The sequence below is a fragment of the Medicago sativa genome, chromosome 1 (assembly GCF_051527215.1).
Source record: "Medicago sativa cultivar Bolivia chromosome 1, Bolivia_mono, whole genome shotgun sequence".
Taxonomy (NCBI): Eukaryota; Viridiplantae; Streptophyta; class Magnoliopsida; order Fabales; family Fabaceae; genus Medicago; species Medicago sativa.
Window position 1 is genome coordinate 94439160 of NC_140749.1, and position 121681 is coordinate 94560840.

The following is a 121681-nucleotide window of genomic DNA, read 5'->3' on the forward strand; positions in this document are numbered from 1 at the left end:
CTCGTTAAGTATAATTAAGATAATGAGTGTTTATTTGGCCCTAATTCAAAACACGGTCTAGTCTTGTATATGATTTAAGAAGAAAAAAATAAAGACATTACGGACTATCTTATTTTCAGTGTGTTTATTTAAGTATATGTTAATAAATAAATAAAAAAGTCATAAGATTGGACTTTTTGTGCATAAGATATATTAATTATTATTCACAAAAGTACGCCTAATTAAGTTAAAAGAATAACCAGCAAAAAAAATTAAATAAAAAGAATAAAAAAGTCCAATCTTTTCCCACTCTTGGAAACTAAGAGACAGTTTTGAAAAAAATAATGTACGTTATTAACAAATTACATAATTTTTATATTTTGATCATTGAAATCTTATGCACAAGATAAGAGGTAGTACATTCTCTAAAAAAAAAAAAAAAGATAAGAGGTAGTACATTTTAAAATTTGTAACTTTTTATACTACAACAACCAAATTTTATTCCCCTTTAAAAAAATAAGCAAGTTTTATCTCACTAACCGGAGTTAGTTATATGGATAAAACGATGTCATAATTTTCTATCAAATCAAGAAAATATAGTTTTTTTATAATAAAAAAAAGAAAAAAAAAACCTTCAAATGTTTCCTTGTGTGTTTGTCGTCGCCTCTATTTGTAGTTGTATGTTGATTAAGAATAGTGAATAGAGAAATCAATCAATAATTAATATTCGGCAAAAAGATGAAGGATATGCTCATTATGTATCTCTCTTGCTTCTTCTTATAGCGTGTATCACTATCAACGGTTTAGCTTTCTCAAATTCTCTCAATAAGTTTCACAACGCCTATCCGTTTCGAATCCAAGTTTTTTTTTTGTGGTGGCCGGGGTTTGAACCCCGAACCTTGTATATTTTTTTATGCATTGTCTATATCAACTAAGCTATGCTCACGAGGACAAACAACACCACAATCTTCTTTTCCATTTACAATTATATGTCTGTTAATGACGTGGAATTCTATTTCAATTTCTTTTTAAAGCTAAACTCGTCCACCGTCTATTTTAACCACTTACTAACTACTCGAACGATTTTGTCACCCGGAGAAATGATCACTAAAACGTGGAATCTTGATTCCAAAACATGTTTAATGTACTGGGATCAATATTGTGAGCAACACTTATTTAAACACAAGCCTAAATGGAGGTGGTTTAAGCATACACATTAAAGTATATATTATCTACTTATTATTTTTTTTGACAAGATATTATTTACTTATTTAAAAAATATACATTGTTTACATTGTGATGCTCTTAATGCAGAGATGTGGGGTATGTACCTTGGTCTAGAGTTGGCTTGGAGGGACGGTATTTCTCAGCTTTGCGTTGAAAGTGATTCAAAGTTGCTTATTGACATGGTAACAAATAATTGCAAGATGAATGGGACAACCCCTGTGCTCATTCGGCGTATTCAAAGTATTTTGAATCGTAATTGGCGGATTCAGGTTCATCACACTTTGAGAGAAGGCAACAGAAGTGCTGATTGGCTTGCCAACTTCAGTCTTACCATGAATTCTTGAAATTTTATTCCTTTGGAGACCCCTCCTCGTGAGCTCAATAGTCTCCTCTTTGATGACATCTCTGGAGCTTGTATGCCTAGAAATGTTCGTGTAATTGCTTAGTTTTCTTTTTTGGGCTTCGGCTCTCTTGTACCAAAAAAAAAATAGTTTAATTTATTTTTATTTTACTTTTCTTTTCATGTGCATACGATCCTAAGATTTATGGAAACCATAATTGTAATATCTCGCGTAATTTTAAATAGATTGTTGTATCAGTTAAACATGTCAGACGAAAATAATTTTCGAAGGATTAATTATTTATTGAGAAATGTATGATGATATTCGGCAAATATCTCAGACACTATTCCAACGGACTTGAGGGATTAAGTGGTTATGAATTAAAGAAGGATAATTGTGTATTTTCTCTTGAAGGACATTTTGGTAACTTGCCATTCAAGATTTTTATTTTAATTGGGCCAAGACTAGATTTTTCTCGTTCTTACTACATTCTTCACCATCACTCTAGAACTCTCTCCTTCCTTCTACCACTCTCTCAAAAAATTCAGCTCTCTCTCTCTAATCCAAACTTCATCAAAATTTCATCTTTCATCATGGAATCATCATGCTAATTGTTGTAATGGGTACTTTGTAGAGATTAATTTTAAGAACAAGCTTCACAAATTATCTTTCCTCCCTCCCATGTCCCAATCGACCCTCTCCCTTTGTTGTTCCAAAATCATCATTCCAATCTCATGGAACCTACTTGTAATTTTGCTTTTGGACTAACCATGGAGGAGTGATCACAAGGTAAGTAACAAAATTCATTCCCCTCTCCTTTCCATGATGACCGAATTCATCACCACCACTCCCAATGTTTCCTTTTGTTGATATTACTTGGGTTTATGTTATAGGAATGCAAAATTGTGTTGTGAGTGATTATGGTAGTGACAAGTTGATGCACAAGGAGCTTATGAATTATACATTTAAGGTGAGTTTACTAGTAAGTTAAATTTTTGGAGAATGGACTAGAAGTAGAAACTTGGAATTGAAGGAAATTAATATAGAAAAGTGGTTTAGTAGCCTTGATGAGTTGTTGTTGGTGTATTTTGAGTTGTAGTTGTTGTTATAAGTGATTATACTTGAAATTCATGATTTTGAGACGAAACTCATATGGTCTTCATTGGTTCGTATATGCTGCTGTGTAATCCATAATCGAGTAATTATTGGATTTATGGATTCTTCACGTAATTCCCTTCAAATTGGATATAAATTTCGTGTGATTTGGATTAGAAACGAATTCAGAAAACACAATTGAAGTTTGGTAAATCCTGCAGGAAAATGCTTACGGGTTTAGACGAAGATTTTGCCGAATAAGCTAAATTGCGAGTTTTAGTTAACAAATGGGTCCAGAACTGAATGTATATGTTTAGTAGACATAATAAGAGTTTGGATCGAAGTATGGGCTGTAATTGGAGCGTACAGAAGCCATAAGCTGCATTTAAGCTGCTTTGGCGAAAAGTGCTTATGGGGCATAGCAGGAGCTGAAATGGGACTTAAGCAGCGTCGGGACTTCAGAAAAATGTTAAGGTGAGTTCCTTTAGTTAGAAAACTTCCCTTGGGGTAGTTAAATTATGCCTTTAGAATAATAGAATATGATTTAGTACATTAGTACATAATTTAGTGACAATATGATTAAGATTTATACGCTTGCTAGAGTACTCTAAAATAACTTTTATGTTGATAAATATGATTATGGTAATGTAGAAGTTAGAGGAAAAATATTATGATAAGTTTTACGTAAGAATGAATAAATATGCAATTTCGGCTAACGTTACGTAAAGTGAGAATTGTTTGATTTTATTACTTTATTTTGACTCTTAGCTAAATTAAATTACACTTTTAAGGTAATATAATGGTTTGACTTGGCTAAGACTCCAATTCTCATTATTGCCGAATATGTAGCCGAAATTGTATTATGCATATCCTCTAATCATACACTACCATAATGTATATTTATTTGTGTAAAGGAATGTTTAGAGTAAAATGGCCATTGAAACAAATTATTCATGGGTAGATTTCCAATTATTGGAAAGTAAAGAATTCTAAGTATAAATGTTCGGCTTAATTAGTCGGATTTAATTTATCAGGATATGGGGAAAATTTTATAACCTTTTAGGAATGGCATATGACAACAATATGCCTAGAACCTGAATAGGTTAGTATCCGAATTAATTTCAGAACAAAGACGGAATCACTACATCTTTATTATTAGTGTCAGGATGTTTTCATTAAAAGAAAATCAGTTAAGTTATTCCTCTCTATCTCCCCGTCAGTAGTGGAGTTGAGGATTAACTCAGTTATTAGAAATCAGTTCAAGTTATAATATTAAAACATGTTTAAGTTGTGACTTTCGCTATCCCGCCAGTTGGATACGAAAGGTTCCCGCCAGTTGGAATGGGCACTATCCGTGAGGATGACCCCACAATAATCAGAGGAGTCCGGTATCCCCGTCAGTTGGGTTCCCGCCAGTTGGAAATTATTACCGGTCAGAGTGGAATAAATTCCGGGGTTACTCCACCTGGGTTTATTCCGTAAAATCAACTCAGATAATATTGTTTGTTCAACGCTAACATTTCTAACATAATATGACAGACATTATGATTATAATTATGATTATGAGTTGAGTACTAGTATCAGGATTATATCAGTCTTTTAGACAGCGATCCTAGTTATCCCCCGATCGCTCAGTTATGCATGATAAGACTATATAAACCCGAAATGGGTTGAGTTTAGAGACAGATGGCGATCCTAGGTTCCCTGAGATTGCCTACAGCCTAGGATAGGTGGAACTCACTGAGACATCCCGTCTCACCCCAATCCCTTTTATTTTATTTCAGATCAGCAGGTTGTACGTGGCAAGGAGACAATTCAGGAGGCTGAATATTTTCACATGCTCGTGTCATATCAGTTCAAATTATTTATTACGCTTCCAGACATGTATTCAGATAGCAAATGTATGATCTTGCAGTGATGTATGTATATTTATTCAGTCGAAAATTTTATTATTGTAATTTTAATGTATCCAGTACTAAATCTAACGCACATTCTAAATATTCTAGATAAGTTTAGTATCGGCGTTACAATAATGACGGTGTATGTTATAAAAAGCCAACTTGGTAACACTGTTAATTTCTCTTCTTGTTGACAAGATGGGCTATCACCAATAAATGGTTCTTCTTATTGTAGGAGAAACTAAACGCTAAACTTAAACTTCCTACATAACAGTCCTTTGAATTTCTCAATTCATACTATCTGGAAAATCAAAATCATTGAAACACTGTAAATAAAAATAAAAATCAGTTTCAAACATAAAAATATTCAAACATAACAATAAATCATTGAAACACTGTAAAATCATTGAAACAAAATATGAATAACAGGTGTGTGTATGAAAGCAATCCAAGTAACACGGTGTATATATACAAAAGCAATGCCAATAATCACAAATGAAGGAGGTGTGTTAGCTTGAACTGTGTAAGCAATATCAATTGTGAATCTGCAGCACCACTTCAACCAGACAATGATAGTGGTAGGAAAAGTTAGTATACTTTTATTGAAAGGGATGAAGTTGGAAGGAGGAGATGAAAGGGACGCAATGGAGAACATGAAAACGAAAACTTATTCTTATGGTTTTAGATTTTGGAAAGAAATTAAATTTGTGGTTTTAGATTTTGGAAAGAAATAAAAAACCGTTTTCAAAATAAGTGAATAACCAACTTAACCCAATTTTATCCGAACAGTTCAAAATTAACTCAAAACCCAAAACTTGCAACCGCACCAAACAGACCCTTAGATATTATTCTTTTCAGATTTTTGTCAAAAAATGTTTTCATTTACCATAAAGAAATTTGCCTTTTTATATTGTTATATATATAAGAACCATCTATCAAAAGAAAATTTCAATAGAACCTACTCAAAACAGCTTCCTATTTTTTTGGTAGTGGTCAGGGTTTGAACCTCAGACCTTTGCATATATTATGCATTGTCCAAACCAACTGAGCTAAGCTCACGAGGACAAACAGCTTCCTATTTGAAGTACTTTTAGATTATTTTTTTCTTCAAAATTTTTTTCTATCAAATACAAATTGTTACATGTTCAATTCTTTAACGAAAAGTTCGTAAAAAATAAAATAAACGAAAAAATCAATTAGTATAGTTCATTATTATAAAAACCCATCTACTGGTATAAGTTCAATCCATAATCCCATGGAAGAGAAGTTCAATACAATGGAAAATACTAAATCAATATATGCACATGTTTAAGTCATCCAAGTGATACTAAAAACAGCTTACATATGTACAAGCTTTAAGTAAAGACCGGAACCCATGTAAATAAATATATTGACTGGTTAATGAGAGGGACTAAGAGTAACTTTGCAAACATTTCCAATCTGAAAGCCACAGTAGCTTGAAGCCAATGGCAGGATTCACATTTTCAATCATTAATCAAATTTAAGTATTTAGATTTATGAAATATATGCCTTGACCAGTTCTGTGTAACTGCAAACTAAACCTGTCCTTGGGCAGATGATTCTACCATTATTCTTCTTAGCCATCTCTTCAAGAGCCTACAAAAGAGCAAACGACAATATAGGATTAGCCTCAAGTCATTCTTAAATGTAGAACATCTAGAATAACAGGACTTGTATAATAAATAAATAAAAGGTACCTTGGTGCTATAAACATATCCATTGGGCAAGACTTGCGGCGGGTTCTCTGTGTCCATTAGCTCCTTTGTTATGTAGCAAACAAGTTTTGAGTGATGCTGCTTTGAATATGGTAATGGCAAGGCAAGTGTGCGGAAAGCCTCCTGTGATAGAGGATCTTCTTTTGTGCAATCATCCTCGTAACAATATCTTTATCAAGTCAAGGGACATTTATCAATAGAGTTATCCAAGACAATGTGTACAGACAACCAAAGATTGCAATAAGAAACGTGCAAATTATGAGAGCAAGAGGCTTGGTATTATCAGTATGAGCCTTTAAATCTTTAACAAGTCTTAAAAATGACAGCAATAAAGACTTATCCCATCACGTGGGGTCGGCTAAATGAATCAAACGACATCATATTGTTCTACAAAAACTATGTCTTTATCCAACTCATTAACATCTAGATCCTTCTTGATAGTTTCTCTTATGTTTTTTCTAGGTCTTCCTCTACCTCTAGTGATTTGACTCCCTTCCATTTGATCTACTCTCTGTACTACAGAACCCACAAGTTTTCTCTTCACATGCCCAAATCACCTAAGTCTAGTTTCTACCATCTTTTCCACTATACGTACTACCCCAACTCTATCTCCAATGTTCTCATTTCTAATCTTATCTCGTCAAGTCTTACCACACATCCAACACAACATCCTCATGTCTGCTACGCTTAATTTATTTTCGTGTTGTTTCATTACCGTCAAACACTATGTCCCATACAACATCACCAGTCTTGCAATTGTCCTATAAAATTTTCCCTTCAATTTGACTGATACTTTCGCCGGTCATAAAAATGAGAAGCATGTAAATGAGAGGAACCATACTTTAGATGGATTGATGGAATAGTAGTAAAAGATCTGTTAGACCTTGAGAACTGACATAAAAATCAACTGAAGGCCTTAGTCACCAGTTAAAAATGTTTTGAACAATGTACCCCAAAATAAACTACGATTTTCGATAACAGATGCAAAAGGCTCAAGACAATAGTTTGATTATCAACGACACATTAAAGAGGGTCCAAGTGATTTAATTTCATTTTTTGGTGGGTCATTTATATATGCATGTAAGTATGATAGTGACTTGTGACTATCCCAGACGATAGGAATTTTAGGTAAAAAAACTTCATGCAGATAACAATCTATATATTTTTATGGATACGGAGTTTTGAGAGCCGAAAGTCCAGCTTGCAGATAGATATTGAGCAAAGGCTCTAAAGTCATGCCATATAACTTGCAGAACTCTTGTTTGAAATGGTCTACTAGATAATCCCATTGTTTAGGTTCAAATAAAACCTGTAAATTATGCGAAAGAAAATTGCAAATATATCAGTGTTGAAATGGCAACTACCAAAGAATTGACAATGCAATATGAAGCAAAAAGTCTACTAATGAACAAAAGCATCAAAATGTTGTGTCCGACCAATATCATGTTGATAGACTTCATTGTAACTGGTAAATACAACAGTTATGAAGATTTTCTTCTATAAGAAATTATTGTGGTTAAATAAAAATTTATGCAAATAAATTTTTGTTACATATCAAATAAACTCTTGTTACTTATCTAATCAACAAAGGAGGAACTATGTTTGACAATGAAATAGATGATACATACTGAACAACACAAGTACAACACAAGTTATCTCGATTATTAAAACAGGTAGGCAAATACATTACAATTAACAGCTTAAGAGATCTGAAGCATGTTTTGTCAACTAAATCATAAACTATAAAAACTAAGAAACATAGTTATAACTGATAGCAGTTAGATACTGTTATTAGCATATTGCTTGCCAACACATATCAGTTACAACTAGAAAATTTAAAGCCAACTGTGATTCCACAAATAATATGCTTTGTTTGGTTAACATTAAAACAGGTAGGCAAATACATTACAATTAACAGCTTAAGAGATCTGAAGCATGTTTTGTCAACTAAATCATAAACTATAAGAACAAAGAAACATAGTTATAACTGATAGCAGTTAGATACTGTTATTAGCATATTGCTTGCCAACACATATCAGTTACAACTAGAAAATTTAAAGCCAACTGTGATTCCACAAATAATATGCTCTGTTTGGTTAACGAGGGAACAAATAAAGAAATATGTGAGAGAGAGAGAGAGAGAGATGTGCAAAAAGGAGTAGATTGTTGGTATTGTTTAGAGTGAGTGTAATAGAAAAGGATTCTCTCTCCCTAATACCCGTGTCCACTCCAATTTATTCTAGTGCAACTCATATCTATAAATGTTTCTCGTATGGTTGTTGCTTTAAGAACAAAACCCTGGCTTGGAGCTTCACTTTTTGGTACTACATGGTTTATAAAATATTGTAAATATTTTGAAAATCATAGTTTCTGTTGAACATCCATAAAAGAAAGTTTAAATATTATCATGAGATAAACTCAATTTGTAGTATGAGAAATGCTAGGAACAATCTTTCTATAACACTCACCACTTTCTGTGGGATCCATTTCCAAAGTGTGGTACCCACATAGATTCACCCAATAAGAGTGTGAATGTTAGACAAGGTGTTAGAAAGAGAATGTCTATAGCACTCCTCTTTGTAGTCAACTAGTGTACTTTTTAAAATATTTTATTCAAAAAAGGGCCCAGCTCAGCATCACGCATGTCTAACTGAGTTGAGCAAGCCAAACTCCTAGTTAGAAAACACGCCCAGGGACATTATGAAGAAGGGCAAGTCACGAATGACAGATATTAAAGGAAAATTGTAAAAACATTAGCTTCTCGCCTCTTTTTTTTTTTTTTTTTTGCACCTTCAAGGAAAAGTAGTTCAATTGCTCTGATCAATTCCTCTCGTTCACTAAACAAAAGAGTTTCACACTCTCTTTCCTGATTATCTCCCATCTATTTCTTTCTTCTAAATTTCATTCATACCAAACATAGTGTTGGTATAAAATCAATGGTGGTCAATCGCGCATAGCAGAAAAATAGCAGCAGGTTGTTAAAATTCTGCTATGCAATGGTGCTATAGCGCCACTATAGCCGCTATTTGACAACATTTTTCCCTAAATAGTGTATCAAAAGACAATAGCAGTTTGTCCAAATTTCCGCTACGCTGTAGCAGTACAGCACCACTATAGCTGCCTTTTAACACCAACACTGTAAAATCAGAATTCATATGAATGGTGCCATTCAACAGCTATGAATATTAAATACAATCATAACAATGTTGTATTAAGAAAAATAAAATTAAAGACGCACCAGTATCACTAATGCACAAACACACAAGAAAGAAACCTTATAATCACCTTATATTTTGCGCATGGTGTATCTCTTTTAAAAGCTAGTAATGCTGTGACTTCCTGCAGTTCTTTCATGTGGTTGCCTGCCCATGGTGCAAGATACTTCTTAGCATATGCGATGGCTCTTAAATTGCTTTCAGCCCTTACCAATTCTATAAACTCTTGAAGTCTCAACTGGAACTCCAATTTGCTCTGTTAACATTAAATCGCTCTTAATTAACAATTGTAAATAGTATGACGCCAAATTATGGATCTGTTGCCAACAATTAAACATCACACAAGAAACCCTGGTAGTTGTTGATATTCAAGAAAGTCTGGCTTTGCATCAAGTAAAAAAAAAAAAAAAAAATCTTTCAATTTCAAACCAGCCTTGCATCATTTTTATTTATTTTTTTCAAACAACCTCATACGGTGATTATTTCTCTTTTCTATGAATATATTCTATAGTTGCTGGATGAGTGAGACGATCCTACAAATATTCTTATTGCCTTAACAGAACTGCATTACCTAGACTTAAGAGCCAAATAAATCCAAAAAAAGTCTAGCCTATAAGTATGAAGCAGCAACTATTAATAAGATCAAAGGGCGGTATAAACCTTAGACTTCTTCAGCCTTGATTTGTTATCAGCACACCAAGCTAAGGCAGGTGCAGCATCCTTATTTTGCAAAGCATCAATAACCTTTTTTGCCTCTTGGAATACATCAATATCAACTAGATCCTGATACACAAAGACCAATAAATATCACTGTTATATCCAAAGTAACCAAAAACAACAGATTGCAACATGTTATGTTACACAAAGAAGACCCAAAAGAAACAGCATATTACCAGCATCAAATGATCATCACAGTCATTACCTGCAAGTTGCTGCATTCAGAAAGTTTCTCTGCAGTGTCATAATATGACATCCTCAACATATAATCAACAAGAATCCGCTTCAGGCGAGTGGTATTCCATTCTGACATATTTTCTGCATCAGCAGATTCCAAATGTTCGATACGCACACGGCACTTCTGCGCTTGCAAATTCTCTGCTCGATTCCCTTCTTCCAACTTAACATATTTTCACAATTACAAGCCAAAATAATCAAAATTACAAAACATAATTAATCAAGTAAGCAACTAAAAATCATAACCACTAGCAGTATCTACATTGCAACTAAAACACAGTGAAAGGAAACATCAAATTATTTACACAAAATTGAAATAATTCTTTGGCACTGCAAATCAAGATTCAACAAATTCAAACACGAAATTCAAATAATTTACGATTGTCGTAATCATGAAAACATATGATTCGTATGAAAATATAATAAAGAAATAATAATAAAATAAAAAAAACAAATTTGCATCATCGAAAATCGAATAAAAAAATTAGGTTAGTAGTTACTTTTCTCTTGAGCCCTTGGAGGCGAGAAACGAGAGAGTTAAGGTGATTGACGGCGTCGTCGGGGGATAAGTCAGAACCGGCGGCATCAGAGACGCCGGAGATAACGGCGGACATCTCTTTCTCGACGACGCGGTGGTTGGCACGGATGGTTTTCTTGTAGTGTTCAAAAGGGACTCTGAGGAACTGGTGTTCGAGCTTGAGAGATTCCGTGAGTCGGGGGAGGTTGGAGGACGGAGCGGGAGTAGGGTTGACGGCGGCGATGGCTCCGATTTGGGCTCCGGCGGCAGTGTTGTTTCCGTTTGGAATGGAATCCATTTCCATTGGGAGAGAATGGAATCTCAGTTCTCACAGATTGTTACTCGCAACTAGATAAATGCTTCTACAAAACCAGTATATTATTCAATATTTAGATTTAAATATGTTTCTTTAGGGATTAAAATAGGACTTTTTAAATAAATTTATACGATTTTAGTCCTTTTTTTTATTAATTTTTAGTAAAAGAAACTAAGTATTTTTCCCTATAATGATAAAAATGTTAATCTCAGTGGTGGAGTGCTTCGAGTAGGATCCGACCCTATCTCAGTCCTCGTGAGCTTAACTTAGTTGGTAAAGGCAATAAATAATATATGCAAGGTCCGGGGTTCGAATCCCGGACACCACTAAAAAAATATAAAAACAAATAAATGTTAATCTCAAATACATAATTTATAATATTTTAACCTCAAATTAATGAATTAGAAAAAGAATGTTTTTGACTAAAAAAATTAACTATAACGGTATAACTATAATAATAGTATACTTAAACAAATATAAAAGGGAGTATATGATTTTTTTTCTTCTGAATTTTTCATTATTTCAGTTATATCTTAAAGAGATTTGATTTTAAGAATGTTATAGTATTGGTGCTATTGAAAAAACTAAAAAAATTTATGATATTGGTTATATTGTTGATAAAAGATAAACATAGTTTATTACTATTTAAAAGTCACACATATTTATACATATCTTTTTAATAAAAATCAAAATTTTATTAAAAAAAATGTTTCAAATTTATAAACATTAGCGCGGTAGAAGAGCGGACAAACAAGTGCTCATCAGAACGCAATAAATATATAAAGAGAATTGGAGATTTTGAATTGGATTTTCATTATTCAAATTATACCACTAAACAAATTTTCTATGATAATGTTATATTATCGTTGGTGTCATTGAAAATGACAAGAGTTCTGCATATTATATTTGTTATATTGTTAGTGTAATTGAACAAATTAAGTGTGATTTGTTAAAATTTGAAGTCACAAACACATATATATACATATAATTTTGATCAAAATCTAAATAATTTTAATCAAACTCAAAATTTCATAAAAATATATTAATCATAATTCCCAAATTATGGGTTTCAGTAACCCTTTCAACACATCATCTCGCTAACAATATACTCCTTCCATCCCATTATAAGCGACCATTTTTTTTTTCATTTCACACATTAAGAAAAGGTGTATAAATGAAAGTGAGAGAAATGGTTTTAAGTATTTGTCAAATATTGTGCTTTTTTCATTAACATAAGTAAAGTAAAATATATTGTGCTTTTTTCATTCTCATAAGTAAAGTAAAATTAGAGTTATAATTGAAAAAATAATAATTAATATTGTACTGAAAAGTGACATGAGTCAATTATTTTGGAACAATTCTTTTTTTAAATAGCTCACTTGTTATAGACAGATGGAGTAAGCTCAAGTGATATTCACCGAAATCGCATCCAAAGACAAGATAAATGGTAATCCGGATGTAACTGTTTCGGTGTGGCAATGGCAAATGCACAATTGCAATTCAACTTTCTGTGTACTAAAGAACTTGCAATTTTACGAGCATATAATAATTATATTATAATTTGGATATTGCTTGAAAAAGAGAAAGGTCAGCATTCCACTAGGAGAACAACCCCCCACAAAAGGATCATAAATTACCGTTAGTATTTACATTGATCAAGACTTGAGATTGGATAATCAAAATAAAAAAAAACTACCAAGAGAATGACTGTCTATTACAAAAATGTTCATCGGCTCAAGTTTCAAGCCATGTTAAGGTTCCCATAATTAAATACTTGCTTGGAAGTTCTCCAGCAGATGGTGTAAGGTATGTTATCTTCTTTCTGTAATATAGAAATCAAGTTAGAAATGCAACATCATGTAAAAATTCTCCATAAACAACATAACAAAATCTAATACAAACCTCTGAATGTCAATGTCTGTTACATAGATAAAGCCGGCAACATTGCTGCACCATAAAAGATGTGACACATTAAGATACAATGTAGGAAATTGGGGATGGGAAAGGGTTACATAATACTTTTCAGTGTCAATCAATAAAGTATAATAATAATCAACAAAGCCACCTAAATAAGGTTAGGGTCAAGCTAACCAGTGCCCGAGGGGCACTCGCACTTGTTAGCATTTTCCTTAGTTATATTATTTTTATGTCTATTTTAAAAATTCCACAACACAGTTTTGGTATTTTTGAGATTTTTTATCCATTACACGTCAAATCTATAACCTTGATATAGCATCACATCTCACAAACGGCCTCGTTTGCACAGGATTTTCTTTTGAAGGACAAAGGAGGTAAGTTCAAAATAACCAAAATGGTTAAACTAAGTCTTTAATAAAAATCTTAGAAGCCATTTCTGTCACTTTTATTTCTTAATAAATCAATATATGTTCTCAAAAGAAAAATACAAATCTCTCCTTCCATATCAACCTACTTGCAACAGCGGAAATTGCTAAGTAATCCCAGCTCCCTGCCCAACTGTTTTTAACTAATTAACATAGGTTACCTCATGGACTAATACAATTGTTCTTTTCTTTGTTGGCCTACACTTGATATTATGAAGTGTGATACTTCCAAAGCAACAACAAATAATATAGGGATCAAACACTATCATTGGGCTGTATAAAAAATTAAAACTTGAACGAGTATTAAGATTTGGATAATTAATTGCTCAATCCAAATCATAGTTACCTTGAAATGATCTCATCAGGTTCCTTGGCAAATGAGACAGCAAGGACTGCGTGGAGCAAATCACAATTTATATTCACAGCTACAACTCTCGTTGGATCTGCAGCAGGTTCTGCTCCAATTGGCAAGGCAGAGCGTGGAGCTTGTGGCCCACCACCAACTCGATAAACAAACAAGTCACTAAAATTTGAAATATTAGAATGAGGAGAAAGATCATTTGTAAGGCCATAAAAGTATTCCTGCATCAAAATCAAATAGCAGCAATTTCACTTAGAGTTACAAAATAGTTGAACAGGCAGGACAATTAAGTGAATGTTAAGAATGCCCAAGGAGCAGGGAGAAAACAAGAAAAAAACTAACCCAAAGGCCAAAGCTACTAAGCAAAATATCCAGAAGCAATCTTTGGGCAATGCAGTTTTATATCCAAACAAATATGTGCTTACAAGTTACAAGATTTTAAACAGTGCTGATAAATGCAAAGGATCCTACTATTTTCAAAAGAACTATTTCCCTTCACACAAATTTTATGTTTTTTCAGTTACAATTTTCTAATACACAATCCAATACTTAATTCTACCTATTTCTCACATAAAAATCATTCTTTTCTCATTAACTGCAATTAGCAGCTTGGCTAAGTCAGAACAATTAACATTTGATATGTTGAAGTGGAATCATGGGAATATGAGGTCACGGGTTCCAGTCGTGTAATAGGCCTTTTGCAAATGCTATGTAAGTTTTTTTTTACAATAGAACCTCAATGGGCTCAAACCTTCCCTAAACCCCCACCGTGGTTACAACTTGCCCATTTAACTAACATTTAAAAATCAAAGTCCTCTAAAATGAAAAAAATAAGACAATGAGATTTTTTCAACATGCAGAAAATATTGAAAAGTGGAAAAGTAGGGTTACCCTTATCCTATTACTTCTGGACTTCTGGCGGAACTTCACAGGCCTAGATACAACTCCACCCGACCTCTGAAGTTTCACAACATCTACTTTAGGCTCACCCTTAAGCACGTCTCTGAGCAAACTGCACAGTTTTTCCTATAAGGAGTTCAAACGGAAAGCCTGAGACCAAGTTTACAAAAATTATAATATACAGAGCACCTCCCAAGGAAGATTCATTTATTTTGAGTGAAAAATCAAGGTATTAGTTATGGGGAAGTGTGATGCATAATAGATAAGGCTACCATCTACCTGGCCCAAAACCAAAACAACATCAGCCTTGAATGTACGGATTGCATGCAATAGCATCTGCAATAAAATACAACCAAAAGAACAAGTAAGAGAGGGGAGAAAGAGACCACCATAATCAAGATGTAGTAATCAGAATTAGCAGTACATTCTGTGTTTCAGCAGTGTTCAATTCAACAATAATGTAAGGTTCAAAGGTTAATTACATCATAGCCCACTCCTTCTATCCATCCCATGGTATTTAACACCATTCCAGCAGCTCTGGACTCGGCATTTCCAGCAAATTGTCTCTCCAGTATCCCCGCGAGCTCCTTGACAAGCACTTTATACAATTCTACATTATTACTGAAAAAAAGAATTATTTGGTGATTGTATTTTCATTTCCTTGGGTGTGCTGTTAATGATTTTTTATAACTTCAAATGAATTTGTGTTCATGTGATTTTGCCAATTAATAGTTGAAAATATGATAGGAATTACAGCTTTAATTACCTCGGAGATGTGTGTCCATAAAAGTAAACAAGAGGCATTTCAAGAGGAATTCCCTCCACCGGATCGATGGGCATTTCAATTGGAGTGGCAGCAATGCATCCAGGAATTGTTATAGACCCTTGGCCAATATCCAAGTCAACAAAGGTGGGCTTCCAACCTTGTTTCGCTGCCCAACTAAGAAGCATCCTTGACAAGGTAGTCTTTCCAGAATCTGAAGGTCCAACAACAATCACCCTAGGGCCCTGACCAATCAAATCATTTGATACTTAATTCACATACTACAACAAGCTATACATCATACACCTGACCAATCACAAATTTCGTTCTTCCAAACACGGCAATCTATAATAAACGCTCAAATTTTGAAACCCTTAATAATAATAATAATAATGATGAATCATAAAAAATAAAACTTCAAAAAGATATATTGACAGCACAAAATAAAAGCCATACACAAAACAAACAAAAACGAAAAAACAATCAGCACCAACAGATACATGAAGCATCCAATATTCTCCTAATAACGAGACACAATAAAATAAAATAAAATAACCTGAGATAATACAGAGTCATCTGAAGGTGATGTCTTAGCGCGATTTCTTCTTCCTTCTAAAATAGCATGCACATTTACATAACTAACCATTGGTGTCTGAAATTTAAAAAACAAAAAGAAGTTGCAATCTCCTCTCCACCAGCCATGAGTGAGTTTCAAAGAAAGATTGAAAGCAATAGTCTGAAAGTGATTTACCTCATCCGCGGTATAACCAGTTTCAGGAGTACCATCCATTTCAATGGTAGCACCATACCAAGTAAAAACCTAACACACAAATAAGAAGATGATATGTGAGTGAATCTAGCAGAAAAATTGAAAATTGGTATAAAAGAGGATGGAAGGGAATAGAAGAGTTACAGCGAACTTGAGTCTAGGAGGAAAATTGAGCCAGATTTCAGGTGGAAGCTCGGTACCAAAAATCTCAGCGTTTCCATTAAGGAGTCGAAGACGAAGAGGTGAGTCGGAGACTTCAATTCTGAGTTCGCATTCTTTTTCCAATTTCACTTGCTTAATTGTCGGTGTCGAATTTGAACCAGTAACAGCGGGACCTGCACCGCCATACGCCATTAAAGACTAGGGTTTGGGTTTGTGAGGCGGCGGAGATAGGGAATGGAGAAAGTAAGTAATAATAGATAAGGGGGAGAATGATAGGGCTTCGCGGAAGTGCGACGGGACACGACGGTGGAGCTGCCGTGGTATTTGGCGACAACAGATGAAGTGAAGTGAAGTCTTTTGGCTGAGAAGCGCAAAGATTTTATACCAATTCAATTCAATTCAATTTTGTTTTGAGTACCAAAGAACTACATATTTTTTTACTTTTTTTTTTTTTTTTGTTTTTGTTTATTTATTAAAGATTTTATACCCCTCAAAAATATATATAGTTAAGGACAAAACGTTTTCTTAAAAAGGTTTTTTTTATTTTTTAAAGGGTTAATTATGTTTCTAGTCCCTATAAAATAGCGACCTTGTAAGTTTAGTCCCTACTTAATTTTAATAGCATTTTTAGTCCCTATAAAAAAAAATTTACTTATAATTTTAGTCCCTGCTAAAACAAAGTTTGATTAATTATCCTTAAACTCTTAAATTTTTGAACGATTTTTTTGAGACAAGATTAGAACATTATGAAAGGTTCGTTTACTAAAATTTAGAATTTTCTGACATGAAATGAATTAAATATGAATTTTTTAAAACGACAAAAGTTAAAGATAAAAAGTAATAAAATCTGGATGTAGAAATCAAATTTTGCGATAATTTTTTGCGGACGAACTTTTAGTAATGTTCTAAACATGTCTGCAAAAAATTGTTCAAAAATTTAAGAGTTTAAGCATAAATTAAACAAATTTGAATTGAGTAGGGACTAATACTCAGTGCAGAAAAACAAAATTAGGGACTAAAAATGCTATTAAAATTAAGTAGGGACTAAACTTACAAGGTCGCTATTTTATAGGGACTAGAAACATAATTAACCCTTTTTTAAATATATAAAAGGGAACGAGGGAAGTATACTATTCAAAAAAATATATTGTTTGGCATTTATCGAGTATGTTATCATCCTGCACTCTTCCAAGGACAGTTTTTGTTTAGTGAGTTACATTGGTGGCACTGATTAATTAAGTTCAGTACTACATTTTTTAAGCAAAGGGAAAGTAAATTAAAAAAGAGGAAAAGATAAAAACCTTAGGGCATAGAAAAAAACTTGGTGAGAATGGTAAAATAAAATGTGTAGGTCGCAAAAAGAATAGTATCTAAACTATTGAAAAATATTTAAATCCATTGTTTTTTGTCTTTACAGATGACTTACCCTATTATATTGCGGTCTTATTTGACTCGTGTAACAAACTCATTTACTTGTGTATGATAGGCATCACTCTTATATTAATTACCAAGTGATAAAGAGAAAAATGCATTAGTATATGACTTAAAGAAAATATCTCTATAGGCATCTCACTCATTTATAGCACCAACACTTCATATTAAAAGTGTGTAGTGTTTGTTTGGTATGTTTGGAATAGGAAAAAGTGATTAAATTTAATTAGAATAACAAATGTGATTACATTCAATTACATCATTTCAAGAAAGAAAAAAATGTGACTGTATTCAATTACTTGTATTTTTATATTAGTGTTTTTTTTTTTACAGTAAATATTTTTATCCCTGTTGACATGTCAATGTATGTGTTTGGACTGTTTTTTTATAAATTGGGAATTCGTTGATGAATATTGACTAAAAAATAAAACAATTGAATCTTGACTCAACAAGATCTTCAACAAACCCAATATTTTAACCCACTTGGATTAGTTTGGTGATATTAACTTGGGACTTGAGAGTGTACTCATCTTCAAGGTCTCAGGTTCGATTCTCCTATTTGGATGAATTAATTTAACTTTAAAAAAAAACTCAATGCTTTATACAAAATCGATTAAAATGTATGATTACTATATTAGAACGAGAACGAGACAGATGAATGAAAAAATAAATTGATCGATTGGCAAGCTCGCATAATGAAACTTTTTCAGATTAGATATCCGCACTAAAAGATTAGATACAACTAAAAAGATTAAGAGATGTTAATATACCAACATTTTAAGTTAGTTAGAATATTTTTACCTCCAATTCTTTTATATGATTGATATTATTTTTTGCTATTTCATTTCTTTTTTTTTATTTTTCCCAAACAACATTTATATTAATTTTTTGTTCTTTTTCATATTATGACACTAATATTTTAAGTTTTAAAAGTTTGATAGAAATTTAAGGTTCAATCTTATATAATCTCATATATACATTCAATTCTCAAGTGAAAAAAAGATATTGTAATATGAAATTCAACCAGGGTGAATAAAGCATATTAAATATTTTTCAAATTAGAGACAAACTTGGATATTTGATCTATAATTTAATTTTTAATTTAATCTACAATTTAGGATATTATGTTTAATTTATAATCTTAAGTGTTGCGAATAATAATTAAAAAATGATAAAATTAACGTATCATTAAGTTTAAATTAAAAAAAGAATCCTTTTTAAATATAAGATAAGTCTCGAACAATTGATTGTCTCTCATTCACGCAACTTAAACATGACCCACGAAGTCATGCATTTCAACCACAAATAATTCAACTAATTCTTAGAGTTGTAGATTTGAATTACAAAGACGCAACCAATTGTACATACATTGCACCACCAATATATTGTAAAAGAATGTATTTTTCATTTTTAATATATTAAATATGATAGTGGGGGTCATGCATATCATGTAAAAATGAATATTATGTATGTTAAAAATATAAAACGGTTGTAAATCATGAATAACTTATTAGTGGTTCTTCGATGGATGTGTTCTTATACCTAACCAATTTGACTTCAATCAAGGTGTGTGGGAACAATGTGATGGCCTTATTCTTTCATGGTTTATCAATCATTTGTCTGAATCCATTGCACAGACTATAACTTTCCATTGCTACTTTTGTGTTGGAAGATCTCAAAAATTGGTTTTCAAAAAATGATAGGATTCATATATCCTCTTTATGTTTGGGGATTAATAATCTTAGGCAATGATCGAAACCTATTTTGAATTATTTCACATAGATGAAATCCTTGTGGGAGGATACGAACTCTCACATACCCATGTCTAATTGCAATTTCCTTGATTTATGTAGTTATGAAGCTATGCGTGTTGCTTGCAACTATTGGACCGAAGATCAAATCATTCAATTCTTGAGTGGTCTGAGTGAGTAATTTTCTATAGTTAAAACTCAAGTTTTGTTCATTGACTCTCTTTCATATATCAACAAAGTTTCCTATCTAGTTGTTCAATAAGAGACCAACAATGCAATACTTAGTTCTCATATGACTCTTCATGATTCCAATGTATTGCTTAATACTTATGAATATAATCTCTCTCATTTTTCATATATTAAAGTTGAGAAGCGAATAACCAACTGCCAGCTCATTTCGGGAAAATGTCGGGAAAATGTTTCTCGGGATATCTAGCATTTTCCATTAAGAGCGGTGCTATATCTCCCGAATTATTTTTCGGGAAATTTCACGAGGTGTACTATTTGTGAGTAACTCTCACTGTAGTTTAGGAAAAACAAAAAACTTTCTCAATCTAAACTAAGTTTTGTTCATATAACAATTACTCTTGCCCACTCAGACCAACATAAGCCATACACTTCTCAAATAACCATTAACAATGTTCTAAACTTCTAATAAAGAAGTGAAAAATTAGATAATATTTTGATTTGATAAGAATATATAAATATGTCCAACTCTTGGGAAAATTTCTGCTATTCTGAAGCTATGCTCTTTCTCTCTGAAGCTGTATTCTTCTTCTTCTTCTTCTTCTTCATGTTGCTTTTGGTTATGCAATTGTAGAGCAGATTTATATTTCTCCTTTGAAGAAGAAACTTTTAATTTTGTGATCATCAAGTTTTCAAATTGAAGTGATGGATAATGAGAGTTACCCATATGAGAAAAGTGTGAGCTTTTTAGTGAAATATACCTTTTTATGGGAAAGTAAGAAAAAGAGTAAGGTTGAAGGAGATGAAAATTGATAAAAAGTTGAACAGAGAACCGTGATGTGTGTGTGATTTCTCTGTGATGTGTGTGTGATAGATAAAGACAAGAGTGTGTTCCATAAACCGCTTTAGCTTTTGACCAAGGGAAATGTGGTTGACATGTGTATTGAGAAGCGAATAACCAACTGCCAGCTCATTTCGGGAAAATGTCGGGAAAATGTTTCTCGGGATATCTAGCATTTTCCATTAAAGTTTGCTCAAATGTTTGAAACTAAAATCATGAATAACTCATTATTGCATTGTTGTAATTATTTGCTACTTTTGACTAGTTTATTAATAGATGCGTAATTAAAAGGATTTTAACTCTCTTGAAGGGAGTAGAAGGTAGATGTCACTTCCGCACTCCGTAAATATGTTAATAGTCATTTAATTATGTGCGGTTATATTAAAACTAGACTCTAACCCGTGCGATGCACGAATTTTTATAGAGTTTCATATATAAGTATCATTCAGCTGAAGTAATCAAAGGTGAATATCAACACAATTAAAATGATAATTCATAGTGAACATTGTAATCAAAAGAAAATAATAGACAAAAGTTTGCACCAAGAAAATAATATATGAAAGTGATATGTGGTTACAGAAAGAAAAAAAAAAAAAGAATAATGAAAAGAAGTTGTTATAAGAAAGGAAAAAAAATAAGAAAAGGAACTGCTATGTAGTAGTTATTGGGAAAAATATAAAAGGAACCGCCAATAATAAAAAAGTAACTGCTATTGGAAAAGGAACCGCCTAGGTGTTAGTGGCTTAAAAAAAGGCCTTACATATCTATTTTAGAAGCAACAATATTTCAAGAAAATGGTAGTGGCCTAGTGGTAAAACTTACGAAGTGGTGGCATATGGTACCTGGTTTGATTCCTTACAAACCCTTTTGCAAACCCTTTTTTTCTCATAAAAATTCCCAAAAAAAAGGGCGGGATTAGGGTTAATTGCAAACCCTTTTTTTTCTCATAAAAATTCCCAAAAAAATGGGCGGGATTAGGGTTGATCAGGGTTGATTGAAGACTGTATAACATTTATATATATTAAGATTAAGATAATTTACTGCATGAGTAGGAGGAAGTCTTGACCTTACCGACTTATCATCGATGAAAGAGGCAACAATAACTCATTATTATTTTTTAGTCCAATAACTCAATATTATTATTTATTTATTTTTGAGAAAATTCATTATTATTGTTATAAGCACTTCTTGATATTTATAAGATATTTACTGCAAATAAAAATGAACAGTCAAATCCTTTTTTTTTTTTGAAAGAATGAACAGTCAAATCCTATATATATATATATATATTTTCCGCTAGGATGAATTAAAAAGATTTAGATATCAAGGACAACACAAACAACCGATGGCAATCTCGGGTGACGAACGAGCATAGATACCAAGTTTAAATAGGTTTGGAGGATGTTACTAGGACTTATTAGGGTTGTAGTAATTTGTAATGATATTCTAAAACGATGCAACATAGTTTTGATCAAGTTCAAAGACTATACGACAACTTTCCTACATACGTGGCATGATAAATAAAGTGGTTAGAGGGAAAAAAAACATAGAACTAATCCTAAGGTCAAATTCAATGGCAAACCATGGTCAAACATCCACCCTCTCAAAAATAGAAATGTGGTGAACATGGGTAGATGTCAGCCAACAACTAGTTGTACAGAGAACAATTTTCCCTTCAACTCAACAATATGAGCAAGATATTGGTTGACTAAGTTCAGACATTCACGAAGATTTACTTTAATAATACGGTGATGGATGACATGGATAGTTGATATAACTCCGCGAACAATACCATTTTAAGTTGTAACTGAGCCTACGAGGTAGTTACTTACATTAGTGATGCTAGCCATGATCTTACATGATATAATACGACAGATGGTCATCCAAAAACATGGCAAAAATTGTTAGCATAAGTTGCTTAGTTATTCTTAAGTGTATAAATACCCACCATAAAGATTATTCAAGATACATCAAATCAAACAAGTCTTTACACATTTTTTTTTATCATTTTCTTTTGCTTTTTTTTATGCATGCATAGGTAGTAGTTCATCCTTTAAAACTAGACGCTCTTTAGAGTAGTATAGGAACCCCATAATTGAGAAACAAAGTCCTTTCTCACCATAATCACTTGACAAAAAAGGGAATCATTGTCGCACGTGAAATTCAACCTACATATCATCTTATAAATTGTGGAATCCATAAATAAACCAAATTATTATGACATCAAACAGTCACACAATCATTTGGCTAAGCACCAAATTTTGCACGATCACAACAAATGGCATGCCCAATGAGACCATGAAGGTGAACACCCTATTCACATTTTTGGCACCACAACAAATACAAGCATGTGTTAAGGCAGAACTTTTATCACAAATTCAACTAAATTATATTCAAGCAAGATCCTCACCAAAGATCTAGCCAAATATGTTTGCTACTACCTGTCTTGAGGGGGAAAATGGTGTCGAAAGACATGGTTGACAATGCATTAGAACAAATTGGAAGGTCGTTGGTCATGTCAAATGTTTCGACTTATGACGCAACTTTGCATGCCACTAATCAATAATATGTTCTTTATAAGGATTTGGACTCTGTACGCAGACACAACTACCTGATGGTTATATGATGCGTTCTTTATAAGAGATTGAAACCATGAAATAATTTTCCACCAACCTTATTTCATCAACCATTTTATTAGCATGTTGCAGATTTGCCACCTTACGGTGACGTGGGTTTGAATTCTCCTTACGAGATTTTGTATGGAACGACCAATGACAATGAAAGAAAGCAATCATGAAATAATATTCCACCTTTTTTGAGTAACCATTCAACCGTTTATTGAGCTCAAAATGAAAATATTGACGATTATGCAACAAAGAGACCATGGATACTAATTCTATCCACTGCGGCTAATCGGTCGATGATATGAAATTTGACAAACATGCATACTAAAATGTTCTTTGAGGGGCAACAATGCCATACAATAGGGCCAACTCCCTCAACGGTTGAGGAAAGACTGATTGTCCCTAAGTCGGTTGACCTTAACATGATAGCCGAGGTTATAAAAAGTACTTTGGTGTACAACTTAGACCTTTAATTAGGTCTATGTTTAGAAAACCATATCCACAATATACCATTGCCGAGTGAGTTTCAGACAAGGGTCTACCATTGAACATGCTGGCATATTTGTTGCTGAGTATGAAAAAGCTAAACATAATGAATACAATATATTGCAATTGTTTCCTTGCACCCAATACCCATAAGCTTGCTAGAGATAAACTACTCAATACTCATTATTGGTCACCAAATATTTTATAAGAGTCATCATCTTTGTACTATTGATATTAAATGTCCTAAGCTCTTTAATTAAATATAAAAAAAAGCATGAAAAAACTAATATTTTCAAAATATTTCAAAAAACGACCAGTATCCGTTACAAATCACTTTGAATTTGATCCCACATATATTTTCTTTTTAATAATACAATAATCACAAGAATAATTAATAATTTATAAGCTAATGTAATGTAAGTAATCCAGTAGTTTGTAGGCCATGAGGAGGTGTGATGATCGAATCCAACAACAACAGCAACGCTCCAGCACCGCATATTCCGCGCGGCATAGAAACCTTTTTCAAACTTTTTCTCTGACCATAATACCCTTCTCCTTTTGCTGAAATTCCCACACAGAAACTAACTAACCAGTAAAGAAACAACACTACACAGTCCCTCGTTCGTTCAAATTAATCATTTCAATCATTTCTGCTTCAAATCATTCAATTCAATTCATATCTCTCTCTTTATGGTAAGTTATTAATTCTCTGATTTTAATTCCATTTTTCAATTTCAATTTTTGAATAAACTGCAACTGAATTCAGTTACTTAATTTCAAGTCAAACCTTTCTCTTCCTTTTTTATTCTTAGACTAATCACTTTTTAAATCTTCATTTCATGCTTTTCTTCTTCTTCATCTTCATCTTCTTCTTCTTGAATTGTTTCAATTTCAAGTTTTCTTCTTTCTTTTTCTGACCGTTAAAATGCTTGTGAGTCACGCTCTCTTTATCTTTTAATCTCTCTCTAGCTTCAATTGGATATTTTTGTTTGACCATTTTCTTTTTCTTGGATTTGTTTATTATTTTCTAGGAAAATTGATAAAGGGAAATTGCAAGAGACAAAATCGAATCCAAAAAGGTAACATTTTTCTTGTACCCTTGATTCCATGTTTTCATATGTAATTTAGCTTATCCCCCCTTTTTTTTCTTCTGTGTTAATCAGTTAGAAAGAAATTGGATTGTTCCTTCAAAAAAAAGAAAGAAATTGGATTGTCTTAACTATAAATTTTTGGGGTTTCTGCTGTTGTAATTTGTAATTTTGATGACCCTTTTAGAATTTTAATGAAATATTTGATTTTGATTAGTTTCTTTGATAGTTTCTCTGATGTAGTAGCTTGTGGAGTTAATTAAACCATGTTCATTTTACTCATAGATGCTGCGAATAATCTTAGGCATAACATGGCCTTTTTATTCATTGCACTTGTTAATTTAATTTTTATTTTGAATCAGTAACATTGCTGAATTGAATGATTAGTTTGATTTATTGCAGTTACAATTGTTGAGTTTCCATTGTGCTTGTTTGTGTAATCCTATTTTGTCTTGATGGTTTTTTTGTTTTCTTTTCTGTCATAGGTTTGGTGATACCTGAGCTATTTTCAGTTTAGGTCCTTCAATCCTTCAAAATCTTGACACTTTAATGAGCTTGTGGCAGCGGTTAGAGACAACACTGAACCATGAAGAAGCTATTCTTTTTCAGATCGTCTGCATCTAGCGGTGGAAGCAATAATTTGGCTCCTCCAAAGTCAACAAATGAGCAGTCTTGGGAGGTTTTTTCAGATAGTGGAGTGAATAATCAAGCTCATGGCAAAAGTGAGGACAAGGGCTTCTTCTCCAAATCTAGAAAGCAAGTTGCTGATAACCAAAGTTCAAGTGCTGGTCCAAACCTTAGAAGGAGCAGGTCAATGTCCTCGGCTTCCTTCCAGGTCAAAGATCCAACTAGATCTCCTACAAGTAGCATTGCTAGTGATCCGTATCATCAATTTGAGCATTCGTTGGGGTAAGAACCGATAATCTAACTTTGAAACTGATGTTTATAATACCTTGTATTAGTTACATTTTGCACATATTAATTTTGGCTGTACTTTCTGTGGTGTATGCATCAGTCGCCAGACTCAAAATTCTAAAATGCGGGACAAGCCAACACAATCTGCAGTGTCTGCTGTCCAAAATTCCCAGAGGTGCGAGAAACCTGCTAGCAGTTCTTCAAGATCACATCATGAGTCATCTGGGAACTCTACTTGTTCTAGCAACGTTTCAAGCATGGTTGTGGATCGTTACATTGATGGGGAACAACAGCTAGAGGAAAGTAGACCCAGGAGCAGTTCACAGAGGAATGGCAGTAGACATGGAAATCCTTGCATGAATCTTCCACCAAAAGTTCAACATACAACACCTAATTCGCCAACTAATGGAGTCAAAGACAAACCTAGGGCTCATTCATTTAGAGAAACTAAAGTTAGCCGTCTTCGTTCCTCATCCCAAGATTGGACAGACAATGGGTATGGGCATGAATCTCCAAGAACTCTTGCAAAAAATGTCATTGAGAGGCTTTCTCAAACTTGTGATATTTCTAAAAGGAGTTCAAATAATTTTTCTGTTGATAATCCAATCACAATCGAAGATATCTATGCTAGATCATTGAATGGACGATACGAATCTGATTTTGATGATGCTCCGCCGAAAAGCTATTCATTGGAAGAACCTTATAGAATGTCCAATGGATATCATGACATGGACGGTAATTGCAGGGGTTTAAGCTATGATGAACCTGAAGAGGATCTTGATGCAGAATTAATGAGAAGATCAAAGGAAGCTGAGGACAGAGTTATTCTTCTTTCAAAGAAATTGGAACATGAAAACTTTTTTCCTGACTATGGTTATGACGTGACAACACTGATTCAGACAATCAGAAACCTAGCCGAGGAGAAAATAAGCTTGGCTCTAGAAGTTTCAACCCATATAAGGTCCCAAATTGCTGACAGAGCATCTGCCAAGGAAGAACTTAATTGTGTAAAGACAGAACTGGAGATTCGGATTCAAAGACTAGAAAAAGAAAAGAATGAGATGCAGTCAGCATTGGAGAAGGAATTGGACAGGAGGTCAAGTGACTGGTCATTTAAACTTGAGAAGTACCAGTCAGAAGAGCAAAGGCTTCGCGAACGAGTTAGAGAGCTTGCTGAACAGAATGTATCACTTCAAAGAGAAGTTTCCTCTTTTAGTGAGAGGGAAACAGAAAGCAAAAGTGTAATGACACATACTGACCAACAGCTCAAGGTGTTGACTAGTAAGGCAGAAAAAATGAAAGGGGAGATTTTGGGTTTGCAGCAAAACCTCTTAGAACTACAAGACAGATGCAAGATAGCTGAAGAAAACAGGGACTGCCTTCGAAGAAATTTTGAAGAGAAGGAGAAGGAGTGCAAAGATTTGCACAAGTCTGTAGCAAGATTACAAAGAACTTGCAGTGAGCAAGAGAAGACAATAATAGGATTACGAGATGGGTTTAGCGACGACCTTAATAAGAACCAGTCTGTGGAGAGCATTGATAAGCACATCAAGAAAATGCAGATGGAGCTGATGAGGTTAACGGGAATAGAATCAGTCTTGAGAAAGGAGTTGGAATCACACAAGTTTGAGGAGGACTCTCTTCGCCAAGAAAATATAACTCTCTTAAACCGGTTGAAAGGTGATGGCAAAGAATGCATTGTTGCTACTTATAAACTAGACAAAGAACTATGCGCCCGGATCTGCTGCCTTCAGAATCAAGGCCTAACAATGCTAAATGAAGGCACATACTTGTGTTCAAAGTTACTGGAACTCGTTAAAGAGAATGGACAGATTATTGGAAATGGGTTAGCTGGACAATTTGTTGTTGAATCTGAAACCAAAATTCATGGACTCAAAAGTGGAACTGAGGGGTTAACAAGGAGTTTGCAGATGATGCCTTCTTTGTTGAAAGAAAAGTCAAATTTATTGACTATAGACGATGATATGTTAGCAAAATTGAATAATCAATCGTCAGAGGTTTGTTTCTTCTATAAACTTTTCTTTAATTGAATTTTAGAGGAATAAACATTTTAAATGCTCTATTCTGCTATTGTCGCTAACCTTTCTTTAAAATCATCATTATCTTTTTTGTTGAAATTCTCTTGATGTGTGCATCATGCTGTTTCTTGTATAGGAAATTTTAACAATTGAGCTTAAAGTGGAACGTTTGGTAACAAGTTTATTAAAAGAGAAGTTGTACTCTAAAGAGCTCCAAGTTGAGCAGATACAAGCTGAACTTGCTACAGCAGTAAGGGGAAATGACATACTTAGATCTGAGGTGCAAAACACGTATGACAACCTTTCAACTGCGTCTCACGAGTTGAAGAACCTTGAACTTCAGGTCTGTCACCAACATTGAAATTTATTGATTATAAAGCATAAACCTATTCCGTGCATTGTTAGAAAAGGATATTTTCCTATAAAAGTGCATATATGGGTAGGTACATATATATAGAGTGCACAACCATAAGTCTCGATATATATGAATAAAATTTCATTATAAAAAGTAATAACTACCAGCAGATCATTGAAATTCACTTAAACTATATAACTAGCAGCAGGTTTTAGAGTGATTTGGCATTACTAATAAACAAAATGAGTGAGTATTCTTAATTTGCATCATCGCTTCATTGATTTGTTCCTAATTCCCATTTTCGCACTTAAATACTAATTACAACAGATGCAATTTATATCACCACTTCACCATTTTTTCACCCATATTCAAACTTTTGTTACTGTATTTTGTGATTTTTCATATTTTTATATTAGTATCATAAATGTAGTGTATCTTATGTCCTATTTTTTTCAAGGAATGATGCATCATATCCAATACTCATCATAGATTCTAACCTTGTCACTGCTAGCAGGCTTGAGAAAGATTTGGCACGGCCAATAAACAAAATGATCGACTATTCTCAATTTCATTTAAGATTGTTGGTTAATCCAACCTACTTTAATTTCACGACGAGGCTTTAAGTACCACACCATCATTGCACCTAAAGAACACTAAAACATAATGCCACGGGCAATGGCCTATGGCTGCATGACAAAGCCCATAGAGGCCTAAATTAAAGTTAATGTCACGATTCTTATCAAAGATATTGTGATATGATTTAGAACTAGGAAACCTTTTATGAGTCAATAAACTACTGGTAACCAGATATAACCAAATAATGATCATAGATTATCACTCATCAGATTTTTTATTCGCCAGAAACCATGAGACATGACATCTCGGTTGGCATTGGTAAAACTTAAAACTCAAAATGTCCGTGTAAAAAGCACAAGAAACCACCAATCCTATATGAACGAAAGGTTCCCGGATAATCTCTATGATCAAATACCATCGATGAGTACAAGAAACCACCAATCCCATAATTTTATTTTTTGTAGTTTAATTTCTGGATATGATTTTTTTGTTGTTATTGTGTTGTTATTAGTTCCATATCATAGAGATTCGACAAAGTTTTAAGTTGGCAGTCGAGGTCTAACACAACCCTCTCCTTTTAGTGGGATAAGACTTGGTTGTTGTTGTTGTATTGTGTTTTTATTAGCTGTCTTTGTGGGGTAATTTTATTCAATTGCTAGTATTTGAAAGTTAAACTTATTTTCTTGTTCTATTGTAACAGATGTTGAAGAAAGATGACAGTATAAACTGCCTTCAACGGGATCTTCAAGAGTCTACAAGGGAGTTATCAATCATGAGGGGAATGTTGCCAAAAGTGTCAGAGGAGAGGGATAAGTTGTGGGAGAAAGTGAAGCAAATTAGTGAGGAGAATATGCTGTTAAACTCAGAGATCGAAATGCTAAAGGAGAAAATTGCGACACTTGATACCGATATACTCATTAAGGAAGGTCAAATATCAATGTTGCAAGAGGAGAGAGACAAAAGACCCTGTCTCTATGGGAGTCCTGATACAATTTTTTTCACATAGGCATACTTCACTACTGTGTTCATAGTCACTCATATATGTGAATGAGTGGTTTTTTCTATTTTTCTTTAGATTTTGTTTTTAGAGTTGGTATTCTTTTCATAATCTGTTTCACAGGACAAAGAAGTAAAAGAATACAAGGTTCTCTATCTTCATTGTTCATATATACTGTAGTTTGCTTGACACAGCTGTTCTTGAAATAAATTGTTTAGAATTTTGTTTTAACGTAAGGCCATATTCAGTTCAGTGTAAAATATCTTGTATGTTTGATGGAGTTTTGCAAGAACAGTGAAGTCTTCGTTGACCTTAAACATTATGGTCTTCAACCTGACTAAAGAAAATGATATCATTTCAAATAATGATAGATAATCTTTCTGTCTCTTTTGCTTTTGTGAACAAAAAATTTAGTGTTTACTCATCAGCATTACAGCATGTGTCGCAGCTATCATAACGCGTGTTGTGGCCAAGGCATAAAAAAAAATGATGGTGGTGTGGTAGATTGTCTAACCAATGAGCTCTTGTCTGTCCCTACGGGAAATATTGTAATAGTGCAGAACTAACAGTAACAATAATTTCAATGGATTACAACTTATATTCCATTCCTATTTATTCTTTTTGTACTTAAATCCATAAATCTTCTCGAGCAGATGACTATAAAATTAACCTTTCCAGCTAGATAAAATGCGCAGTTATATTATGCTCTCCATGTCCTCCAACGATGAGCAGAGATACTTTTGTAAAAAAAATGTTATAAAAGGAGTGTCACGTTCAATTTTCATTTTAATATAAATTAGATTGTAAATTATACTGTCTAATTAATATTGTGTACACCACACTCAATTCAATATATTTATGGTAATGGTGAGTGCACACAAATACTTGATAAAGTTAAGTTGGTATAATGTAATGTTTTCTTACTTTTATTTATAATTTTTAATTAATATGTTTGAAAGTAACAAATGCATCACTTGTTATGGAACCAATGAAATAAGGATTTTAAAATTACATTTTTTGATTGATGAATTGCTAACAAAAATGTTTGATGAAGTCAACTTATTTCCTATTTTTTTGGTTGTGTGTGTGCCCAAGCAAGTATATTTCGACAAATTAGTCCTTTTGTTAACTTGCAAGACTAGTTTGACAGAAAATTATATAATTTAGGGACTAACTTGTTAATAAGTGATATAATTTAATTTGGCAGTAAATTAGATACAAGTCAATTAAGCAACCAATTTGATCCACATAATTATTAGTTTTTTTTTTTTTGCCTATTGCAAATTTTAGGGGGTATATATCTGACTCCTACAATTTCAGAAGGCCAATTGGTGATTTATTCATATTAAGGGTTAGCTATGATTTTTATTCCTAAGATAAATAAAATTTCATCTTTGGTCACCATAAAACTTTTTATTTTGAAGATTCAATCTTCAAAATAAAAGTTTTAATAACAATTGATCATGCAGCAAAATTTGTAACACCCTTTAACATGGAGCAGGCACATTTGACTTGAAGATAAAAGACAATGCATGTTTTCAAGAACTGCAATAATCTTAAACATTACAATTTATAATAATACACAGCCAACATTGTATACACCATCCTCAGGATAATCAAATAAGGGAGTCCCATATTTTTTATTTTGGTACATACACCTCTCATATTGAAATAGACTACCCCTTTGTGACTATTGAATGGATCCAATTAAGTACTATAGAGAAGCAGCTTTCCAGAAGTCAAAAGTCAAATGGCTTCCTTTGCTGAAACGAAAAGGTACAGATGCATGCATCAATAATAAAGGAGTTAAAAGCACTACTGCTTCAATAATTAACACTATTAATAAGAATATAAATGTTAATAACACATTCTTTCTAAATTCCATTCCATTCTCTAGTATTGGTCGGGTGAATATACACATTGCAAATGATTACCTTAGCAATAGGCATCTTCTCTCTTACTGAATCAACTAATGATAAATCAATATCAGCTACCACAATTCCTGTAGACAAACGATCTGAAACAGAACAAAATCAACAATAAAGAAGAGTGAAAAAAAGACGGTATCATTGTGGAAAAAGCAGTTTGATCTATAAACTCTTAACAGTTTGAATCTCCAGCGAGGAGAATGAAATCACCACTAAAAAAAAACTTCATTGGAATAAAATTTAAGCAAAATTATGCCTTCTCCTGTAATACACCCCACTTAGTGGGAAAAGGCCTGGTTGTTTTTGCTGTCCTGTAATACACACTCCTTCCCCATCTCCCTGAGGTAAGCCATATGAGGCCTCAGCTCATACATATGATCTTATATGATATTTCTCAGGCTTGACAGAACACTATTTTGACTATCATTACGAGGAAGAAAGAAACAAGGAAGGAAGTTGAATCAATTATGATTAGTGCACTTCGTATTTCAATAAATTAGCTTGATGTATGTGAGAAGTATCAAGTTTCTTACCTGGTAAGCGACCAACAACAGTCCCCCAAGGATCGATAATCAATGTGTCACCATAACTTTCTCTTTTGTCATTGTGTGTGCCAGCTTGTGCAGCAGCTATGACCTGATAAGGCATTCATTAAATCATTCATATATAAAAATTTGAATAGTAAATGTTGGTAATTAGTTGTTAGAAACGTTAGTGTGGAGAGTTGAAGAAAGTAATTGGCAAATAAGAAAGTAGATGAAATATATTAACTCACATCATATCTTTTTTAATAACTTTCATTTCAAATACATAAGATTGAAAAACAAAGTATAATAATTTTGAAACTTATTCATAATTGATAATTAGTAAGAATATACATGAAGATGGGAATGATGAAAGCAGGAGAGAAGAGAGAGAAACCGAGAAGAGAAGCATTGCTAGGTGCAAAAACGAATTCTTACATAGCATTGATTCTCGATTGCACGAGCACGAAGAAGAATCTCCCAATGTGCTTCACCAGTCACTTTAGTGAATGCTGCGGGCACCAATAGTATCTGGACAATGCACAACTCAAGAAAGTTTTAGATCCTAAACAGCATATTTTAAGGGGAGGAGATTGTCTCCAGTTTTTTCACTGGAGATGATCCACTCCCATATTTTAAGCAGAAAAGCAACACTATCATCTAATACCTGTGCTCCATGTTGGAAACGCAACAACTGATAAAGCTCAGGAAATCTCAAATCATAGCAAACACTAAGGCCCAAACGCCCAATAGGACTGTCTACTGCAACAATATCCTTGCCTGAAAACATCACCAAGATATGAAAACAATATCCTTCATATCATAGATAAGTGTTGTCTTCATATCACATATAATTGAAGGAAACGTATATCGTTGGAAATATCATCTGAATCAGCATGATTAGTACTAATTATCTATATTATTCTTTCACTGACTATGTTGTTTCTAAGAGGATGCCGACATTTGAAAACTTTAACTGAACCTCTGATTTTCCAGTAAGGTTCTTTCTAGGAAAGGTTCCCTCTATTTTTTCTTGGGTGAAATTGAAGATTCTTTTCTTGTTATTACAAAAATGAGAAGTTTTGATTAGGATTAAGGCAAAAAAAAAAAGACCCATTTAGCCTTGATACCATGTCAAGAGTAAATATCCTACCTGATTCTGTAAAATTACTTTCTTTATATACCCTTCCACCAGGAACATCCACATCAAACCTTCAAATAAAATTAATTGAAATCATATTATACAACCATAATAAGACAAACAGAAAGAAGTTGGTTTCTGATTTCAAGAGGAACATATAGCATAAGTTATTTGGGAGTTGATAAACAAGTCAATAGGCTCCGCTATAGCGGTAGTACTTGTTAATTGTTATCACTCTAGCTGATTAAATTTGGGTTTTGAGTTGTTTTTTGGGATAAAGAATTAGGGTTTCTAATTGAAAAACAATTAACTGGGGGCCATGTTACGGCTTTTATCAAATGACAATGAATGTGTTTGGATTGATGTTTAAGAGCTCCTAACCTCTGTATGGAGCTCTCAACTGTGTTTTCGGAAGAAAAAAAAAAGGGCGTTAGTCACTTCTAAGTTCTAAGCAAACATGATTTTACTTCCATATCTCATTCTTCTCATGCAAAATCCCTCTCTTACTCTACTTCTTCGTATCCATAATCTCTTGTTCCAACCGTTTACTTGCGTTTGTGTTGCAAACTTGAAGCAATATGCACATTCTATATTCAAAGCAGTATGATGCTAAGTAGAAAGACAAGAAGACTAATAAAAACTACACCAAATCAATACTCAGATGGAAATAGCTTCACATTGATGATAAAGTTAATAGTCTACAGGTGTATTTTTCTGTAAGTGGTTTGAATTTTCCCAGTGTCATCTACAACAACATGTGTATTAAACAAATGTTGAGGATCAGATCCTTTTTCTTGAAAGCCTCCAAGTGACAACCAAATACTTGACTCTCTGCATCACATCAGAAATAAATGTAATTTTTTTACATGATCAAACGCAGCTTGATTAACATAAATTTTGCATAAAATATGCAAACTCAATATTAACCGAGTAAGGTCCTCAAAATATATGTTGATATATAGACACTGTTTGGATAAATAGCTTAATTAAGCACTTATAGTATTAAGATCCGTTTGGATTGACTTATTATGAGCGCTTATCTGCTAACATAAGCCTTTGTAAAGGTGCTTGGTTAAATCAATAAATATACTAGCTTATAATATAAGCTGCTTATGCTATAAATATATATATATATATATATATATATATATATATATATATATATATATATATATATATATATATATATTAATAAGGTCACACTATGAGCTTATTGACGTAAGGCCTCGTGCTATTATAAGCTCTTATGTTATAAGTACTTGTATAAGCCATTTATCCAAACAGACTCATATCATGAACATGATTGAAGAATAAAAGCAAGCAAGCAAACCTGGCTAAAGAGCAGTATTGGTCCATAATAGGTCCATCCAAAGGTTGAGCAATACTAACACTGTCACCATCTTTAGCACCCACAAAAGAGAATGCTTCAGGAAAACAAACCAATTTAGCTCCAGCTGATGCAGCTTCCTTTGAAAACAAAGGAAATATTCTCAGTCAGAAATTATGTTATGAAATGAAAGATAAAGAGAATATACAGTACAGTAGTAACTTACTTTGACAAGACGAGAGCAGGTGGAGAAATTGGAAGCGAGGTCGGTGATGGATGTCATTTGAGCTGCGGCAACTCGGACTGAATTAGTGGCCATGATTGACTCGCCGGCGACGACGGAGAGAGAGGCTTGTAATCGGTGGCGACGGAGTGTTGATGATAATAATATTTGAATTTGATTATTCACCCAACACGACAATCGCATCATGTTACATTGCATTACTTCGCAAATCTTCCCTTTCTCTTTCTTTGTTTTTTTTTTTTCTCTTTTTAAGAATCCATTTGGTTTAATATTTGATAAAAAAAAAAATAAAGACATGTTTGTCCACAAATTTTAATTTAGTTGATAAAAATGTCAAAATTGATTCACCAACAATCGAGATCATGTGACCATGTTTAAACCTTGGTCCATCTACTTCTGTAAGTAAGTTTCAATTATTATTGGATTAAATATGATTTTCGTCCCTGTAATATGGGTGTGTTTTGATTTTTGTCCCTGTAAAAAAAATAGTTTGAATTACGTCCCTGTAAAAAAAAATTTGTTTGAAAATGGTCCCTGGCCCCACTTCATGGCTGACTTGGCATGTTATTCGCCACATGGCAGTTGCTGACTGTGCAACTTTTGCCACGTGGCGCTGACTTGGCGGTCCACGTAATTAAAAAAATTCTAAAAATTATTTATTTAAATTTAAAAATCTGAAAATAAATCTAAAAATCTTAAAAAAATTCCGGAAAAAATCTGAAAATAAAAATTTTCGAAAACTTAATTTTTTGACAAAAAAATTGTTAGAATTAAAAAATTTGAAAAAAAAATGTGAAAACTTAATTTCCGAAAAATAGATTTTTTAATTTGAAAATTATATATTAAATTTTTTTTGAAAACAATGACAATTATAAAATTTATAATTTTATAAATTTCGAAAATAAATTATAATTTTAAAAAAAAAATCTAATTTCTTGTTCTTTTATGAAAATTCTAATTTTAAAAAAAATCATTTTTTTTTCAGAAATTTCAGAATATATAATATTCAAAAAAATTAATTTTATTTTGAAAATTATACAAAAATAAATAAATTCAGAAAATTATTTTAATATTTTTAAATTTATTTTCAGAATTTTTAAAATGTTTTTTAAATTTATTTTCATATTTTTAAATTTTAAAAACAATTTTCAGAATTTTAAAATATTTTTAAAAATTTAATATTATGTGGCACGCCACGTGGCAAAAGTTGCACAGTCAGCAACTGCCACGTGGCCAAGACCATGCCAACTCAGCTGAATAGTGGGGCCAAGGACCATTTTCAAACAAATTTTTTTTTTATAGGGACGTAATTCAAACTTTTTTTTTACAGGGACGAAAATTAAAACACGCCCATATTACCGGGACGAAAATCATATTTAAGCCATTATTATTTATCAATTTATCTATCTAAAAAAACACTTGTTCATCCACAGAAATTTCTACATGCAGTTGTAGTTTTAAGATTTCAACATTTTGAATAATTTTTTGTTAGTATATTTCAAATTTTAATAAAAGTTCTTTTAATAAAAAAATCGAACTTAATAATCGAATTTTGAGTTTAATCTATGTCAACAAACTTTTTACAATATTCTAAACATGTACTCATTCTGGTCACATTTATAAGCAAAAAAAAAACACTTTTTAGATTTATTCAATACTTAATGTATTTAGTCAATATATAGATCAAATACATTATGTATTCAATGAACCTAAAAAGTATTTTTTTACTCATATTCAAAATTTAGAAATGATTGATGGAATTTAAGTAAAAATAGTTACATTTTGTTGTTTTAATGGGTTGAATGTACAATTTTCAAAATAAAATTTCAATTTTAAACTTCTTAATATTTACACTTGTTAACATTTTACTACATAAATCATTCAAAAATATATGTATAGTAATAAAATGTTGAAAAATCTGTTTTTCGTGAGCTTAGATCAATTACCAGGTATAATGCATAAGTCCGGATTCAAATCTTGACCAACAAAAAAAAAAAAAAAAACATTGAAAAGTCCACCCTATTAGTTAGCCGTGGCCATTTTGGTAGTTAAAAATGATGAAGGCGCGGAAACGTTCAATCAAATTGGAGACTTCTTTCTTACCCAAACACTCTCTCACTCAATCTACCATTGGTTTTCTTGTTTAAATGGACGGTGATGACGTCGTTGAGATTCCTCCTTCCTCAAAAAGCAGAAGCGTATGCATGCATCTTTTTCTTTTCTCAACGAAAATGTTAACTTGTGCCCTTAAGGCACATGTTTAAAAGCCAAATGTAGAAACTTATTTTTGAAGATTGTGCATTCAATGTCTTGGAAAGTTAAAAACTTATTTTTTCAATACAACACACATGTTTTAATTCTTTTTTTAGATCCTTAACTTGTGCCCTAAGGGCACAAGTTAACATGACCCTATAAATAATGATTGTATTTGTATTTTACATTTCTAGGCCATTTTGCACGATGTCATTGAAATTCACGATCATACTGTCTTCCATTTTGAGGATTATACTCCCTCCGTCCCTTAATATAACCACCCATTTGATTTTATTTTTGTCCCTAAATGTAACCCCCTTTTCAAATTACTAGATGCATTTATTACTTTTTTCCTAAACATACCCCTAATTAATACTACTAACTTGTCTTGAAATATGAATAGTCAAAATTAATACACATACAAACAAAGGACAATTTGGTAATATTAATACACAAAACAGACACATTAATTACACTGACAACTTTTCTTAAGAAATGTGAAAAATACAAAGAGGGGTTACATTAAGGGACGGAGGGAGTATTATATTTTGATTTTGAACTAAATTAATATTGCTAAGACCACCAAATTCGTCATTATTTTGTAGGATGCTCTCAAACACGTTTCTCTCTGAAATTCATACAGAGTATGTTAGGGACTAAATTGATACTAAGAAAAATATAATGGAGGAAAGATGATCTTACCATAGTTTTTTTTTCTCTGTTTTTGTTCCCTCTCAAAGTCGTTCAAGCATATAATTTTCTTCTTTTATTTCTTCTATGCTTTTCCCGGACCATGCGTCTCGGGAATTTTGTGCACTGGGCTGCCCTTTATGTCTTTATTTTTCTATGCTTTTCGAGTTTTTTTTTCTTTCTTCGTGTGATTCGGTATCTTTTATGCGCAATTGCAGAGACTAATTCCTTGAGCCGAGTAAGACCGCAATGGGTGGCAAAGCTAAAAGTTATCCCTTTTCCCCTCTCATATAATGTTTATATTTTACTTTTGTAGGCCATTATGCATGATGTGATTGACATAAGGATGGCGACAACGCTGATGATTTGGTGATGATTGCTGAAAAAGGTAGTAAAAGTACAGCGGAAGGTAATTGAAGCCATTAATCAAGTTCTAGTTCATGTAAGACGTTATTCAATATTTCTTGCAGCAGATTTATATCATCTTTTTCAACTTGTAAATGTCAGGAAGTGTCTGATTATAGTTTTTGTCAGCTGGGTGTCGAAGATTTTGGACCGTAAATGCAAAAGAGTCTTCTATTGGTTACCTTTTGGTATCCCATCAATTAAACAATGTTGACACTTGACAGTCATGGCTCTGTGTTAGAAATCAAGGTTCAAGTGGAGAACACAATGGTCCAAGTGTTGTTGTATTGAGGCCCTAGGAAGCCCAACATTGGGAGAGAATATAGGATCTATTAGGAGTTAGTAAGTGATACGGTGAGAATATAGGCTGGTTGTGGTGGTACAGTGAGACATGTTTTGTGATCTCTTTTAACACCCTAGAATTTGTGCTAGTAACTGTCATGTCTACTTGCTGCTGTTTAGACAGAAACTCATCCTTCTTTTGTTAGCCAATTTAAAACCCCATCCTTCTTTCTTAGTAACACCATTCAGCAAGGTATAGAAGGAGGCAGTCTCACCCGTCGATTGTATCTAATTATTGTTATTATGGGATTCTGCTCAATCTCACTGTTTCTTTGACTCATTTATCTTCATCAGATTCCATACTTGTCCGATTTTATGAATCAAGGATGGATCTCTTGAGGGCTGTAATTATTGGAGCAGAGAGAACTCCTTATTATGACGGTCTTTTCTTTTTTGATCTTTACTTTCCTAGTAGTTATCCCATTTTTCCCCCCGGTTTGTCCTTAAGGATACTCTATTTGACTGACTCCATACAAGGTTTAGTCTTGACAGAAAACCCAGGTTTAATCTTGGCAGAAACCCCTTTTTTGGAACAACCTGTTGTATGGAAATCTACACCGTTGGAAAAAAGTTTGTCCCGGAAACATAATAATAAGAAGGCCTCCAAAGGTTTGATTCTGGTCTTGGTTCAATCCTTTTCTATCTCTGTCAAGTTTGCTTTGCCATGTCCACTTGTAGCGCTTTGGTGATTTTTATTTAGTAAGATGATGAAAAATATTATTAAACAATGTAGGTCGTAGGATACAAATGTAAAACTTTAGAATTATAGGCTGAGCTTATTACATACTCCCTCTTGTTTCAAAACAAGTGTTTATGGTTCTTTCACATAATATATTGAGAAAAACAATAAATCAATAAATAACTATAACAATTTTACAAAACTAACCTCAATAACTTGGCTACTAAGAAATATCGTAAATGCACAGTGAAATATAATCACTTGTAAGTGATGCACATAATATTAATTTAGGGGCTAATTTGGAATAAATTAATTATTGTTTCATTGAAAAATAAAACGACATTTATTTTGGAACAATTTTTGTAACGGAAGGAGTACATGGAAATGTTAAAGGGTTTTATTCAGTCTTTTCTGAAGTATATTAGGAGGATATAAAATTATAGCTTTTCATTAGTCCGTGCAGTTGACATCTTGCCATTGACTGGTTTTCTGCATAATTTAGTTCAGCTGCATTAGACAAGACAATTTAAAGTTTTGATTAAGTATTACTTCTTGAATTTGTTAGTATAGTTTGTTTACCTCTCGTCAAGTTTAAAGTGGACTAATTCGTTATTCCACATTTATGTTTTATGTATGAGTGAAAGTGATACATAATTTATCTTGCATGTGATGAAGGCCTCGCTACAGAGGCAGGTCTGTATCTGCTTAACTTGTATTTATGTTTTATAAGATTTCAGTTATATGGACCGATCTTGGATTTATTGTATAGGATAGGCAATTCTTATCATATTATATCATGTAAATAGGGGTTAAGATATCATGTAATTTTTTTTATTGATTTGTTTAAGCCTACATAAAGAGATCATGTTGTGTAGTTGAGACACACATTATTCGATATGTCTCTATTTTCTTCTCTCAAAAGTAACATTTGTTGTCATGTGAAATCTCCTTAGCAAATTTGATGTTGAAGATGTTGAGTTCTGCATATAAGATCTATGGAAGATGTGAATCATTTGATGTGGATGAAGATTATGGAAAGTGCTGTAATATGCAATACTTTAAAACAAAATTGACTTAAACTTGTGTTGATTCCTTTTCTGTGGTTTAAAATTTAACTGTTTTAAGAACCTTTTTTTTTTTTTTTGCTTCAGAATTTCGAAGACTTTGTTGTGGGGCATTTCATCAGCCGTGTTCATGATATTATGGTGGCAGGCAATGCATACATTAAAGATGCTCAAGTGGGGTGTTTGGTCAAAGGCGGGGTTCAAGATGTTGACGATGGTGACAAAAGCAGCTCGAGACAGTTTAACAATTCTTTAGCAAGACATATCAATGTGGCTGCCCCAAATTTTACAGGAATCGGATCTATGTTGGTTCAAGCACCGGACCAAAACATCAGAGTGTTATAATAGTTTATTGGCTGAACGTTTGCAAGCGCTTGTCAAAGAGTTTATAAGACTTGGAGGAGTGTGAGAAATTCCTTTATGGAGCAACAGGAAACGTGAACAAAAGAACATTTTCTATGACAACCTAATTTTGTTTGGGATTTGGCTTCTCTTTGGTATGTTGCTGAGAAAAATTATCCTTCCTGGTCTTTCCACTCTTAACATGTCGGTATATTTTGTTGTAGCAGTGGTTTGTTACTTTTTCATAGCAGGCCAAGAACAATGTCAATACTTAAATTGCTTGTGTTTTCATACTCCATTGCTTCTTTTAGCAATAATATTTGCACCGCTCCTGTTGCGGACTATGAAATGTTTAAAGATAGTATTAAATAAAAATTATCAGCATTAGTGTAATGTTTCTATTAAATATTTTTTTGTACGCAAAAATCCATTAAATATTTCAACCGCATTCGTTGTAGATTTTATGTGCTTATATCTGCAAAATCAATTTTTTTCGATATCATAAAATTTGGAAAACCCGTGACTATTTTCGAAATATCAACATTAACGTAGTGTTTCTATTAATTTTTTAATTGTATATGCAAAATAGAGCAATCGTTTGAAAGAATATTTTGGAGGAAAATATGCCATATTCCTTTTTTTGAAATTGTTCGAGAAAATAAGGAATGACACGTCTAGTTGTTGAAGGAAAATGAAGTTTGATTTTAGATTACCGCTTGAAAAAATATTTGCAAAATGATCATCTAGTCGTCAAAATTTTTTGAGAATAAAAGATTAACCAAAGATATATTAGAAAAAGTGGTGGACAATAGTTTTGTTATATTAGTAATAGATATCTTATCGGAAGAAACATTTTAATAGTTGCAAGACAATTATAAAGTAATAGATATCTTATGTTAGATGTATGCTTATGATAAGTGCAATGCTTTTGAAGATCTCACATCACATGAAACCTAAACAGGAAATTGGACATTGGACAAGCTCACAGCATTTAGAATCCATGTAGAGGCAATTAGGTGTTGCTTTAGCTTCAAATTGAGTTTATCAAATAATCAATTGATTAATATTAGTAGGACTTTTGTCCTTGTTGTCTATGCATGCATCTCTTTTATTATTAGTTAAATTAAATTTGTTACTGAAACAGTTTAAAAACTGTTGAATTTTCGGGCCTAGCTTTGCAGTAATACATTAATTTGAATATTCTTTTGTACTAGTAGTATTGTTTTTATAGGCAAATCACAAATGGAACATAACAGCAATTAAGGACAGACAGCACATGCATGCAGATGTTTCTTGCATGTTTTCCTTAAAGAAGTAAACCTGAGTCGCTTCTTCTGTTTCAACTGATTGTACCTTCTTCTCTTACTGCAGATGTGGAGTGGACGGTGGTTGATTTGTTGTTTGAACACAACTGATTCTCTCTGCCACTTACTACTTGACAGGTACCACATTTTATTCATATATATCTCCCCCATGGACAAAGCAAACATTTGTATTATTTGTTATTATGATAGTATCATCATCGTGGAATTTGCTTTACCTTCAACAATTATTGTACACCAATGATTATATATACCAACAACAGAAATACTAACATTTTGTGCAAATCTACAATTTTAGTTGAATTTATGACATAGATAGAATATAATATTTGTGTGTGTAACGTGTGTATTTTTAGTTGAGAAATGATATTTTGACAACCATTTTTTGACAACTTTTGGACAACTTTCTCTCTCATACTCACATGATATTGTTATTCTCTCTCTTCCTTTTTCTCTCTCTCTATTGTTTTTGACCAATAAGAAGTAAGAAAAACAAGGTTGTCAACAAAGTTGTCATCAAATAGATGTCAAAATATCATTACTCTTTTTAGTTTATGAATCAGAATTCCCTGTTTTTTTTTTTTTTGTTGAAGTCTTTCCACATCAACCAAAAGCTTTAGACTATAAGTAAATAGATTCAAAGGCAAACTCAAATAAATTAAGATTAACAAAAAGATATTAATTTCTATGCACGGCATAAAACTTTTTTATACATACATTCAATCAAATCATATTATTGTACAACTTTTTATAGATTAGCTCTTAAAATATTTTCATAAACATTGACATAATATAATTTTGATTGGATGCATGTGAAAAAACTACCTAAAACAAATTTTTATACTTTCCATCCATCATATAAGTTAAATCCTAACAAGAATTCACAATAGTTATAAACTAAATGGTGGTGGAATCAACAAAAACAAAACAAAGTCAATAAACACAACATTGACTTGACCATTATTCAAGTTCTATTTCTCATTCAGTTCCTCGTTCTTTCTCAAACCGCTAGTAGTACTTCTCTTCTTTCCTTCTCTCCAACATTAGAAACGTTTATTTCCTTTCTTTTTATCCATTTCCTTTAAACCCTACCCATCTTTCCTCTAGTTCAGTTCTATGATAATTTCCCTAGCTGCTTGTTTCAAGATTTAGATGACTCTTTTGTTCAATTAATTTGGTTCAAAATCTCATCAAATTTTTCATCTTTCATTCCCTCTGTGTGCATAAATTCTGCATCTTTTGGGCCACATGTAGATTGTGTGCTTTCAAATCTTTGATTTATAACCTAGGGTATTGAACTTATTGTCATTTCATTTTATGTAGATTTTGTCTTCTTATGTCCCAAAATTTTCAGCTGCTACAGCCAAAAACTGGGGTCATATGTGTCTAGATTAATTTGGTGTTTTGTTTAAGTTGCAAAGTTGTAATCTTTTTGGTAATTTATTATGTCACAGCAACAACAAAAGGGTTCTGAAGCAGATGATAAACCCTTCTCAATAAGGTACCATTTCCAACATGCTTTAAAATTAATGTTACTATAAATATGTATAACAAGGTTTTGTTGTTATTTTATTTTCACTTTCTAATTATGTCATTATTGCATGTTCTATATTTGGATATATCTCTTGATTTGATATATCTTGCACTTCTAAGATTTGTAGCACATGTTTGTTGTGCCTTATTTACAATTTTTAAACGCAACTGAAGCTAATTAGGATTATTATTTTTTGTTCAATTCCCTTTGTTTAGTTCTTCTTTGCCTTTAATTTCATATTATGAATTTTGTAACCAAAAAATAATAATTTCATATGATGAATTTTATTAAACTATTTAGATTTTTGGAAAGGATTGTTATTTATAGATGAATATATCACACATTCTCACTTTACTACACTTTTATACTTGTACTTCAATTTTCTCACAATCTATTTCTTGTTTCACATCTCTCCTTTTCAATGGTGTGTGGATATATATACACCTAAAAAGGGTGTCAAACAATTCTTATTCATGTTGAATTTTTGTTAGGATTTTTCACTTTATCACAATTAATTACTGACATGTGAAGAGTTATAATATTGCAGACGATATGTTCTTGCTTCTCGTCACAAAAGTATCTTTTATAGCTGGCCATTTCCTGAGAAATATCTGCAAATATGTCTAAACCATGGTCTCAAAGATATATTGCCACCATTTGAATCACTGAAAGGTTGTTCCAACTTGTTGCAACATTCACGAAATGATCATGATACTAAAGATTTAGCTGAGTTTTGCAAAACTAAATCAGTTCAACAACATGTTATTAAGCAGAACCAACACAATATTAAAAATGAATGTGATTTGTTGTCTCATGGAGGAGAAAGATCATACAAATTAGTCACTAAGGAATCTTCTTCAAAACACGTATCTAACTGCAGTGATTATGTCAAATTGTCTGGATCAGCTGATTATACGTTCACCCTTCCAAGTTCATCAATTCATGGTCACAAAAGGCTTCCATCATTGGTGTCATCCAAGGCAATGAAGGATAAATGCAGAAAGCGTAAAGGGAGATGTAAGAAACGATCAATGGTGGATATTTTAGCTGTAGCAAGGCATTGTACTTTAGAGGAGATTCGTAGGATCAACAAGTTTTGTTATACTACTGAAACTGTGACTGAAGCATATCAGCATCAAGATATTTCTAAATCTGGTGCAAGAGGTGAGGATTTAGTTAGAAAAGGTCATGAAGCAGCTATTACTGATATCAAAGGAAAAGGGAGATTGTTGGTCAAGTTCAAGCTCAATGCATGTAATGTAAATCGGAATACCGAAATATAAACTGATTTCCTTCAAAAAGTTATTGAAAGTTTAAGCATATTAAGTTTAACACCTAATGCTCCAGATTCATTTATATATTATATATATGTTCAAAGTTTTCTTAGACGATTTTCTTCAACAACTTTTTTTATCTGTGGTCAACTACAGCGATTTATATGAGTTAGCAAAAATACGATTTATATGTTCTTTACTTCCAAATACATTCATCAACAAATATCTCTATTATTCTTCCCATTGAATCTTTCCGTCACTCCTCTAATTGAAAATATCTTAACCTGTTCATCACGGACACCCCAAGGAGCAAATCACGGAATAAAATCAGCACAAGTTCTGCATTAGCTAGGAAACGGATTTCAGTTTAATTACCATAGAAAAAACATGTATTCATATAACTGAGAAGTTTTATAATGATGAGGTGTTCGACCATTGTAAAGTAGATTGATTTCATAAAATTCAACAAGTATTGCATAACGCGTGCAATTTAATAGCTGTATGCATTTGTAGTAATGGGAGAAAATTGCCCATTGAGATACAAAAGAATGAGCCATGAATGATATCCTTCATTTTATAGAGTCCATTTTCTTTTCCCTCCAAATTCTATGATCATGATGTAGTTACTGACAAACAAAACCATGCTAGCACAGTATGCAAGATATATTCTTTAGGCAAAATTACGCATGAGGTCTTTAAGTTTAACACAATTTTTTTGAATTGGTCGAATAAGTTTTTTTTCTCTCCTCAAATTGGTCCTTTAGATTAGTCTTCTATCTCACTTTCAACAACAATCGGTGCAATTGGAAGCATCAAGACATTAGGGTGTATCTCCACTGCAACAAGAATATGCCCTCAGAAAAATCATTCAGAAAGCATCCATCAAACTTTATGAACAGTACTATTCTTGAAGCTCTCTACAACCAATCATGGGATTCATGGTGCATGTTCGACCTCTCAAAATATGTTTGAGTTATATTTTCAAACGATTAAATTACCATGCTCTCTACAAACCATCTTGGCGCATAGTTCTGTGATGACAGAGGATTAAACCATGATTTGAGTTATATTTTCAAACCATAACTTTTAACTAAAAGTCTAATGGCCTACAAAACCGTGGTTTTCATATGCTTTCAAAATAAATCCGGTCCCTTAGAATTTAGAAACTTCGTTCTTTTATTAAGATTGCAAAATATTTGTCCATAAATAGATTAAGAATATAGTGATGACGATGAATGATTAAGCAAAATTAGTTAATATTCCCTCTCTTTCCGTTAGGAGTCCCACATCTAGTAGATCAATGAAAGCACCAATTGTTAGGACTTAAGCCCATGAGGAGAACCCAACCCAAAAGACTAGTCCAATAGGTGGGAGAACCTCATGGCTTAAGTACCACATCAAGCACTTTGATTGATTTACTGAATGTGGGACTCCTAACATACCAAGAAATCAAATAAAAATTTTTATTAAATTTTGTGTTTTTTTTTATAATAACCTTAACTATTTATTATTTCATTCTATTATTTATCTCTCTACAATAAATAGGTAAGGGTATTATTGACAAATCAATAATTAATGTTGAATTGAAACTTGAAAGTGACAAGTAATATTAGACACAAATTTATTACAAGATTTTTTTGAAGCCACACTTAATTACTGTTGGCAAAACAATATATTTATTCGGGTTAAATATGTTTGATCCCCATAAATATATTTATTAGGTCTTGTTAATTAATTTTCTTATTTGTACCCAAAAAAGAAAAATTAGTTTTCTTATAATAGTTAGATTCAAAAATAGAAACAATTGATAACTTTCATATAAAAAATGTTGTTTTTTAATTATTTGTACCCAAAAAAGAAAAATTAGTTTTCTTATAATAGTTAGATTCAAAAATAGAAACAATTGATAACTTTCATATAAAAAATGTTGTTTTTTAATGTTTCAATATATTGAATACACATCAACAACAACAACAACGCCTTATCCCACTAAGTGGGGTCGGCTACATGGATCAAATGCCGCCATAATGTTCTATCAAAGACCATATTTGGATCCAACTCATTGACCTCTAAATCTTTTCTAATGGTTTCTCTAATAGTTTTCTTAGGTCTTCCTCTACCTCTTTTAACCTGACTCTCCTCCATTTGATCTACTCTTCTTACCACGGCGTCTACGGGTCTTCTCTCTACATGTCCAAACCATCTAAGCCTATTTTCTACCAACTTTTCTACTATAGGTGCTACCCCCACTCTCTCTCTAATGATGCCATTCCTAATCCTATCATGTCTAGTCTTACCACTCATCCAACGCAACATCCTCATCTCCGCTACGCTTACTTTACTCTCGTGTTGGCTCTTAACCGCCCAACACTCCGTACCATACAACATTGCCGGTCTGACTGCTGTCCGATAGAACTTTCCTTTCAGCTTAAGTGGTACTTTCTTATCGCACAAAACACCTGAGGCTCTTCTCCATTTCAACCACCCAGCTTGAATACGATGATGTACATCAGCTTCTATTTCTCCGTCATTTTGTACTATGGACCCAAGATATCTAAACCGTGTAACTTGGGGTATGATATGATCTCCAACTTTCACCTCTAAGGTAGACCCACTTCTCCTTTTACTGAAGTTACATTCCATATATTCCGTCTTGTTTCTACTCAGGCGGAAACCGTACGCTTCTAAGGCTTGCCTCCAAGTCTCTAGCCTCCCGTTTAACTCCTCCCTCGACTCACCAAGCAAGACTACATCATCTGCAAAAAGCATACATCTCGGTGCTAACTCTTGGATGTGTTCCGTCAGTACATCCAAAACTAAAGTAAAAAGATAAGGACTTAGGGTTGACCCTTGGTGCAGTCCTATTGTTATGGGAAAATCTCCGGTATCCCCATCCTGCGTCCTCACACTAGTCGAAGCCCCCTCATACATATCCTGGATAGCTCTAATATAGGCAATCCTCACCCCTTTCTTCTTCAGGGCTTTCCACAAAATCTCTCTAGGTACTCTATCATACGCCTTCTCCAAATCAATGAAAACTAAGTGCAAGTCTTTTTTATCCGTCCGATATCGCTCCATCACGCGTCGAAGTAAGTAGATCGCTTCCATAGTCGACCTCCCAGGCATAAAACCAAATTGGTTATCCGTAACGTGAGTCTCTTTTCTTAGTCTTCGCTCAATTACCCCTTCCCATAACTTCATGGTATGACTCATTAGCTTAATTCCCCTATAATTCGCGCAATCTTGTATATCCCCCTTGTTCTTATAGATTGGAATTAAGGTGCTTCTTCTCCACTCGTCAGGCATTTTCTTCGTCCTCATAATCTCGTTGAAAAGTTTTGTGAGCCACCCAATTCCTCTATCGCCAAGACTTTTCCACACTTCGATAGGTATGTTGTCCGGCCCAACTGCCTTGCCATTACTCATCCTTTTCAACGCTTTTTTCACCTCGTGCTCCTGAATCCGACGATAATAGTTATAGTTTCGGTCCTCCTCTCTGATGTCTAACCTGCTAGAGTCTGGTAAGATCTCATATCCTTCATTAAATAAGTTGTGGAAATACTTCTTCCATCCATCCTTAATATCTCTCTCTTGCACCAAAACTATACCCTCTTCATCCTTAATACACTTCACTTGGTCCAGGTCTCTTGTCTTTCGTTCTCGTCCCTTCGCAAGCTTGTATATAGATTTCTCCCCCTCCTTGGTACCTAAAGATTGGTATAATCCTTCAAATGCTTGAGTTCTCGCTTCGCTCACCGCCTTCTTAGCCTCTTTCCTAGCTATCTTATATTTATCCCAAGTTTCGGCATTTTTACACTTAGACCAATCTCTAAAACAATCTCTCTTGATCCGAACTTTACTCTGAACACTGTCATTCCACCACCAAGATTCTTTACCCCTAGGTCCAAAACCTCTAGATTCTCCCAATGTCTCTTTTGCCACCTTCTTAATCTCAAGAGCCATCCTCTCCCACATATCATTAGCGCTTCCATGTGGTTGCCTGAAACCTCCCTCTAATATCTTGTGTTGGAATATCCTTTGTTTGTCACCCTTTAAATGCCACCACTTGATTCGCGGAGCCCCGCTACGGTCTCTTCTCTTTGCCCTCCTCTTAACCCTTACATCCATCACCATTACTCTATGTTGGGTAGTTAAGCCCTCTCCCGGTATGACTTTACAGTCTAAACAGATCTTCCTGTCTGTTTTCCTAATGAAAAAGAAATCGATCTGAGAACAAGAGGCCCCACTCTTGAATACACATATCACATGATAAAATTTTCATTTTAAACTTCTTGTTAAGGAGCCTTGTTAGTATTTTCCTAGATTATTAGCTAGTTCATGAGCTTAAAACGAAGTTGTGGCCATCTAAAACAGTAATACTTGTGAGTTGAGACTTGAGTGGCTTGAGTCGCTCAATAGTCTCAGTATCTTTGTTTTGGTGTGTAGTGGAAGTTAGCTTTGGTTTGGTAAGAAATGCATTGTGACATCAAAAAGAACCGGTGCTGCATTCGCTTTGGTGAAATGTTCAATGATTGACAGGTGGCATGAACTCTCAAAAAATAAGTCCCTGTGGCTGGCTATCTTTTGAAGCACAGAGAAGGAAACAAAGTGGTCCATGTACTGCAGTGGGAAGCTTCCTTTGAATTTGCCAGACCAGTATAGTCAAGTCTTCCTACACAGACGACAAGATGGTTTAGAACAATTTTGCACTGTGTTGGGGTCGGCCTTTTCTATCTGACCTTTGATGCTCATGCATACTTTGCAGCTTTATGATGATATTTTCTGGCTTCTTGGAGTTTTCTTGCATATTTCCTTCCCAAAAACAAATATTAAACTGAAAATATGAGGTGGAGGGGGACAAGGCTTGAAAAGCAAGAGGAGATAAAAACATAAGAAAAATAACTACCATTAGCATATTTGTGCAAAATACAGAGTAACTATGCTTTATTTCACATTATATACTTCTTCCCTTCTCAAAGCAAAATCCTTATTGGCTTTTAAAGGCCATTTGAAAAAACAATTACAATGAATATATCAAATTAACCAAACAAAACATGATAAGAAAAATGTAGTCATGCAAGATCTGAACCAATGATAAATATTAAACAATGTCGTATGAAGGAGCAGGCAAAAACGGGAAAGGTGCAATGGAAGCATATGCTACAGGTGGACGTGCTCGAGTCCCTTGCCTGCCTTTGATCTTTTGGTTACCATTCTTGTCATACATCTCTGAAGTTTCCACAGAGGATGGGGATTTCAAAAAGCCCTCTGCGTTGACTTCTAAGAAGTGTTGGTTATCCGTGCGGCGGTGAATTAGAAGCCCAGCCATAAAAACGGGGAGATAAAGAAGACTGGCATGAAACATTCTCCGAGCTCTTTCCTTAGTGCGGTCTCTATAAAACGAAAACGCTGCGGCGCTTATTGCAAGTGTAAGTGCAGTGGATTCAAGACAAAACCATCCTGAAGTCACACCCCCTGTTTACATGGGATGAAACATGAGTCTCCAAAACATTGTGGTCAAAACATTCATTATTAAATAAAAACTGAAACTTTTTAGCATTTCAATCGACCGCTTAACGAAATCCAATTCAAATGGTGATTGTATATCCCTGTTTCAGAGTTTCTGTGTATAATAAATGTCTTTAAGAACAAACTAACATTACAAAATTAAACACACGATTCAATTTTCATCATTGTCTTGTCTCTATCTAATCTCACGGCCATGGCCCATGAGCAAAAAGGCTTGAAATTCAAAAAGGAAGCTATACTCTTGATTTGATTGAAGTTAAAAAAAAATTAATATTATAATTTTTTTAATTTAAAATCCATACAGCAACATAAATTTCATAGGCTATAATCTTAAATAGGACAGATTTCTTTATGGGATTTTGAATTTAAAATCATATTGATGTAATCAATACTTGCACTAGATAACTGAGATAAAAGAAACTCAAGAAAAAATGTTCATTAAAACATTTCTAGTAGAAGAAAACATCTACTCACAATCATATGCCAAGAAACCCAAAGGGATTAGATATATAGAGTTCCTCATAGCCACCAATGCTGTTTTCCGCCCAGATGGATCAGCAAGAGAGTACATCTTAAACCTAAATTTGCAATACAGCAAACATGTGAATAGGTAAAGGACTGTATAGTTTTGACCACACTAAATGAATGAAAAATATTGAGGTGTAGACTGTAGACGATAAGCCAAATGCAGCAACCAGTGTAACATACATTTTTTTTTTTTTTTGAGGGAAGTGTAACATACATTTTTAATCAGTATAAAAAGTAGTGTTACCCAAAAAAATGTTATTTGTGCGGCAACTACTAACATAAATTCAGTTAAACTAAACCGTAGGTTTCTATATCTGGAAATTTAGTGCCCTTGTGGTTCAAACTGGATTTGGGTCCTTATAATTTCAAAATAATTTGCATGAAACCAAACTTCATCACTATATAAACAAAGATATATGAGCATACCCTCCCGCAGCATAGTCCTCACGACACATATAAGCAAGGGCCATAAAATGTGGTATCTGCCAGAAATACAAAGCAGCCGGAAGAATCAAACTATTTAGTGAAATATCACCAGAAGCTGCAGCCCATCTGAAAATATCCCACAAAAAAAGGTGAGGAACAGCACAAATACACATGCATGTGCCCATACATGGGGAAAACAGAGTGGGATTCAGCTCATCTAAAGTGAATTGGGACGAAGTAAACAAGCTCAACTGTAGATGAATAACTTAATGGTAGATATTACATGCAAATGCGAGCTCTCACTTCAGAGGAGCCAAATCCAATAGAATGAGAGAAGGTATGCTTATTTTCAGGATGTTCAGTGTTGAGTTATATATATCCTTCCACTTTCAGCATATAGACAATTAATCTGGCTACAGCCATCCTAAAGTGGAGGACAAGATCTAAAGTAAATCTTTGACCAATTGTCTAATACTAAAATAATAACACTTTCAGAATGAAAAGTTTAATAAATCAGTAAAATAAAATTCTTCTTAAGCAACAGAAACTCAGCTCAAACAAAGATTATAAGCATGAAAAATTGGAGTATCCATACCACAGGAAGAAATGTATAAGATATATATTTGACATCAAGCAGTCAAAATATAAATAAACATACTCAATCATGACAGAGCAGTATGTAGGTTTTGGATATGCGCACACGCACAAAGGACTCCATAACATAAGATGATACTGACACTAGAAGATGACTCCTCCCATATTGACTCGGGGTTTAAAGTAGAGGTTTTACCCCTTTAGCTGCCTGGCTTTTGGGAGTGTGCTCTCCTCTTCATCAGATAAGTGAGATGAAACAAGAGGCTTCCATATCACTAACTATACATTAGAAAAACAAAATATCCATATACTTTTTCGTTAATTTCCTTTTACATGTATAGAAAACGAGAAACTACAGTAACAAAACAAGGGTAGGTAAATATTTCCAATTTGTGTGCTTTGATGAACTTTTGAAAGGGACCTATTATTATTATAAGGTTCCAAAACCCCCTACTCTCAACAACAATTTGGGGCGGAACAGCTGAATTTCAAAGGGAATTTAGTTTTTAGATATCACATGGTTCAAAAATTAAATCACTCAAGAACTTTGACATTTGCAATGCATAAGAAAGAGACAGAAGGAAATTTGTACACAATTACCCCAAAAGTGGTGGAATAGCACCGACTACAGCCCCCACCCATGTATTTACGGGATGAATCTGCTTCAATGGCGTATATACAAATGAATACAAAACCAGGTTGGAAGCAGCAAGCCCAGCAGCTAACATATTAGTCTGGAACAACCTTGTCATAAAGCTACAATGTTAGTTCCACATCTCAAAGCACATAAAGCATTTTGTTAGAAAAACATTTGAGGTTTAAGGTTTAAACAAGAAAAACATACAATCAACGAAGTAAGCAAATTCACTACCTGCGTTGCTAGTAGGGCTGTGCCAGCCAAACCAACAGAGGATGCCCAGCCAACTGCATGAGGCACTGTTATGCGTCCCGAGGGCAGTGGCCTTTGACTCGTTCTCCTCATTATGGCATCATTCTTGATCTCAAACACCTAAAATAGACACAACCATTTAATAGATCTAATTATGTTGAAATGTTGATAAAAAATCTAAGGTTTTGTTTGAGAATTTGGAGGGATGAGAAAAAAAGGAAGGGGAAGGGACTAAGGAAGAGAAGTCCCCCCGCTTTCCATGGTTTATTTTCCTTCATTGGACTAAAACCCTCCAGGGGAACTCAATGGGGGAGGACTTGGGAGAGTTTTGAATAAATATACTAATCATTTTCGTCTCTTTTATAATAATAATACTCTCAAAACAAAGAAAATACTACTCATAAGTATTCTTCTCTGCCCTCACTCACCTAAACAAGGTAAGGGATTCTCCACCCTTTCCATTCCTCTATCTTTCCTAATTCATATACAAGTAAAACAACAACCACAACCAAACCTTATCCCACTAAGTGGGGTCAGCTACATGGATCAAATGGCACCATAATGTTCTATCATATTAATATCACTATCCAACTCACAAAGCCAGAAATGAGTCACAGTGATCAATTTACTACCTTTTTATTTCCTCATACAGACATATTTCACTCCTCTATCAGTCTATCTAGTCTATTTCATTAAGTCATTCCAGAATTAAGTTAACAGACGCGGTTGGTATTAAAACATAGGATGGATAAAGTATATAGTAGGAGAAGTCCATATTGTCCTAAAAAAGTAACCTGATTTAAAGTGCTGGCAGATGCAGCAACCATCATGGTACCCAAGCAAGTATAGGAAAGCATGGAGAGATCGACAGCACCACCACTCCCCAACACAAATCCTGTCCCAGATGTTGCAACCACCAGCAAACTACAATTTAATTTCAAAACAATTAGTCAAAATGAATTACTATGAAAACATAAATAAATAAATAAATGCAATAAAATGAAAATTGAATTAAATAAATGCAATAAATAAATAAATAAAAGTGAAAGGTTCACCTGAGACGAGCTTTGGAGAGTTCGGAATAGCAGTTTCCATAGTGGCGAGCGAGGGAGATGAGATCGGTGGATTTAGAGGCGGCAACAGAAGGAGAGAGATGAAGATTGGAAGAGGGTGAAGAAGAAGAAGAGAAGGTGGAACGAATATGAGTGAAGTTGTGAAGAGACGAAGAAGATGAAGAAGAGGAATTGACGAGTCTGGAATACAAGGTAGCACAATTCCAATTCCTCTTAAACATGGTGGTGCCAATCATCGCAATTTTGGGGTTGGTGAGAGAACCAGAAGAAGAAAACACAAAATCTACAGTACACGAACACGATGATCACTTCTATTGGGCTCGGATCGACGATTCTTCATACTGTATTTGGGCTTCCCAGTTTATTTGGATGACAATTGCTTTTTAGACACCTGGTGATTGCTCTCAGACACTCACCGAACGACAGTTATCGGTTAGACATTTTTTAAATCAATTCACCCCTTTAAAAAGTGTTCTAAATAGTAGTTACCTATCGTTCAACTTTTTTTCTGGCATTAAGTTTTGAAAGACAGATCTAACGTTCATTTTAAATTGTTATGTATTAAGGATTAAGGATATGAAAAACGTGTTTAGTGAACAATTGAGATAGAGATGAGATGGAAGACATGCTAAGAATAATATAAATTTTAGATTCTTACAGTATTCTAAAGATGTTAAATATTGAAACAAACACGTGTTAAATGTTGAGAAATGGAGAATAAAGGGTTCAAACTTGTGCTAGTGTACACTACAGTTAATGCTAAGGGCAGTTGCTCTAACAGTCGCTGTCTGTCACTCTCCCTTGCATAGGCGACACGTCATTTACTTTTCAATCTCTTGAACCGGTTACCAGCTAAACAAGTCTAATGAATTTACTAGCATTTTATTTTTTTAGGGTTAAATATGTTTTTGGTCCCTATAAATATACCAACTTTTCATTTTAGTCCCTCTAAAATTTTCCTTCAACTTTTAGTCCCTATAAAATTTTCAATCACTACTTTTGGTCCCTATTTTAAAGTAAACTCATATGTAAAATTCATATTTTTGAATAAAAATTTTCAGAAAAATTCATAATATTATAATAATCTCTCCCAAAAAAATTTAGAATTTTTTAACAAAAAATGAATTTAATATGAATTTTTATATTTTTGATGGTTAAAAATTCATATTAAATTTATGTTTTGTTAAAAAATTCTAATTTTTTTTGGGAAATATTTTTACAATATTCTACACATTTCTGCACAATTTCATTAAAAAATACAAAAATTAACTTTAAAATAGGGACCAAAAGTAGTGATTGAAAATTTTATAGGGACTAAAAGTTGAAGGAAAATTTCAGAGGGACTAAAACGAAAAGTTGCTATATTTATAGGGACCAAAAACATATTTAACCCATTTTTTTAATTATGATATTCTCAAAACTGTGTTGCACACAGATCCAAAAACACCTTTAATCCAACCTCTTCGATCTCATGGTTGCAGCAGAAGGAATAACTGGAGAAGAAAATCTATAACAACATGAGAAGACCCCATTAATTTATTTTAATTATTTTAAAATCAAAACCCCATTAATTGATAAATATTGACTTCATCAGTCGTCACCTCCGCGCACACGTTTTCTGGTTTTCTTCTTCAAATCTCAAACCCACAAAGTTATTTTTCGACTAGATCTCTAAATCATTTTCTTCGTCAAGCTTGAAATCGTTGACGCAAAGAAGAGGTGATGATAGCATGTGAATCGTCCGAAAATCGTTACATCGTTGAATTTGAAGAACATATAGGTTGGAAAAAAAAAAGATCTGGGCATATTTTACCTAGCTGAACATTGGTTTGTTGCCGATGGTGAATTCAAATAAATTGAGAGAGAAGGTCAAAGAACCATTGTCTGAGAAATCACAGAACCCACTTAGCCCATTTTTAACATGTGTTTAACTTGCTAAGGTATTGTAGATGTGTTTGCGCATAATGTTTTCTTTTTTTTGTTTGTTTGTGATTATTAGAAATGGGTCACGATTCAGTAGTGATAGGGAAGAAGATAACTGATAAGTGTGACTTTCTATTCTTTGAAGCTTGAAATAAACAAAATAAAAAATAAAATAATAATTAATGTGGGCATCTAAACCAGAAGAGCCGGTTATCCAGTAAATGGTTTATAAAAAATAATGACGTGGACCAATGGTTGGAAGAGTGTTTAAGAGAGAGTGCAAGAGAGGTTGTCCCTAGCATTGCTCTTATAGAATATGTTGTGTTAATTTTTACTTCTTGTTCTTTTTCATTATATTTTTTTAACTCTATTATTAATTATAGTTTACCATTTATTTTACTGGGTTAATACCTCTCTTTTAGTCTCTTGAAGGGAAGACCATCTTTGTGCTAATTGATTGACCAATTTTAATCTATCTCTAGATTCTTTAAGTTGTACTATTGTGGAGACTACGTTTAGTGAGCTTCATAGATTACTTTTTGATGATACTTTTAGGGCTTGTATACTCGAAATGTCTAAGTAGTTTCTTTTTTGGAAAAAGCTAAATATTTAAGTAGTTTCTTAATTTTTCTTTTGCCTCTTTGACCCTTTTTATGCCAAAAAAAAAAATTAATAAATAAAATACCTCTTTTAGTCTTTGCATTGTTGCTCGAACCCAATTTTGGTCCAAATTAAAAAAAAAAAAATAACCATCCATGACATGTTAGATTATTTACTTTTGATCTTTCATTTAACACGTGTCATCAGAATATGTCTATGTGACTTGCTGATTTAGTTGTTTTCATATTTATCAAATCCATGTGGATTTTATTATTCTTGTTTATTAAAAAAACAAAAAAATAACAACAACAACACATTAAAACAAATTCAAAACGTAAACAATATGTGTTCATCTAATGTTCAAGCAGAGATGTTTACTTGGTCACAAGTCTATATAAAATGGATTTTGAAACACACACATAAGCGAATGAATAAATAAAAGGATAATGAATTGAATTGAATAATAAGTATTTTTTTAAATAATCAAATAATATGTATTTTGATGTGTGTGCTTAAAAAAATTTATTTTAACTTGTGACCAAGCAAGTGATACTACTTGTTCATGTGTTCTTCTAGTTCTTCTCTCTTATCCTTTCCGTCATCATCCCCCATCTCATCACATTCATCCAAAGCCAGAAAAACAAGGTCAAAAATACGCGTAATAAATATTTAACAAGGTAACTCACTTTCTTATTTAGGTGATTGTTTTTTGGTGCATTTGGTCGGCTCAAATATTTGTTTTCTTTTCAAGAAGGCACAATAGATCATAATTCGATAATATCTCAAATTGAATTGGTGTCTTGGAGCTAGTTTGTTGATAAGGCTGATAGGAAATCTTCAATGGTGTATTTTGATTGGTTTAATTGTCTATTGAGATGTTTTACTAGTTGTTGGTTTATATTTCAAGACAATGTGTTGTATGATTTACTTTGGGGGCGGTGTATCCTTTATACTCCGAAGTTAATAAAATTTCTCTTTTGATTATATGAAATAATATATGTTAAATGAGACAAAATTATACATCTTTTAAAAAAATAAAAATATGTTAAATGAGACGGAGTTCAAACAACAATTTGTTACATTGTGCTAGTCTAACTCTCTTCCATTAGAATCAACTTTGATTAGTCTATTAAACAACACTTTATTGATTAAAATTTAATACAAGGATGTCGATATTTTTCAATATCTCATAGATTATTTCCCAAAGAAAATAATCATACTTGAATTCAAACTTGAATTTGCCATACTCAATTAGCAGATTAATCTAATAATATGTTGTCATATCAATAATTGATATAAAAATATATAAATTGTGATATAACAACACATTATTGAATACATATGTAAAATAGTCATACATACATAATATAATTATACACATCCACATAGTAAATTAATTAAATTTTTAGATGGTAGGAATAGGATATATGAAAGTACTAATATTAAGAAGATTCGAATATCCTAATAATAATAATAATAATGAATGAAATTGTAAAATAAATAGATAGATGATGAGATGGATTGAGAGGTAGATAAGTGAGGGAGGAGATAGATAGCAAAGAAAGCATAGGCTGAGAATTTCCGCAGCTTATACACCAAACAAACACTACCAATCATATTCTATATTCTATCTATCTCCAAACACTCTTAACACTCTACTACTATTACTATTACTACACACTTTCTCCTTCTTCTTCTTCTTGATTGATTATTCTCTAATCAATCAATCACACTATGGCTTCTTCTTCTTCTCTTCATCTTTCTCAAGCATTCCTCGCACGTGCCGTATACCTCAACCCTGAAATTCGTGCATCATCACTCTCCTCCACTTCTTCCCTCTCCTTCCCTGCACTCAAATCCTCCTCTTCATGCAAACCAGCAGCAACCTCCTCAGCCGGTTCCCGTCGCAGAACCACACCAGCCATCCGCGCCACCGCTGTCGAAACACTCGACAAAACCACCGAAGCTTCTCTCGTTGAGAAATCAGTCAACACTATTCGATTCCTTGCTATCGATGCTGTTGAGAAAGCTAATTCGGGTCACCCGGGTTTACCCATGGGTTGTGCTCCAATGGGTCACATTCTATACGATGAAGTTATGAGATATAACCCAAAGAATCCTTCTTGGTTTAATCGTGATCGCTTTGTTTTGTCTGCTGGACATGGTTGTATGCTTCAGTATGCTCTTCTTCATCTTGCTGGTTATGACAGTGTCAAGGTTCTCTTTCAACTCAATCACTGTTTTTTACTCTTTAAACTAACCAACCAACCAATTTACTTCTCTTCTCAACTTAACCAAATTTCAATATTTTATCTTAAAATTAAACTGAATTTTTCTATTACTTTAAACTTTTGGCCTGTGGGATTAGGTAAATTTCAAATAGTATATTAAAATTAAAATTGAAAATCTGCAATGGAGTTGGAGGTCATAGGTTCAAATCCAAACAAAGGAGAAAAATACTTACATAACAAACTAATTACTAACATTCGTTGTGTTTGGGTTGAATAAAATAATAGGAAGAAGACTTGAAGCAGTTTCGACAATGGGGAAGCAAAACTCCTGGACATCCCGAGAACTTCGAGACATATGGAATTGAAGTCACCACAGGTCTTATAAAAATAACAATATTGATAATAATATGTCTCTTTAGTCCATGTTACTGTGAGCCTTTTTTGCTTCTTCTGTAATGAATTTCAACTATCCTTGTATTTTCGTTGTTTAGGTCCTCTGGGTCAGGGTATTGCCAATGGTGTTGGATTGGCACTTGCCGAGAAGCACTTGGCTGCACGGTTTAACAAGCCTGACAGTGAGATTGTTGACCATTACACGTGAGATAACCAATTACATCTTGTTACTTGTTCATCTATACATGCTTGCACTTGTGAATTGCACTGTTTTCCTGATTCGTAATGTTACATTTATCTTTTGCTTTTGTTTTTGCTCTAGGTATGTTATATTAGGAGATGGTTGTCAAATGGAAGGAATTTCAAATGAAGCGTGTTCACTTGCCGGACATTGGGGTCTTGGAAAGCTTATTGCATTTTATGATGATAATCACATATCTATTGATGGTGACACTGAAATTGCATTCACTGAGAATGTTGATCAACGTTTTGAGGCACTTGGATGGCATGTGATTTGGGTAAAGAACGGAAATACTGGATATGATGAAATTCGTGCAGCCATTAAGGAAGCAAAGGCTGTCACAGACAAACCTACTTTGATTAAGGTTAGTGACATGAAATGGAAATTCAAGCAAGTGGATTTACCCAATCCATGTTATAGATAAATTGATTATACTGGTTGAAGTGACATAATGTGACTGTTGAGGGTGAAAGTAAACCTTTCCTTTCTTGGGTGTTGTTATATCATTTTTATTTGGTTTCGATGCTGGTCACATGGTAGTATTTCATTAATTTTGATTACTATTTGACAGGTTACCACTACCATTGGATTTGGTTCTCCAAACAAAGCTAATTCCTACAGTGTTCACGGAGCTGCATTGGGTTCTAAAGAAGTAGATGCTACAAGGCAGAATCTTGGATGGCCATATGAGCCTTTCCATGTGCCAGAAGATGTTAAAAAGTATGAATGGGAGCATTAGTTATATGTTTGTTTCCACTGATATTTTCATGATCTTGATTATAACCTGCTTAACATTCCTTAGGCATTGGAGTCGCCATACCCCTGAGGGTGCTGCACTCGAAGCTGAGTGGAATGCTAAATTTGCTGAGTATGAGAAGAAATACAAAGAGGAGGCTGCAGAGCTAAAGGCTATTATTAATCGTGAATTACCTGCTGATTGGGAGAAAGCACTTCCGGTGAGTAAAGTGTCATACTTTTTGGTTTCTATTGATTTTGTCTTGAGGTATCTCTTCTGTAGTTGTTTGATCCTACTTTTGAATTTTGACTGCTTTCGAAGTTTTAAACTAAACAAAACTTGAGTTCTATCAACCATTTGTGGAATATTGATCACAATTCCAATTTGACTTCAACTTTCAGACTTACACTCCGGAAACCCCTGCTGATGCTACAAGAAATCTGTCACAGCAAAATCTAAATGCCCTGGCCAAGGTTCTTCCTGGTCTTATTGGTGGCAGTGCAGATCTTGCCTCTTCCAACATGACTTTGTTGAAATCGTTTGGAGATTTCCAAAAGGCTACTCCAGAAGAGCGCAATGTTCGATTTGGTGTCAGGGAACACGCAATGGGAGCAATCTGCAATGGTATTGCTCTTCATAGCCCGGGATTCATTCCATACTGTGCAACTTTCTTTGTCTTCACCGACTACATGAGAGCTGCCATAAGGATTTCTGCCTTGTGTGAAGCCGGAGTTATTTATGTTATGACCCATGATTCAATTGGACTTGGAGAGGATGGACCAACTCATCAGCCAATAGAGCACCTGGCAAGCTTCCGAGCAATGCCAAATGTTTTGATGCTTCGTCCAGCTGATGGTAATGAAACTGCTGGATCATACAGAGTTGCCGTGCTTAACCAGAAGAGACCCTCAATTCTTGCCCTTTCTCGGCAAAAGTTGCCTAACCTTCCGGGAACTTCTATTGAAGGTGTTGAAAAGGGTGGCTACACCATTTCAGACAACTCATCAGGTAACAAGCCTGATGTTATTTTGATTGGAACTGGTTCTGAGTTGGAAATTGCCGCTGCCGCCGCTGATGATCTAAGGAAAGAAGGAAAAACTGTAAGAGTTGTTTCTTTTGTTAGCTGGGAACTTTTTGATGATCAGTCAGATGAATACAAGGAGAGTGTTCTCCCTGCTTCTGTGACAGCTAGAGTCAGCATTGAGGCGGGATCAACATTTGGTTGGCATAAGATTGTTGGAAGCAAGGGAAAAACCATTGGCATTGATCGATTTGGAGCAAGTGCTCCAGCAGGGAAAATATACAAGGAGTATGGCATAACCAAGGAAGCTGTTATTTCTGCTGCCAAAGAAGTTTCATAGATCTGTCGAGGTTCTGTTTTTTCTTTTTTAATCCAGAACTTGTGGGTTTCATTGGTGGCTTTGTATTACTATTATTACGAGAGTTGTTTCTTGAGATATCATTTTAGCCACAATAAGGATGAATAGATTGCTCTAGCATGTGATTCTCAAAGGAGCAACATAGATTAAATGATGAGATCAGTTAAGAAAGTTGTATGAATTTGTAACAACTATTTTGGCTTGTGAATTACATATTGTGATGTAGTTGAATTCAGTGATTCTCACTCTACCACTTCTCTAGATGTGCTCTGATGTGGCTTCTATAAAGAATTATATCTTTCTCAATTTTTTCACAAGAGGATCTAGTATAAAACAATTGCTATATTATTTCACCTAAAAGCTAGGGTAGCAACTTCCTTGATATATAAAACATAAGTCCTTTGTTGGCTTCCTTAGTGACTTCTGTGAATTCATTGATCCTCCCTCTAGTTTTTGGGAGAATGAATTGAAAAGAAGTACAAGGTGTTGCCATTTTTGCAACCTAGATTCAAATAATAACACAACCTATTTATGAACTGATTAAACCACAAAGATAATGTGAAACCTATGCTGATTTATAACAGTGTATCAGAATTTAAGTTTTGGGATTGCCCCTATTTCTTTTCATGATATACAAAAGATGAGCATACACAAATTCATTCCACAAATCCGGAACACCAGGAAGACACCAATGACTACAATCCTGGTGTTTTAGCATATATTTTTTTGTCTCCTCGGACATATTCATGTTTCTGTACATGGAAGGATGAGCATCATGCCTGAAATCCGTCATTTTAGATATGTTTAGGTAAACCACCGGAGTCTTCATTCCCTTAATTACTGACTCAATGGTCCTCATCATTGGAGGATTTTCTGACAAATCTGTTGACTCGGTTTTCATTGGTTCTGTCTCACTCTCACAATGACCACCTGAATCCCACTCCCCACCCCTGTAGCAGAAACACGAAGGGATTATACAAAATCCTAAAGCCAGCAAATGTTCAAATATATTTTTATTCTCCAAAGATGTACTATATATTTTGTTTTTAGCCCTTGTAATTATTTTTAGTCATTATAATCCTAAACATTTTTGCTTTTAGTTCCTGCAAAATTTGTTCATATTGAAATTGATCCCTGTAATATTTTAGTCCATATGTGATGCATACTTGGAGGGACTAAAATTGAATATTCTACTTATTACATATATCAATTCTAATATGAACAAATTTGTAGAAAGTAAAACAACGAATAAACAAAAAAGTGATATTTATAAGGGGACTCGGAAAAAAAAAATAGAGGTTAAAAGAAAAACACGATATATTTGTTGGGTGTGGGAGTTAGGCACCAGGTTTAAACAAGCTAAATGTTTATTTACCTGAAATGAGAAGGGGAATAACCCCTGAAGAAAACTATAGTTTTCTTAGGATCAATATTAGTATCCACCCAACGTGACCATGTCAAAAAAGCTTTACTAATTGCCTCCTCAACATTTAGTTGTTCATGGATATGATTTCCTTCTTGATAGTATTCCTTCCTGCAATTTTCTCAAAAAGTTGCCATCTTAATTTTCCTAATTCCAGCCTCTAAATCTAAGTAATTTGCATTTACAAGTAAAGAGAAAGCATCATCACTTATAGCAAGGACAAAATATAAAATAAAAAGCTGCATTACCCTTCCATTGTTTTCGCATGAGTCCACCAATGACCTGTGTTGAAGATCAAAACATCAGCATTTTTATACTTATCACAAGATCTCTCAACCAAATCAAGACGAAGGGTTTCTTTTTTCGATCCTTTCTGGCCTGGCATCTCCCACTCTTGAACGAGAAACGGCGAACGGAAGAACTCAATGGAACAATTGTAATCCTGCTCAATTATTAACAAAGAAGCACATAATGAAATGGAAGCTCAAACCAACCAAACTAATGAGTGCAATTTGTGGCTTTTGGTGGATAATTATGTTCAGTGATAGATAATGAGTTAAGACACACTGTCATCAGTTTAAACTGCATCATCAGCCATCTAAATTGTTGTCAAATTTGCATGTCAAAAGAACAAAACTCTTAAGTTTAGTGAATGAATAACATATGACTTACAGTGAAGATAAATGAGTAAGAATCCTCTGTCCTAAATTCTTGTCTACCAGAGGCTTCAAAAATTCTGCTCTTATTTTTCACTGAATTACTAAGAATACAAACCAAAGAATCCCACATATTCCTATTGAGTGAATCACCAACAAAGACTAAACGTTTTCCCCTCAGCATCTTCAACATGTGTTTACCATTTAACCTGCAGTACATGCTCATGTCACTAAAACATCACCAAAAAGATACAGCAACACAAACACAATTCATCGCTCACTTTCTTCTTAAATAAAATGAGAAGGAAAAAAACAAAATTGGCTAGTTGCAGTTGAAGTTCACAAATAATACATTATAATAGCTTACTTGACATATGTGTTGATTTAAGGGTGATTGAGGCCTAAAGCAAACTTCTTGAAAACAACTTTGACCACCATCACATTTCTAAAAAACCCCGGGAAGTGTATTTTCGAACAAGACAACATTTATATTTTTGTATGGAAATACACATGTTGATGGTTCAAATGTATGGAAATACACATGTTGATGGTTCAAAATTTGTCATTTTTCCCGAAATATATATCCGAAGTGATCTTGAGGGTAAGAAAAGTTGGTATTATAGATTTTTTGTTGGTTGGTCTAAAAAATTTTTACGGCTTTTAGCTGTCTCATCCTAGATGATTATATATCCGAAGTGATCTTGAGGGTAAGAAAAGTTGGTATTATAGATTTTTTGTTGGTTGGTCTAAAAATTTTTTACGGCTTTTAGCTGTCTCATCCTAATGATATTTTACGGCTTTTAGCTGTCTCATCTTAGCTGTCTCATCCTAATGATATGATGTAAGAAAAGTTGGTATTATAGATTTTTTGTTGGTTGGTCTAAAAAAAATTTACGGCTTTTAGCTGTCTCATCTTAGCTATGAGCTCATCCTAATGTGATATATTAGCTGTCTCATTTTACGGCTTTTAGCTGTCTCATCTTAGCTGTCTCATCCTAATGTGATATATGCTAGGCATATGTTAGAAATCGTGGTTGGGTCTTACACAACCCCACAAAACCGGCTTGTGAGGTGAGGATTGCCCCACTTTATAAACACATTGTCAAGCCATCACCTATCCGATGTGGGACTCTTAACATTTCATGCTTTGTTTTATCCCGATATCAATTCTACATTGTTTCTTACATATATTGGTCATTATGAAATGGAGTTGTTTCCCCCGTGTTTCTAAAAAACCACACGTGTCCAGAAGTATACTTTCAAACGAAAAAGAAAAAAAAAAAAACTGGTTTTTGTATATGAAAGTATGCTTCTGGACGACATAAAACTGTGTTTTTCTAGAAGATATTTCCGAAGTGAGTTTGGGACTGGGAAAGGACGGGATATCATCATATATACCTTGGCATGTTGCAATTCTTGGGTTGCCATCGGAACTTCTCATACTTATTATCGCTCCTACCATTGAGGAAACAGTTAAAAGGCTCATCAATATGAGGACAAGACCCAGATTTGTAAAGTGGGTATGAATCATCTAAAACCCATGACCCTTCATACATATCACAGCTGTTCCTCAAATGTTGATCACTTTGCATCACATTTTTAGAATCCACTCTAGCATTTGGTGAAGGCGTAGGTGCAAAAGACTTCTCTTGTTGCGGTTTGATTGTAGAAGCAATCTGTGGATACAAATTACCATCATTTTGGTTGCTTTGCTTCGGTGCGAGACCAGAACCTTCCTTCCTTGAAATTTGAGAAGAAGAACGAGAACTCGCAAGCCTATGATCCACTAATTCACCATCCTTATTAGAATCATGAGTAGTGGTTTCATTGGTGCTATATTGAGGGGTGTAAGAAGGGGGTGGGGAGAATGAAGAGTTGTTGAAAATGTGAGAAAAAACTTTAGAAAAATGATGTCTACGTGAAGGGTGAAAAGCATTGACAAGGAAGAGCATAAACAAAATAGAAGCAAAGGTGAAACTGTAAGTAAAAATCATAGCTCCTCCTCTTGATGGAAAGAAGCGTATGGAATCTGTTCTTGTCAATAATCGATGCCTCGAACTTGCGGGAGAATCTGCCATTATTAATTATTCTACTGTTGTTCTAACACAGAATTAATATATGTTACTTTTATTTATTTACAAAAGTATGTATGTTTCTTCTTCTGTATGCAATGTTCAAAGAAGAAGAGATGGCAGAAAAAAAGAAAATGGGAGAGATGAATTTGAAGTGCTATTTTTGGAGAGAGTAGGAAGAGAGAGATTAATGAGAGAACATAGTTTGGTTTGAAGTTAGAAATGTGTGAAAGAGAGAAGATAGGAGGGAACGGAAGATTTTTATGTACAAGCCGTTTTCCTCGCATGTAAGCATTCTCCACAAATCTATGTCCATGCATCCCAAACCTTTTATTTTTCTTCCTTTTGTCATTTGCAAGTATTTATTTATTTTTTTAAGAAATTATTTAGAAGTTTTTTTGGATGCCATTTACAAGTTATTATAACAAGAAAATGATAAGAAGGCCATCCCATGATTTATTTTCTTAGTTTAATAAAATCTTTTACATGCTTGTAATTTTTTTTTATAAATAAAAGTTTAGGTCAGTTGGACTCCGAGGACTTACAAAAGTCAGAGCATGTCTCAAGACAACGTTAACAAAGGTATTATTGATCACATACTAAAAAAATCATTGTGCTAACAGCAGAAATTGAAGGTCTTGCAGGTGAGTAAATTTTTTACCAACCGAGTCAAAACACTACCTTCTCAATTCTTACTAAAAACATCGCCTAATGCTACAATATGGTCAAAAGCTGTAGGGGATCCAATTTCAAACTTGATACTTGATTTATTGGATTTAAGCCTTTGTATAAGAGATCAAATATTTTATAGTATGAATTCAACAAATCAAAAACTCAAAATCATCGTCAACAATGGCAAGGATTATTGCTCACATCACAACCACTACTTCATTACATCAAATCAAATCTATTTCCCTAAACTCCAACCTAAAGAAATGTTGTTCACAAAAAAAAAAAAAAAAAAAAAAAAACCCATTAATTTAGACATTGAACAGTTCACGCTTCTTTTTTCTTTTTTCTTTTTTCATATCCATTTTAAACGTAAATTCCAAAAAATATAACATTTTGAAAGATAAAAAGAAGCACTTTTAATCTGATATACTATTTCATTTTTTTTTTTTCAGCAGAAATCACCACGGTGCATCAAGCTGTAGCATTGAGCAAACCGTATAATTAGAGAAATAATTTCTTTCTGAGTTTCCGAAAAAAAATCTATTTAATAATAAAAATAATAGTAATAATAATAAATCCCTGATTCTTAAGGAAATTATGATGAAACTTCAACTCTTCCATTTATATTTCAGGAACTCTCTGACTGTTATGCATTTGCTGCCAAGAGTTTTACAACAATTGAATTATTCACATCAGATATGACAACATAAACAAAAATTACACATATCTCTTCAGATATTTATTTCATTCATACAGATCACCAGCAGCAAAGGAAAATGCGGAAATCATCTGTGGCACTTGTGAATTTGGTATTAGCGTGCATTCGAGAAGGTTTTGCAATTCATAGAGCATGGTCCACTAGATAGAGGTTTAATTAAGAGAGACCAATGACTTGTCCAGTTGTTGTGTCCAGATCAATGTCATAGAAGCACGGTCTTGTTGGCAACCCAGGCATGGTACTCATTGTTCCAACCAAAGGATAAATAAATCCAGCTCCTATACTAGCTCTTACATCCCTTATTGGTAAGATAAACCCAGTTGGAGCTCCCTTAGCTGCAGCATTGTCTGAGAAAGAATACTGAGTCTTGGCCATACAGATTGGAAGTCCTGAAAATCCTTGCTTGGTATATAACTCAATCTTCTTCTCGGCCTGGTAAAAAAATCAGGTGCTCAAAAATATATTTGTTATTAATTAAAGTGGCACTAATACTTATTTTACACCTGTCCTCGAGGGGATTTGTACTCCGCCAATTGAGGTTACAAGATTAAATTTTTACCCGAGTTGACACCTCATGGCCTGGTAGTAAGAAATGCATCTTATAAAGGATCAAAGATCACGTAAAAAGTAAAAACAAATAGACTAAAACTTTGTGATGCTCATATTCTTTTTGATGTGTGGTTGGTTAAGGATGTCTCTTTGCCCCAATAAACTTGTTATGGGATACGGGATAGAATTATGCTCATGGCTTATCTTTAGTGTTTTGCTCATGACCACTTCAAGTGAATTCTCTGATGTTCATATTAAGTTGATTAATAATGGTTAGTGAAACTCAATGGGTGATTAATTAGTTAGCTATCCAATTTTGATGTACCCGTCAACCAAACTTAATATGTCTTTACCATAATTTTAGTTGAGAGAATTACTTTCATATCATTCCCTTGGTTTGTAGATTATCCTGTTAAAAGATAAAACAATTAAGAAAATCTTTATCATTTATTTTTTATTTCAGGGGGTTTCGGTAGCTTCATCACATGGAAATATCTTTGTCAACAAAGTCAAGATTGAAATACCAACAATTTCATAATATGTTTATATCATTAGCTGGTTTTACTTTCTCCCTTTCCTCTATTTTAAAACAATTTTATATCCCCTCCACACACACACCCACACCCCCAACAAAATATTAGCAGGTAAAATACATAGGGTGGTAATATTGTGCAGGAGTTAAAGTAAACTGATATAACTAAGATACCTGCTCTGAGTACTCAACACCGCTGGCTCCATATGACTTTGCTATTGCCTCTATTTTCTCCTTTATACCAATATCCAAAGGATATAGAAACTTCAATGGCTGTGTCGCATTCTCACAAGCTTTTTGAACTGCGATGCCTAGGTCTACCTGCATCATGACAAGGCATACTTCAGCAAGTGATAAATACCATTCCTCACAGAAAGATACTACTACTTGCATTTATACTATTAATCAATGCATATATTTATAATTAATTTTTCTATTGCATTTATCCGATTAATGCGTGTATAGAAACTTAATTTTGCTACTAGTTGTAACCCTGAAATGGTTCCATTTTCTTAAAATCTGACATTTAAACCACAGGATGGATAAATTTGTGTTACCATCAGCACTATTAGGGTCTATGAACCAAAACAAATTAAAAACTAAGGGTAATGATGCAGACTGCTCAATAACTTCAAATGACTGAGGATTAAAAATTGAAGAACGTTTCTGTCAAAAAAAAAATGAAAAAAGCTCAACTAAATTTTATATCTGAATATGTTAGGTCACAACTTAACTGATAGTGATTTGTTCATTATTAAATTTTACTTTTTTTAATCCTTCAGCCTTATTAATTGTCAAAATTCAATATCCTATACTTTTGTGTCAGGGTAAAAGATAACTATGGCTTATCAGTTATTAGCTCAAATATGTAAAGACTTGTGAAGCATGAACTTACTGCTCCTCTGCCACCATGGGCATGATGGCTACATATAACAGCATCATAAGCCCCAGCATCTAAGGCAGCTTTTTTAACCGCATTTAGCTCGGCATCAGTGTCAGTTGAAAACTTGTTGATAGCAACTATAACATTCGCACCATAAGCTTTGGAATTTAATATATGTCTTGCCAAATTCGCACAACCAGCTTCAACCAAAGCAACATTTTCGGTCAAATATGCATGATCAAGAGGTTTTCCAGCAACAACTGCTGGCCCTCCACCATGCATTTTCAGTGCCCTTATTGTTGCAACAATAATTGCACATTGAGGTGTCAAACCACTATACCGACACTTAATGTTCATAAACTTTTCAGTTCCAATATCAGCACCAAAACCAGCTTCAGTAACTACAAATCCACCCGGTCCAACCAACTTGAGTGCAATCTTATCAGCCACAATAGAAGAATTCCCATGAGCAATGTTTGCAAATGGACCTGCATGGACAAGAACAGGAGTTCCTTCCAAAGTCTGCATAAGAGTAGGGTGAATGGCATCCTTCATTAAAACTGTCAAAGCACCTCCAATGCCTAGATCATCGGCAGTTACAGGGTCACCACTCTTGCTGTTTCCAATTACCATTTTCCCTAGCCTCTCTCGCATATCAGCTAAGGATGTTGTCAATGCCAAAACAGCCATTATCTCACTAGCAACTGAAATATCAAATGCCGTTTCTCGTACCATTCCTTTCTCATCAGGTCCCTGGCCAACAGTAATTTTCCTTAAGAACCGGTCATTGATGTCCATTACTCTCCTCCATGTAATAGAATCAGGGTCAATATCAAGCCTAGCAAATTTATTTACTTCTTCTGGTGTAAGATCATCTGGATTGGTCTTTGAAATGCCAAACTTCTTGAGACGCCTAAACATGACATCACTAAAGGTCCTTTTTCCTTCCTTATTTGGAGGGCATAATCGGTTGAAAAGAGCTTTATCTGATTGTGTTGACTCATGGAAAATTCTGGTATCAATTGCAGCGGCTAGAAGATTGTTTGCTGCAGTTATTGCATGGATATCTCCTGTTAGGTGAAGATTGAATTCATCCATGGGAATCACTTGGCTATAACCACCACCAGCTGCACCTCCTTTGATTCCAAAAGTAGGTCCTTGTGATGGTTGACGAATGCAGGTGACCACCTAACAAAAGAGATGAGATGGGGTTATGCATAATCCAACACAACTTTTTTTTGAACAATTGGTATTTAGATTAGAAGAGGCATGCACACTGTAAGGCTGGAAAAACACCAACCTCGGCAAGGATTTACAATAAAATTTACATATACAGCATATGTTTAACCATGATTAAAATGGTAGATTTTCATTAATATATTGGACCCGGCACAATCAGTGAAGAGATAAGTAATGAAAGAACAGTTCCTACATCCAGTCATTTCATCTGATGATGCAAGGGAAAAACAACATGGGAAAATACATCCATAAGAGAGTGAAAACATTTGTTTTCTTTAGGATAAAGTACAGGGTACCAAAACTAATCTCATAAATTCAAAATGTTTAGAAATTCTGAAATAAACCTACTGATTCAAGTTGAAATGGTCATTCAAAGTATATCCTAATAAGATCCAGAGACTTAATTGTACTCAGGTGTGCATTCATGATCAAGAATAGGAGACAGCACAACATAATAATCAAATAATGGTCACAAAGGTTTCATCCTAGTTGATTAATTATCTAGTTAACCGTCGTTTCGATCCCAAATTTGCAAGCATAGCTTTCTGGAACAAAAGTAAATCTTATTCAAAGATATCTTCATTATAGAATTGAGAATTCTGACAGCTGCTTAATGGTGTTAATAGTTAATAGTGTATTTATACACTATTGTAATGTTATACACAAAATTTGAGATGAGAAATTGATTTGAAAATAGCTGCAGTGAGGTCGGTATGAGTTGAAAAAGGTGGGAAAATGTGATATAAAAGGAGGAAGGAAGGAAGGAAACCTTTTTATGAAGAAAAGCACCGAGTGCTTGACAGAGACCGACAGTAGTAGTAGATTTGCCTTCACCAAGAGGAGTTGGAGTAATGCCACCAACCACAACATAATACCCATCTTTTGATTCTTGCAGTTCATCAAGAACGGACAGCAGAACCTATCCAAAACAACAATAAGATAATATTTGATGAATGAATGAATTAGCATAAGAAATGAAGAATATACCTTAGCCTTATATTTGCCATAAAGGTCGTAATGATTAGGAGTAAGATTTAAATGATTAGCAATCTGAGAGATGTGAATAGGTTGAACGGAGTTAGCAATATCTATGTCTGATGGAACAGGTGATACAACATCCAGCTTTCGCATCACTGACGAAGAAGTTGAAGAAGAAGAAGTCATGATTGGTTTTGGATTAAGTTTTGAGGTTGAGGATGAGGATGAGGATGAAGAGAGGATATGTTTGTTATTGTTGTTTAGTATTTGTGATTGTGATAGAGCGAAACAATGGGTGTTTGACGAAGAATGTCTAGGGGTGTAATGGTAAATTGACCACACGTTCAGTGGATTTGATTGGAGGAGGAGGAGCATTTCAGTATTCATTATTGCTTCAAATCTTTAACTTTTTATTCCCTGTCAAGTAAACAAAGATCAATTCGGGATGGAGTTCGGATCTGCTCCACTCAATGTTTCATCCACTTTCCTGCTTCTCTGCTTAGATGTATCCATGTGGCAAATCAAAAATCAATGGCTCAGATTGAATAAACACTATTTTCTTTGTTTAACAAAAATTAAATTAAATTATAGACACGCACGCACGTTTCCAAGGACATGCAGTTCGCGAATCTTCAATCCCTCACTATCTCTCCTTGCTATCGCCGCCGTCCCACCACCCTTCTCCACTGCATGTTACCTTCACCGGAATGTGCGTTATCTCCGCCATGAGAAACAGATTCCAGTTGCATGTTACCGCCGACACTGCAAATATTAGGAATCAACTGTCAATTAAAACCATAAATTATTTGGTCGTTGTAATCAATTGAAGATCTGCTAGTAATACATCAATTCAAGAAATAGTGCACAATTTTATCTACAATGTTGTTGCTCACCGTTGCAGATTCTATGCATGAATCATGTTAAATTTTAATTTTTATATGCAATCAATTCAAGAACAAAGATACATCGGCGGCAGTAATTCGCGGCGGAGCGATGGGCCTTTCCGGCAGCGGTAAAGCAGCGCGACGGAAATAATATGGTGAGTTGAGGAAACGTGAGAGGAGAAGAAGAGTGGATAGAATGGTTGAGAAGAAGAGGAACAGTAGTAAAGAGTTATTTTTCATTTTTAATCTCAACTGTTGAATTCTTTTTCGCACGTGTCATCTATATCTCATTTTGTCTCTTTTGAACTGACTTTTTCTCATACCAAAATTATTCTTCATTCTCAATGCAAATATCACATATAACAACTAAATAAAAGTAATTCAAATATTAAAACAAAATTTAACAAATAGTATATGTTCGATTTTTTTCCTTATCATTTGAAAAATGAAAGCGTCTAGAAATCGAATGGGGATGGTTTTATATAAATATTACCTTTGCATTCATACGAAAATGGTGTTTTAAACGCCCTTTGATGACTAGATTACTACTCCAAATCATGTCTTCGCCCAGAATAGTGTGTTTTTAGAGGTGTAGGGAGTGTTTGGTGATAAAGGTGGTGAACTTATACTAAGTTCTGAGTGAACCTTATATAGTCAAGTGTTTCAGATTATACAATCTGTAAGTTGCCCTTTTTTTTTTAAGTTGATATTTCAGAATATACAATCCGAAACATGTAAATAAAATCCGGATTATAAATTTCGGACATGGTGTCACCATACTCTTGTCAAAGGATGGAAATCAGGTTTTTGACTCGTTTCGGATTCGAAAATCCGAATTGAGGATAATTTAAAAAAAAATAAAAAATAGAGCGTGCGAGAATATTATGGGTGGGGGAAAAAAACTGTCTTAGAATTTGAATCAGACCCATATGATACACAAACCAAAGTCTATAAAAGAAAGAGTTTTCTTTCTATATATAGTCTTGCTGATTGCGCACAAATGATTTCGATTCATTAAAAAAAATCTCTTTCAATGAGGTTTGTTAAATGCATCGTAGATGTTTCTTTTTCCATCCAACATAATTGAGTGGGTAATGGACTTTGTCTTCAAGATTAATTTCATTTGTTCATGGTAGCATTATAACTATTTGCATCCAATCTATCCTGATGTTTGGAATGGTGAAGTCTATGGTCTAAATGTGGGAACTGAGTGGATGAGGGAGCTCAACATGGACATTGTAACTTCCGAAGCACATGAGTTAGATTTCACCGAACTTGGAACGATGATTGTTGAGCTAGGCTGTTACTTTCTTCATTTTGTTTAAACTCTCGTGTCAATTAAACTTTAATGTTAGTTCTCTCTTTTATTCCAACATGTATGTATTGAGTATTTTATTTTAAATTAAATGCAATTAAAATTAAAGTGTTATTGCCTTTCAGTTTGAGTTCCCTTTAGAGCCCGTTAAAAACCCTATTTGTTTGTCTGTTAAACGTTAAAATCCTTCTTTTTGTTTATTTTTTGAAAACAAAATAAATAAACCAGAAAGCAAAAGTCTGCGTTATTGACTCCGGCGGACAATCTCCATATTAGACATTGTTATCTTCACGCCCAAGTAGCTACCCCTGCACCATCTCTTTTGTTAACATAGAAATCACCACCTCAAAAATAAAAAAATAATACCGTACAAGCTAAGATTTCTCCCATCTTCTCCCCCACACTGTTACCGATCATCACAAATTCAATGTACTCGGTAGATAATTAAGGAATTACAACAGCTTATTATATTTATGAATTATTCATTGAACGTTATTATTCATGTATTTCAAAAGTGTCAACCATCAAAGTTGTTGTCGAAAAACGTTATTATTCATGTATTTCATAAAGAGCTTGAATCCGCTTGACACATCTTTGAGGATGTAATACGCTAGTTACACATGAGTTGCATGAACATATACATATTTACTTGGTAACTATCTATATAGGACCTTACATAGCAATACTTGCTAGAAGTGTTTGCTCAATGTTTACACTATACCTGATATTTTGAAAGTCATTTAATTTTGATCTTCGTGAATATGGCAATCAAAGTACTAAAAATTAGTCTTTCTTTCATACAAAATATTGAAATCCAATAGGTGCTAACTAGTAACCAAGCAAAATTTAGAGTTCTGGAATGCCTCCAGACCAAATATATATATAAGCAAAACATTCAGCTGTGTATTCTAAGCTAGCTAGGAGCCGATTACCATTGCAGTCACTGGCTTAATTAACTGGTGGAGAAAATTGTGGTTGTGCCAGAAATCAGCATTAGCAAGCCTCAATTCAGTTGTGCTCACAAGAACGACTGAAAAGGATGTAGTACAGTGAATATAGCAGCAGCAACAGAAGATTAATACTATTCAAGAAAACAGCTACTTAACGTAATAAGTAAATGATTAAGACTCAACAATATTTGAGACACGTGAAAGAGCGAGTATCTACCAACTTAAGTTGAAAAAGCTCTCTAGCCTAATGGTTCAGTCCCTAATTTCAATTAAAGGTTGTGGCCTTGTGGGACTGAATCGTATAGGCTTGGTATTCTTTTAAAGTTTCTTATTTGATTACATTGTCATTAAATGATATTGAAATTTACTTAAACATTTGTTCTATGGCTACGACAAGTTGGTTGGGTCGGCCTATAAGGAAGAAAGTATACATACCTTGTTCTAAGAATTGGGAAGTAGGCGTCCATTATACATCTTATCAAGCAGTTTCTTTGCATCAGGCCTCCTGAGAAGACCTTTATTGTTTGGCACACCAGTTCCTAAACAAACAGGGCAGACAAGCTTTCCTCGACCATAACAATTAGGACATTCAGTAAACTCATAAACATCTTGTGCTCGCTTCCTGTTAAGAGCTTTCCATTTTCCTGTACCACCACACATATCACCTAAATGAAATGAAAAGTTGTATTTTCATTATTATTATAATTATTATAATAAGCAAGAATATTATAAAAGTATTTTGATTATGAGAAAAGAGAAGAGGACTCACAGATTATGTTACCACTTCCACCACAATTTCTGCAACCAGGAGGTTTATCAAGAGCGGTTGCTGCTGCGTTTGTTGCATTAATTAAAAATGGAGTTGAACATAAACATTTAAGACATTGACGCCTGGAAACAACATTTACTGGGACCACTTCTTCTTCTTCTTCTTCTTCCTGCATTCATATCATATGATATTAATTAAGTTAATTGAAATCGAATTGAAACTCGTATATAAACATACATACATAAATACCTTGGAGTTGGAAGAGGAGGAAGAGTGGTGTCCTTGATTTTGAGGAAGAGTGGATTTAACAATAAAACAACGCGTCCTTCCTGTTTGTTTGATAGAAGAAGAAGTTGGAGGAAGGCATCGAGGAATAACAGACGCCTGCAAATTGCAATCCATTCCGATGGAGAAGAAGAGAGTGATGAAAGAAGAAGATAAAGCGCGCAAGTAAGTAAATATCAACTCCAATCCATAGGTCGTGTGCTCTCCACGTATCTCCTCTCAATCCCCCACCCCCTAATCAACAATTTTTTATTTTTCCAATTACTTACTACTCCCTCCGTTTCAAAATGAGTGTCGCTTTAGCCAAAAAAAATTGTTTCAAAATGAATGTTACTTTCTGTTTTCAATGCAATAATAACTTTTTATTTTCAATTGTACCATTCAATTAATACTATGTTACACTGAAGGTGAGAAAAACACAAGAAGGGGGGTTGAATTGTGTTTTGAAAAATTCTTCAATTCTCCTAAACAACTGAATACACAGATCAGAAGCTAAGTGAGACAACTTCTGAAGTGATGATCAGAATCTAAATGCAGCGGAATAAAACAGAGATAGAGAAGAAAAACGACACAAAGCAATTATACTGGTTCCTTCCACAATCCGGAAGTAGTCCAGTCCCCCTTGCACTTCCAAGGAGATTTCACTAAGAGTAATATCTGATTACAATTGCTCAAGCACACAAGCAAGAGACTTCCTTTGCTCAAGCACACAAGCAAGAGACTCCCTTTGCTCAAGAACACAATCAAGAGACTTCCTAACTAAACAAAATTACACAGAAAATTGTTTAAGGTTGAACACTTGATATACAATCAGAGGTGCTCACAATACAAATCAGATACAGACTCAATGGACTTAAGAATTTCTAAGATATGACTATAAGACACAGAAATTCTAAGTGAATGCAGAACAATTTCAGCAGAGGTTTGACACTTGTAAAAATGTTGTGAGTCTTTCGTTCAGCGTTCTTGCATTACCAAAACTCTAAGTCTTCACTTCTTTATATAGAGGTGTGAAAGAGACGTTGTGAAATTGCCAGCGCCCAAAGAGTCGTTGCTGAAAATTGATCTTTCACCTTTGATCTTTTGCCTCATTTGGTTGTTGTCCTATGAAGAACTAATTTGAAATCCATTCCTTATCCAAAGGAACATCTATGCAGGCGAAGCCGTATTCTGGAGCTGTTTTCTTGTCTTGTAGCGTGGACACAAAACAGAGTAGTGGAGAACGTGGTTGTACAACTCGTACAAATGTCAACGCTTTCGTCCAAATTGCAAGCACATGTCTTCAAACACCTTTGAAATGACCGTTGCAAAGTTCCACTAATCTTTTGTAGCATTTTCGAATCCAATAGATAGCTTTTGCATTGATAATACTTCAATTCTTAATTCTTTGCAAATCCAGTTAATATTCAGCTTCTGGTGAAATAGCTTCTGATGAGGCAGCTTCTGATGGTGCAGCTTCTGATGATATGACTTCTGCAGCTTCTGATGATGCAGCTTATGATGATATGACTTCTGGACTTCTTGTCTTCAGGAGCACTATTCTTTCTTTCAGAAGCGACTTAACTTCAGGAGCGTTTTTTCTCTTCAGTAATAAGTTGCCTTCAGGAGCGTTCAAGCTTCAAATTTTTGTTGTTTCCTTTGCTCTTTATTTGCTCATTCAGAACCAATGATGATGTAACTTTCTAATTAAGGTCCTGTATACTTGAACAAATATTAGCTAGTCCAATTTACAATTTTTAATACCTTGTTATCATCAAAACTCTTTAAGGTTCGTTGTTAAACACATTTTGTTCCAACAATCTCCCCCTTTTTGATGATGACAAACAAAAGTATTTAAAATTGATCAATTGATGTTAATCTAATTAACAAGTTGACTTTGGGGTTCTGAGGTTTGTAAGCTCAGAGTCTGAGGTTTGTAAGCTCAAACTCCCCCTGAGTCTGATAGTCTTTAAGGTGAGGTTTGTAAGCTCCCCCTAAGTTCTATCCAGGTTAATTAAATTCATTTTTCGCACAATAAAATTATCAGAGCTTTTAAAAAAAAATTGAATCATTGAAAGAATTAACTTATAGATAAGAAGAATGGTTCAATTAATTTTACTTGAATTTTGATACTCCTTCGTTCGTTCATAGCTTATACCAATAAGGTAAAAAAAATGATAGAAGTTTTTCAAAAAATTCAAATGCACTTAATGGGGCTCAGAGCCTTTAAATACTTGTCACATATACTCCCCCTTTTGTCATTATCAAAAAAATGAGATAAAAAATAAGCATAAAAGACAAAAAGATTTGAGAAAAACTCAAACAAGAGAGAGTATACTAAGAAATTAACTAAATAAATCAGACCAAAGTATATGAACATGAATATCCAATTATCAGAAGCAGCTAAGCATTCAGAAGCATAGAAAAATTAAACAAGATGGTTTCAGAAGCAAGGACTAAAAATTTAAAACACACAACAAACAAAAGATAACACTAAGGTGTGCAACTAATGGTTGGTTTGTTGTTGTTTCTTCATCTTCTCCATTTCTTCAGTTTTTGTCTTCAACAGTTCTTCAAGGTATTGTTGCCTCTGGAGAAGAGCATGTTCCCTTTCCTTAGCCTCTTGCTGCTGCTGTGCCATCTGTTTCTTCAGAAGCTTACACAACCTTGCTTCTCTGGTCAAGTAGTCCTTTTCTGAGAAGAAAGGCTGATTTGCCAGGAGCAGTGTAGAACTTCTTACTCTGAGACTCTGCTTCAGATGCTCCATTAAATTCCTGACAGAAGCTTCCTTGCTTCTGATGCACTTAGCCTTTACATTTTCAATAAGCTCAGCTGCCCGGTTCTGAAGAGATGCCCATGAGTCTTCATATGCGTTGGTGAGATCAATTGACCTTCTTTGATCCACCAGATTATGCATTTGACTAAGGATTGTGAGAAGCTCAGCATTAATATATCCAGATTCCAGGATGTTTGTGGGTGGTTGTTCAAGGGTTTCAAGATCAGAATCACTGATTTCCAGGTCTTGAACAGGGTTAGGAACTGGAATGGTAAAGTGTGTTTGTGTGTTTGAAGATGAAGGCTGGTCAGAAGCAATGTGTGTGGTAGAGGTTGAGGCTTGAACATTGACTTGAGAGTTGTCAACATCCATGGGAGTTGGTTCTAGGGAGTGTTCAATTTCAGTTGGTGGTTGTTGTGGTGAAGTTGATGTTTGAGTGTTGAGTTGGGGGTCAATGGTAGCTATTGGTGATTGTGGGGGTGTTGTGGGTTTATTTGGTTCAGGTGTGTGTTGATGGGGGTTTTCTGAAACAACATTTTCAGAAGCAGCTGCTTCTGGAGTTGTTTCAGAGGCCTTTTCTGAGGTAAACTCAACATTTTCTGGAGGAATCATGTTGAGAGGTTGAATGTTAAGGGGTTGAGGGTTAAGGCGAAAGATAGTATCAATGACTCTTTCTCTCTGCTCAGCCAGTTCAGCCAACTTCTCATTAATTATGTGACCAACTGGTTCATAAGTAGTTGACTGAGAGGGCTTTTTGTTGGTTTTGGTTGATGTGGACTGGCTTTTTAATGGTTTTTGAAAAAGTTGAGCTAAGGGTATATCATCATCAGAATCATCAGAATCTGATAATGATGTGGATGCGGAATCTGACGATATATTAATTACCTTCTCTGGTTCAGGATCAGAATCCTCTTTAGCAGACTCACTGGTCATCAGCAACAGTTGCTTGGCTTCTGAAACTACAGACTCTTGTAGCTCAGCAGCAATTTCCAAGACTTTTTCAGCTGCTGCCTTCTTCCCTTGTAACTCCTTTAACTCCAAATCAGAAGCAGCTTGAGCTGTCAAAGTGATATGAGGAAAATCCTTGGTCCTCCTCAAAGCTGGCTTCCTCTTCCTCTTTGGTATAGCTGGTTGTATAGGGGCAATACCAGAACTTAGGATTGCACAAGAGTTATTGTCTTCAGCTACCTCTTCAATTGATGGTATTGCAGAACCACCAATCTTAAGCTTGACAGAAGCAGGTCTTGCCTTCTTAGCAGATTCTTCAACCTTCAGATACTCTTCTTTGGTCATTTTCCTCTTAACACTTCTGCTTTTTGCCAGAGGCACAATACCACCATACATTTCCTCAGGTACCTCATCCAACCTGATGACCTCTTTGGTTGCCACATAGTGTTCCTTGATGTACCTCATCTGTACTTCAATAGGATCCTGTTTGCAGATGGGTGGAAAATCCCTCATAAGATCAGACACGACATGGGATTCACTTAGATCAGTCTTAAGTTTGGTGACCTTGCTGATCAGCTTCATATTCTTGAGAGTTTGAGCATTTATGAATGCTCCAGTTTTTGTATCCAGCATCTGATCTGTGTAGCCTTGAGCTCTGCTTAAACTGTCCAAGACACCTCCTTGATAGAATATCTCTGATAAGAGTCTTCCATAAGGAACCTAGGGCCTTGGTTTATCCTGCAGCTGACTCTGTTTCAGACACTCTACCAAGTACTTGAACATGTATTTGGGCACATTCACCTTTTCCTTCTTGATGAGGTGCTGGAGAAAGACCTTCTGAGCCAAATTTGGTTTCTCATTATCACCACATGGAAACAAATCTTCATTCTGAATCTTCAGAAGCATCTTGGTTTCCATGTTTAATTCAGCATATTTCTTCTCCTTTTCAGAATTGTATATGACCAAGTTAGCTCTTTCCTTCCAAATGCGTTGTTCAGCAGCACTTGAAAGATCAATTCCAGAGTAATATCCAGACGCTTCAACCTTAAGAACAGCTTCTATCTGCCATTGAGTAATTCTTACTGGAATACCGCAAATACTTGATCTGATTTCATCCTCAACAAACGGCGCAAGACCCATTTCTTCTCTTGTTTTCCCTTCTAATTCAGGATACATTAACACCATCTGACTTTCCTCAGCTAGGGATGCTGCTCTGTTGTAAAATTTTGCTCTTACCCAGAAGTGTCTAACCAGAGCTTCGTATGTTGGTCCATTCAACATTTTGAAGTAATGCATGAGTCCTTGCTCTTCAAAGTAGCTTCTGATCCAACACTTATGAAAACCCAGAGAATCAAAATCCACTGGATTCTCTATCTGAACTTGTAAATCCCATTCTTCCAATTTCATGCTTCTTCCTCTGTAGTCATATTCAGCGACCATTCGTGAAGTAGATACTGAATCTTCTCGTTGCGAACTTGATGATGTCATTTGATGATTGACGAAGATTTGAAGAAGATGAAGATTTTAGGGTTCTAAGGTTGAGAGAATGCGCTTACTTCGCAAGAGGTTTGAGAGCAAATGTGTTTGTTGTGAGTGAGTAGTGTGTGAATTGTCAAAGTGTTAAAAGTAAAACGATTGCAATTCAAAAGAGACAAACAAACATAACATTAATGACAAAATTAGGGGCGCGTGAAAAGTACTTTCAAAGCTATTAAATCATCATTGCCCTTTTAGTTATACACCAACACTTACAGGCCACGTAAGAAGTTCACAGAGTAACTACCAAGTTAGTGGGCCAGAAGTTACTTTTTAAAAGGTAACTTCCAACGTTTCCACTAATTCAACTATTCAGAAGCAACAAATCCAGCTTCTGGACTTCAGATGCTGACGTCATCATCAGAAGCGAGTTTTCCTCAGAACCTCAATAAAGAGCTTCTGATGGACTACCGCTTCTGAACTAACTTCAGAACCTAAAACCCTATTCAGGAGCAAGCAAACATTTAATCAGATACAAAGTGCATGTTCAAGTTCTTCTTTATAAAATCAAATCTTTCAACAGTTAAAGGCTTAGTAAATATATCAGCCCATTGATTTTCAGTATCAATGAATTGTATATCTAACATTCCTTTTTGAACATAATCTCTGATAAAATGGTGTTTGATTTCAATGTGCTTAGCTCTTGAATGCAAAATTGGATTTTTAGACAAACAAATAGCAGCAATATTATCACAATAAATGGGAATACTGTTAGCAGTTATCTGATAATCTTCCAACTGATGTTTCATCCAAAGTAGTTGTGTACAACAACTTGCAGCTGAAATGTATTCTGCTTCTGCTGTAGACATAGCAATAGTTGTTTGTCTTTTGCTAGCCCAGGATATAAGATTATCACCCAGAAATTGACAATTGCCACTGGTTGACTTTCTTTCAATCCTATCACCAGCATAATCAGCGTCACAGAATCCAATTAGCTTATAATCTAAGGATTTCCTATAAAGGAGTCCAAGATTAGTTGTTCCTTTCAAATACCTGAAGATTCTCTTGACAGCAGTCATATGAGATTCTCTAGGATCTGATTGGAATCTTGCACACAAGCATACACTGAATAAAATATCTGGCCTAGATGCAGTGAGGTATAACAAAGAACCAATCATACCTCTATACAGCTTCTGATCTACTTTAGCTCCTTCATTTTCTTTGCTTAAGTTGCACGTAGGGTGCATTGGAGTGTTCATCACTTTACAATCTTCAAGTTTGAACTTCTTCAGAAGCTCCTTTGTGTACTTTGATTGATGAACATAGACTCCATCTTTGCATTGATTGATTTGAATGCCAAGGAAGAACTTCAGCTCTCCCATCATGCTCATTTCAAATTCATCCTGCATTAACTCAGAAAATTCCTTGCAAAGAGATGCATTAGTAGAACCAAATATTATATCATCAACATATATTTGCACAACAAGAATATCTTTCCCAAGGGTCCTTCTGAAGAGTGTAGTATCAACTTGTCCTCTTTTAGAATCATTTTTGATTAAGAAATTACTTAGTCTATCATACCAAGCTCTGGGAGCTTGTTTCAAGCCATATAGTGATTTCTTCAGTTTAAAAACATGGTCAGGATATTTAATATCCTCAAATCCAGGAGGTTGCTTGACATACACTTCTTCTTCTATGACACCATTTAGAAATGCACTCTTGACATCCATTTGATATAATATTATGCCATGATTAACTGCATAGGAAAGAAGTAACCTGATTGCTTCCAATCTTGCAACTGGAGCAAACGTTTCAGTGTAATCAATGCCTTCTTGTTGACTATACCCTTGTGCAACAAGCCTGGCTTTGTTTCTTGTTACTTCACCTTGATCATTCAGCTTGTTTCTGAATACCCATTTTGTTCCAATAATGTTCTTGTGCTGAGGTTTGGGTACCAGATCCCACACATCATTTCTTTGAAATTGATTCAACTCTTCTTGCATAGCTAGGATCCATCCATCATCTGAAAGTGCTTCATCAACTGTTGTAGGTTCAATCATTGAGATTAGTCCAATCATTGACTCTTCTTGTCTGAAATGTGATCTTGTTCTTCTTGGACTATCTTTGTTTCCAATGATTAGCTCCTCAGGATGTGAAGACTTGTGTTTGAATGTGTTTCTGGGAGGATCTTCTTGATGTGAGCCATCTTGTGCTTCATCAGAAGCAGCTTCATCTTGCGCTTCTGATGTGAGTTCAGCTTCTGGACTCTCTTCAGACTCAGCTATCTGATCAAGTTCTGGAGTAGCTTCAGGAACCTGTATCTCTGCAAAACTTTCATCTTGCTTTGAAGTTTTATCTTCAAGCTCCTTGTCATCAAATTTAACGTGCATAGATTCTTCAACACAGAGTGTTTCTGAATTATACACTCTGTATGCCTTTGACCTTTCAGAGTAACCTAAAAAGATTCCTCTTTGGGCCTTGGCATCAAATTTCTTTAGGTAGAGCTTGTTGTTCAGAATGTAACATGTACATCCAAATTGATGAAAGTAAGAGATATTGGGTTTTCTTCCTTTAAAGAGTTCATATGCTGTTTTCTCCAAAATAGGTCTAATATAGATCCTGTTTTGAACATAGCATGCTGTATTCACTGCTTCTGCCCAAAAATGTTTTGGTAAATTGTTTTCATGAATCATGGTTCTGGCCATTTCTTGTAAAGTTCTATTCTTTCTCTCTACAACCCCATTTTGTTGTGGTGTTCTAGGAGAAGAGAATTCATGGAAAATTCCATGTTTTTCACAAAAAGCTTCAAATGGCTCATTTTCAAATTCTCCACCATGATCACTTCTGATTTTCAAAATTTTTGATTCTTTTTCAGATTGAATTTGAGTGCATAAGCTACTGAATACATCACACGCAACATCTTTACTCTTTATGAATTTCACCCAAGTCCATCTGCTGTAATCATCAACAATGACTAATCCATATCTACTTCCATATAAGGATGCAGTACTCACTGGTCCAAATAAATTAATATGGAGTAATTCTAAAGGTCTTGAGGTTGAAACAATGTCTTTGGTTTTAAAAGATGATTTCACAATTTTCCCTCTCTGACATGCACCACAGAGTGCATCTGAATGATAGTCAATGTCTGGTAGCCCTTTCACAAGTTGTAACTTACTAAGCTTAGAGATTAACCTCCAGTTAGCATGTCTCAACCTTCTGTGCCACATCCATTTCTTATCATTCACTGATAGTAGGCAAATCACCTTCTGATCAGCCAGTTCAGAAAAATTGATTTTATAGACATTGTCAACTCTCTTTCCCTTGAACTCAATGGATTTGTCTTCCTTGTTGATTACTGTACAGTTGGGTTTTTCAAAAAGCACATCATAACCATTATCACAAAATTGACTAATGCTCAAAAGGTTATGTTCAAGACCATCTACCAACCATACATTATTAATTGAGGTAGAGGAATTACCAATAGTTCCTGTACCTATGATCTTGCCTGACTGGTTGCCTCCAAATTTCACATTTCCTCCCTCTTTCATTGTTAGGCTGAGGAACATGGACTTGTCTCCTGTCACGTGTCTTGAGCAACCGCTGTCTAGGTACCATGATCTTTGCTTTGGCACTGCTCTTAGACATACCTGCATCATTGACATTTTTAGTTTTAGGTACCCATTGTTCTATGGGTCCTGGAAGGTTAGTACTTAAGGCTTTACTCTTCACTTCTTGTACCTTGTGCTGTGAGTTGGGTTGCTTCTGATTAACCATCACCTTAGGTTTTGGTACTTCAGAAGCAGTAACTGTCTTCTTCTGAAACTTAGACTTCAGAACCCCAGATTTTGGTTTCACCAGACTCTGAGGAATAGGTTCTGATCTTTTCAGGATCCTAACCTTTGAAGTCTTGGAATCAGATTTGATCATAGCCTTTGACTTAGAGTTCTTTGGCTTTGAAGTAATCTTAGCCTTAGAACTAGAAGCTTCAGGTTCTGATTGAACAACAGTTTCCAACTCAGCCCCTTCTGGTACAAAGAATGTTTTCAGACCTTCCTTGATGCATTCACAACAAGACTTTAGATTGGTTTTCTCAAGTTTCACCTCTGGAAAACCAATTCCTCTGCCATTGTTCTTGTAAATGCTATAAATCATAGAAGCTACTCTGCTTCTGTCAATGCCAGATATAATGAAATCTTCAAGAGCAATTTCATGATTACTTAAAGGTTTTTCATTACACTTTTCTTGTAGCTTCTGACATAAGAACCTGAGCTGATCTTCATATGTTTTACACATGAAGTCAAAGCCCCTAAGTCCTTGTTCAGAAGCTTTCAGATCCAATAGAGTTGATTTTTGCTGTTGTACCAAATCAGCATATTTTTCTTTTAAATCCTTCAACTCATTGGTTCTTACTTCAAAATGTGTAAGAAGTTCTTTAAGTGACTCAACAAGTTCATCTCTGGGAATTTTGGAATATACCTCGTTTTCATCTTCTGAGTCTGAATCTGATCCAGCTTCTGAAGTTGCTGTTGCTACCAACCCAACAGCTACCTTTGCATCTTCATCAGCTTCCTCTTTATCAGATCCAGATTCACAACCCAAATCATCCCAGGTTGCCATTAAACTCTGCTTAATCTGCTTCTTGAATTTGCTTGGTTTGAATGTAGACCTCTTTGACTTGTCCTTTGACTTTTCTCTTTGAAGATCAGGGCATTCAGCAATGAAGTGTCCCGACTTCTTACAGTTGAAGCATCCCTTCTGATCTTCTTTCCTTGAGCTTCTGGAGTTACCCCTTTTGGGGAGAAACTTTCTGTTCTTCTTGGCCAGATATTGAAGTCTGTTTGAGAGCATGGCCATTTCAGCAGCATCTGGTTCAGAATCTGAACTTGACTGTTCTTCCTCTTCAGATTCAACCACTCTGAGAGCTTTTGATGACTTGCCTTTGGATGGAAGAGCTATTGATTTACTCTTCTTAGTAGACTCATGTTCATTAAGACTTAACTCATGAACTTTGAGAGAACTAACAAGATCTTCGACACTTAAAGTGTTTAAATCTTTAGCTTCCTCAATGGCAGTCACCTTCGGTCTCCATCTGGCAGGTAAGCTTCTGAGAATCTTGCTTACATGATCAGAAGCAACATAGCTCTTCTTTAGAATCTGTAGCCCAGAAACTAAGGTTTGAAACCTTGAGTACATCTCCTCAATAGTTTCATCATCCTTCATCTTGAATAACTCATACTGATGTACAAGCAGAAGAGCCTTTGCTTCTTTGACCTTCTTGCTCCCTTCATAATTTGAACAGAGAGAAGCAAACATAGCTTTAGCAGTGGATTTGTCACTCATTTTCATGTACTCTGCTTTGGGTATGGCAGTGACAAGAGCTCCTCTGATAATATGATGCTTCTTGTAGAGTTTCCTCAGTTCTGGAGTATGTTTCTTTCTATCCACAGCAGCTCCTTCTTCATCAAGGACTAAATCACCAACACCATCTTCCAGAATATCCCATAATTCTTCATCTAGGCTCATGATGTAACTGTAAAAATTGGTCTTCCACCAAGAGAACTCTTTAGCATCTCCATTGAACTTTGGAACTTTTCCAACACTGGTTTTCTTACTATCACTATAATCATGTGAGACATTTTTATAGCTAGTATCATCAGAACCATTAGGAGGAGGAGTAGTCATGTTTTTCTCAGATCTTTGACTGTTGCACGGTTAAGTGTTACACAACAGACCAAGGCTCTAGATACCAATTGAAGGTGAGAAAAACACAAGAAGGGGGGTTGAATTGTGTTTTGAAAAATTCTTCAATTCTCCTAAACAACTGAATACACAGATCAGAAGCTAAGTGAGACAGCTTCTGAAGTGATGATCAGAATCTAAATGCAGCGGAATAAAACAGAGATAGAGAAGAAAAACGACACAAAGCAATTATACTGGTTCCTTCCACAATCCGGAAGTAGTCCAGTCCCCCTTGCACTTCCAAGGAGATTTCACTAAGAGTAATATCTGATTACAATTGCTCAAGCACACAAGCAAGAGACTTCCTTTGCTCAAGCACACAAGCAAGAGACTCCATTTGCTCAAGAACACAATCAAGAGACTTCCTAACTAAACAAAATTACACAGAAAATTGTTTAAGGTTGAACACTTGATATACAATCAGAGGTGCTCACAATACAAATCAGATACAGACTCAATGGACTTAAGAATTTCTAAGATATGACTATAAGACACAGAAATTCTAAGTGAATGCAGAACAATTTCAGCAGAGGTTTGGCACTTGTAAAAATGTTGTGAGTCTTTCGTTCAGCGTTCTTGCATTACCAAAACTCTAAGTCTTCACTTCTTTATATAGAGGTGTGAAAGAGACGTTGTGAAATTGCCAGCGCCCAAAGAGTCGTTGCTGAAAATTGATCTTTCACCTTTGATCTTTTGCCTGATTTGGTTGTTGTCCTATGAAGAACTAATTTGAAATCCATTCCTTATCCAAAGGAACATCTATGCAGGCGAAGCCGTATTCTGGAGCTGTTTTCTTGTCTTGTAGCGTGGACACAAAACAGAGTAGTGGAGAACGTGGTTGTACAACTCGTACAAATGTCAACGCTTTCGTCCAAATTGCAAGCACATGTCTTCAAACACCTTTGAAATGACCGTTGCAAAGTTCCACTAATCTTTTGTAGCATTTTCGAATCCAATAGATAGCTTTTGCATTGATAATACTTCAATTCTTGATTCTTTGCAAATCCAGTTAATATTCAGCTTCTGGTGAAATAGCTTCTGATGAGGCAGCTTCTGATGTTGCAGCTTCTGATGATATGACTTCTGCAGCTTCTGATGATGCAGCTTCTGATGATATGACTTCTGGACTTCTTGTCTTCAGGAGCACTATTCTTTCTTTCAGAAGCGACTTAACTTCAGGAGCGCTTTTTCTCTTCAGTAATAAGTTGCCTTCAGGAGCGTTCAAGCTTCAAATTTTTGTTGTTTCCTTTGCTCTTTATTTGCTCATTCAGAACCAATGATGATGTAACTTTCTAATTAAGGTCCTGTATACTTGAACAAATATTAGCTAGTCCAATTTACAATTTTTAATACCTTGTTATCATCAAAACTCTTTAAGGTTCGTTGTTAAACACATTTTGTTCCAACATACACTACTTCCAAAGTATTATTTTTTCTTTAATGAAAAACAAACCAATAGTTGATTAGGATAATTTGGTAAAATTGCTATGACATTTGACTACTTTATTTCATTCCTTAATCTGTGTGCAATTGGCTAAAGCGACACTCATTTTGAAACGGAGGGAGTATGTTAAAAGAATGCTAGGATAAAGTAATAAAAATATCAAATTCTGAATCCCGTGGGTTTATCTTTGATAGGGATATTGCATATTATATTCTGGGGTCGGGGTTCGAACCCCGGACACTCCACTTCTCCACAATTAAATTGTGTGAGCTCTAACCATTAGGCTACTTGATTCAAAAAAATAAAAAATTGTGTAATCATTTTATTCAAAAGAAATAACTTGTATAAAAAAACTTGTATTTCTAAGATAAATTTTCTTTTAATAGATTCTTTAAACAATGTCTTTACGACACTCGTTAACAACAACCTTTGTTTTATTCAATATGTTTAGAATTATGAATTTTATTCAATATGTTTAGGATTATGAATTGAATACTCTTTTACTCTACCTTAACTAATCTATTTTGAGTTTTATATACAACTATGAATTACTTCTCACAATGTCACGTGTTACATGAATTATTCGTACACATTTTCCGACTTTCTATCTTCTTTATTTTTCTAAAGATATGGAGAACTCGGTTCCTTAAAAAAAAGTTAGAAATGCATGTTTTGTATATGTGCATAGATAAATTTGTATTGCTTTATATATAGGTTTGTTTTTTACCATTTAACCAATATGTCACATCATATATCATTTGATTTAAAAGGGAGAGTTATAAATGTTGCAAACAAGTTTGTGCATGGTACAAAGTCTATCACACTTGTGTTCCATGGAATTGGTCAAAAAGAGAGTTAGAGATGGAATGCTCATAACACTCCTCTTGATAAAAAAAATACAAAATTTTTAGAAATTGAGACATGTTTTTTATTATAATTGATTTTTTTTACATCCAGAGTTTTAGTAATATTTGTATCTAACTTTTACACACGAAGTAGCTAGCACGGATTTAATGTGGGGTCAATGGAGTCACCTTACCCCACTTAATACTTATATATTTATGCAATGTGATTCCATTTATATAGTATTGTCTCAATTTAATCAATTCATAACATTACATCAAACTATAAAACTTAATTATTAGACTACTCAAAAATAACAATTTATATTTTTTAGAAACTAAATGTAGAAACTTAATCTTGAAAATTGTGCATTCATACTCTTAAAAACTTCAAAACTTATATTTTCAATACAATATTTATTTTTATATTCTATTTTAAGATATTTATCTTGTGTCTGAGGGTAAAAGTTAACATTTTTCTATTTTTTATGACATGACTTTGACACTACTGATCAAAATATCTGGATCCGTGTATGCGAAGTGGTTGTGGATATTTTTCTAAATGCATTTTATTAAGAGAATCGGTGATCAAATCATAAATAGGTATTAGCAACATTATACGCTTTGGTCAAATCACGGTCTTCCTTTCGTTTCCAGCGACACGAGCCTTCTAGGACTTGGATTGTCTACAATAATAGCACGTTCAAGCAGTAGGCAATTTCAGCCGTTGATTTCAGTTTTGACAATTCAGATCATACATACATCAGTTAACTTAATTATAAAATGATCTTGACCATTTAGAGATCAGACGCGGAAATCTGTTTCAGCATCCTGTTAGGATCATATATTCAGCGTGCTAAAATGAATTTAAGCCAAAACAAATACCTCAAACTGAACACTAAAATGCCAAAACCCAGTTGATCACTGTGATTTGTGCTTAAGTATGTAACCACTGCAACTCAAAGTCTCAGCTGCAATAAAACTTCAAAAATATTCATAGAAAAATCTATTCCTATTCCATTCCCTATCTAACATTTCTTCTTTCTCTATCTCTCCTGAAGATGCTCATGAACCCAACTTGGACGATCTCTCTACTGAATCCATAGATTCAGCACCAACTCCTATAACAGGCAATGAATCCACACTAAAATCTTTCTCCTTCGCCTTATCATCTTCATAGTCATCACTTCCGTCCGAACTACTTTGCTCCGGAGTTTGAAGAGAGTCTGCCTCAGCATTCAACATGTCAGTATCTGGTTCAGGAAATCGCTGTTGAAGTGGCACAGCATCACTGATGACTTGATCATTCTTCAACTTCTCACGGTAATACTCCATTTCTGTTATGTACCTCTCTTTGTCCTTCACGGCTTTATCTTGATAAACCTTAAATGTTGGAGCAACTTAACATGTTAACATAAAAACACAAGATAAAATAACCAAATAATGCATATCTGAGCTTCTGCGGTGTGTAGACACACAGTCAGGAATAATCCTGTAATTTAATCCCCGAGCTATCATTCTCTAATTTTTAAAGCTTCTGGGGGACTAACTTGATTAACCAGATAGATTAGAGACTACTTATTACATTTCAATAGGTAAGAGCAGGATAGTTTAGGAACTGGATTGAAAGTTTTACGAGAGATAAAAACCAACTCAAAAAAGATGTGTTAAACAAATTCCTTACTGCTTTTTCTGATTCAGGTAACTTGTTCCAGAGTTCACCAATGGTCCTACTAATCTCTCGGTCCTTCCCTCGGTGAAGAGGTTTTAGCCTTGGATGCTGTTCTGCAAAGAAGAAATTGTATCCACTTCTGTTTGGTTTTGGGTGAGCAGGATCTCTCTTTCTCATCTCTGATTTCTTCCTGCGTCGGCGACGATGGACACCGACAGAGGCGGTCACGTTGTTGTTAGCAGGAACACTATGGTGGGATGCTGGCAGCACAGGATTTTGTGGAGCTTGATAAAGTACGCCTTTGAGTTTCTCCGAACCAATTGTGACAGTAACTAGATAACCACTATCAAATTTCCCATCAATGACCCCGACAACCTGAGATCCTGCCGAAGATGATCCCATTGCTGAGAGCACAAGAGAATAAACAATACTAGTTATTATGGTATCAATAGCTGTAAGAGAAGTTATAGGTATTTGCATTTCTGATGAGTTGTCATAAAAAAAAACATACAAAAGATTAGGTCCCACTTCCAAAATAGAAAGAATGGTTAACAGGGAAAAACAAAGTTTAAACCAACATATATCAAACCCTATACCACTAGGTGGGGTTGACTGCAATCAAATAGCACGATAATTCGCAATCATATATTAAGTTTAAAGGTGGAACATTTATCACTAAATCTCTCGGTACTAGTTTGGCTTACTTTTGTCACCCTGACTATTGGAATATCCTTTATCTAGTCAACTCTCGTTACTAGTACTTACACATGGTCAAACAAACTGATATTTTACAATCTTTTCTACAATTGGAGCTGCCCCAATTTTCACTCTAGTACTTTTATTCCTAGTACTATATTGTCCGACAACTCATTCATCTTAATGTTTTATCTCCACGATACTAAACTTAAAATGTAAGATTTGTGCTATTATAGGATCACAGGTTTTCACGTCTAAGCCATAATCTGTGAGTTTCTTGCTAAGTTTGAATTTCATATACTTTGTTTTACACCTAAGCTGCTTAGAAGGAAGTTTTGTTTTCATTTGGCTTATGTCCATTATTATAATTTTTCATTTATTTCTTATCTAATTCTTCACGTAAAACTATACTATCATCTAAAAACATCAATCATTGTGACATCTTACAACGTCCTGAGCAAGCCTTGAAAACTAACATTTACCTATTGAAAAACCATCTCCCTCGGATTTTGCAATGGATTGCAAATAATCTTCTATGCAAACTAACATTATATAGAAAGTAAGATAAGCCCCACCCATTAAATGTAAGCTCATAATACTGCAGAACACATTGTATGAGACATGTCCTTTTGATGATAAAATAAGGCAAACACATAATTTTGTCATCGTGCACGGCACATGAGTAAATAAATAGTAAATACTATATATAAAAATGTGTTACTTTGGTAACTGCTAAATATAACCAATAGATTTAAAAGACCATCAAAATCATGTATACTCCGATTAAGTCATGGAAAATCATTCCTAGGAGAAAGATATTATATTAAACATACATCTGCTTAACCATATATCTAGATTGAAAACTATTTAACGATTAGAGAAATGGAATCAGAAAGGATGAAATCAAATGAAAATTAAGTAAAATCCCTATTCTGTTGTTTGATTGTTTCATTGAGGAACTAGGTTTCCATTTCATTATTTGAGAATTGAAATGGTGGGTAAGTCAATTTTATCAATGGCGAATCAAGAAAAATAGCGGGTTAATCAAATTACTATACGCAATAGTGCTATATTGCCACTATTTGACAATATTTTGTACTAAATAGCATATCGCAGAATAATAGCAATTAGTTCAAATTTCACTACTCTATAGTGTTGTAGTGCCGATGTAGCCACTAATTAACAACAGTAGGGTAGGGGGAAGCTATATTTATTAATTAACTTCAATAAAAATTTAGAATAGTTCACCCCCCAATATCCCGAAAGGTTAAAAACTATAGAGATGTGGTGGAAATGGATAGAAATTTTAAGATTTCATAACCTCACATCCTATTTCAGACAATCCAAACAATTGCAACTACACCCCTTTCCATCAATTTAAACATAACCTAAAATATTCTCAAAAACAAAACAACACTTCAATTTCCTTTTTCTTAGTGGTTAGTAGTTAATCTTATTTTGGGCTGAGAAAAGCAAAGCAAAGCAAAGACCTTCAGGCGGTGCAGAATTAACTTTTAACTGTTGAAAGACAGCTGGTTGAACTTGTGGTGAAGTATGCAAAAACTGCATCTTTGGAGCAGGAGCTGGGATGGATGATTGACTCTGCAAAACATCTGCCATAGTGAAATTTCCAATTTATACATTAGAAGGGGCCCTGACATTAGTACAAACAGCAATGTAGTTCCAATGAACATACCGGAAGTTGTATTGGTCCAGTTGCGAGCTTTAAAATAATAGATTTGTTCATAATGGTAGAGTAATGAAGTATAGTACTTCCGCAGCACAAAAGAAGCATTTGTAGCCGTTGATGGAAAATTGAAAACTAAAGTTACTTCTTTCCATTTTCTATCTTTAATGATCTGCAAGACAGATTAACCAGATAAGGTAACTGTATCACTACAACCAAACATGTAGGAAAAACCAAAGTTATGATTCAGAAGAATAATAAAAAAATTATTTAGTTGTCAATTACAATTTACAAAAACATGCAAAGATGATAATATTAACAAGCTCTTTAGATACAATGATGAATCTATAATATTGAATCTCAAATTAGACTTTTTATATGTGATGCTCTTATTTAAATTTATTTATCAAACTGTGTGTGCGCGTGCGCGCCTCAGTGTCCTATATTTTGGACATTATCAGTGTCTACATATTCACACAATGTTTGGCGTCGGTGTCCATGCATTCATACCAACAAAATTGAAATTATAATCACATCTTACTTTTTCAAACCCTCCACGAGAAGTCACTTCAACAAAGAGGCGATGTAAATCCAATTCCCTTCCCCCAATAACAGGAATCCTGCAATAAAATTCCAAATGTTTTTTGAAATTGCAAAGTTATACAAGTAAATGGCATTAATAGTATCGCTTATCAAAATATATACAGAGAACAAAACACTATGATGCTAGTATTTTCCACATCTTAAAATAAAAGTAAACCAAGTCACAATATCTAATTCGTAGTTTATAAATCCAGGGAGCTTACATGAACTTGGTGCCCATGAGAGTGTGGAGCTTCTCCAAGCTAAGTATGAAGATATTGGGATTGTCTACAACCTCCTCATATGTTGCCATAGGTGAAGGATATTCACCATGGCTCAAAGCTGTCTCTTTCATTGGTAATGGACTATTACCAAAACAAGATGTTGATGCCATTCACAACTTAATATATTCAGCCTTTAGTATTTTTCCTGCGCCACCATTAATTAACAAGAAAAGGTAAAACAAACAAAAAGGAGAAATAGGATTTGAAACTGAAAATAAAGCAAAGAAGTAAAGAGAATAAAAAAAAAAAAACATGAAAACATGAAGATGAAAACCATCCAGTATTTGTAGATAGGGAAAACAAAAACATTAATGAGAATAATGGCTACCTATACATGCAGACAACAAAAAGAAAAAAGACAAAAAAGAAAAATGAAAAAGAAACAGACAAGTTTTTAAGGATAAGAAGAAGAGAGAAATTGTCTCATCTCATTCACATCTACCTTGAAGAAAACAAAACAGAAATGAAAAAAGGAACCAATGAAATGAATCAGCATGCAGCAGAAGAAGCAGAACTGCAACAAGCTTGAAAGGTGTGATGAAATAACTAGCAGTAAGAGGAAAGGGATGTAGTAGATGATACATAGCCCAAGAAAAGGTACAGAAAAGGTGTGACAGAGCCATGAATTCCTCCAGATTACCGAGGATGTAACAGCATGAACCCATCAAAGCTCAGAGGTTTTGAAACAAAAGACAGTGAGTAATAGAAAGTGAGAGAAAGAGAAAGAGACCCTTTTATTTACGCTATGGTAATAAAGACGCAACCACAAAGTCCTTTTCTAGTCTCTCCCTAATCCAAGACACTGTTCACAGACCTACCTATGCTTACCAAAATAAATGGGTATCCGATTTAAAGATCAATTAATCCATATGATATGACCAATCTCATTGTCCATTTACAATACAAAGAGGTCACAGGATTCAAAACTGAAACATCGAAAAAAATACATGTCAAGATCTAATATCTACACATAGATACAATCCATGTGGTTTAGACCTATACTACTATGCACCTACAATAAATAAATTAGTCTACTTTGGTATAGTAGCAAGCAAAGAACTGTTACATTAATGAAGTAGCAATATATAAAATAAGTCAAAACTTCATTGTATAATCTAATCTGACACTGTTTCAGGGTAAAAAGGATTTTGTGGGGTTGTTGTCAATCTATGACTAAGGGCCTGTTTGGTTTGGCTTCTGAGAAGCAATTCTAGCCCAAAATCAATTCTCTACAGTGCCAAAAGCAATTCTAGCCAAAAACAACGTGTTTGGTTCAGCTTTTCAGAATTGTTTTTGTCCTCCAAAAGCAATTCTCCATGAAGCTACAAATCCTAGCTTCTAACTTTTCTAGAATCAATTCTCCTTGAACAACGTGTATAGGTTTGTATATTTTATTATTACAACACGTTATTTTACTTTATTGCCCTTTATCAATTCTCATTCTTTATCAATTCTCCTTTAGCTATGTCTATTTTAGTAATTATACATTCAAAAGCAATTCTACATAATTGCATCCAAACATAAATCATTTTGTTTAATCAATTCTACATAATTGTATCCAAACATAAATCAATTCTCTCAGAATCAATTCTGTCAGAATCAATTCTATCAGAATCAATTCTCTCAGAATCAATTATATTCAAAGCTGAACCAAACGGGCACTAAGTACCAAAAAATTGACCTTTTTTTTTTTTTTTGTTGAAAGTAGATTCATGTCCAATGCAGGTCAATAATGAAAGGAAAACATTATCATGTGTTAATTTAGGTTTTACCATGTTAATAAAGAAATAAACGATAAAAATAACGTGTGGTGTGGGTACATAAAAAGCATTGTGACAAGAAGAAGAAGAAGAAATCATGAACAGCAACAGTTTTTGTTTGTATATACAAAAAAAGAATAATAAGAATTAATAGTAATAATAAAGTAAGCAGGAAGGAGTATATGGGAAAAAGGTACTTACTGAACAGTGTTCAGAGCATCGTCATCACGTAAATGTAATGACCACTATTTTAATAAAGTAATAAAGAACGATGAAGCTTTTAATTTAAGAGAAATAAAGGTCTTACCGTTAAAAAAATATACAAATAGGCTCCGAGATGCCAATGAATGAATGAATGGTAGGTGGATGGATGAGGAAAAATTATTAACCCTAACTATTTATTTATACGCACTTTTACAATTACACCATTCTCCTTGTTAACATGTCAATGCAATCCAACAATATAAGGTCATTTATGACTTTGTCTTCCCAATTTTGCATCCCTCCTAAATATAAATAAATAAATAATGTATAATGATTTTTAATAATTAATAGAATATTTCAGAAGGTGTGAAAGGGACCTCTCGCTTTCATCGTCCTTTTCTATCGTCTTGCGGAGAACCCAAAAACCCTCGCCTTACAATATTTTTCTTCCGTTTTCATCAAAAAAAATTAATTTTCAACAACCCGAAAAATCATCTTAAATATATGGCTAAATTATTAAGTGCATTAGCTGTAGAATTTAGTTAATAAATCATGACTAACCCAATTTTGATTGAATGCATGGTTTATTCACTTTCCTAATTTGATCGAATGGTTTAATGACTATACAGAGGATGTTTATGTTTATGATTGTGTTTGCTTTAATGTTTTTTTTGTTGTGTTAACCTCTGATTCCTGAGAGAAACGGGTATGGTAGTCCATAGTTATGTAATTTAATCTTGTCAAAAATTGTTTTACATAGTAATGATTAAAATCGCAATTATGAAAAATATTATTATCCCTTGAAATATTATAATAATATAGTTTTCATTTTTTGTTCTTGTACAATAAGAGGGGAGAGCTCAAAGGAAGCCAACAAAATTAAGAGGCTAAACGAACATTCATTTGCATGCAAATTTTGAAAGTATCATGAAAAAATGAGTTTTCGTAGCTTAATGGGAGGAGATTCTAGAATATGGAGATTTGAACAATCCATATAAGAGCTGGAATTACAAAAGCTAATCAGCACTCTAGATTCATTCACGCTAAGTGGTTAATGTGCACATTCTACCTTATTTTAAGTAGTGCCTTTGTATGTTGAACCAAAATAGGGGTGTTTCCACTAAATTTGAAGTTGTTAGTAACAAAATGTCGATCAAAAAATTTGAGTCGTTTTTCATTGCCATCAGAGAAAAATGCTCCCTTTAAGATATGTTGGGACCCAAGTATAAACCCTACATCCCAGCATGCAATGCATGGCAAGTTTCAATGACCCATCTACCGTTTGAATCACAAAAGAGACCGCCGCAGCTAGCAATCTTTCATATGTCCTTGCACGAACCGTCATTGTTAAGATTTATCCGGCTATTTTGAGGTTATTTTCATCTTATGCAAATGGTATTCCTCGTTGGAGAGCTTATGTGGAGGGGCTCCAAATTGTATTCTTCAATGTCTTTGACGAGTCACCAGATCAAAATAGATGGGCTATTGAGCGTTGATGGACAATTTGACGAGTTGACCAGGTCGCAATGGTAATAAAGTAGTAAGTAAAAAATTGTCTCCACATTGATTGCTGTTTCTACTCGACGATTAACCTTTTTTAATTAAAAACGATTACGAGGAGGATTACGAAAGGTTGGATACAATTGAAAATAAACAGAGGTGTGGTAGAGAATGATGAAGGCGGTTAGGCTTTTTCTGATTCTCCTTTTATGTTCTAGTAAGTGTGGTGGTTAATCCACTCAATCAACATGTTAATGTTATTTTACCATAGGCTTGCAAATATTCTAACTACCCATTCAAAGTTAATATAAACACACACACTTTAGAAATATTTTGATCTAAAAGACACAATCTCTCTATAAAGTTTGGTTAGGGAAATAAAATGACTCACAAAGACTATTCTTAATGCAATACCAACTTTTCACAAAACCATCAGTAAGTCGCCCTAAAATTATCTAAAAACATATAATAAAGTAGCAAAGGTACTCGATAAAATATCTATGCACATGTTAAGATGAGGCATCATTACAACTCCAAACTTAAACTGTTGTTTGTCCTCAAGTAACAGAATACTAAAATATTCATCTTGCAATCAAATAGAACAATATTCCTTTCAAACTATGGTCAACAATGCTCGTATCATCATTATGTATTACTTCCACCTTATGAGTTCCGGCTAACTTACTACTTCCATTCTTTAGGTCTTCAATTGAGACAGGATTAAAAAAGACAGTTTAAAACTTTGATCCACACCCATGGGCGGAGCCACCACCCGGCGAGCCCGGGCACTCGCTCGGGCTCGATCGATACTTTCTTTATATTTCGCCCAACCCAATAGCCCATTAACCCACTTAAAAAATTAATTTTTTTGGGCAAACTCAATATTTTCACACAAGCGCGCACAAGAATTCTTGGCTCTATAATTTTTGCCCAGGCTATGTAAAATTTCTGGCTCCGCCACTGTCCCCACGAGTTATCTATTTATTCTCTCATAATTTATCTCTAACAAGTGTGATGGTTAATCCACTAATTCAACATGTTAGTGCCGTTATACCATAGGCTTGCAAGTATTCTAAATAATAATTCAAAGTCAATATAAACATACACACTTTGAAGTTTATAATGTGGCTTATGTAAAAGTGGAGTGTATCTGAGAAAAGTATGGTAAATGCGGAGTTAGATACCTGCTACTAATCCCTATCTATTTAACTTACCAATCTTCATATTCATTGCCAAAACAACATTAGTACTATATAGCTGCTTGTTTTTTTAAGAGACCATATTTTTGTTGACTTTTGATTCTTTTTTTTTAACCAAATCTTAGACAATTCAATATACATTTTTTTCCCAGTGCCTAGTTCTTTAATACCAACCCCAGACTTAAGATGTTATGTTATTAATTCCAAAGAGCAACCTCTTCAAACTTAAAATCAAGCTAGGACAAGAAAATTAAAACTTCTACCTAACTTCAAAGAGAGTAAACAAATTTAAAATGCTAAGGTCTATAGGCTTGTAACGTGGTTTGCCACCAAAACAGAGAGATTGTTTTTAAGCTCAAAATGGTAGCGTAAATGTAAAGTATAGTTAGGGTGGCTTCAAAAAACTCAGAGCATCAAACGATGTGACTCGTGTGTATATAAATATGACTAGTAGGCTTTAGAGAAACAATGCAAGTTATAGAAAATAAACATTAAACATGGACACACGTATAAAAAACATGGTAATTCATGGAATATATTTGAGCTCAAAATATCATCGACTAGGTAATTCGAGAATTTGGATGGTGATCGGATGAATATATCTTTCCTTACATGCCAGTCAATTAAACCTTTTAAACTTCTGCAGTAAACTTGCTTTCCAAATCGGCGTTAAGAACAACTTTCTGAGTTTGAGATCAACAACTTTCATCAATTAAGAAGAACCAAACTAAAAGCAAATCAAATAGGCAAAAATATTTTCAAACAAAAATAGTAAGTTGTCATATCATGTATTTCTAAGATTCAAAAGGAAATAAAATTGACTGAAAATTGACTGAAAATAAATGAAAAGGAAAAATACAACTTGTTAGGGGAGATTTTTCAACTTGTAATCAGCAATGCCTCCGATAAGAACATCAAGAGAAACACTTGCATAGACACAGGCCTAACACCTGTCTTTTGGGCACAGCCAATAGATTTTTGACAATTCATGTTTATGAGTTTTTAAATCGGTTAAAGAATTAACTGATTTCATATAAGGTTCTACTAAGTCGGTTAAGTAAAAGAGCGACTTTGATAAGTTTTTGTCTTTTTTGAAAATATAATATTTTTATTTTTATTTTCATTTTTATCTTCATCCCTTAGGATTGTAATACTGGCTCTGATACCAGGTTGGGCGCAAAATCGCCAGCGGAACTTTCTCGAACTTGATTTAACATTTGTTCGATTTTAATTAAACCTTGGAATGGTTTTAAGAGTGTTTTAGCTCTTTCTCTTTGTGTGTTTGTAAGATTTTCTAAATCTTCTACTTCTCTTAGGAAGTCTTCAATATATTCTATATGGTATTGTACAAATTCTTTAGAATGAAAAAGAATTTGCCTTAAGACAATTCTTCTATGATAGAATTCTATATCAGAGACTATGTTTTCTAATCTTTCTTTAAAGAGTTTTACTTCTGTTATAAGACCTAAACCAGGCATTATAGAATTTTTTCTAATGATTGTTCAAATTCAGTTAGTTTTTGAGATGGCCATAACAGGGTTGTGGCTCTTTCTTTTTGTGTAACAGAAATATTTTCTGTTTCTTCTAACTCTTTTACCATTTCATCTATATATGAAATTTGTAAAATCATTAAATCATGGATTCCCCAAATTGTGTTTTTCATTTCTATTCTAAAGAAATTTTCTTCTATTTTGTTAACTAGGGCATCTAGTTTTATTCTGAATAAACTTAATTCACTTTTTATTGTTATTCCTGGCATTATAATTTTTTATTAATACCTAATAGTTCGGTTTTTATTTCTGATAAAGCTTTATTAAGCTTTCTTTTTTCATAACTGTCTAATGAAGTTCTTGCTGGTAGAAACTTTGGTTCACTAGTATTTTCTTCTTGTTTTAGAAGAGGTGTTCTTTCTATAGTCATAATTGATTTTGACCTTTTTAGTGGTTTTAGAATTGGTGATTCTAATTTTATTAGTGGGGCAAATAGTTCATCTATTTGTATTTTTTCTTTTCCACTAAATTCTATACTGTAATGAGAATTACTTAATGCATAATTCATTTTATAACTTATACTAAAAGGATGGTTTCCTGGTCTCATAAGGGTTTGGTCCTTAAGCTTATAATGAATTACTAGAGATCTGTCTAGATCTATATCATTTAGACTTAAGCCTATTTGTAGATTTATGTCAAATTTTAATTTTCCACACTTTAAATTTCCCTCACCTTGGGTTATTAGTGAATGTTTTTCATTCAACCTAGCATCTTCGATAAGAAGTTCTAGTTCTGCATCTATTCCTTTCATAAAAGTACTATTTATGATTATCTGGATAGTTGATATATGAATATATCCTATCTTCTGTCTTTTTTCTAGCGATAGATGTTTTAATCTATTATTAATTTGTTCGTTATCAATTAAGGATATTACAACAGATCCATTTGTTGATTCCATTGGTATGGCAACTTCTCCTACCATCATTCCATATTTTAGAATATTTTCTCTAGATAATCTTTCTTTTATTAAAGAAAAAATATTTTTCTGTTTAAAATTTTCTTCTGGTTTTAAGGTAAAATCTACCTTTTCTATATGATCTGTTAATACATCTGCCATAAAACCAGATGAATTTTCTTTTATCATGCTATATTCCATTATAGAATGTAAAAATTATAAAATATTTAAAATTATACCTGACTCTGTCTTGGGTCTTTGATGATTCTGATCTTTCGATCCTTTGAAATTTGAAATAATCTTTCGATTATTGATATTGAAACTAGAAATCTTTCGATTTGTTTATGACAACCTCAAATCCTGCGAAGTCCTTTCCCACAACGTTTTCATAAACTAAAGGTACTTACTTCATTGATTTAAGTTGTAATTTACAAGTGAGCATCGAGGCTCTTATTTATAGGAGGAAAGGACTTACAGAGTAGGTCACATGTCACTTTCCTTCCAGCTCAAAAGAAAAACAAACAAAACACGCAAAGGAAAAAGTAAAAGCATTATCACATAAGGTGATAAGATTTTCAACTAAATGGACCCCATCTGACTCAGATGATAAGGTTCCATTATTACATCTTTTTTCCTACGGTCATTTACATGACGCGTGTCTAGGCTTTTTCTTTTGCCTTATCTTTTGTTGCTGAAGTTGTCGGTATTTTGGCTTCTTCTGCCGACACTTTGTCTTTTGCACACCATTTACAGATATGCCCTTTGTAGGTTGAGAAATATTGGCAACATTCCTGTTGTACTTCGTCTGGAATTCTATGGAGACCATTTTCGAATCCTGAGAATAGTTCTTCGAATTGAAGCGTTTGTTTGAGGTGCTCTGTAGAGACTTTTTTCTTCGAGTCGCAGACCATGAGACAATAATCTGAGACATATAAGACTTTATAATTGGTAATGGATGACCCATACTTGATTAGATAATCATAAAAACGCTTCATTTGTTGAACAAATGAGATTAATGTCCATCCAACACTTGTTGCATTTGGTTCTAGATAGGTTTTGTTTGAAATACCTATCTTTATAGCTGTTCTTGGTCTTACAGCCATCTGATTATTTTCTTCTTCGAACCATGGATATGTTTGTTCGAATTGGAGAAATATTTCTCTTCCTTTGGCAAGGAAGTCATTAAATCTTTTTGCTGTATCACCAATCTCTTTTGGAAGATCAGCAAGTTCTTGAAATCTATAACCTTCTTTTTCCTCAAGATATACAGTCTTGAGCATTCCATAGTCATAGAATTCTTTAAGTAATTCCTTGGATATTCCTGGAACTGTATTAGCTTTTACCCCATGTTTAGTATTAACTGGATAAAAACATTCAATTGCTAGTTCTTCCTTGAAGTTGGCTAGCCATCTCCACTTTCCCATGAAATCATCAATGGTTTTTATCTTGTTTTTTTCTTTTTGAAGGTTTATAATTGATCCTACTGAAACCTTCTTTTTAGATTCCATTTTTGATGGTTGACCAATATCTTTTGCTATGGCCATTTCCTTGTAGGAAGCCTTATAAGCTTCTTTTGCTTCTTCCATTGTTGGATAAGATTTGTGTCTGACATTTTTGCCATTAATATGGAGGCTTGCAATTGCCCAATTGTTGTAGATTCCTTTCATTGGACCATCAAAGATGACATACACCTTCTTTGCTGGTTGTAGATCGACAGCATCGCTTGGTTGGTCTGGACCATTTTTTGACTCTTCATCTTCTTGTTCGACTTTGTCAGCCCATGACTTTTTTGTATCTTCTTCTGGCATAGAACCTGCTGAAGATGTTGATGAAAAACTTTGTTGTTCATTCAAAGTCTTTTTTGTTGGTTCCTCTGTTGTTGTTGTTGTTGGAGCTTCAACATTTATGATCTTGGTTAGACTTTCGATCATTTTAACCATCTCCCCCCTCTCTGAAGAGAGCTGTTTCAGCTTTTGGCTATGGATTTCAATCTGTTCATCTTTTTGCTTCAAGCTGTTGTAAAGAACTTTTAGAGCTTGCTCCATTCTCTTGTCAATGTATCTGCAAAACAATTGTTTTCTGATTTTATTAGTTGAATATAAGGATAGAATTGTTGGATGCGCATTTGCCATCTAACAAGTCTTCCTTGTTTATGATCAACCTTTAAATTGTAGCGCCAAAATCCGCTAGCATAAGTTGAATCAGTTCGTAATAAAAATCTTGATGGAATTAAATCCATTCTCCATTTTTCTAAAACATTTAAACAAGAAAGAGTTTCTTTCTCATTGATATGATATCTTGTTTCAGCATCTTTAAAAGAACCTGAAACATACTTGCATAAAACAAGATCTTTATCCTTAATTCGGATGTTATTACTTGAATAATCAAGTTTTGAATCAGTTGAAACTGATGTTTTATCTGATCGCCCATTAGGGATATCTGATTTTAACTGTGGGGTTACGCCCATAGTGGTATAGGATTGTTGTGGGGTTTCATCCTCAACATATCCATTGAGATTTAATCCCAATTTTTGTTTGCCATTAGGAAGAGCTCTCATAACTCCAGCCCAAGTAAACTGATTTGCATCAACATTTACAACCAAAAAATCATTTTCTGTTGGGTTGTATAGTTGTGGTAAAACTTTTAGTTTTTCTTTTAAAGATTTTACAGCCTCAGTATCTCTCTGTGTCCATGACCATGGCACTTTTTCAGATATCTTCTTCTGTAAAACTTTTCTATCATTTGCTAAATCTTGAAGAAATCCTTCATTAGCAACATAATTTAAACATCCCAAAAATCTTTGGATTTGTTTTCTATCCGTTAATTGATCAGGAAAAAGTAAAATTTTTTCTTAAACATGTGGTGACAAATCGAGTTTTCCTCCTTCTCTTATAATAAGACCAAGGAATTCAATTTCTTGTTTCAAAAGTACTGACTTTTTCCTAGATAAAACAATTCCTTTATCTTTTATTCTGTTTAAAACAGTAGTAACATCTTTGATATGTTGTTCTTTACTTCCTTTGGTAAAGATTAATATGTCATCGATATATACAAAACAAATATGATCAAGACCTTTAAGAGTGTTGTCCATAAATCTTTGATATATTGATGGTGCTTGTTTTAAACCAAATGGTAAAACATTCCATTCAAAATGTCCTTCTGGACAACTGAAAGCTGTTAAAGGTTTAGTTTCTTCTGATAACCTTAACTGCCAGTATCCAGATTTTGCATCTAAAGATGAAAACCAATTACATCCTCTTATTTTTTCAAAAATGTAATCTTTTCTTGGTAACTTATATGAGTCACTTACAGTTGCCTCATTAAGTTTTTTATAATTAATCACCATTCGAGCTTTTCCTCTTTTTATCTCATTATGTTTTCTAACATAAAAAGCTGGCGCTGAATGTGGACTAATAGAAGGACTTATTAATCCTTTTTCTAATAGTTCTGCTATTTCTTTTTTAAATTCATCCTTATCTTCTCCTGAATAAGGGATTTTGTACAGGGCTTTGACTTCCTTTTTAGGGTCTTTAAGTTTTATAACAACTAGATCTTGTATTTTATTTATTATAGTATCTAATGGATTTTCAGAACAAACTTGATCTAGATGATATCCTAGATTTTGTTCAGTTGTTAAATAAAACTTTCTCTTATCCCACATACATCTAAGTATATTGAGATTTTCTGAAATTGCTTTTAAAATTTCATTTTTTGTTATAATGTTTGTTGTAACAAATTCACTTTCTTCTGGATTATTGACATCAAACCAATTTAATGTTATGGTGTCAGTTTTTTGAATAAAAGGATTATATAACTTTAAAAAGTTATTTCCTATTATCAAATCTATTCCAGAATCATGTTCATAGATTGATTTTACATAGAAGTATCTATGTTCAATCTACTAAACTAGTTAGGAAAATGAATGTCCGTGCCAATTACCATTTTGCCCTTATTGGGGGTATTTTGGTAAAATAATTATTTGCCTTGCTTGCCCTATATATATGTGTAAAGAGAAAAAAAAAAAACAGAAAAAAGGGAAAAGAGAGAGAGGGTCGGGAAGCAGAGAAAGAAAGGGGATGAGAGAAAGAGAGAAACGATTTCTCTCCCTAAAACTCATGTTCTTCTTTCTTCTTCCTTCTTCCGTTTTCATTTCTGCTTCATCAAAGGTAGTAACAACCCTTCTTCTTTTGTTTTTCATTTTCATTTTCTTCTTCATCAAAGTTAATTTCTGGGGTTGATTAATTTATTTAGTTTTTCAGCAATCTAATGCCATGCATGTCTCAGATAGAATGAATTTTGTGTGTAATCTGTTTTATTTTTGTTTTAGCTTTTGTGTTTTGGTGATTCTGGGTTTTTTTTGTTGTTGATTCTGTTTTTGGTGTGATTATGTTTTTGTTTTTGTTGTTTTTGGTTTCCTTTCCCTCATGCATGTAGAAATTTGATGAATTTAGAGTTAGGTTTTCATTTGGGGGAAAAGGGAATTTTTATGGTTTTATGAAATTGAGTAATAAACTGTAAAGTAATATATGTCCCAAAACATGAATTCATGATTATGCTTCTTTTTTCATTGTATAAGTGATTATGCTTAAATTGTTTATTGACAAGTAGTTGTAGATAGTGATCCTATGATAGAGGTGGTTTGGATTTCTGACTATGCTATTGGGTAAGAGTTCATTTTCCAGAGATTTTAAATGCTCAGCTTATCTGTAATTGTAAATTTGTGGTAAGGCATTTATTGTCATTTCTGCAGGTTATCTAAAATGTAAAGTGCATACAAGGATTGGTTATAGCAAGTGAAGAAGCTAAAAGCTAAATACATCGTAAAGCTGGGATTTTTTTTTCTGCTTCTGCTTGCTAGAGACAAGGGGTGTGTGATATATTCTACTATCGATGATTTGGTGAGCATACAAATTCTACTGTCATGTTTTGATGTAAACAATTAGGCTAAGTAGCGCTGCCGGCTCAAAAACCATAGTTGATGTCTATAGAAAGTATGACTAGGCATATAAGATGGTTGCCATTTAACTTGAACACCATAAGTGAATGACTGATGCTTTTGTAGGTGCAATGTACAGAAATGAATGAAAGCACTAACTGATGCTTTTGTTTTGATTGTTGAGTTTGATGTTGATCTGTTTTTATAGGCTGCAGTTGCACATTTTCTAAATAGATATAAAATTGTGGCATCATAATTGGATTTGTTTTAGGTTTTTCTTGATGAATATTTGGGTTTTGTTTGTGTTTCAGTACCATCCAGATGAGTGCAAAGGAAGAGATTGTGGGGCGCAGTTTTACTTGATCAATGAGGCTTATGATGTGAGTTTTCCTAAATTAAAACATTCTGACGATAGCTGATTAAGTTATAACATTTATGGTACTTCAGTGATTTACATTCTGGTCTGTTTAAGGCATTGTTTATGTTTTAATCAATACTGTTACTCATGCACAAGAAGCTAAGAACATAAAATGAGAAAGGTTTACAGTTATCTCTGAGCTATCCTTCATTGTTTTTGAGTGAAAATTGAACCATTGGAAAATGACAAAATTTAACACGAAATAGGCTCTGGAAGAACTTAATTTTGTTATTCTATGACTGAGAAAATTGAGTTAGAAGTTTGAGCTGCTGAAGTAAAAATCTGAACTGTTGTTGTTGGAATGTCCTGTCATATCTCTCTATTCATGCACCAGTTTGAAATGTGACTTATACCATTAGAAAGAAGACGGAAATTAACTTGAAATAGGCTTTGGAATTGCTTAATTCAATTATGTTATGATGGAGAAAACTGAGTTACAAGTTTCAGTTGTTGAATAAAAAATATGCTCTAATGTGGTTGGAATGAATAAATAATTCTAGATGTTGGTTCTTTGTTTGTTACTATAAAGAGAATATTATAGAGAATATGACAAATTTGTACATGTATATATTGGAGATCTGTCACTGGAATTTGTATATTTGAGGTAAGAACTGTTTGGTCTATTTGTTTGGATTGTGCATACACTGCAATTGGTTTAAAAAGTACTATAAATTCTGGATTTTATCTTTCAGTTGTGATGGAGGAGAGAAAAAGCTTTAGCAATCTTAGTTATTTAATCGGGGAAATTCCCTGCTATTTCTCTGTTTGTTTATTTTAGATTCTGCATTTAACTTATGACATTAAAGCTTATGTATGATAGCAGAAACCTTGGGAAGATAGTAACTGAGGCATGTGCATTTAACTTATGACATTAGAGCTTATCTATCAAATAATGCAGGAAGATCAAAAAACAATACTAATGTCATACTCATCATCATACTTACCTGATTATTTCCCTTAATTTCCCATTCTTTTTGATGAATCTGCAGGATTTTTTTCCTTCTATAGTTAATAGATCCTGTGAAAAATTGAGACCTGTTTGTTCTTCTATGTACATTTGTATCCTATGCACTATTGTAGCCATTTCAAAGTCATATTTTCTGTTGCATTGTCATCTTTATTGTTGTGATGCTATATGTTTGGTTATATCATTATTTTAAAAGGTCTTTGTACTTTTGTGGAATTGGTTTTGAATTTGTCTTATTTTTGTAGTATTTATGTTTTATTCAATTTGAATTTGTCTTTGTACTCACAAAGTGTTTGAGAAAATGTCTCAATAAGAAAATGGATGATATTGTTAGTTTTGATCTCAAAATAAGAAAATATGGTTGAGTATCAGAGTGCTGATCATGAACAACAAATGAAAATACTCCGGCCTGCTCCTTTTGTGGAGGAGGTAATACCAATAATCATCTGTTTAGGATATCATCGATTGGATTTCTTTATGCGAGTAATTTGTCTGACTCATCACTAATGTTCATTTTTTTTATCTTAGGTTTCTTATCCTTCAGCTCGACAAGCCTCTTGATCGCTGGATGATCTTCCACGAACAGTAGCTATGTCTTTGCATCAAAGGTCCTCTGTGCAAGCATGGATTTTCATCCTTCTCACCAAACCTTACTCCTTGGTATTTCCTAAAAATTTTATACACATGTATAATGTTTCATTACTAAAATCCTGACAAGTATTATAAGAATGCATTTTTCCATTGAGCAGTTGGTTCAAATAATGGTGAAATTTCACTTTGGGAACTTGGGATGCGAGAAAGGCTGGTGTCAAAACCATTCAAGATATGGGACATATAAGCATGCTCATTACCATTTCAGGTTTGAATTTCATTTGTTAATGAGTTCTCATACTGTGCAATATTAAAAACCATTGGAGTCTTATAGTTGAGAATTTAATTTACACCTTCTGTTAGTCGTGTCACATGGAACCTTGATGGAAGTTTTGTGGGTATGTGATGTTTTAAAATATATTTTGTAGTTGTCAAACTCAATATCCGAAAAATTGGGAATTCATAAAGAATGAATTTTGATAGATAGAGAGTAGATTGTGTTTCTCCAAAAAAGTTGAGTGCTGTCATGATGAAATTGTGTTTCTCCAGAAAAGTTGAGTGCTGTTTGTTTTGGTGAATGAATTTTGGGAGATGGCTATTCAGTTCCAATTCAAGTCTTTTGCTTCAAGATTGTTTTGCCAAAGTCAAGTTATCATATTTATGTCATTTCTGATAATCCAATTCAAGTCTTTTGCTTCAAGATTGTTTTGCCAAAGTTAGGTTATCATATTTATGTCAGCTCTAATAATCCAATTCAATTATGTTACTTCAAAATTCTGTTATCATTTATACTCTATTTACTTGAAAATTGTTTTTCGACAACTTTGAAATGGATGATATTCTTTTATTCAAATTTTAAGTTCTGGTGGTATTCCATTTGATCATTTTGATATTTCTTTGCAGCAAGTTCATCTACTTCGATATGACTCATGGGATGAGATGCAATTTTGGTCTTAGATTTATTTCTTTACATTGATTGATTTTATTGGGACATTTACAATCCCTTTTGTTGTTACTAAGTGCAGGTGAAGAACAAAGATTTGAAAATGAAAGTTAAATTCAAAATTTGAGAAGTTCGATAATGGTTCAAAGTATGTTGATGATGAGTGGTGAAGAGGTAAATTCCAAACACACAAACAAATAGGATCCCTTCTCTATGTATTTAATATGAGTGGTGAAATATGATCATATAGAATGATTTGAATATATGATTGTTAGTATGTGGTTATGTCCCAACAGCAAACTAGCTCTTTATAATGTTTTAAACTAATCAAGGGTTTGCAGATTTCTTGTGCCGATAACCAAATTCATATATTAAAGATCTCTTCTATGGAGATAATGAGGTCTATTTCAGGGATCAAGGTTAGTTCCTTTATTTGGTCTATTCATAATATTGTTCATGGGATCGATCATCAGTGCGTCTTGAAATATATTTGGCATGACACATCATTGTTTAGTCTTACAATTTTAAAGTCTCAAATGTCTATCCACCATCATTATAAATTTTCTACTTAATTAGGCATGAAAACTTGCATCACGTCGGTCAACTTTAAACACCATGTTTGATATGAAGAGTGACTTTGTAATTCACTTCCACAACTAACATGATGAGAATATATAAAAACTGTATGCCACGTATCCTTATTTGGTCTTACAATTTTAAGTCTCATAATTTTAAACACCATATTTGATATGAAGAGTGTTTTTAATTCACTTCCACAACCAACTTTGTTGAGAATATATAGACTGTTATGCTAAATGGACATTTGCCTTTTGAAAATGATCTTGCAAGAACAATGGGAAAACTGATTTTTATTTATCTATACATTACATGTTTATTTTGATAACATGCATAAGAAATGCATTTGTTGAAGGTTTGATAAGAACCTGACATTCGCTTTTTTCCAGCCTCCTTTGTCTTCTCAAGAAATATGTGAAAGTATTTCTAGCCAAGCAGCCGTTGACCGCTCTTCTGGTTTAATGGCTCTACAAACAGATAATTATGGCATCCAATTCTACAGCTTATTTGCTAATCGTAGACTTTATGAGGTGATATCTTGATGTTCAATTTTCTTTATTATTATTAATTTGGTGTTTGGTCTGGTATTTCTAGATTAATTTATAATTACTTTTAGTTATTTAGTTGAGGCATTCCATGATGTTTCTCTATTTGCCTATTCGAGGTTCTGCTTTCAACCTATAATAGTAGAGCTTGCTTATAAAAAAATAAATTATAGGGATTAATTTGTCTTGGCTTGGTTGATTACTATATACAACTTGGATGCCTTATATATTGTTATTTTTTAAATGTACATGAGTCTTATATGTTGAAGTGTGTTGATGAAGAAAAAAATCAAAAGTATATTGTGACAATTAGAGTTGAGTTTGAGCTTGCTTCATTTGAGTTTATGAATTATATTTCAGTTTCCATAAGTTATTGGTTTCCGAAGTAGGATTTGTATTGTTTATTCTATACCAGGAAAGATGATTACAAATTGAGGCTTATATATTGTTTTTTTTCAAATGTACATGAGTCTTATATGTTGAGGTGTGTTGATGAAGAAAAAAAATCAAAAGTATATTGTGACAATTAGATTACATAATATTTGCACTATTTGGTCGTGGTGATTTTGTTAAAGAAATGTTCCTCTTCACATATCTCTTTGCACTATTTTTCTTGGAAGGCTTTTTTCCCGCACTAAACTAGCATTAGACAGCGAGGAACCAAAGATAATAACTTCTATTGTTGTAACCTTCATTAGCATTAGACGATGAAGAATCAAAGATAATACTTTCTCTATATTCTCTAACAAGAATAGTCGACAAATATTCAATTAGCAATGTAATCAAAAATCTCAATGAGGTATTACAAAGTGGTATTATGATGAATTGGTATTTTTTTATACAGTGTTTTCAATGTTTAGGGACTATGATTATATCAAGGACCTGAATTTTTGCAACTGATCTTGTGTATGACTCTAGAAGTAGTTATTATAAAGTCAAAAGTTTCTGTTTATTTGATGGTTATGATTAATTGATGGTTTAAAAATTCTTTACATTGACGGTGTATATGAATTAAATCCGTAAATGGTTATATGATATTGCTTCAAAACTTTGAACTGAATTGTGTTATAAAGCAGCCTTATATTTAATATCCTAGCATAACATGGCAATGAGATAGCAATTCCCAATTAGGATTTAGGACAGTACATTACGACAAGCATTGTATATCATCTCATAATTTAATCTAAAATAATTCTATATGATCATTTTTGCTCTTGCTGGTTGTTTGGCTGCCCTTAATGAGGTTAGGTTAATCTCCAATGGTAAAACATTGTCTTGACCGTATATCAGTTGATATGGAGTAAATTCAGTTTCAGTGGAATTAGAAATCCTTATAGCTCAGAATATCTCACCGTTTCATGCCATTTTCTGAGTTTGTCCTCAGTGTTTTTCTTTATCAAATCTATGATAATTTTGTTGGTAGTCTCTGCTTGTCCATTAGCCTAAGCATAATATGAAGATGAATGAATCAACTTAATCCTAACTGCATTGAACCTTCATTAGCCTGGGATTGAATGAATCAGCTTAATCCTAAGATGAGGATGAATGTATCTATGATAATTCTGTCAGTAGCTTCTGCTTGTCCATTTGTCTAAGCATTCTTTTGTTACAGTGCTTGCTAAAACTTCCAGTGGAAGAAAGCACAAAGCCTATTGACGTGAAGCTTCATAGTGATTCGAGGGCAATTGGTCGCGCTGAATTTTATCGTCGGGTGCATATTTCATCTACTCTTTCTTTCCCCTTTAGTTTTACACATCATGAAATGTAAAATTGATGAATGCTTAACTGTGTAGGTGTCTGAAAAATTGAGTTTGATAGAACAACAGAAAATGGAATTGGAAAGACAACAAAAGGTACCATGTTTACCAACTGTCACATCTCAAATCAATAACTTCTGATTTTGAGTTACTGTGTTTTCCAACTTTCACATCTCAAATCAGTGTGTCCTAATTTTTAGTTACCATGTTTTCCTTTATCTAAAATGTTGATGTCTGTATATATTCCCTTACAGTTGGCTGAAGAGGAAGAGATTAGGAGATTGAGGAAGGAAGTCATTCCTAAGGCGCAACCAATGCCTTATTTTGACAGACCGTTTATTCCAAGGAGGTAATGGATGATCAATATCATAATGAACACTATTAAAAAATGTTATGAATTATAGTATATTTTTAATAGTTTCTTGGCATATCATTTTGTGATTCGGATATCGTGCAGTTACTGCATGTCTGCATGACACAATTATCCATCTTGGTCATTCGATTTCAAAATCAATGGCAAAGATTATTTAAAGTTTATTTGATGAAAGGTGTAATGTGAACCGATTGATTTTTAATCGATTCCCGGAATCAGTTAATGTGTGCACTACAGTGAATCTGGATCCATTATTTTGTGCATCTTTCTGTCTCACTTGTATATTTTGATTTAAAGGTCAATGAAGAATCCAACTATACCAAAAGAATCGAAGTTTCACATACCTCACCATAAGAAGATCAAGTGCTTGACATTGAATGAAATGAGATCATACTCTTCATGCTTTAACTGAGAATTCAAAGGACTTTTACTGATGTGAATGTTGATGATTCAAGAGGTCATTTGCTTATGTGAAGAGAAATATTCAATTTGTATATGGACAAGCAATATTAGTTGCAAATTTTGGTTTTACCTTTGATCAATTGTATCAATTGTAGTGCAATAATTTTGTACTGCTAGACATAAGCAGATGAATTAAGGCAAAAGGTATCTTCTTTTCATTGAAATGAAATGAACTTACTTTTTTTTGGGATGTTAATTCATTGTTACTTTTCAATCTCATTATATAATAACTACAAGTCTTCATTTATCACAATGTCATATTTTCTATGCATAATTATGATTCTTAAAAGTTGGATAATTTTCATACATCTTTGTAACATATTAAATTTTCAAATTCAATCAAAATAATTGTTTTCCTTAATCTATCAAAAAGAGTTTTCCTTAATGTTCGCTATGTTCCGTCACATTTGCAAAAATCAACCTCACAAATATTTTTATTCACGATGTCATTTAATGATACGAAATATTTTTATTTCCTTTCTTCAACCTCGCAAACACACACACACACACATTAGCGTTTAGAGTAACACTTTATGTGCATCTGTATGTTGGGTGTTCTTCTGTATGGTATTCTTATAACGAAATGCCACGCCCAAGCTAAGGATTTGACTCCAAGTAGTCCTGACAAATGATGATTGAGGCGGGATTTGACATTTTTAAACCATGAAACAATTCGGTTTATGCAGCTTTGATCATCACATTTATGAAGGACAACAATTCTCCGTAATTTGCACATTTCTCCTTCAGAGCAATTTTTTTTTAAAAATACGTTATTCAACACGTGCGAAGGACAACAATAATGAGGCTTATGATGTAAGTTATAACATTTATGGTACTTCAGTGATTTACATTCTGGTCTGTTTAAGGATTGTTTATGTTTTAATCAATACTGTTACTCATGCACAAGAAGCTAAGAACATAAAATGAAGAGGGAAGAAGGATCGACTCTCCTTCCAGCACCACATCTACCATGTTTTCCTATGAACTTACTTCTGTCATAACATTACCTTATTCAGTAATGATGGTAAAGCCGCAAAGAGCTTGTGCTGAATCTTTGACAGCCAAAACCAAGAGATTGTGGAATCAATGCTTCTCCTATTGGCAAGATGATATCAATTTCTAATCCTCAATGTGAAATTGAAGTTGAATCATCTCCTACTCACAGTTGTGGCAGAAACTCGATTGTGGGAGACACATATTGTACTAATAATTAAGTTATTCAATGTTTGCCACAATCTGACCTACTTCCCGAATAAGTTACACCCTCATAATGGCTACTTTAACCGGAGTAAATTGTAGTGAAATAGTTCCAATGAAAACCAAACTTTCATTAATATTTTGATAAAGATTGTTCATTTGCTCATTTTTTCTTTAAAACATTTTTTTTGCAATGGTTTCGTTTATGGTAGACCTATCTAAGATTTGATATGTTATGGATCATGGTTTTTTATATTTATAGCATGTATATCTAAATTTCGAATCAGTTTACTTTTAAACTTATGAAGGGCATTTTGGTAAATCAATTATTGGAGTTTTTTTTTTAGGGTTGCCCTATGAATTTCCATTTTCGCCCCTAACCAATTTTTTTTAATTATTTTCTAATTCTTATATTTTTAATAACTTTTAATTATTTTCCAATTTTTATATTTTTAACTATTTTTCAATTTTTTTCTCCCAAATTCAGTTGTTTCTACATTGCCGTTGTGGGAGATTAAGGTATCGTTTGACCCAACTTTTTTCAAATTTCTCTACATTTTTAAGGAGAGTAAACAACTACATTTAAAAAGTTGGTAGTAAGAAACATATATGTGACTTTATGTTCTCTTTGTCAAATACTGACTTCTTATTGATTTTTAAAGTAACAAATAATTATATTCAACGGATGAATATAACTATTAATTTTAAAGTATATATGTGACTTTATGTCTCTTTGTCAAATACTGACTTGAAAGCTTATGATAAAAGATTTTATTTTGCTCAATTTACATTATTATAAGAATACCGTATATGTGCCAAACAAAATCATGGTATCTACTTTTAGCTATACTCCTGTGGAGTTTGAACAAACAAGTTAATCTTATAAGTCTATTAGATTTATTTGTAATTTCTTAAATCTCTAGATTCTAAACAGGTCATTTTAATTTTGAAAGTTCGAATAATTTGTGGATATAACACAGATTAAAATTTGGATTGAATCTTATTTCTACAAAATTTGCATGTAAGGCGATGATTGACCACTACGTATAAACACATCTCATTCAATGAGGTACTTTCAATAGAAATTATAAGCATGTCTGTATAATTTTAAGAATTTTTTAATGTTGCTTCTACTCATATTCCTTCTTAGGCTCCCTTTTTTCTTTTACTCATTCTAAGGCTCACTTGAAAACATAAAATATTACTCTTCTATATAACTATATGAACCCTTTTTTGAAGTATATGAACTGAAAATTAATTTCAGCAGTATTATGTAATTTAGTAATAAAATTTTGCAAATGAAGTTTTGCATTTGTATTTTGGTTTTTCTTACCATAAAGTTTAAATAATTTTATTCCATGTGGACTTTCACTTATCACTTGATCATATGAATTGACATATACTAGCATCACACACAAACTAGGAGGAATAATGAAGGGATTATTGGAAAGATCATGAAGGTTGAGTGGCTCAAAATATGAAAGTGAACCATGAATAGAAGAATTCAGCTTTCTCCCTTGAAACATGAGCAAATTAGGCTCTCTGATGTTACCAAATTCTGAAGGGATTGAACCTTACAAAAAGTTTTGTCCTAAAACTTTCATCCTTTAACGGAAAAGTTTAGATAAGTTTCTCGAATTTCAACTAAAAATTAATTTTTTTAGTTTTCCGTAATTTGCACATTTCTCATGAACAAAATATATGCTCTTTTCATGAATTAAGGCTTTGTAATGCTTTGATAAATATTTTAGAAAGATGCATATTTCTAATGTTTGTGCAATATGCTTGCTTCATTTTCACATTTATAAAGGACAAAAATCTCTTAAAAAAATGCGGTTATCTCCCTTTACTCATTTTTCCTTTAGAACAATTTTTTTTTACAAAATACGTTATTGAACCCCATGCCTTAGACCATGCATCACAAATATTTGGATTATGTGACCTTCATTCTCAAATTTACTAAGAATGGTAATATTCCGTAATTTGAACATCTCTCCTTTAAAACAAGTTTTTTAAAAGTACGTATAATTCACATGAAAGGACTCGATACTAAAGTGCAATTAATATCTGCCTTTGCTGTAGATCACGTGAAATGATTTATATACGTTGAAACTGAAAGACAAAATGATATAAATCAAGTAGAGAGGCATTCAACTATCTGTCTGATTCAGAAGTTTGTTTACCTGAAAGGACTGGATACTAAATTGCAGTTAATATCTACCTTTGTTGTAGATCATGTGAAATGATTTATATACGTGGTACTAAATTGCAGTTAATATCTGCCTTTGCTAGGGGTGGCAAAAATACCCATGCCCGCGGGTACCCGTGGGTAAAATCCGTCACGGGCATGGAGCGGGTAGCTAAACGGGTATCCACGGGTATAATAAACGGGTATTTGACTACCCGTTATTATATGGACACAGACACGGATTGGATTGTATCCATACCCACGGGTACCCATACCTGATAATAATTTAAGTAAATTACTAATATATCTTTATATATCATATCTTATTACTTAAAGTTGGCACCTTATTGAAGAAAATTTTACCGCCCACCTAAAAATCCTCAATAATAACCTATTTTTATTTTAATTTTTTTTAATTCATCTTATTAAGTTCACCGTTTCCACTTCATTCACATCATAAAACATATAGATTATATAAGAATCATGAATTTTCTATGAATTATGTATGATTTATGAAATTTTGAGTGGATTATGTATGGATGTTTAAAAGTTGAAGTTTTTTGGTAATTAAAAAATGTTATTATTTGTACCAAAAAAGTAAATAAATTCAAAACTCTATGGGTACCCATGGATACCCATGGATACCTCAATACCCACGGGTACCCGTATAGTGGGTACCCACGAGGATACGGGGAGGGCACAAGTATCATATTTATCCAACGGGGCGGGGACCAGTATCATATTATCCGTACCCATGGGTATCCATTGACATCCCTAGCCTTTGTTGTAGATCATGTGAAAAGATTTATATACGTTGAAGCTAAAACACAAAATGATATAAATCAGGTAGAGAGGCTTTCAGCTATCTGTCTGATGCAGAAGTTTGTTCACCTGAAAGAACTGGATACTAAATTGCAGTTAATATCTGCCTTTGCTGTAGATCATGTGAAAGGATTTATATACGTTGAAACTGAAAGTCAAAATGATATAAATCAGGTAGCTTTAGTAATAGGATTTTCATTGGTTTATAGATAGATATCAATTATTACTGGAAAAGTGTTTCTACCGCTGACTAAATATGTTTTCATTTGTTACTCGTGATCAAGCCATTTTGAAGATTTAATTTTGTAATCCGTAATGCAAGAGTACTCTAAATACTGTATTATGGTTTATAATTATCTGTCATTTCGCAATCTATCCTTCCAATATAATATTTTGTCAAATACGTTACTGAACCCCGTGCGAAGCACGGGTTTGTAACTAGTTTTTATAAAAACATGTTTTAAAACAAACCATATTTGGTGTTTTTTCTTATCAGCAAAGATAATTTCTTTTGGTTTTTGTAGTTTAATCCATCCTTCTTTAACTATGGATTTCCTACCAAAACATAAAGTAGCCCCCGTATCAATGTAACCCATAATTTTCTTTTTATTCAGTATTACCTGGATAAATGTTGCATTAGGATTTCCATTTTTTAAAATTTTTCTACTCATTCTTCAATTTCTTCTTCAGTAGTATATTCAAAAATACTACTCTCGTCAGAATCTATATCTGATTCTATTGGTTCGAAACCTACTTCCCAAATTAATTTCAAGGTTTCTTTTTTAGAATCTTTCTTCTTAGGACATTCATTTGCATAATGTCCTTCTTCATTACACAACCAACATGTGCATGTTTTCTTTCCTTTAGGACATGAATTTCTTTTAGGATATTTTTTATTTCTCCTAAAATATTTTTGTTTATTAAATTTCTTAGGAAATTTCTTTTTCCTTCTATATTCAGAACGATCTATTTTCCTAAAAACTTTTTTCTTTTTCTTTCTTCTAGGCTTACCACAGCCGTAGTTTCCTACTTTGTCTCGAATCCTATCACAGCAAACATTTATTTTTGCTTCTCTTTTGGCATTCTTTTCCATGCATTTTTCGGATACCCATTTCCTTAATGCAGTTATCCTTGTTCCTAGAGTATCGTCTAATCCTACGATTACTTCTAAGTGTTCTTGGATTACTTTTTCCATTATTGTTCCAACAGATGATGGAAGTTTATTATAAAATAAACCTAAAAGATTATACTGTATTCTCTTTTGTGGAGATATTGCATAATAATATTTGCTAAACTCACATATAAATGGTTCAACATAACACATATCACAGATTCTTAGATTAAAAATTCTATGAATGTTTGTGCTTTCTAGGTCTGATTCTGCTTCTGGCGCATCAAAACCTACAAATTCTTTTTTCAAAATTGAATAGACATGATTTATCACCTCTTCAGTTGTTGATGGAAGCTCTGAATCTGATTGTTCAGACATAAAACTCCAAGCATTTCCTATGGTTTTAGTTTTTAAGTAGTTGAAAATACTCTTTGGACTTAGTTTCCCAAGTGTGGGGTCTAATTGGATTGTTACCATGTGATTATGATACCAACTTCTTAACACTTTTTTAGCATCATCACTACAATCGAGATTTAAAATATCTTCATCCTTGTGACGATTTATAGTAGGTATATATTTAGATGATATATTTTTAAATTTTCTTTCATCCATTTTATCTTGAATGATTTGTTGATCGATAAAATCTTCTTTACCCTCTCGACGTCCTCTTTTACGTCCCTGTTCTGATGATTCTGGTTGCTCATTAGTTTTCACAAGTCCTACTTGTGGTTCTTCTTCCATACTAAAAGAACTTTCTGAACCAAAGTCGTAAACAAACTTGTTTTCGTCATCAGATTCTTCAGTTATTTGGTTTTTTCTATTAATGTCTAGAGAAGCCATTAATGTTTGTAATTCATTTAGCTGGTTTGCTATTTCTTCTTCTATTTCGTCCATATTAAGGTAATGGTGCGAAAAAATTAATTTCTTTTTCTGGTTTTTCAATATTTTCTGAAATTTCTATCATGTCCCCCCCCTCTTTTTTGACAAAAGTTTGTAATTGTTCTAGGGTTAGACATCTATCTCTTGAAGGTAAGAGTTTTAATAGATCAATTAAATCATCTATTTTTAAACAAAGTTTTTCATCTAGTAGTCTTTGGTTTTCCTCTAGACTAGATAATTTTTCATTGAGTTTTTCTTCAAACTCTTTTTCTAGTAGTACCTCTACTATTTTATCTAACTGTTTTTGAAGCACTGTTAGATTTTCAAAAATATCTTGTATTTTTTCACATACACCCTTATTAGCCATGTATAAACTTTTGTATTCTGAGACTTAAAAGATTTGCAAAGTTTTCATATTCCCAATATGTGGAATAATCATCTTCAATTATTAGAAACCAATATGCCGTTTCTCTTAACCAATTAATTTGGTTTCTTATTCTAATTATATTATTATAATTAGGTTCTAGTATAAATGGTTGGGGTATTACTTTCCCAAATGGGTTTATTAATCCATCCATAGATTATCTTGCTAGTTTTTTAAGACTATTTCTGAGTTGTTCAGCTTTAACTACGTATCTTGAAAAGAGATGATAGTCAAAATTCTCTTTTAGATAATAAGTAGCTGTTTCATCACACCATTTAATCTGTGCTTTAACCAGACATATTTCTTGGTAATTAGGATTCAAAATGAATGGCAACAAGACTATTTTTCCTTTTGGATTTTTAAAATATTTTCTTTGAGACTTTTTAAGCCGATCTTTGCAAGAACTGATTTTAGAAGTTTTTGACATGTGTCAAATTTTTACTTGTTGTGTCCAAGGATGACGTGTTGGGGTTGTGTGCAAGGAAGATTTTCTCGAACATCAATATGTTTTACACCACGAATCAATGTCTCTTGTGCAAGTTCATGAACATTTTCCCCAAAAACAGTCGTTGTTAACGCTCTATTAGAGCCGTTAAAGAACCCACAATTAAGACATAATCCATTAACATTAATCACTTGACGAAAGAGAATCATGAATAAGAACATAAGCCAAAGATTGGCTAAATTCTCGGTTGATCAACAATTCCTGTAAAATATTTTGGTTCCGTAGAATGTTAACATTTTCTAGTTTCCATATTTTATAAAAGGAAAATGCTAGATATCAAGAATGAATTTTCTTGATGAATTCAAGAATGACATGGCAGAATAATCACCCTTAGATTTTAATCTTATTTATTAAAGTTTCATAAAAAAAATATATATAACACCCACCACCCCATGATTTCCGGCCGGGCTGAGATTTTATTGGCTAACATTAATTTCGGGACAATTTCTTGATAAAATCTTTCTTGATAAATAGCATTGCTCTTTATAAAAATGAGATGCTTTTAATCCATTGATTTGCTATCTTTGCCTCAAACCACTACGTTTAAAGTCGAAAGTTTTAAAAAACAAATACAAAGATAATAGTAAACTAAATGTTTAATACATCATTTGGTCCCTTAACTTATTTTTGGTTTTCGTTTTGGTCCCCTAACTATAAAGTGTCTCAATTTGGTCTCATAACTATTCTGTCGTTTACCATTTTGGTCATCTCTATTAGTTTTTAACCTTAAATGTCTAAGGTGAACCAACTTTGTAGATGGTCTACCATAAACTTTATTAAATGTTTTAATTTTAACCGTTTGATTTTTTTTTTTTAAATGAAGATTGTTGGATCATGAAGGATCTATTGTAGCTTGTAATGAACAACATCTCTTCACTATCATCTTCAACAAAATTATAATCTTCACCATCATCTTTCCACTCTCAATTTTTTTTTCTATTCACCAACAACAATCATCACCGTCACTTACAAACCAAACCAAAACCCAGTTTATTTTGTCTCTCAATTCTCACATATCTTGTCTTTCACCTTCTTCCTCCATAATTCCCAAATCTAACCCCTAATCTATATCTCAATTTCGGCCCTTTTTCTTGTGATGATTGAACTACAAGCCCTGAGAAATTTCAACCCCTTCAGATTCAACTAAAAACACATAGAATATAATCAAAAACATAATAGCATCCGTGAGAGTTTAATTGAAGCTTGAAGAGAAAAAAACTCGATTTCCAGCACACATAACCCCAAGCAGAACCTGAATTTAAGGTTATTACAAAGCAAAAACAAAATTTTCCAACACCCATTCTTCTTCATAACAGGAGCTTCACATGTTGTTATGCTGGTGTTTTTCTCCCCCTTATGAGTTTTTTTTTAATCTTAGATTCAACCAAAAAACACATCAGAATATTTTATGATTAAGGGTTTTTTTTATCTTATTTTCTGGATTTAAGAGTTTGACTGTGTAATGGAAAATCCCTAAATTTCTCAGCTTCAATCTCCATTCATTGATCCTGCACAAACTTGGACTCTTCTCCCCATCATTTAATTCTTCTACCTCATTTTCCTTTTTGCTTTCTGGAATTTTGTGTGTTGAAGTTTGATTGATTGTGTGGTTTTTGTGTTGAAGTTGGTTGTGTGGATTTTGTTCTTGAGTGTGATGTTGAAAAAGGGGAAGAAGATGAAAAAAAAAGGAAGAACAAATTATGTGTTTATGATGATATGTTTTTATTAATTGTGTTGTTGGTGACTGTAATGGAGGAAGAAATTGACATGGGTATCAAATTTGATAATCATAGGAAGAATACGGAAGGAGAAGAAGAATACCAAAAAAAAAAATTAGATATGGGTGGTTCACCATAATATACTACGGACCTGCAATCGAACAGTTATAATCATATTAAAAATATTAGACATCAAAAAACTAACGGAGATGACCAAAATGGTAAACGACAGAAAAGTTAGAGGACCAAATTGAGACACTTTATAGTTAAGAGACCAAAATGAAGATTGGCTTTACCCGGATGATAATTCAAGCCAAAGTCATAATCTTCCAACAATTCTAGCCACCTTCGTTGTCTCATATTCAATTCTTTCTGATCAAACAGATACTTCAAGCTCTTGTGATCACTAAACACCTCAAATATCGAACCATACAAGTAATGTCTCCAAATCTTAAGCACAAACATAATTGCAGCTAATTCAAGATCATAAGAAGGGTAATTTCGTTCATGAATTCTCAACTGTCTTGATGCATAAGCAACCACTTTACCATCTTGCAGAAGCACACCGCCTAAGCCCAACTTGGACGCATCACAATACACCACAAAAGGTTCATCAGGTTTCGGCAAAATTAA

The 121681-nt window shown here is 33.7% G+C and overlaps 13 protein-coding genes and 2 long non-coding RNA genes across 44 annotated transcripts; 7 read left to right on the plus strand and 8 right to left on the minus strand.

Moving 5' to 3' along the window:
• The first annotated feature begins 1932 nt into the window (after positions 1-1932).
• Positions 1933-4640, plus strand: LOC146959432 (uncharacterized). Of its 2 annotated transcripts, XR_015024957.1 has the most exons (4): positions 1933-2336; positions 2441-2517; positions 2864-3116; positions 4427-4640. It is a non-coding gene; the product is annotated as an uncharacterized LOC146959432 (long non-coding RNA). The 2 variants fall into 2 exon arrangements; XR_015024956.1 differs by having other exon boundaries at positions 1942-2336; positions 2864-4640.
• A 1109-nt stretch (positions 4641-5749) lies between these two features.
• On the minus strand, positions 5750-11333 carry LOC146959433 (LisH/CRA/RING-U-box domains-containing protein). The gene is made up of 7 exons (XM_085740960.1): positions 10946-11333; positions 10414-10608; positions 10152-10274; positions 9562-9747; positions 7452-7585; positions 6259-6445; positions 5750-6157 (listed from the first exon to the last, which is right to left on the minus strand). Exons 1-7 carry the CDS (start codon positions 11264-11266, stop codon positions 6056-6058), a joined length of 1248 nt encoding a protein of 415 aa, XP_085597086.1. The 5' UTR covers positions 11267-11333; the 3' UTR covers positions 5750-6055.
• Positions 11334-12808: 1475 nt separating this feature from the next.
• On the minus strand, positions 12809-16929 carry CLPS3 (CLP-similar protein 3). The gene is made up of 10 exons (XM_085740959.1): positions 16558-16929; positions 16396-16464; positions 16201-16296; positions 15648-15889; positions 15364-15502; positions 15161-15217; positions 14873-15007; positions 13967-14202; positions 13181-13225; positions 12809-13100 (listed from the first exon to the last, which is right to left on the minus strand). Exons 1-10 carry the CDS (start codon positions 16765-16767, stop codon positions 13013-13015), a joined length of 1317 nt encoding a protein of 438 aa, XP_085597085.1. The 5' UTR covers positions 16768-16929; the 3' UTR covers positions 12809-13012.
• A 7593-nt stretch (positions 16930-24522) lies between these two features.
• On the plus strand, positions 24523-30095 carry LOC146959435 (CAP-gly domain linker). 2 transcript variants are annotated; one of them, XM_085740962.1, is made up of 6 exons: positions 24523-24825; positions 24926-24973; positions 25468-25891; positions 25998-27915; positions 28073-28279; positions 29568-30095. In XM_085740962.1, exons 3-6 carry the CDS (start codon positions 25569-25571, stop codon positions 29871-29873), a joined length of 2754 nt encoding a protein of 917 aa, XP_085597088.1. In that variant the 5' UTR covers positions 24523-24825; positions 24926-24973; positions 25468-25568; the 3' UTR covers positions 29874-30095. The 2 variants fall into 2 exon arrangements, with proteins under 2 accessions (XP_085597088.1, XP_085597087.1); XM_085740961.1 differs by having other exon boundaries at positions 24523-24587.
• Positions 30096-31376: 1281 nt separating this feature from the next.
• On the minus strand, positions 31377-35286 carry LOC146959436 (Nitrilase/cyanide hydratase and apolipoprotein N-acyltransferase family protein). The gene is given in 10 exon segments (XM_085740963.1): positions 31377-31608; positions 31610-31627; positions 31799-31881; positions 32326-32428; positions 32755-32847; positions 32984-33096; positions 33470-33528; positions 34160-34288; positions 34788-34924; positions 35011-35286. Coding segments are annotated over 10 exon segments (981 nt in total). The 5' UTR covers positions 35227-35286; the 3' UTR covers positions 31377-31578.
• A 3530-nt stretch (positions 35287-38816) lies between these two features.
• On the plus strand, positions 38817-41120 carry LOC146959437 (putative ubiquitin-conjugating enzyme E2 38). Its single transcript, XM_085753741.1, has 3 exons — positions 38817-38859; positions 38908-39327; positions 40523-41120. Exons 1-3 carry the CDS (start codon positions 38817-38819, stop codon positions 40804-40806), a joined length of 747 nt encoding a protein of 248 aa, XP_085609867.1. The 3' UTR covers positions 40807-41120.
• Positions 41121-43158: 2038 nt separating this feature from the next.
• Positions 43159-44998, plus strand: LOC146959438 (uncharacterized). Its single transcript, XM_085736876.1, has 2 exons — positions 43159-43626; positions 44207-44998. The coding sequence occupies exons 1-2, from the start codon at positions 43571-43573 to the stop codon at positions 44940-44942; spliced, it is 792 nt and encodes a 263-aa protein (XP_085593002.1). The 5' UTR covers positions 43159-43570; the 3' UTR covers positions 44943-44998.
• A 4825-nt stretch (positions 44999-49823) lies between these two features.
• On the minus strand, positions 49824-54257 carry COX10 (cytochrome c oxidase 10). Its single transcript, XM_085740964.1, has 7 exons — positions 53955-54257; positions 53694-53823; positions 52882-53019; positions 52611-52744; positions 51417-51542; positions 50937-51040; positions 49824-50408 (listed from the first exon to the last, which is right to left on the minus strand). Exons 1-7 carry the CDS (start codon positions 54206-54208, stop codon positions 50035-50037), a joined length of 1260 nt encoding a protein of 419 aa, XP_085597090.1. The 5' UTR covers positions 54209-54257; the 3' UTR covers positions 49824-50034.
• A 3887-nt stretch (positions 54258-58144) lies between these two features.
• Positions 58145-61710, plus strand: LOC146959440 (transketolase, chloroplastic). Its single transcript, XM_085740965.1, has 7 exons — positions 58145-58712; positions 59012-59102; positions 59218-59323; positions 59442-59724; positions 59932-60080; positions 60163-60316; positions 60498-61710. Exons 1-7 carry the CDS (start codon positions 58230-58232, stop codon positions 61455-61457), a joined length of 2226 nt encoding a protein of 741 aa, XP_085597091.1. The 5' UTR covers positions 58145-58229; the 3' UTR covers positions 61458-61710.
• A 319-nt stretch (positions 61711-62029) lies between these two features.
• Positions 62030-65760, minus strand: LOC146959441 (protein trichome birefringence-like 1). The gene is made up of 5 exons (XM_085740966.1): positions 64953-65760; positions 63571-63763; positions 63147-63340; positions 62851-63009; positions 62030-62425 (listed from the first exon to the last, which is right to left on the minus strand). The coding sequence occupies exons 1-5, from the start codon at positions 65630-65632 to the stop codon at positions 62071-62073; spliced, it is 1581 nt and encodes a 526-aa protein (XP_085597092.1). The 5' UTR covers positions 65633-65760; the 3' UTR covers positions 62030-62070.
• Positions 65761-66893: 1133 nt separating this feature from the next.
• Positions 66894-72279, minus strand: THFS (10-formyltetrahydrofolate synthetase). 3 transcript variants are annotated; one of them, XM_085740967.1, is made up of 6 exons: positions 72091-72279; positions 71207-71959; positions 70989-71138; positions 68993-70168; positions 68272-68418; positions 66894-67448 (listed from the first exon to the last, which is right to left on the minus strand). In XM_085740967.1, the coding sequence occupies exons 2-6, from the start codon at positions 71582-71584 to the stop codon at positions 67173-67175; spliced, it is 2127 nt and encodes a 708-aa protein (XP_085597093.1). In that variant the 5' UTR covers positions 71585-71959; positions 72091-72279; the 3' UTR covers positions 66894-67172. The 3 variants fall into 3 exon arrangements, with proteins under 3 accessions (XP_085597093.1, XP_085597094.1, XP_085597095.1); XM_085740968.1 differs by lacking the exon at positions 72091-72279 and having other exon boundaries at positions 71207-71614; positions 71801-71959; XM_085740969.1 differs by lacking the exon at positions 72091-72279 and having other exon boundaries at positions 71207-71468.
• A 1742-nt stretch (positions 72280-74021) lies between these two features.
• On the minus strand, positions 74022-75541 carry EDA3 (DnaJ/Hsp40 cysteine-rich domain superfamily protein). Its single transcript, XM_085740970.1, has 4 exons — positions 75365-75541; positions 75116-75284; positions 74782-75011; positions 74022-74426 (listed from the first exon to the last, which is right to left on the minus strand). The coding sequence occupies exons 1-3, from the start codon at positions 75515-75517 to the stop codon at positions 74788-74790; spliced, it is 546 nt and encodes a 181-aa protein (XP_085597096.1). The 5' UTR covers positions 75518-75541; the 3' UTR covers positions 74022-74426; positions 74782-74787.
• Positions 75542-89316: 13775 nt separating this feature from the next.
• Positions 89317-95584, minus strand: LOC146959444 (high mobility group B protein 15-like). 5 transcript variants are annotated; one of them, XM_085740976.1, is made up of 7 exons: positions 95490-95584; positions 93469-93673; positions 93204-93282; positions 92672-92834; positions 92466-92588; positions 90292-90683; positions 89317-89990 (listed from the first exon to the last, which is right to left on the minus strand). In XM_085740976.1, exons 2-7 carry the CDS (start codon positions 93636-93638, stop codon positions 89673-89675), a joined length of 1245 nt encoding a protein of 414 aa, XP_085597102.1. In that variant the 5' UTR covers positions 93639-93673; positions 95490-95584; the 3' UTR covers positions 89317-89672. The 5 variants fall into 5 exon arrangements, with proteins under 5 accessions (XP_085597102.1, XP_085597100.1, XP_085597101.1 ...); XM_085740974.1 differs by lacking the exon at positions 95490-95584 and adding an exon at positions 94259-94393; XM_085740975.1 differs by lacking the exon at positions 95490-95584 and adding an exon at positions 94169-94278.
• LOC146959445 (uncharacterized) lies at positions 89795-91259 on the plus strand. Its single transcript, XR_015024958.1, has 2 exons — positions 89795-89930; positions 90309-91259. It is a non-coding gene; the product is annotated as an uncharacterized LOC146959445 (long non-coding RNA).
• Positions 95585-104662: 9078 nt separating the features above from the next.
• LOC146959446 (microtubule-destabilizing protein 60-like) lies at positions 104663-112400 on the plus strand. 22 transcript variants are annotated; one of them, XM_085740997.1, is made up of 14 exons: positions 104663-104802; positions 105245-105299; positions 105387-105534; positions 105884-105952; positions 107330-107386; positions 107486-107617; positions 107707-107816; positions 108452-108665; positions 108833-108910; positions 109457-109597; positions 111225-111323; positions 111406-111465; positions 111624-111718; positions 112040-112400. In XM_085740997.1, exons 8-14 carry the CDS (start codon positions 108630-108632, stop codon positions 112152-112154), a joined length of 624 nt encoding a protein of 207 aa, XP_085597123.1. In that variant the 5' UTR covers positions 104663-104802; positions 105245-105299; positions 105387-105534; positions 105884-105952; positions 107330-107386; positions 107486-107617; positions 107707-107816; positions 108452-108629; the 3' UTR covers positions 112155-112400. The 22 variants fall into 22 exon arrangements, with proteins under 22 accessions (XP_085597123.1, XP_085597118.1, XP_085597119.1 ...); XM_085740992.1 differs by lacking the exon at positions 107330-107386 and having other exon boundaries at positions 107977-108665; XM_085740993.1 differs by lacking the exon at positions 107330-107386 and having other exon boundaries at positions 108098-108665.
• Positions 112401-121681: the final 9281 nt, after the last annotated feature.

Excerpts from the sequence above, each read along its gene's own strand:
- LOC146959440 (XM_085740965.1), top strand. The coding sequence starts at position 58,230 with ATGGCTTCTTCTTCTTCTCTTCATCTTTCTCAAGCATTCCTCGCACGT. Across the intron at positions 58,713-59,011 it reads CTGGTTATGACAGTGTCAAG|GAAGAAGACTTGAAGCAGTT; the intron begins GTTCTCTTTCAA and ends ATAAAATAATAG. Across the intron at positions 59,725-59,931 it reads ACAAACCTACTTTGATTAAG|GTTACCACTACCATTGGATT; the intron begins GTTAGTGACATG and ends ACTATTTGACAG.
- LOC146959446 (XM_085740981.1), top strand. The coding sequence starts at position 108,630 with ATGGTTCAAAGTATGTTGATGATGAGTGGTGAAGAG. Across the intron at positions 109,598-111,224 it reads CTAATCGTAGACTTTATGAG|TGCTTGCTAAAACTTCCAGT; the intron begins GTGATATCTTGA and ends CTTTTGTTACAG. Across the intron at positions 111,466-111,623 it reads AATTGGAAAGACAACAAAAG|TTGGCTGAAGAGGAAGAGAT; the intron begins GTACCATGTTTA and ends ATTCCCTTACAG.
- LOC146959435 (XM_085740962.1), top strand. The coding sequence starts at position 25,569 with ATGAAGAAGCTATTCTTTTTCAGATCGTCTGCATCTAGCGGTGGAAGC. Across the intron at positions 25,892-25,997 it reads CAATTTGAGCATTCGTTGGG|TCGCCAGACTCAAAATTCTA; the intron begins GTAAGAACCGAT and ends TGTATGCATCAG. Across the intron at positions 27,916-28,072 it reads TGAATAATCAATCGTCAGAG|GAAATTTTAACAATTGAGCT; the intron begins GTTTGTTTCTTC and ends TTTCTTGTATAG.
- LOC146959441 (XM_085740966.1), bottom strand. The coding sequence starts at position 65,632 with ATGGCAGATTCTCCCGCAAGTTCGAGGCATCGATTATTGACAAGAACA. Across the intron at positions 63,764-64,952 it reads AAGAATTGCAACATGCCAAG|GTTAAATGGTAAACACATGT; the intron begins GTATATATGATG and ends CATGTACTGCAG. Across the intron at positions 62,426-62,850 it reads TATTCCCCTTCTCATTTCAG|GGGTGGGGAGTGGGATTCAG; the intron begins GTAAATAAACAT and ends TTTCTGCTACAG.
- LOC146959444 (XM_085740976.1), bottom strand. The coding sequence starts at position 93,638 with ATGGCATCAACATCTTGTTTTGGTAATAGTCCATTACCAATGAAAGAG. Across the intron at positions 93,283-93,468 it reads CTCATGGGCACCAAGTTCAT|GATTCCTGTTATTGGGGGAA; the intron begins GTAAGCTCCCTG and ends ATTTTATTGCAG. Across the intron at positions 89,991-90,291 it reads TACCTGAATCAGAAAAAGCA|GTTTATCAAGATAAAGCCGT; the intron begins GTAAGGAATTTG and ends CCAACATTTAAG.
- CLPS3 (XM_085740959.1), bottom strand. The coding sequence starts at position 16,767 with ATGGCGTATGGCGGTGCAGGTCCCGCTGTTACTGGTTCAAATTCGACA. Across the intron at positions 16,465-16,557 it reads CTCCTAGACTCAAGTTCGCT|GTTTTTACTTGGTATGGTGC; the intron begins GTAACTCTTCTA and ends TTTGTGTGTTAG. Across the intron at positions 14,203-14,872 it reads CCAGAAGTAATAGGATAAGG|GAATACTTTTATGGCCTTAC; the intron begins GTAACCCTACTT and ends ATTTTGATGCAG.
- THFS (XM_085740967.1), bottom strand. The coding sequence starts at position 71,584 with ATGAATACTGAAATGCTCCTCCTCCTCCAATCAAATCCACTGAACGTG. Across the intron at positions 70,169-70,988 it reads GTGCTTTTCTTCATAAAAAG|GTGGTCACCTGCATTCGTCA; the intron begins GTTTCCTTCCTT and ends CTCTTTTGTTAG. Across the intron at positions 68,419-68,992 it reads CCCATGGTGGCAGAGGAGCA|GTAGACCTAGGCATCGCAGT; the intron begins GTAAGTTCATGC and ends GTCATGATGCAG.
- COX10 (XM_085740964.1), bottom strand. The coding sequence starts at position 54,208 with ATGATTGGCACCACCATGTTTAAGAGGAATTGGAATTGTGCTACCTTG. Across the intron at positions 53,020-53,693 it reads CTGCCAGCACTTTAAATCAG|GTGTTTGAGATCAAGAATGA; the intron begins GTTACTTTTTTA and ends TGTCTATTTTAG. Across the intron at positions 51,041-51,416 it reads GAGGACTATGCTGCGGGAGG|GTTTAAGATGTACTCTCTTG; the intron begins GTATGCTCATAT and ends TTGCAAATTTAG.
- LOC146959433 (XM_085740960.1), bottom strand. The coding sequence starts at position 11,266 with ATGGAAATGGATTCCATTCCAAACGGAAACAACACTGCCGCCGGAGCC. Across the intron at positions 7,586-9,561 it reads CACCATGCGCAAAATATAAG|GTTTTATTTGAACCTAAACA; the intron begins GTGATTATAAGG and ends CATAATTTACAG. Across the intron at positions 6,446-7,451 it reads CTTTCGGCTCTCAAAACTCC|ATATTGTTACGAGGATGATT; the intron begins GTATCCATAAAA and ends GACTTGATAAAG.
- LOC146959437 (XM_085753741.1), top strand. The coding sequence starts at position 38,817 with ATGTCTACTTGCTGCTGTTTAGACAGAAACTCATCCTTCTTTT. Across the intron at positions 38,860-38,907 it reads CAGAAACTCATCCTTCTTTT|CAAGGTATAGAAGGAGGCAG; the intron begins GTTAGCCAATTT and ends AACACCATTCAG. Across the intron at positions 39,328-40,522 it reads TAATAAGAAGGCCTCCAAAG|AACCTTTTTTTTTTTTTTTG; the intron begins GTTTGATTCTGG and ends AACTGTTTTAAG.
- LOC146959438 (XM_085736876.1), top strand. The coding sequence starts at position 43,571 with ATGTCACAGCAACAACAAAAGGGTTCTGAAGCAGATGATAAACCCTTC. Across the intron at positions 43,627-44,206 it reads GATAAACCCTTCTCAATAAG|ACGATATGTTCTTGCTTCTC; the intron begins GTACCATTTCCA and ends ATAATATTGCAG.
- EDA3 (XM_085740970.1), bottom strand. The coding sequence starts at position 75,517 with ATGGATTGCAATTTGCAGGCGTCTGTTATTCCTCGATGCCTTCCTCCA. Across the intron at positions 75,285-75,364 it reads CCTCCTCTTCCAACTCCAAG|GAAGAAGAAGAAGAAGAAGA; the intron begins GTATTTATGTAT and ends ATATGAATGCAG. Across the intron at positions 75,012-75,115 it reads TGGAAGTGGTAACATAATCT|GTGATATGTGTGGTGGTACA; the intron begins GTGAGTCCTCTT and ends CATTTCATTTAG.